The sequence below is a fragment of the Tachysurus vachellii genome, chromosome 6 (genome assembly GCF_030014155.1).
Source record: "Tachysurus vachellii isolate PV-2020 chromosome 6, HZAU_Pvac_v1, whole genome shotgun sequence".
Lineage (NCBI taxonomy): Eukaryota > Metazoa > Chordata > Actinopteri > Siluriformes > Bagridae > Tachysurus > Tachysurus vachellii.
The window spans coordinates 14,891,111-15,035,289 of record NC_083465.1 but is presented as its reverse complement, the minus strand read 5'-3'; the positions used below and the strand labels follow the sequence as shown (position 1 = coordinate 15,035,289).

General features: G+C 37.5%; 2 protein-coding genes across 2 annotated transcripts in view; both read right to left on the bottom strand.

Moving 5' to 3' along the window:
- Nucleotides 1-30,477: 30,477 nt before the first annotated feature.
- Nucleotides 30,478-100,217, bottom strand: zgc:171482 (zinc finger protein). The gene is made up of 7 exons (XM_060871381.1): nt 99,950-100,217; nt 86,366-86,470; nt 75,673-75,765; nt 59,004-59,163; nt 53,650-53,883; nt 46,967-47,063; nt 30,478-33,594 (listed from the first exon to the last, which is right to left on the bottom strand). The coding sequence occupies exons 2-7, from the start codon at nt 86,468-86,470 to the stop codon at nt 33,570-33,572; spliced, it is 714 nt and encodes a 237-aa protein (XP_060727364.1). The 5' UTR covers nt 99,950-100,217; the 3' UTR covers nt 30,478-33,569.
- A 43,743-nt stretch (nt 100,218-143,960) lies between these two features.
- Nucleotides 143,961-144,179, bottom strand: part of sfrp5 (secreted frizzled-related protein 5) — a 12,431-nt gene continuing 12,212 nt past the window's right edge. Inside the window, exon 3 of the mRNA XM_060872461.1 lies at nt 143,961-144,179. This exon is cut by the window's right edge and continues 903 nt beyond it. The gene's annotated coding sequence lies outside the window, so the exon portion shown is untranslated.

Below are 144,179 nucleotides of genomic sequence, written 5' to 3'. Positions count from 1 at the left end.
ACACAATTGTTGCTGAATCCTAAAAATTCAAGATGGAAAGAAGGAACTGGTGAAGCTAATGACAAAATTTGAATACAAAATGAGAAAAGAAATGTAATACGCATATAATGTCAACACACTGCACATCTGAAGCAATATATCTCTTAAGGGGTTTAGTACTTGCTGTAAACCGAGGCACAGTTTAGGGGCCACTTATCCCTGTAAGGATGATATATTGTTAAGGGAACCAAGTGTGGGTGTGGGGCAGAGAAGTAGGTGCACACTGACCGTCAAACAGCTTAACAAAAACAGAGCACTTTTGCCAAGAGCAAAACAGAACCTTTTGGTATGTTGTTCTGCAAGATTTACATATGAGCCATGTTACATATTGTAAAACCATGTAAGGGTGGTTGAGGATAGTGGTGCTTGTGTTATACAACAAACAGGGAAGCAGGAAATGACAACACTGTATAACTTTCTTCCTGGCCAAACTGAAAAACACTCAATGGTAGTAAAACAAATTGTTCTTAACTTTAAAGGTCTCTAAACTTGATCCAAAAAATCAAACCTTTTTATTCTGCCCTTTCATTTTTCATTAAGAATTTTCTTTATGTCCATTAACCTACTTTCTCTTTAATATGGAACTCATTTTCTTTACCATAATCTTTACCATTTTCTCCTTAATTATTAGCTTATTTTCTTTATTCAAAGCGGCATTCAAAGTAACATGAAGCTGCTCTATTACATAAAACAATACATTTCCAGACAGAGTGAGACGTTCAGAAGTCTTATAAAGAGGCAAGGCCAGGTGCAATGCGTTAAGCCTGATTACCTGCACAAGGGTGTCGCATAGCAACAAGCTCTAGGTTTGTGATAAAGACCCATGTGGATGGCTGTAAATTTGCCTGAGAGGGCACTCGTGGTGTTATAATACCTCTACATGAAACTGGCTTGTCAGACTCTAAGTATGCCCTAGGTACTTCTCGACCAAGCCAAACAACATTCTCATGTTCCAGTATGACAACTGCAGGGTGCATAAGGGCCAGGTTGTGACTTCTTTGTGACAAGCTTAATAAAATATTGGGACACTTTCTCCTTCAAAATCACCAAGGAGCAATTCCATAGAACACTTGTGGATTATTTAGAACCACATTATTATTAAATTATGTTGAAAGGATCAGTAAGGAAAGTTCCTTACATCATCATGTTGCCTCATATTGTTTTTTTTGCAATTGGAAGCAGTAATTTATAAGTTAACTCCTTGGGCATGATTAACCTTGTCAGAATAATCACTTAGTTAACCAATCAGTGGGAAACACAAACTCTACACAAGCTGCTCAGGCAAAGAGACATTTTTGAAGAGGCAAACTAATTCTGTCTCTAAGGGGGAAGTTCATCCAAACTAGTCCGAAAGAATTTTTCTAAACTAATTACCTTTTTATTACAATTTTTATTACCTATTAATCCACACAATAACCTATAAATACAAAGCAAAAATACATTTTTTTACATTTGAGTCAAGAACTGAAATTTCTTATGTTGATAAGACTTTCTATTTAGTACTTTGTTGCATCTATTAACATCTTACCTTCTTGGGTAGGTCTCGACAAGCAATACGGACCAGGATTTGACAATTTTTCTCATTTTACCTGGTAGAAGCACTCAGATTGGATGTGGAGAATCTGTAAACTACCATCTTGTTTGTCTAGGCATTGGTTGGAAGCCACTCATAGTCTTCTATGTAATCTTCTGTTGTGTGAGGTTGCATGTTTGCTAGAGCAGGTTTTCTATAAAGAATTCTCTGTATTTGGCTCCATTCATTCTTCCTTTAATTCTGACCAATTCCCCTGTTTCTGTTACTGAAGAGCAATGCCATAGCATTATGATATCAGAACCATGCTTCACTGGAGAGACAGTAATACCAGTTGATGAGCAGTACATATTTTGTCAAATGTACCAATTGGTGTTCAGTACAAAAGGTTTCTCATCACACCAGATCTTTTTACTCATACTCTCATTTTATCCAGAAGTGGAAAAAAGAAAAGCCACAGACATTTTCCTCTCCTGTCTTTCCTCAACTATGGACCATCTCTGTCCACGAAACCCAAGAAGACTTCTTGTACTGCTTCTTGGCTGTCAGATGTGTTGTGCAGCAATCAAAGAGAAGATCAGTAAAGAGAAAGTGGAAGAAAGATCTTGCCTCTTACCGACTTACTAACTTCAGACGTGACTTCTACCAAGATTTCCTTCTACAAGGAAAATCTTGAAGCTTCTACACAAGACCCTCGTAAGCTTCACAACACCTTGACTTCACAACCCCCAAGCTGAATGCTGAAGACTTTGCTTCTTTTCTGAATCTGCCAGATCTTCCTTCTGCCCAGACTGCACTTCCATTTCACAGCTGATATTCCTCTACTCTTTATTGTCACATTTCTCAACTTAAGCAGCAGAAGAGATTTTACAATTCATCCAGTCTTGCATCCTATCACCTGCCCACTGGACCCACTCCCTTCCACTGTGTTCCAGACAAGACCTTCTTGCCTTCATCACCATGATCATCAATGTCTCCCTAACATCTGGTCATGTACCAATTACCTTCAAAAGCAATGGTTATTCCTATCCTGAAGAAACCTGCTCTGGATCCATCAGACATTTATATTTACATTTACAGCATTTGGCAAACGCCTTTATCCAGAGTGACATACATTAGTGCTTAAATCTCTATCATTGGATGCATTAATGCTAGTTTCTCTTGGTTACATACTTAAGATACCATGAGTTTAATACATTGTACAAGTCACAATGAAAAGTTTCAAAGGTGTTTTATTTTTTTAAAATAGGGAACGAAGTGCTAGTTGAAGTGATTCCTGAATAAGTAGGTCTTTTGATTTATAGGCCAGCATCAGTGTTTTGAATCTGATGCGTGCAGCTACCGGAAGCCAATGGAGGGATCGCAGCAGCAGGTGGTATGTGAGAACTTAGGCAGGTTGAAAACAAGCCATGCAGCTGCATTTTGGATCATTTGCAGAGGACAAATTGCATTCATAGGTAGACCTGCCAGCAGTGCGTTGCAGTACTCCAGTCTTGAAATGACAAGAGATTGAACAAGTATCTGAGCAGCCTGTGTGGACAAAAATGGCCGAATACTTCTGTTGTAGAGAAGAAACCGACATGAGCGAGTCACATTAGCAACATGAGAGGAAAAGGACAGTTGATTGTCCATGGTTACCCCAAGGTTGTGAGCTGTGGCTGAAGGGGAGATCAGATCGTTGTGCAGGGATATCGCAAGGTCATGACCTGGGTTGAATCACCTGGGATGAACAGCACTTCAGTTTTGCTAGGATTGAGCTTTAACTGATAAGCAGTCATCCATGATGATATTTCTGCCAGACATGCTGAGATCCGATCAGAGGCTGTGGTATCTGAGGGTGGGAAAGAGAAGATAAGTTGTGTATCATCAGCATAGCAGTGGAGTCACTCCCCTCCATGTTACCTGATATGAGCGTCCTTTCAGGTAGGAAGCGAACCATTCCCAAGCTGATCTGCAAATCCTAAGACTCCTGAGGGTGGACAAGAAAGTCTTTGGTTGACCGTATCAAACGCTGCTGAAAGGTCAAGGAGGATAAGGACGGATGATAGTTTGGCTGATCTAGCAGCATGTAGTTTCTCAGAGACATCCAAAAGGGCTGTCTCTGTGGAATGAGCTACTTTAAAACCAGACTGGTTGGGATCTTGGAGGTTGTTCTGTGAGAGATAGACAGACAGTTGATTATAGACAATGTGTTCAAGAATTTTTGAAAGAAACGAGAGAAGTGATACCGGTCTGTAGTTACTGATGTCTGAAAGATCCAGAGCAGGTTTCTTTAGGATGGGAATAACCCTTGCTCTCTTGAAAGTAGTTGGTACCTGACCAGATGCTATGGATCTATTGATGATAGTGGTAATGAAGGGCAGGGTCTTGCAATATGGTCTGGAGCATAGTGGAAGGGAGCGGATCCAAAGGTGGTAGGATTGCAAGACTGGATGAGTTGTAAAATCTCTTCTGCTGCTACAGTTGAGAAATTTGACAACGAAGGAGTGGGGGAATCCATACTGTCAGATGTAAGTGCAGTCAGGGCAGAAGTGAAGGTCCTGCAGATTTACTGAATCTTCTCATGGTAGAAAGAAGCAAAGTCTTCTGCAGTCAGGGAAGATGAAGAAGGTGGAGCCGGGGGGGTTGAGTATAGAAGAGATGATGTTGTGGAGCTTCCGAGGGTCTTGTGATGAAGCTTCAAGCTTTTCCTTGTAGTAGGAAGTCTTGGCAGAAGTCACATCTGAGGAGAATTTTGCAAGGATTGTACGGTAAGAATCAAGATCTGCATCAAGTTGTGATTTCTTCCACTTTCTCTCTGATGAATTTAGCTTTGTTCGATTGTTGCGCAGCACATCTGAAAGCCAAGGAGCAGAACAAGAAGTTTTCTGTCGTTTAGTGGACAGAGAGCAGAGAAAGTCCATAGTTGAGGAAAGAGATGACAGGAAAGTATCTGTGGCTGAGTCCAGGAAGGGGAGACAGAGTGAAGGTTGTGGCAGGTAAGAGCGAGGGGGTGAGAGGTAGTTTTAGGTAGGATAGGGAGAGTGATGGTGAAGAATACCAGGTGATAATCGGAGACATGTAGTGGGGTAGCAGTCATGTCTGTAGCTGGAGAAGGACGGGTGAAAACCAGGTCCAGGACATTGCCTCCTTTGTGTGTGGGGATTTAGCTGTTGAGTGTCAGGGCAAATGAGTCAAGAAGAGTCAGGAGGGAAGAAGATTGAAGCTTGTCAGAGGGGAGGTTGAAATCTCCAAGCACTGTCAGAGGGGAGCTATCGGAAGGGAAAGCACTAAGCAGTGTGTCCATTTCTTCCAGGAAGTTTCCTAGGGGACCAGGAGGGCAGTAGACAACAATGATAACAAGGTTGATTTGGAGATGTGACTGAAATGGCATGGAATTTAAAAGATGAGATGGTTAAATGAGACAAGAGGAGAGGTGTAAAGCACCATCTCTTTGACAACAATAAACCTGTACCACCACCCCTGCCTGTTTCTCGTGGTGAGTGAGAGAAAGCATAGGCAGAGGATAAAGCAGCTAGTGTAGCAGTGTTCTGTGGGAATATCCAGGTTTCTGTTAGCACAAGAAAATCAAAGGAGTAATGGGAAGTTAAAGCAGAGATAGAATCAGCTTTCCACCACTGTTTAAGACTTACACAACAGAGGAGGGTAGATGAGGTTAATGGGATTGCGACCTCTGCTCTGTGGACGAGAGCGTCTGTGACAGTAGGAATTGAGTACAGAGGTGGGTTTGAGGCACATATCTGCAGTCAACCAAGAGTGAGATTTAAGGTATGGTAGAATATATCAAACAGTACTAGACACTTTACTAGAGTAAAAGTTCCTAAACTTTTGCATACGACTGTATATCTAGCTAGTCTACCCAAAAAACCTGACTGATGGAGATGGGTGTTCTCCTGGCAGGTTCTTCCTTTGTTGTAGATGATTTATGAAGCTCTAGTAGTGTGGTCATTGGCCTTCTAGGTCAGGTCACACTTATGTACCATCTAATTCACCTATTATTTTGCCATGATGCAAAAAAAACATGTTGCTGACAGCAAATTCTTGTAAAATCTTACAGTGTAGGTCTGGTATATTAACCTGACAAATTAATCTGACAAAATTCAGATAAGACTTATGCTATCCAGTGCATCAAATGTACATTTTAATATCTTTTATATCTTTATGTCATAGCAAGGATTTGTTTTCTGTTCTTGAAAAAGCTAAACATTTGATTTGTTTGGTGCCTCAAAGTTATTAGACAATAAGGCAAAGCTATAAGGGACTAACAAGTTATTAACATACTATAAACTATTCTTAGCACTTATTATTTTTAAGATAAACAAATAGTTTAATAGTTACTTTAGATGAAATAATGCACTTTGAACTAAACTGTTTCTACGAGTTTTGAATGTTAGAAAATATGACATAGAATTCAAAAGGTATGGCAGTTTTTGGTACTCTGTGCTTTCAGACTGCATGATTAAGGCTTGAAGAATCATCCAGCAAGCACGGTTAAGAAAATAAAGAAACTCAGAATCTGTGCTTCTGTAATTGGAAAAAAAATGAATGAAACCCCTGACTCTGGCCAGACAGAATTTAACAAAGCTCCTAATTATCAGAAGCAGATGACTTATTGATTCAAAGACTTGATTAATGCAGGGGAAGTGTTGTGTGCTGATGAGATTGTGGGTTGTTTCAGTAATCAGGGTTCTTTGGGGGGATGCTGTTACAGGGCTTGGGGGACTGATACCATACCAGTAAGTGTATGATGAAAGGTCAAGATTGAATTAAAGAGACATGAGTGTCATGAGTCAGGGTAGCTCAGTGAGCAAGGGGCAGGTGGAGAATAAGAGCAGAGGAGCTCTTTTCTGTGAGGTACATTTGGGGGCACCAAGCTGCCAGGCAGCATATGTTATTGGCAGATAAGAAGAAACTGCATTAAAAATTTAACTGCACTGAGACTTCAGTCAGATGTTTGAAGCCTCAGATGCATACAGACCACATGTAAAGAAACTGTGATTTCAATGTGACCATTTAATAATATCTTGAGGAGTGAATGATACTTTAAACCATAGAACAATCAGGCTGAAAGCTTGCAACAAATTAGGAGATATATTCAAGGCTTAATTTGAATCACACAACTTTTATAAATCCCAGAAGTTGAAGTCAGGGCTTTTCTAAGCATAAGAAACAGATGATCTCATGCTCCCTCCCGTCACAATTTACATGGATGTAAGAAAAATAGTATAATAAACAATAAAATAAAATATAGAAGGTAAGTGCAAATACAAGATCAGACCTCAAATTCTGCTCAGGTTACATTATCATTTTTATGATAACCTTACGTATTCAGCTAACACCAGTAACCTGGATTTTTTTCAACAGCAGAAGCAAAAAAACACAAATAAACTAAATTCAAATAATTAGCATCAATTTCCTACCATTGTTTTTGGGCCATTGTCCTCTTCTATTGTTTTCATTCATGATCTCTTCTAATATCACTCAAGTAACCTACCTATTGTTTGCACATTGAAAGGTTTTTCCCAATGACTGCATTTTACATAAACCTTGATATTAGTGTACTTAGTGTATACACTAATATGTGTACTAGTAATTTTGCAAATCTATGTTAAAATGTGCTTTTATACAGAAATGGTCTAGTTGATGTTGTTAGATGTATTAGATGTTTGTAGAACTGGGTCTCAGATGTTGAACTGACACTATGTTTGATTTACCAGGTTACAAGTGACACAAATCAGAGTTTTTGCTTTAAGGTAACACAAATCTGACCTGTGAATCGTGAAGCATGACATATCTTAAATGAGTAAAAATAGAACTGTGCAATTAAGCTTGTAATCTGTACATTGCCTCACTTGCTTGTGTAGAACAAGGTCTTCACAGCCTTGGCTCAGAGTCATAGCTCATTATAAACAACCTAAGCCATGTCTCTGAATCCCCAGACATAAATGTATATTTTTATGAGCTTGAATTATGTTATGTACCCCAAGATCAAGAACGAACTTGATCCAATTGATATAGCTAACTAATTGCTGTTTGGATGTATTGGCTTTGCGATGTATTTGCAAGAGTGAAAATCAATCTACCAACTTTGAGTTTATTGCATTCATAAATGATGCACTGTAGAGGTAGTTTACATATGAAAGGTAATACTGCACACATTTTATAGTACCATATGCACAAAGCAAAGCATTTTAGCTGTAGCAAAATTACAAGCTGTGCATGACTAAGGTCTCCATAAAGTCTGTATATGAATCCTGTTTGTCTTCTGTTTGCAGCAGTAAGCTATGACATGGCATTTATATTCATGTGTGTATGAGAAAGAGAGGCAGGGAGGGAGCGAAACTCTTCTTTGAGGCTGTTTTTTCCACTTATTTCCATTTTAGATTTGATGAGATGTAAGACAGACAAGTCAGAGTAGAGCTATTACTATGGAGTTGGATATAGATGACAAAATTGGCTATAAATATTTGCAATTTTGTTTCAGTTGTTTATTTTGCCCTGTGAACGGTGATTCAAAGTGATTTACTTCACTTTATAATTACAGCTGCTAGGCTTTCTCTATTTTCCTACTTATTTACACACACACACACACACACACACACACACACACACACACACACACACACACACACACACACACACACACACACACTTACTTTCTGTGTATGTTTGAAATGTGACTGTTCCAAAATCACCTTTCTGGCATAATGTGAAATGTGAAGCCTTTTTTCAGGATTCTTCTTTATATAATTTGCCTTAAGCTGATTAGCCCTATACTGAAACTTTCAGACTAACTCATATGAACTAATTCGCTATATATTTCCATTAGTTTGAAGCTGTGTATGAGTGTCTACAAGATACTTCATATCCACTTCCAGGCTTCTTCTGAAGAAACATCCCACCTTGAATGCTAGGTTACGCACTGCTTGCATCATATTCACTTGAGCAATCACGACAAATGTTTCACAGATTTGAGATATGAGTAATGTAGTAAGCTCTCTGATTACTGCTGAAGCATATTATATTCGAGTCTGCAAATTGTCTTTTATTGAAAACTGTTTACTACCTTCAAATATCTCGTCATGTTATATTTACTGCTTGATGTTATATTATGAAAAGAAATAAAATATCCATTGTTAGGTAGTATATATTTTCATTTCAAATTGAAAATAGAATAAAAATATTCTATTTTCAATTTTAAATAAAATATCCATTGTTAGGTAGTATATATTTTCAATTGAAATTGAAATTGAAAATAGAATAAAAATATTCCAGTGCAAGAATACACTGTATCCATGCACAACTGTCCTTTCTGAGTACTAAGCAATGCACCAAATGACTTGTATCCAAAAATAGCTTATTTCAATTATAGACCATTAAATCTCACCACACATCGACATCTCCCATTGTCATATTTGGAACCATCAAGTTGAAACCACATATGGATTATGAGACATGAAAGGTGGAAAGGTGGTTATGCTCTCCAATCACATTTGTTTATTCATAAGCAGTAAGCCTTTTCAGAGCTTTTTACCTGTTTGTATCAACATTTCAAATATATCTTTCAAACTTTCCAGATCCTTCAGGCATGACTCAGGCAGCTGTCAAAGTATTAAATGAAATTTGGCACAATAAACCTTAAATATCTCTTTTGGAGATAAAAATATACACAATGCATATCTAGGGCTATTTCTCACTCACCTTGAGGCAGGGCATCTGGACCTCTTTCCTTACTTAAAGCATTATGAAAATCCCAAAGCTGATCTATTAAAGACTAAAGGCATTTTTGAAGTATTTTAGGCAGCAGTCTCTGGGAACAGATAATCTTCCATTTAAACCTATCTTTCAGTTCACACCAGCTCACTTGCACATTTCTCTCTTTCAAGAATGGTTCTGCCTTACTTTACACTTCAAATCTCTACACCATTTCCACTAAAACTCCACTGATATCATTTAGATCACACCACTCCTGCTTTCCTTATAGATTCTGAAGTGTATTCTAAGGTGATATACAGTAAACTACAACAGTGTTATGGTTGTGCAGCATCCTCGAATAAACATGCTGTGTGTTCCTTGTTCCACAATCTCGACTCATGTGATATAATTATGGGTTATATAGTTTCCACTGACCTCACCTCCCAACATCAGTGTTGTTGTATATATGGCCAGTTTTATTTTTCTTGACTAAAAAATTGAAGCTTGTCATTGCTCTATGTTTCTATTTTTATAGAATTGATCTGTTTTAGAAGACGTGTGGATTGGATGCACATTTATACATAAGCGTTTATATGTTTATGTATTATTTAATTGATACTATTATTTATATTTTATTTTTCTACACTATTTTAATGGCTAGGTTTTCACCGATATAACTTCTCTTGCTTGTGCTGCTGTGTCAACTTGAATTACCTCTATGTGGGATTAATAAAGGTACATCTCAACTCATCTCATCTCATTATCTTAAATTAACCATTGAGTCATGCCCCCAAACCAGTAATGCGATGAGTTATTTTTGTATATTGTATTCACTGCATCAGAGATTGCTCTATAACGTTGTGCAAAGATTGTGGCATTAGAGTTGGCTCTGGCTATAAGACTCAGTTGGATGGAGAGGGCAAAGTGGGGCATTCAGCTGGTATTTCTGGCATAGAAGGAATCACAGGATTCTTCCAAGCTGTACTATAATTGAGTTGCTACCCTCATTTCCATCTGGCCCCTATGCCAATAAATAGTCATCAAGTTTTGTAAGATTCAGTGAGATGTAAAATGTTATTATGTGAGTCTGATGTGTTTGGTACAACACTAAGAAAAATTGGCATGGGGCATTTGTCCAAAACATTTTCAGGGTGTTCTCCTTGAGATCAAATTCGACATTTGACAACTTGACAGTTCTCTGATTCAAGGGAAAGAAGCTCCCTGCCAGCCAGTTTGCTGGCTGAGATCCCAGAGTCTGTAGCACAATTCAAACTGCAGTGAAAACATTAGCTGCAGATCAGATGCAACAATGACTTTCACACAAACAGAGGGTTTAACCTGTTTTTCATATAAAAGTTAGAAGTCAGACTACTAAACCAAACTAGTCCAAATTGTGGCATCCATATAAAATGACAGTTAGAGTGATTTCCCAACCAAAATACAGCCAATCCACACTTCATTGTTATTGACTAATTAAGAAATATACATGAACTGACAATAGGATATAAACTAAAGTAATAATTTTATTCATTGATTACTAAGAAGATCATTTAAAAATTAGAAAATAGATGGCAAGATCTCAGTTATGAAATAATGAACTACTGCATTAAGGAAATACACATCATAATATAGTACAAAATTAAAAGAAATACACATAAAAAGAGCAAAACACAGTGCAGACTGGCTAATGGTATGACAAGCAAAAGACAAAACATTACATACAGAAGAGATGGAACTGGACCTTGGGTCATGGATGGATGAGATACATAACACAAACCCAAAGCCATGAGGGAATGAAGCATATAGAAGCTCTAACTCTTGGCACTCCTCAGCATTTTCATAGCCTGGTGATGGCGAAAACTCCAAAGAAGGTTCTTTTTTGTTTTGTTTTATTTTGTTTTGAGTTGAAGATGTAGCTTGAAAGAGTTTTCTGATGTGCTTTAAACTTTAGAAATGTGACTACAGCCCTCCTCTGATGTATCAGAGAGAAATTGAATTTCAAAGGTTCAGCTTGGGCTAAGGATATATTTTCTGCTGAAAGAAAGCCTCTTTTCTTACACATCGAAGGATGTCCTGTTACACAGTGTACCACATATGAGCTATTTTACTCTATGCCTTTCTACACTGGTTTAAAAAGGGTATCGCAATGTACGCCCTTTTAAACCACTACAGGAAAAGAACATACCCAATAATCTCTCCCCCTCTCGAGCAATATGTTCTCATGCTGCCTTATCCTTAGACACTTCTACTGCTTTGGCTACTCTCTTTTTCTCTGTCTGCCTGAATTATCCTGATACTCTACTTCTGTGTGGGGTTCTGCAGATTTCTGTTGCGAATTGTCTCATACAGCCAAAAATGTCTACTTCCAAACCCAGTTCATGTTTAAAACTGACCTTTGCTTCAGGTAATAATTTAAGTGAATCAATGACATTTTCTTCCTAATGTCACCTCTGGCTTTCTTATTAGGGATCTGGATATGAATTGAAATTTCGGTAAAGCTGCTTTTTGTCAACGACTCTTGATAGAATTAATATGCAAATAAAATTGAATTAAATCGAATTGTCTGAAAAAATAGCTCACAAATAATAGTAATGCCTTACAGGAAGACATCACTATAAGCTGCTTAGACAATGACAGTAGAAGAGACATATTAATAACTATCATGGCATCTTTTCCTTTATGAGCTACATACTGTACAAGAAGTACTACAAACTTGGCTCCCGAAAATGGAAATAAACGCATTTGTGTATTTTGAGATTCATGAAAATCCAGTTAGTACAGAAAAGATTTTCATGTTGTGTAACCTCCTTAGCTTTTTCTTCAACTGCACGCAGATATTTAATGAGCGTTTTGTAAAACTAGGTGACATATGACTTCTATAAATGAAAGTAACTGAATTGAGACAAAAGTAACGGAATCCTATAAAAGGAGGTGTAGTTAGAGTTAGTGTGTGTCTGTGCTAGCTGACATGCTTTAGTAGCTAATCTGCATTACTGAAAGATTGAGTTCACACCATGTTTAGGATGTGTTTTTACCATTTATGTCATTTTTAGCTATGAGAGTTTTTGTTTTATAGAGATTTGTGGGCATTACTAAATGTAATTCAGCTGTGCTGTGAATGTGTTTTCAATTTGCAAAAAGGAATCATTTTAGTTTAATTTGGTCCACAAAAGCATTTCAACGGTACTAAAAGATTTATAAACAAGGCCTATAGTTAGTGAAAATAAGGAAATATTCAAACCTCTCTTTGAAGACTCACAGAAAAATACCCAGTGTTCCTCTCTGTTGCTTCTCACTTGCAGTTTTCCTTTGCCAACTGATTTAATAAACAGCCAAACCAAAGTAATTATTTACAACTGTTACTCAGTGCCATTGCAAAATAAACTTAGACAGATGTTGCATATTAGGAGTTATTTTTATGAAACATAATTCTTAGAAAGATTTTTGCACTGTTTTTAATAGGCACTAAGTCAAGTCTTAAGTGACCGATTTAAGTGTTATTTTCTATCACTGCAATTCATTTCTGATAATTAATAATGAGAACCATTTGGAATATGTGGGTATTCTGTTAGTAAAAGCACTGGGCTACAATGAGGGATAAAATATGCTAGTAAACAGAGTGACCACTTCTGAAAAAGAAATATGTACAATGTGTTATCTGTGAAGGCAGCCTGGGTAATCAAAACCTCCCTGAATACAGATGATTACTGACTCCAGAACCATGTACAAATTTCTTAAAGGGCAAAATATTCTTTCCAACACAAACAATGATCTGCCAAATACAGGAGGTTCTGTGGCTTCTTGATTGCATTGGATCTGGTTTTGTAGGGTTAAAGCCAGTGTTTGTGCAATTTCTTCCTGACAGAGAAACAAATTTGAAAAAGTAAAAGATAGAAGAAGAAAAAATTGCATTGTTGAATTTTAGTTTCTTTTTCTTACTCCCACATTCTTCTTCTTCTTCTTCTTCTTTCGGCTTTTCCCATTAAAGGTTGTAATTCAAATAAAATAATGAGTGACTAAACTAGCTAGTTTATAGCATAAAATGTTATGTTCATTAAATGTACAATGTATTTCTAGATAAAATCTTAGGGTTTCACTAATGATATGAGGTATTTAAGGAAAAAATCTTGCTCCTTATTTTTTTACTCCTATTTTTTACTCCTAGCTTTTTAAACTGCCAGATAAGGATTAGCCGGAAAACTCCTCTACATTTCTTAGCCATGCTATAAGCACACTAACAGTATAAAATAATACAATTAATGTGGGTGATATCCGGGTGAGGCACATATTAATCTGTGCTCTGCATCAGGTTCCCATCAAGCCTCTAACAAGGCTCAATTTGACCCACTGTCACTTAAAATAAAAAGAAGAATCGCACCAAGAGTCTGCTCTATCTATACAGATGCTGGAATGAACTTAGCCCAGCTGTCGGAACCACAGATTTAATGAAGACATACCTTTGCACCAAGAACTTGACTTATATAAACACTAATGTAAAAAAAAGGTCCCTGTAGAATATTGTAGAATTTTTAAACCTCGGCCCATTTCATCTGGCAGGAAGATATGATTTATACAGACATTTAAGGCACAAACGCTTTGAATGTAAAATGAAAATTGGAAAACTTAAGACACCAATGTCAATAAAGATAAGGATGGAGAACGAACTCTGTGGTGCACTGTCAGGTGCTAACATCTATGCATTATTACAATTATACTATTTATTTTGAGTTCATTCCCCAACTAAAAGCTGCTGCGTTTCACTCATGTTATAAGCATTAGTTTGCCAGTAGGAGTGACTTCTTTTTTAACTTTGGCACCTTTGACAAATGAAGTGAAAAAATAAAAACCTCTACATTTATCCTTGCCCTTTGTTAGCATCAAACTAGCCAGCTAATTATGATGAGTGGTGTATATGTTCCTCCTCCAAACAGTAAACTCTGTTAATTGTACTGTATAGATTTAACTAGTGTCTCTTAGTGGTTCATCTAAATACTTATTTAAAGTAAAAAGTACTACTTTGTCTACATTACAGTATGTACCATGTTGATTCGACATCACTCCATGAACTGGTGTGGAACTCATAGCTGAAAAGGCTACCCCGAGATGATAAGCTGTAGGATTTGGAGTTGAGGGAACGTTTTCCTTGGCTTTTTTCTGCAGAATTAATCTTCTTTTAACCCTCTGTTAATCCATATTGGAATTTCATATGTGAGCCCACATTGGCTGCTGCTTTGGTTTATGAGATTCATTTCTGAACCTTCTGCTTTATTCATACTCATTCATTTCGATGCATTACTTGTGCAAGCAGGGAAGAAGATTGCAGTCATTGTTATAGGCTACAAATGCTTTGTAAATGTCACACTTGAGTATTAATATATTCATAGTATCTGAAAAGGTCACTGCTAATGTGTTCATCAGTGTGTATATCACATTTAAACACCTTGAACGCTACCTGCTTGTAAATTTCTATTTCCAATCTAAATAATGAGTTCCTAGGTGTTCCTCATAAAACTGACCTGTTGCTTTCAGAAAATGTTACTCGGATGTGAGGAGAAAAGTTGCCACAGAATATGAGTATTAATTTACATATTTGGTGATAATGTCACATCAGTAATGGCACCTGTCAGCACTTTCCCATGATCCTCAAGCTATTCACACGCTATGTTGATTGACACTTGTCCCCATTCCACAGCTGGGCTTTTGATTAGACAGAAATGTTCACTATCACACAAGACTTTAAATAGCAATGGTTATTGAACATCCTTCTTTCAACATATAATTGTGAGGTCTCTGAATTCATTTATTTTGTTTTCTCTGTTATCTCATTTTATTAGACCATATTAAATCCAAGATGCTGTTTTACTGTTGGTAGGAGTGCTATGCCTAATATTATTACTGGCGCACATAATTGGACCACTCTGTATTGCCTGCCCCAATCATATTAAATTTGCCAGGATAGCACTGGTAGGACCTCTGAGATGGACTTATGGCCACTTTTCTGACCATCATGTAGATATTATTGATGGTGTATGACTGAGCGAGTCTGAAGAGAGTAAGCGTGGTTTCTGTTTTGCTTGTGAGATAACAAAAGATTATGCCTATGGAAACAGTGTATATTTCATTCCATTACTTGAATCCAAGTGATTTGGTACTTTTAAATGGTGCAGAATTGTGTTAATATGAGTAGCTGAGCAACTAAAAGGAGTAACTAAGTAACCTGGGCTGGTTTTGTAATTGAATGAAACTCCCATAAGACCAAGTACCAGACCTAGTCACATATCAGAACTACATCCACACATTTACAATATTTTTGTTTGTTTGCATGCAACTGTGCAAATGATGATATATAGAGTGTTGTGGTGTAAAAACATTTTGTACTGTAGACTTATCAGGCGAATTTCTGGTGACATCTGTTGCCTGAAATATCTCCAGCTTTTCACTGACGATAAATAACATGCAGTAACAAAGTCAGTATTTAATATCTGGCTTGATGAACTGAAATAGCAGCTCATTAAAATAATCTCTATCTAAGTATTATGCACTTTGTAATGGAAAACCATGTAAATTCAAATGCAAGAAAGCCAAAACAGTAACGACTTCTCTCTCTTCTCTGGTTTACTTGTTGTGACCGTTTGTAAATCGAGTCAGTTTTGAAGACAGAAATATAGTCCGTATGTGCAAAATAAGAATTAATTCAGCTCTTTTATTAGTTATTTATTTATTTTTTAATGGATATTGCTTGATATGGTTATTCATTTCTATTATTGTTCCCAAGCCAATATAATAGGTGTTGGAAACTGCCAGTGGTCTTGTCAATGGAGATATTGACCTTAAGTGTATTACTCACAATGTCTTCTACATAGTAATGAAGGCATGTACTCAAACCATAGAGTAACTGCTCATCTCACAAAGACATGGCCACATTGTTAATACCTATTTATTCCTGCTATATGACTCATTTGTCCCTTTGGAGACTTGGTTGTTTTCTTGCAACTTGACCTTCATACACACTTTGCCTTTAAACCTTTCCTCTCCTCATTATGATAGCACAAGCCAATAGAACAGAACACGACTACAAATGTCTATCGACTGTGCGTCTGTTTTTGTAAGAGCAGCCGTAAGGCCCTAAGGTCAATCTGGAATAAAATCAGCTTGTGTTTGGAGAAGAAGCTTTTGTCAGCATTTTAAAATTAAACGTGATCAAACAGCTTTATGATGTAGATTATAGCTGCGAAAAAAGGTAAGGAATGGAAAATGAAGTAGAAATGCTGATTTCTCTGGGGACACATAAATCTTACAAGGTTGTTTGTTGAAGGAAGGTCTTGGTGAAGAGAGAAAAGCTTACTGCAGCATTGCTTAGACTGTAGAAAAGGACAGAATTTTGCCCATTAATTTCTTAAACCTGTCTTTTTTTGTTTTGCACTCTGCTACTAAGTAGCTGTCGTCCCCCTTCAGTGTAGCTGTGCCAAAAATCTGCCAATTTTTCCCAAGTTTTAGTGCTTGTGGACCTGAAATAAAAGATATACAGGACTGTTTTTATAAAAATAAGACTGTATGGCACAGAGCCTGTATAATTAAACTGCATTCAAGCATGAATATGGCACACATCCGAGCAGAAATTTAACATTAAAAATATGCCATTTGTGTATAAATGTGTAATACTGTATAGTTCTTTTACAATTTTGTAACTTTACAATTACTAGTTTATATTTTAGAATTGGGGTTAGGTGGTGGGGTCGTGGGCAAAGGCACAATATTTAGTTAGGGTACTTATCAAATTGATGTTAGTTATATACAAATCTGACTAATACACATAGCCACTGATGTCTGGTACTGCTATTAGATGAGATAAATGTATTAAAAACTAGCTTCACATTGAGAAATGCAATGCATTATATCCTGAGGTCTCATCAAAGACAACGAAACAAACACACACACACACACACACACACACTTAAAGGCGGTTTCAATCAGGATTGAATTTAAAGCGTTTAAAGTCTGTAATGCTCTGTGTCTTGCATCCTCTGAATATCAAATATAGTAAACGGAAAACACTACTACATCTGTCCGTTTTGGTACAATTTTACTTTTAGATTTTCCTCAAAACACATTTTGGGAAAAAATGATAGAGTATATAATCCTGTGAATGTATTTTGCATGTGCCTTATCAGTCACTGCTGTCAACATGGTACTGATGTGTCAGTGTTATGTGCTAAAAAAAAATAGTTGTAATGAAGATCAAATCCTTGGTCTATCTGATTCGCTATAATCACCTGACAAGAGTGTTACTGACAGGCCGCATAAATCTGCCACAGCCTCACTTTTTCACACCAATCTGTATATTTTTTTCTCACAAGCTATTCCACAAGAGTGCAAAAATGTCTGTCATAACACATTTGTTAACAGCAAATAATCTCAGTTATATTGCTGTTTTTAACTCTCTGATGAATAAACAGGGCCCATTTTCCAGTGCCCAACCCCAACATATCGATCTATATATCACACACAAACACACACAAACATACACATGCATCAGACACAGGTGTAAGTCCTTGTTAGACAGCTGCAGTGACCTATTCAAATGCTGCTGTGTTGTGAGTCTGTATATAAAATGCAATGTGCAAATTTGCACAATGTGCAAGAGGGCTGGATGAAGTGGATTTTAAATTGGAGGGGGGGTTTGATTAATTAGGATCTTCTTAGCAAAGAAATGCAACGCTAAGCACAGTGGTGCCATATATTATTTTGCACAGCTGTGGGAAATCTATAGATCTGGTATGTTAAGCAGTTTGTATGTCTCTAATCTATTCTTCACATATATCAGATAAGGGTAAAGACAGTTCTTAATTACATGCTTCATTACATTATACTGGTCATTAAGCTCTATCATGAAGGAGGATGATTATAACTCTTATCACTCATATCCATTAACTAAAATATTAAGTCAGTGTAATTCTTGCAGCTAACTCTGATATACACACACTGATCAGCTATAACATTAAAACCACCTCCCGTATATTGTGTGGGTCTTCCTTGTGCTGCCAAAACAGTTCTTTTACACTGGGGCATCGACTCCACAAGACCTCTGAAGATGTGATATTTGCCACCAAAACTTGTGAATTGAGGCCTCCTTGGATCAGACTTTTTTGTCCAGCACATTCAACAGAAGCTTGATCAGATTGAGATCTGGGACATTTGGAGGTGCCAAACTCTGCCCTATTCCTCACACCATTCCTGAACAACATTTACAGTGTAGAAGGGCATATTATTTTGCTGAAAGAGGCCACTGACATTAGGGAAAACAGTAGTCATGAAGCGCTGCAATGTCTGAATCAAAGTTTAGGTAGGAGGTACGTATTAAGTAACATTCGCATGAATGTCAGGACCCAAGGTTTCCCAGCACTGACTGTTCACCTTAGCTTAATATACCCCACCTTTTAACAGCTGCCACTGTAATGAGATAATCAAAGTTATTCACTTTACCTGTCAGTGGTTTTAATATAATGGCTGATCAGTGTATATAAACAACCTTATTATTTTAATCAAACAATTCTGTGCTTGACTGATGCAGCTAGGAGGATTTGGGAAATTTTGTGTACTGGTTTGGGATTTCACTATATTATGAATCCATTACGTTCTTCCATTTCCTATTATATTAAATCTCTTCCTGTAAAGCACTACTATTATATTGTATATACTATTATATACTATTATTATGTTCAGTAAAATGTCATGTTATACATACAGGAGCTGGTTTACATATGAGCCATATTCCTCACTTTCCCTAACAGGGATTTGGTCTCTGGATTTAGTGTAATGAAACAACATGCCCCAGTTTTCCCTGTAGTCAGTGTTCCCCTGTCTCATGAGAGGGGTTGTTGGTGCCACAGCTAAAAGTAAGCCATGAAGCATGACAAAAAGTCTATCTGTGCTGTGGAGACAGTTAAGTATTTTCTGTGGGTAACAAAAAGAGGAAAAGTATGATTGTAGTCTTTGATTAGAAAAAGGATATAGCTAATACTTTTTATATAAAAATTGTATAACGCTTTATATAGGCTCTCAATATCAGTATTTCGCATTTGCTGATATCTGGAGCTAATAGTTGAACCTTCTAATAATCTGAAAAATAAATATGTGGTTGTATTTTTAGGATGCATTAAAGTACTTTCCCTCCCTTTTTATTAACATATCTAAGTATCTTATTCTAGTATGCTTAAAGTTTAGCATAGAAGCTTGTTTATCATAAATCTATAAATGTCAGTGTGAAAACAAGCAAACAAACAAATGTATAAATTTAAGCATTGTGTGGAACAAATTGGCCTTGATGCCCGATGACGCCTGAGATAGGCACAGGCTCCCCGTGACCCGAGGTAGTTCGGATAAGCGGTAGAAAATGAGTGAGAGAGAGAGAGAGTGGAACAAATTGCTCAGTGGACTGAAAGCTCAGTGTATCCTGAAAGTTCATTTTGAGAGCATGGCCCATAACCATCAACTGCTCACGTATAAAAATAGCTAAATACAACTTTAATGTCATTGCATAGTACAGGTACATAGCAATGAAATGCCGTTTAGCATCTACCAGATGTGCAAATAGTAGATAAAAGTGCAAAGGTACAATTGCAGATAAATATGTAAATGTATAAAGAACAAATAAACAAATAAATAAAATTATTTCATGTAGTATGTGCATATGAATATGTGAATATGTGCTAGTTGTATAGACAACATATCTAAAAAATATAATTATGTATATCTGTGTTCATTATGTACATTCTAAACAACGGTAACCAAGATAATATACAGTGTATGTACAGATATACAGAAATGGAGGTACTGTAAACTAGGGTAGCCAATGAATTTACAGTTCTATACATTTATGATGATTTATAAAATGAAAAATGATACGTCACACTGGATAATGATGTCTACCAAATACTTACGTGGTAATGTTTTTTCAAGTGTACACTTTTATGCACAATTTTGTATCAAAACGCATAAAAATATTCAAATATTTACATTTTACATTAGGTACAAATGTATCCTGATCAGACTCTATTTTAATACTCTGAATTCTAGCCTATTCCTGGAACACTCTGCTTGAGGTGGGACACATATTCAGTGCACACACATATACTTCACACAGACTGTATTCACATCCTATTCATAACCGGTTTAGAGTTGTCAGCCTTACCTGTAGTAGGTCAGAAGAAACAGGAAAACCTGGACAAAACCCATGGGGAGATCAGTATAGAGACCCTGGAGTGGTGAGATGACACCCATTGTGCCATGTAGATGTTTTTAAATACATTTCATACATTTTCATACACATCTCCTATGGAAATATTCTTCTAATTCAGTTGTGATGGTAAACACATTAAAATTTAACAAGTGATGTTAAAAATATCAGATGAGTCAGATCTCTCTCTCTCTCTCTCTCTCTCTCTCTCTCTCTCTCTCTCTCTCTCTCTCTCTCTCTCTCTCACTCTTTCTCGATCTCTCTCATAAAATTTCTGTACATTTAAATATACCAGGCTGCTACTGTGACTATTTTAAAGCTGCTTTTCTGGGAACCTCAAGTTAAAGTTTTTTACAGAATAAACATTTGTTAAATATTCCACTCACTTTTTTGACCCCTATTCCACCCACACATAGTCCAAAGCTGATTGATATCGCTGTTTTAGCATTTCCAGTCTTGTAGGGACTAACATTCGGTGACCCTATGTACAAACATAGGCCTAAGTACTTTCTTGTAATGTGCCAAGAAGACAAATGTATATAATTAATAATAAAATAGGTTTATAAAATGCATTTTTTGCATAATGACATTACCACAGTGGCACAGTGCAGTAGACATAAATATGCTTCACATTTATGAAATTGTGGGACATGTTTTTTCATGATCTAGCTAACTGTTTCCTACAGGAGAAGTAGTAAGGGGAAGTAAGGTGCTAGCATGCAGCTCATATATGAGAGTGAAAAGATTCTGGGACTTTCTTGCTTATCAGGGGAATCATTACTGGCCTAACACTGTTTCATATTGAGTGGCAAACTCCTTGGTGCAATTAAAAACATATTGATCAAATCCTTTAAGCATTCTTAGTAGGTCATTATATTAGTAATTAGGCCTTATATTATATTTAATGAGTATGAAGGAGAATATTTGTACTGGTATTGTCCAACTGTTTCAAATTGTGAGTGACTCAAATGAATTAAATCTTTAAATTATTCTTTTATAGGAATCTAAAAAAGATATGTAATTCCATCCTAATAACGTTTCTCAAACTCGGTATAGTTCACACATGATATATTACACATCTTTTTTTCTTTGAGCTTAGCTTATATTTTATTCAGTGCATATGTCATAATAGAGCCCTTCAGTTATTCATTTATGTTTGTATTTCCTACAATGACACAGGCAAATATGGTACTAATTATGGGACTGCTTAATTAAATGTAATCATCTCTCTTCATTAAACATAATAATTATGACTTGCAATAATTATTTAAAAGAAATCCATCCTAAAATATCTTATTATAAACATGCACTTGTCTGTAAATAAGAAACTTTTCATTATGCATTGTACAGGATTAATTATAAGAGGTAATGAGTTGGTATGAACCACTAGAGTAATTTATTAATGAACACAAGGTAAGGCAATAAATTATTACCATGTAGCCTGTTACAGAGGGATATAGAAGCACATAGAGTAGCTGTACTTCTTCTTCTTCTTCTTCTTCTTCTTCTTCTTCTTCTCCTTCTTCTTCTTTCGGCTTTTCCCTTCAGGGGTCGCCGTAATTGTTTGTAAATATGCTTGCATGACAAGACAGTATAGTTGGGTTTCATAAAGACACACACGTTGTTCTATCTATTCATTGTAAAACATGTACACAATATTTTTGTAATTGATAATGTTTAATAGATATACACACAATCAGATACAAATGTATACAATACAGATACAGTTACAATATATAGCCAAAAGCTTGTGGACATTGGTCCATAGCTCTCATACTATATGTGCTGTGATCATGGCTGTGGGAATATGCTCACTCATCCACAGGAGCATTAGTGAGGTCATGCACTGATATTGGGTGAAGAGGCCTGGCATGTAGTCATCCCGAAGGTGTTCAGTGGGTTTGAGGTCAAGGCTCATTTCTACCTTGTCTTCATGGAAAATCATGTCTTCATGGCAACGCAACAGAACAAGTACTAGAACAAGTTTAGGCCTTTTAGTTCCAGGTAAGTTAAGAGAAAATTGTAATGCTACTGCATACAACGTGACACTATACAAGTGTGCTTCCAACTTTGTGTCATCATGAGTGTAATAGTGAGGTGTCCACAAACATTTAAGCCATTCAACATTTCACATATTTATATAATTTAAAGAGAATATCATATTTTAAATGCCAGGACGGACCTGTGTACTTACACAAGTCACAAATTAAGTCGATAAACCATGTATTTACAGATGAGATACTGTCATGTGGTTTGCTAAGTTTGATAGGAAAGAATTAGATTGGGTTAAGCCTCAACCTTTTGTCCATTAAACTATTTTGGGATGAATAAGAACACTGACTGAATCCCAAGCCTTCCTACTTACATCACTTATCTTCTTGTGTCTGAATGAACACAAATCCCCGCAGTGATGCTACAAAATGTAGTAGAAAGCCTTCTCAGAAGCACAAAGTCTGTTATAACAACAAAGGAGGGACTAACTCTGTGTTAATGGCTATGATTTTGAAATGGATATATGCACTGGATGGTCAGGTATCCATATGCTTTCAGCCATATATTGTAACAAGATTCACATTTATTAATTAATAATAAACTTGCCAAGTTAAAGCCTGCTTGTTTGCTCCATTCATTCATTTTCTACCACTTATCCAAACTACCTCGGGTCACGGGGGTTATCTCAGGTGTCATTGGGCATCAAGGCAGGATACACCCTGGACGGAGTACCAACCCATCGCAGGGCACACACACACACTCTCATTCACTCACGCAATCAGACACTACGGACATTTTTTCCAGAGATGCTAATCAACCTACAATGCATGTCTTTGGACCGGGGGAGGAAACCGGAGGCACGGGAAGAACATGCAAACTCCACACACATAAGGCGGAGGTGGGAATCGAACCCCCAACCCTGGAGGTGGGAGGGCGAACATGCTAACCACTAAGCCACCGTGCCCCCCTTGTTTGCTCTATTTGCCTGCTATTTACTCTTACCAAACTTTGCATTCATTTCAAATATGAAAAAAAAACAAACAAAACTGAAATCCATAATCTGCAGATATCAAACAAATGTTGTGTCCTTTTTTATCCTTGTAAACATATCATAGAAAATTAACAAAAAACTTAAAGTAACTATTTAAAAAGAAAATGAGAATTCCAGTATGGAAATTCACAGTACCATGCTGTTTGACATCTTTCTGTGTTTTTGATGAACTACAGCAGTAATGGAGCAATAAGCTCTAAATAGAGAATCTCAGTGGTTGGTTTTTAATACTGAAACAATGTGTTCCATACCCTCCGTTCAGAACATCTATGGCCTAGATCTAGCTAAAGTTTAAATGAGGTTTTTGAAAGAAGAATGTCTTCTTTACCAATCTGTAAAGCAATGTGAACTTTTCAGAAACTTCTGCTGCAGCATGTATAAACACATACCGTTATTCACACATCCACAGCAAGCTGCATAAGCACCATCCATTATTTTTAGATGAAGCTATCAGTTTTATTTGTAAAGTGTTTATGATCATCCCGAATCCAATATTGGCTGCCTGTCTGTTTGAATTGGACAATCCAGCACTACATGTGAATGATTTCTGGAGACTATAAACTGACATTAAATTGCTTTTAAAGAAATCAGTGCTAGCTCTTCTGGGACTGAATTGCCATAATATTTGCATGCTCTGACAGCTGTAGATTAATCTGTCCCAGTTGGACAACAGCTCTTTGTAAACATTTGATGTAACTGAGTGCTGTACTACAGTTTGGTTTCAGTTTCAGCAAGTCTGAAGAAGCAAGTATTAACATGATATTAAAGGCCTTTCAGAGTGAAATGTAAGATAATGAGGAGCTCGAAACGTCTCTTTTTCTGCTTACTATCAGTACACTGGCTGTTTCCCAATAATTTTGTTATAATTTGACAGTATTACTGTATAGTCTTTCCTTACAGTGAGCATTTGTGTCCCACAATACCAATACCAGATCCTTTCATTCTCTTGTCATTTATTACTTCCTTTTATTAACCTTATTCTGTTTAAGTATAACTCATTGCTTTGTTGTTGGGGCTCTGCTTCTGAAGATTTAATTAACCTAATGCTCTTTATTCCTGTGTAAACTGTGATATTTAAAACTTTAAGTAGAAAAAATGTTGAAATGTGGAAAAAAGTTTTTAGAGTAATATATAAAATATGTGTGTAGACCTTTTTACAATACATTAGAAATGGACGTACAGTATGTGATAACAGTTTGAGGTTATATTACATCTAAAAAACGATTCACACCAAACATACATACAGTGTACAATGATTCCTTTATTTATGTTTATTTTGTGAGGGTCATTTAACTACATACAGTGAAATTGCAGTGAAATTAATCTTCTTTGCTATAAGTAGAAATGTTTTAATGTTCTACAGTTTTGGGCTGTGTCTTGAAGATGATTCAAAGGTAAATCTTCATAAAAAAATCATAGACATGGAATTCTGTGGTGTTGAGTACAGTTCAGCGCAAGTGATTCATATCGGTATATCACAGCAGTTAGCCTAAAGAAACCATACAGTGGGCAAAGAAATGTATTAAAATTCAAACGTTCTGCCACTAATTCTTTTCTCCCCAAAGGCATTTCAGTGTTTGTTTCAAAAAGACCTCTGACTTTGACCAAAATTATTGATTTGATTGGCAAGATTTGATTGGATTTTCTCAGACTTCAATTACTTTAGGTATGTGGAGTCTGCATTTCTAAAGAAAATGTACTGTTCCTAAAATCTTATATGAAGTTAACTGTGCTGAGATGTAGCCTATTTTGATTGAAGCCTCTGTGGAAAGAAGAACAAAAATAATTATCTTCAGATTTGACAGCCTCCAAAATCAATATGGCAACCTTCACCGTTTCCAATGGGAAAATGCATTCCTCAGCCTCAGCTTTGAGTACTTTTTATTGATTTTTTATTGATTTAGATTTTTTAAAAAGGAATAAAACTGTAGCCTTAGTGACATTATTACGGAATGAATTAGTTCTGATTAGAGTTTCTAAACTCATTGATTTTAATATACACTTTATAGGCAAAGGTTTGTGAAAATCTGATCTTAACACTCATATGCTGTTTGCAACTAAAATTACAGATTTAGTTGCCCTTTGCTTTAATAATAACCTCCACTCTACTAGGCGGGCTTAGCACCAAATATATTTTGTGTTGCCGTAGGGATTTGTGTCCATTCGGCTGCAAGAGCTTTAGTGAGGTCAGGCACTGATGTTGAACGAGGAGGTTTGGGGCACAGTCAGTGTACCAATTCATCCCAAGGGTGTTCAGTGAGGTTGAGATCAAGGGTCTGTTCTTATTACAACATGCTGGAAGAGATTTGGGCCTAAAAAATTGTGTGCTTCTACATTTGTGCAACATTTTCAGGAAGAACCATATATAGGTTTGTTGGTCAGGTGTCCACTTACTTTCGGTCATATAGTATACTTCTGAACATTACAATCACTGACATAGCATGAACAAGATTTTTAAGCAGGCATGAGAGAAGAAAAGTTTACATTAGATAAAACGTACAAAGCAGAGGTCTACAGCTTGGATTTGTTCTGTATTATACATGCAAGGCAATGAACTGTCTGAACTTCTGAACTGTGCGCCATAATAATAGCTAATGCTGATGGAGTAAAGAAAATGTGTGAATAACATCTAAAGCACCATTAGTGAAAGACTCTTTCATAATGAAATTTCAGACAACAGAGACTTCTAGGAAACATCAAAGTAAACAATGGCAACATGGAGCTGGATATGGAAAAGGAATTATTAGTTCAATTTTGATGCAGAGGCAGCTACAACAGCACAGGCTGATAAGGTCAAATTCAATCATACACAGTAAAACATGTAGTGAAATGCTTTGACAACTGTCCTAACAATAGCCAATATTAGTGAAAAGAACAAAATATATATATATCAAGCATATATCATGAAAGTATCAAAGTATATCAGAAAAATATGATAAATTATAATATAAAATATAATTTTAAAATAGCCCTGCGATGGGTTGGCACTCCCTCCAGTGTGTATCCTGCCTTGATGCCCGATGACGCCTGAGATAGGCACAGGCTCCCCGTGACCCGAGGTAGTTCGGATAAGCGGTAGAAGATGAATGAATGAATGAATTTTAAAATATCAAATATAATCAGCAAAAACAGTGTAATCAAACATGTAGAGGTCATCTGATATAATAATAATGTGCATGAGTATAAACATAAAGGAAACAGTATTCGGACATATATAAATATTAAAGTGCAGGATGTTCATGTAGTGCAAGTGTGCAATGTGCAAATGTTCGGCTATGGTTGTGGATTTTGTGAAGATTTTATCAGTCCAGAAAGGGGTCAAGGCTCTAGTCTCTAGGTGTTCACCATGTTGAGGGCCCGAATAGCCTGTGGGAAGAAGCTACTGCTCATTGTCTCGGTGTTCACCTTCAAGGTGCAGAAGTGCTTCCCTGAGCGCAACAGAGAAAAGAGTCCATTGTTTGGACATCTGAGGGCATTCACTATGTTCCTGGACTTGTTCCAGCACCAACTGCTTTTTATAGACTCCAGTTCAGGGAGCTTAGCTGATCGCACCAGCCTCTGGAGCGTTTGTCTGTCCTGTCTGGTGCTGTTTCCAAACCAGGCTGTGATGCTTAATGCCCGATGCTCTCAATAGAGCTAGTGTAGAAAGCACCTGAGAAGGCAGTTAAAATTCCCTTAAGCATCTGGGGTAGAGATGCTGCTGGGCCGTCTTCACCACAGTGTTGATTTGACAGGACCATTACAGGTCCTGCGTTATGTGAACACCTAGATACATAAAACTATCCACTCTTTCCATTGGGCTCCTATTGATTGTGAGTAATTGGTAGTTCCTCTCCTGCTTTGTGCTGAAGTCCACTATCAACTGCTTTGTCTTGAGAAGATTTGAGTGTTTAATCACCTCTAGGTAGATTAAACATCATTGTTGGAGATCAGACCCACCACAATTGTGTCATCAGAAAACTTGATGATGGTGGTGGAGTCAGAAGTGGCCATGCAATTGTATGTGTACAGTGAGTACAGCAGGGGGCTCAGAACACAACCCTGGGGGCACCAGTGCTGAGAGTGAGAGAGAATGAGACATGTTTGACCACCCGTACTGTTTGTGGTCTGTTAGTCAGGAAGTTGGAGATCCATCGCCATATGGTACGGTTAAGTTCCAGGACCTCCAACTTAGAGTATGGAGGGAATTATTGTGTTGAATGCTGAACTCTAGTCTACAAACAGCATTTTAACATAATTTCCCTTAATGATGTCCAAGTGACTAAGGGCTGTGTGATGGAGGTGTGAAATGGTGTCCTCAGTGGTGTGTCCAGGGAATTGGGTAGCGAAGAAGTGATAAAGTCTCTGACCAGTCTTTCGAAGCACTTCATCAATATGGAACTCAGGGCTACTGGGCAATACTCGTTGAGGCAGGCAGGCTGGGGTTTCTTCAGGACAGGAACTATGGTGGACTTTTTAAAGCACGTAGGAAGCCTTATCCGTGCCAATATGTTAAGTGTCTGTAATACTGCACTAATCAGAGGCATTATGCTGTGAAATTGACAGTTTAGATAATTCAATGCAAGCTGTTGATTTGTCTCAGTGAGTGGGCTGTTAAGTGTTCTTCCACTAAATGGTGAATTGTAGCCAATCAATAGTTATAGAATTAAGTAGAAGTCACACCGGATTTTCACATCTAATAAATTTCTTATTAGAAGGAAATCATTAAGGTAAATCATTAAATGCTTGTTAGCATCCTAGAACTAATTGCTAAATAATGTTGTAGCAATGCCTAATCCAGTCAGCTTTCTGTTTACTGCTGTTTTTCTAGTCCTGAAGGCTGCTGTTTCATAAAACAGGTTGCCATGATATAATAATAGACAGTTCCTCCATGTTGAGTCTTCCAAAAAGATGTGACCCTAAACTTGCACTCTTGTTTTCTATTCGCCCACACTTCCAAGATTGTCAGATTGGTGGGGTTAAATTTCTTGTAGGACGTGGAAGCAAAAATTAGTCAAAATTATTCCACTTATTTTCAAGTCAGCAGGTTAGGAGGATTTTACTCATGCCTGGTGTGATTACTGTTGTCAAGCATCCTGATTTTTAAATAATGCTTTGTCAAATCCCAAGTCTAATGAACATACAGACAGACTGTGGCTGCTGTGCATGAAAGTGGACATCAAACAATCTAAAGCAGTAAACAGAAACAGAGTGTAAGACATGGAAATAAAGACAGATACCAATAAAACTCTACTTGAGTTGTGCTGACAGGAGTTATTGCAAGAGTGTGGCTAAAATTCAAGGCAGGTGGAAATGGGTTAAATTATGACAGGTTTAAAACCCTGCTTCCACGGCATTGCTCCTGATGCAGCAGAAAATTCTCCCAACAGACACATGTCTACAAGGTGCTGCTTGTCTATTTAGATGCTGTTGTGTGATTATGATTAATAAAGTATAGAGCTTCTGCTTGTACCTTGTCCTCTTCTGTGATCCATATCCATCCTTGTTGGACATGCTTTCTTCTCCTGTGGACATTCATAGAGCTGATGGCACATGAGGGTATCTTACTTTCTATACGTGAGGGACGACTGGGTACAGAAATTGGTTTGATGGTTTCAGTATGCACAGATCACGAGAACTGAACATATTCTCCAACTTTCCTATTTAATGTTTGCCACCAATGCAATACAAGTGGAAGATGTAATAGAATGAGATTTATGTATATACCCTAGATTTCTATAACGTTTTACAAAACAGTTCAGTGCCAGTAAGTGAGGCCACATTATTATTAATATTAGAGGTTGTAATTAACCTTCAGTAAAAACTTCAGTAAAATCCTTCATATCCTTCATAAATACACTATGAAATACACTTCACTACATATTCAAACATGCTTGACATGCATGCTTTGCTCCATTCTGATCCTATGTGTCCATTAAAAGCAGACAAGTCTTTTACAGTCAACAATTTTAAAAAGAACTAATTTCCCAGTAGTCTCAACAACACTACTCATGCTTGTATTCTTTTATGGATGGAATATTAGTATTATAAACCAATATATTCAGTATTTTGTAATCACCAGTTTACTGTTAACCAAACCATAAGGCAGCACTACATATTCCTAATGGCCATAAAGGATCTCCATGCCATCTGTCACTCCTTGCTGTGTCTAAAATTGCATCAGAAAGCACCTTCATGACCTCAGTGCAAGGCAAAACACAATCACACACTAATTCATTTATTGCATCCCATGTCTGTGTTTATTCAAGAAAATTATTTTCTTTTTGCCAGACAAATTTTATCCAAGCTTGGTCTGGCCAACCTTGTCTTGTATAGTCCCAATGTAACAAGTAAAATCAGAAACAAAGATGACTCAAAGTGTAATTTAATTGTAACTTATTTGTATGTATTTGGGGGATTGGACCAACTGATTAAATGTTAAAATAGTGTAGGTGGATACAAACAGAAATATCTATTGGAGTGGGCAGGAAAAGTCACAGTATGTGCAAGTGTAGGTAGGAATGGTCAAGAGTGTTTGCAGGAGTAGGTGAATGTGGTCACAGTTTCTAAAGGAGCAGGTGGCATTCGAAATACCACAACAACAAAGATGTCATTTTTGTACATCACTTACACTTCCTCACCTTGATTCTATCTGGCACTTGGTCAACCTTTTATTCAGAAGATTGGTAAACTGAATACCACAAGGCAGTTGTTATCCACTGTGTAGGTTGGAGCATAAACAGAATATAATGGATTCCATACCAAGTTGTCAATCAACTGAGCCAAAAACTGTTGTCAAAAAACTGAACACTTTTCAATACTGAGGAACGCTTTGTTTATTGAGTGCCTGTTTCAAGTTCAAGCAGCATGGTGACATATCAAATAGCGTTTCTTAGGTCTGGGGTTCAATGCTGAACTCTTGTTGCTATCAGTGTAGTTTCATACATTGTGTTTGTGTCCACATATGTTTTAAACACTTGCTGGTAGGTGGACAGGCAACTCCAAATTCCAACAAATTGTGAAGAAGTGTGTTGATGCGATGCCCTGTGATAAACTAGCATTGTAGCAGGGTACATACTGTACTGATGCACTAGTAGATTATTCTAGAAATACCATGTTGCTATGGAGAGACTTGTGGCATAAGTGAGGAATAACGGTGATCATCCCTTCAAGATGCTGCACCATGTTATTCAAAATACTGCCAAGTCATTGCTTCTTGTTGTTTAGTGTAATGACAGTAATAACCATCATGTCACAGATTATGTTACTTTACAGATACAGTGCTGATGATGGTAGTTAATGACCTGAGACTCAGTGCTGATTAGGACAGTGTATCTGTACTTGTTCTGTTAGATCATTCTGCTGCCTGTGATGCTGTTGATCATTCAGTATTACTAGACATGAAAACTGTTAGGGAAAAGGTTTTATTCATACTTATCATAATAATGGTAATAATTGGATCCTATAATGCTTTTTACATGGACCCATTCTCACCCCTCTTCTGTTTTCTGTGTATATGCTGACAATGGGTCCAAACATGGGTCTTAAACCGTCTTACCGGTATTTTAGGATACAATTTAAATAGTGCTACAAAACTTTAAAGCACTTAATGGATTGGCACTTTGATACATTCTAGATTGTATAAACCCCCTTTCTATATCATTCACAAAGCTATAGCATTTCAGGCCCAATTGACACCAAATCAACAAAAATATGGTGAAGCAGCCTTCTAGTTTTATGCACCTGAAATGAAGCAGTTTCCCAAATAATATCAGACAATCTTTATGCTTTATGATTTATTTTCAAACTCACCTCCTTGTTTTTCTTGTATAAACTCTAGTTTATACGATTTCTCTTTCTGTTTATTTCTTTTCAAGTTTTTTTCATGTTTATATATATTTTTTATATATAACAATTTATATTTTACTTTTATTGTCACACATATGATCCCCCCCAACTGGATTCTTATTGTTATTTTATTTATTTCATTTTATTTCATTTTATTTTTTAATTGCCATGTTAAGCATACACTTGCAAATGATTTGTATGCATGAAAGGTGATATAAAAAAATCAAGCTGATTATTATTTCTTATTTTAAAATTAAAAACAGATTATGAGGTGTATTTCAAACAAGCCACAACATACAGTAGTTGCTCATATTTGCTACCTGAGCCCATTTTGTAGCATGTTCCGTTATGTATTTTTTCAAAAATGTACAGAATATTTTCTACAAACTATAAATACAGAATTTCGACCTGGGATGCCAAATACCATACTACTGGAGTGCAACACTAGATTTAACCTAGCTGTCCTGAAAAAAATCGGCCTTAACTCTGCAGTTAATGACTATTGTAAGTTTGTAAGTATGTTACAACAGGAAAATGACCAAAAAGTGCCGGACTCTGTCTCTTCAGGACATCACTATTGAGACCATCACCAAATACACATTTAGTTTCATGTTAATTTGGAATTTCATTACACAACATGAACATTACAACAATATGAATAGCATAAACACTGAGATAAGGTGGAACCAGTGTCATACTCTCTACTCCAGTATCATGCTTATGAAGAACTCTCTAGTAGTACAGTGTACGAATAAATCCCCTAAAAGGAACTTCTTTAGATCCCAAACCATGTTTTAGAGAAAAGTTGATTTTTCCATTAAACAGTAATGTCATTCAACACATCCACATAGTTGTAGTTAGAATTATCCAGATGTTTTGTAGTATAAATAAACATTCCTATTAAAATGAGGTTCCTGTCCATGATCTGATGGCACAACATCCCAAATGAATAAACTCGACCACAAATGATTTCGATTTGCAGTAGACAATTCATACAACACCTGAAAGATTACAGTCTTCCTATAATAACACTTAAGGGCTTTAAAACATGTTTTCCTGATACTATTTATTTACATTTTTTGCATAATTAATCCAATTTAAAACAAAAGCATTGTGGTGGTTAATAATTGGATTGCATAAACGATCCGCCTCCTGAATAAAGTCAGAAACTTTTCTGAAGAAGGAAACATCGCAAAAGACCATGATATCTTCTCTAAAAGCAGTCCTTTTGACATCATTAAAATACACACAGCTGGACGCCATCAATAACTTAGTATCTGACTACGTAAAGGTGAATGGTCTGTAATTAATTCAAAATACTGACATAGCATTATTCACTTATCAAGCGAAGGAAATAGAATTGCATTGCTAATGATGAAGCTATCCGTTCAGCATACCTGTATAAGGCAGAGCTTCATACACTTGGTAGCTCTAAATCCACTCTCGGCAGTACTACTTTGCAGAGACCTGTAGGAATGTTTTCTTCACATGAGATATGCTTTAAACGCAATAGCTTTGTTAAAGAGAAAATAATGTAATCTGTGTGAGAATCTCATCTAGGTCCACTTTTGTACTAAAATTTCCTTACAAGCAGTCAATAGGCTTTACCACTGACCATTACTAGCAACATTTAAACACAAAACAAGACAATTACCAAATAAAATGTAGTCAATAAATGACCAACCTCCTTTGTGCTTTTTTCCATTGTGAAATGCCTAAACAGTCCACCACAGCAGTGTTTGCAGGTATCAAGGAATAGACTGTAAATATAATAGATAATTACATACTTATTAATATACATTATTAATTATATAGACTTTGTGAATGTAAGAAAATACTCAGTGACCCTGTCTTTTCAGGCTAGTGCTTGTATACAATGAGTGCCTTCGTGATTATTAGAACCACTATAACACAGATTGACATCAGTTTGACATGAAGTTCATACTTTAGTCCTACAAGATAACAGTGTTTATTCCCAGTTCATGACAGTCGAATTTACTCTGACCTAAAATACAAACATAAAGCACAAAACAGTCGAGGAGCCTCCAAGGTATTAAGAAACTCAGTGAAAGATAGAGGTATTGTCCGAGGTGTCCCTTTAATCCCTGGGCATCTCCACAAATGTTTGTAAGTATATCCATTTCCTGTTTTCTTCAGCGCTTCCGTAGCAATGCCTCTGTTATGTCCAGCATTAATTTTCATTGCTGATGTTGTTGTTTCAGACTGAAAGGAAATCAGAAAATTTGGCATTTAGGACCAGAATTAAGTTAGAACACAGAGTATTATTTGAGTATCACAGAGTATTATTTGAGTATCGCAAAATTATTCCACAACATGAAAATCTGACAAACTCCTGTGTATATTGTATAGCTTTGCATTACTGCAAGTTTTTCATTTTCTTTGTCTATTACAAAGTTTCTCATCACTTAATTGCAATAGTCTTTGCTATATTTAAAAAGCCTTGTCTGAAAAGTAATAAACGCAAATCTATTTTACATTAAATGGACAGAAATGTCCATTACATAGGTTGCAATCTATTTACAGCTAGATGTAAATAATCTATCTGTAAGTAGATTGTAACCTATGGACTTACAGGCAATATTTTCTTCTTTGTTTGTCTATTCATTTTCATTTCTGTGCAGCATTAAGGAAAAATATGAGACAGAATACCTAGTTTCCTAGGCAGCAGTAAACATGGTGGTGTATGCTGGTGTGAGTGTCACATAGTGTGTAATGTTTTTTCAGTGTATTTTTCTTTCCAGCCATATGCAAGTTTGTAATATTCTAGTATCCAGTAGAATGTCAAAAAGGAGCAACAACAAAACTTAGGCTTATCTTTTATATATATGTAATATTACGTCTGCAGTGTGCTCACTTTTTTCACATTTTTAGGAAGCAGTCTGTATGGTGTACATTTGACATTGAGTGATTCATATTAGTACAAAGATTATACTAAGGTTGCAGTCGTATGCAAAAGTTTGGGTAACTTACATATTTTATTGACTTTTGAAAGTGAAAAGAAGTGAACTCAACCTCTGCAATAAACTACTTTTTTTTTTTTTTTTGGAAAATGCTAATGCAGAATGAAGTAAAAACAGGGGAAAAAATATGAATTTGCCTAAAACTGTATGCGTTTAACTTCACAAAATTACATTCATATTCATAATCCAAACTGATTATTAATAACATAGTGACAGGTGATCTGGTATAGCTGTAGCAGTAACATTATGTGGAATGAGCAGTGTCACAAAGGGGAATATGTCATGTATTTTAAGGCACTTGAAATGCAAATAATAGCTGACACAAAAAGACATCTTTCACCCAACTGAAGAATGTGATTTAGTAGGTTAGCTCTGATGCAGAGACTGATTTTTATCAAAGATGGGTATTTTTATCATCACACCTTTGCCATCAAACTCAGCTGGTCACTGTTATTATCATCAAGGTCCATCACAAACCTTGGGGTAATGATAGATGAGCATCTGTCTGGATTGCCATCAGTAACAGCAGGGAGATTGGACCAAACCTGTTGGAGTTAAGTTACACAACCTGTCTCACTCCAGTTGCTCTCTTTAGCTGTGAAACCAATTTGTCCTTGCTTGCATTTAAGTAGTTCACTTGGCATACGATAAATGTCATCATGGCCTATATTTATTCCCACTCCGTAAAGCATGCTATTGACACCTTAATTTTTTCGCTTGTGTTTTTGCAAAGCCAGAATTTGTTTTCCAGCATCTGATTCGGTTAGACACTGTATAGAAAAAGACTAAAGACTTAGATATATTATGGGAGAAATTAGAGACATTCTTCCTGAATGTGTGTATATATACAATCAGTCATTAAAGTCAGCTACGTACACAACATATTGGAGTCATATGACTTCAAAATGCGGGCTTTCAGTGTTAAGTTGGTTCCAAATCAGCTGACTGGTCTTTTTTAGGGACCAAAAGTAAGTGGAAAAATTAAACTAAATTTAATACTTGCTTGCAAATTCTTTGCCACTAATGACTTCCTAAAATCTGGAAGCCATCGACATCACCAGATGCTGGGTTTCTTCTCTTGTGTTGTTCTGCCAGGCCTTTACTGCAGCTTCACCCACTGTTCTAGTGAGTTTGTCTTCTTCAACCCATCCGTCTATTTATCATTTCATTGTTTATTATCAATGTTTATTACCTGTTGGCCATTTGTTGGCCTCTTTAATAAGATTCTTGGAATGTATTCATCTTTGTTTAAATCAGTTCATATCAAGGATTACATGAAAACAGTGGAAGGATTTGTTTGTATCTTGCAAAGAAATGTTTGCTCACAATAATCTGTGTCAGAGTGTTCAGTCTTCTGCAATAAAATAAAAAAAAATAACACATGCAATGCACTGCTGAGATTGTCTGTGCGAGACTTTAGGCGATTATGGAAAAAAGGGAGACAGAGATTAAAGAACCAGTGCTGAAGGACAGGGAGAGAAATCGTTTTTTACAGCCAGTGTCTTTATGCCCATTTTCCGGCAAGGACCTAATCTTCAGTGACTGTCAGGCAAGCACTCATCTCACCGCCAAAGCTACTTACATGAGTCGACACTCACTCAGCCTGCTCTGGGCTGCAAACCGGGGTAAAGTCGGGCTCAGTGGCCCACAGACTCTGAGGAGACTGTAGAGTATTATCTTTGAAGCTGTATCATCAGACTATGCCTGAATGCACTTTAGGCTGATTATTCCTAAAGAAGACAGAAATGTCTGACACGGTCTGATCATTTGCTTTAAGTACAATTTTGTATGACGTACATACACACAAAAATATGGAAAGGCATTTAAAGCCAATATTAAGATGTGTGTATATACAGTATCTATTATCTATTATATGAATTTATGCCATATTAAGATTCATGAATCACAGTGCAATGTACTGGCTCTTTAAAGGGCTCTCTTCTATGTGATCATCTGCTCATTTATTCCATCAAGTATAAACCATTTGTTATATACTTGGCATATATTACATATACTGTATATGACACAGTGGCACAATATTAACCTCCATTCACTCAACATGTTGTTGGACAATGCTGAAATAAGAAACTTTACCATTTAACATCACTGAGAGAAAGTTACTAGCTATTGTAGAATATAACTAGAGAGAAATAGTAGCACACAATATGATGCAGTCAGAGGGAGGTGAAAAACAAGAGCTTCATAATTGATTTATGAATTTATGAAGTATGAAGTCATATTTGTCAGTAACAGAGCTCGTTGTTACAAAGGAGGTAGTGGAGAACATTCCACTCTGAGACAAGAGACAAAAACTCACAGTGCTGCTAAAAATGCACAGCTGCACTGCCAGTATTCTGGGGTTTAAGAGTCACTCTTTGTGATGAGTTGCTAAGTCTGGATACAAATCACATGCTACTGCAGATCAGAAATGAGGCTCTAATACAGAACACCACTCGAACTCACCAAACTGCTGCTTTGTAGTTTATTTGTAAAAGATTACATCAGTGAAGAAGACATTTATGGAATAGTAAAAGTGATAAAACTGCACATAACATTTCTCCACATTGAGGAACTCACATTTTCTATATTGCAACCTGTGACAATGTCCTTGCTTTAAAACCAAGTGTTCTAAACTGATACTAAAATGAAAGCTGAAAGATAAAATGGATACATAGAATAACATGAAGGAAAAGTAGGTTTAAAGTGGGATTCATTTTAATAATACCATATCATATTTCATGTCTGGCTGGCATTTAGTTGATCATTAGACATTATAGCAAAAAAAAAAAAAGACATTGCCTGGGCTTATTTTAGTAAGGAACTGAAAATTTCTTTTGCCTTATAAAAGTTAGCTTGCTTGTGTCAATATTTCTGTGCATATTCGCTCTGTGCTCACTGCAGAAGCTGTGTTGCAGAGCCTTCTTTTTCCTTTGATAAAAACAGATCAGGTCTTTATTTGGCAGCAGGTACACCATCTTTCTACCTCCGCTGGCCTCCTCTCAGGGGCTTCCTCAGTGTAGTGGAAGTATGCAGCCCAGACAGAGTGATTACACAGGTAGAAAGAGTCCACTGAGCTCCATATCTTTTTGCAGACAGCCCAGGAAATGTGTGAAGCTGCGGATTGACTGGAAAGACTGGTCCTGAACAATCAGATCTCACTGTTCTCATTTATTTAATCAGCATGGCTCTTTAAACAGACCAATATATTCTCTGTATAAGTCACTTTCTTTTTTCTCAGTGTTACCCATTTCTCTTTCTCTCGTTTCCAATGTGACAAGTTCTCTGAAGATACTGTTCATCCATATAGCTCTAAGCAGCCTGAATCTGCTCTAAGCACAATCTGTGACACACTACATCTTCCCCATCCTGCCCTTGACAGACTGCTTTCCTTCTTCCTCACCATTTGCAATAAAATGCATCATTGTCAGTATTTCTGCTCTTGGCCACGATGCTTTCGAGTATATAACTACATTATCTATGTCTCAGCCTCTAGGATGGCAGTAAAAGCTCGTGGAAATTGCTGAACTGTGAACAGACCCTGAATAGAAGCACGCTTTCTTGGCCACAAAGTGACGTAGTAGGTCGTGAGCTGGCCGCTCGAAAGATAACATGCGTGTAATCACAGCAGACCAGACCTGTACGGCTCAGCTGCGAAGGAGATAAGAACCAAGCTCAGCAGGAAAGAAAAGTCTATGTCTCTGTGTGATATTGTGTGTGTGTGTGTGTGTACTTGTGTGTTTGGTGTGGGAAGATGTATATATCAGTGAAGGGCAAGTGCTTTCCGCACCTACATGGGTAGCTTTAATTCTTCTTTGCTTTCACCTGCAATACAAGAAATGTGCCTACAAGTAGTGCAGCAGCAAATGTCCTGATAATGGTTGTAAATACAGGAAGGAACCGAGCCACTGTTTTTATGTCAATACTGCTGTTTAGTCTGCAGTGATAAATGTTGGATGGATATTTTCAAAGCTAAATCTGCCTCTTCTGTAAGGACAGACAGGAGCTTAACTGGCTCCTTAATATGCTCTTTTATACCAGCTCTTTTATCTATACAGTACCAGACCACTTTACAATTGACACTAGGGTTATGATGATGCCATGGTTTCACTGTGTATGATCTCACAGTTACTTCATCGGTGACTAATTACTGATTTAAATCCAATTTCATCTATTAACACCTAAATTTTATTTTTTAATCCGTATGTGTCTGTCTGCAACTACTAAAAATGTTCTACTTAACAGCCTCCCTCTGGTCTCACACTCACAGTCAATCTGCCACTGTAAAAGCTGGAATGTGTATATCTGTATTTATATTGTAAGCACTGGGTGCTTGAGGAAAAAAGCTTCTGACTGCACTCACTGCTGTATAATCCAAACCTGCTATAAATAAACTTTATCTTACACAATGGCTATTAAATGCATAGAACATGTTATTTCTCACATCCTGCTTTTGGCTATGCAGCGTTACACACTGCTCCATTAATTGGACTTTACTACAGGAGTGCACACCTTTCCTCACACCTGTTTAGTCTTTTAGTGTAAAATGACAGGTTTTGCGTGTTTTCATCGATCAGTAAGCACATATAGGTGGGCTGATCAGCTGTCCTTACATTCGGGTATAAAGTGTCCAAGACTTTTAAACAAAATTTTACTTTGATCGTAACCAGAAGCTTGTGTTACAGAGGGTGTGTGACTGAGCTGTTCCAGCATTGGGTGCTCCGTGGCATTAGCATGGTGACTGAGCATTCTCTCTCTCTCTCTCTCTCTCTCTCACTCACTCATTTTCTACCGCTTATCCGAACTACCTCGGGTCACGGGGAGCCTGTGCCTATCTCAGGCGTCATCGGGCATCAAGGCAGGACACACCCTGGACGGAGTGCCAACCCATCACAGGGCACACACACACTCTCATTCACTCACGCAATCACACACTACGGACAATTTTCCAGAGATGTCAATCAACCTACCATGCATGTCTTTGGACCAGGGGAGGAAACCGGAGTACCCGGAGGAAACCCCCGAGGCACGGGGAGAACATGCAAACTCCACACACACAAGGTGGAGGTGGGAATCGAACCCCCAACATGGAGGTATGAGGACTGACGTTTATGCAAATAATGGCCATGTCCTGGTCATATTGTCTTGAGGAGGCTTAACAGAAGTCGGTTTAAGACAAAGTGCCACTTTTTTTTTGCAGTATTACCCTGTGAGCATCCTGGTGGAGGACAGTACTAGCCACTGGCATATAAGCACGACTAAGTAAATCTGGCAGTGCAGACAAGCATGACCCTGTTAGCCTGTTTCCTTTATTCCATATTGAGGGAGCAGAGCCCAGCATGGCTGTACTAAGGTCAGTGAGCATGATTAGCTGAGAGGCAGAATAGAGAAGAACTTGGTGGTTATAAATAAAATGGCTTTTTTTTTTCTCTGCAGGTTGCCTGATGTTTATGACTGGAGATAACAACCTGGCCAGCTGACTACAGGGCACAGGGGGTGACACCAAGGGGGTCTCGGAGTGACACACCCCTCTGCCAGAGCACCAGCAGACTGGACCAGGTGGAGCTGATTAGTGCTTATTAGCACTGACTGACCAATACACTGTCCCTGTGGTCTAAGCTACATATCCAATTTGTGTGTATGTCAGTTTCTGTTAGTCACAGAACAGTGTGTTAAATCCACAGCAGCCCTGATTGATCTTGGTTTAACTGATCAGTGGTTTTGTTATATCTTCACAAGTAGTCCAGTATTATGTAGTCTCAATATTTCCCTCTGTCTCTGCTGATTAATAGTATTAACTAAACTGTGATTTCCTAATAAACAGCAGAAGTTCACAAGGATTTTAAAGTATAATACAAGACGATAGAAGTACAAGTTAATATAAAACAAGTACTTTGAAAGTTTCCTTTAATAATTTCAAATTTATCTTTTTGGATTATGTTCGACATCATTTCATAACATTGAAATATTTGCTGACAATTTTTTTTCACAAGGAAAAACGTATTTAAATTCTGACAATGCGTTTCACAGAAAAAATAGAACACATTGTACATTTACAAAAAAAAAGGTTTAATGTTGCAGAGCGTCTGCAAAACAATTTAGTCACTCTTATTATTTATAACAGCTAGCATTTCTTTTTTTTCCAAATTCCATAAGACCAAAAATCCCCACAGTTTATCATGTTATGAAAAAAACAAAAAAACAAAACATCTGCCCTGAAGACTTTCTTATCTCAGGAACAGTTACAGTGGTGTTGAGGTCAGGGTTTTGTACAGGCCACTTGAGATGTTTTAAACCAAAATTCTTCTTTATGGACTTTGGATAAGGTTTGAGTTGGCCGCCTTATTTCTAGTGAAGGTAATGCTACACTGTACAAATACATTTTAGACAATTATGTGCCACCAACTGCATGGTAAAAAGCTTGGGGATATGTCAGATATGGGGGCTACGATCAGGTGTCCACACAACTTAGGTCTCTGTGTTCAATGTTACTACAGACATGAGAACTGATTAAAGCTACTTGCAAATTAGTCATCTTTAGATTCGAATAATTTGGAATAAGAACAGTATGTGGACTGACGCCTCAGATTTGACTACAAACAACATGGGAATGGTAATTTTAGTAACTAGTGAGATATGACTGCATCCACATTCATAAGCTCAAACATCTTGACAGAAGATGACAGGAAATGAACAAGGAACAGATACAATACAATGCTCCTACAGTCTATTTATAAAGTGCTATGCTAAATTAGATTGTCTGTATATGTCTTTGGCATTTTTCTGTATATATGATGGTCAAGCACACATATACATGAAACTAGTTATTACAATCTCTGTAGCATCAAATAGTTTGGTTGTTATTCAAAATAGCACGATGTTCATGAATGTGTGTGTCTGAGTTGTATTAACGCACTTCACATGAATGCACTTAAGTCTACAAAAGATTACCATAATCTCATATTTCACTCAGGCCACAAAGAGACATGGTATTAGAATGGTCTGTGCGTGATGTGTATCTGCATGAGAGTACTCCACCTCAAACAGATCAATTTCCCGAGCTGAGAGAAATAACACTGCTGCTATAAAACTGCACTGGATGTTGCTGAAACAGAAACACACATCCTGCCTGGACATGATCACCCAGACAATGCCCTCTTTAGTGAGACTTGTGATGTATTTACATCTGAACATTTCAACTCCGTCAACATACACTTCATTTTCCACTTTATTTTGTCAACAGCAACAAAGCACCTCAGGATTGGTGTTATTGACGGCTAGTAATTTAGCGCAGATGTGACACAGCATGTATGTGACAGCTTTCTGTCAACTCGGAGGAAATATTTATTGCATTTTTTTAACCCATTTTGCAGTGGGATAATAATAGCTGACGCACACTGTCAATGTTACTCCTCATGGAATAGCTGGTTGGGCAAAATGAGAAATAAATATGATGTGCTAGGGGAAACTGGCAAAAGATCATTATATGCATCAACAAAGTGCGATATCGCAAAAATAGGGACATCCTGTATTTTTTCACCTGTTTAAAACAAATTATAAAATAGTATAAAATAGTATCCACCTTGAAAAAATGTGCATTATTACACATAACACAAAACAATTCAGTTTGAGGACAAGTTCATGGTACAAATTAATGTATTAATGACTTTTTCTGTAGAGTAAAAAAAAAAAACGTTTGGAAGCTTCCCCTATAGCAATGTCACAGTTTGATAAGAAGATATGATTAATTTATTACTTGTTTTAGACTGCTACACTTCTTGGCTTCAGAAATCAATTTCTTCCACATTAGTACCAGTTCCTTCCCACTGAATATACCCCGGTTTGTTTACCAGTAGTACTAAAAAAAAAATAAAAAACAAAACTTTTACAACTCACGTTACATTAAGGACAAATGTACTGGGATGACAATCCTCTTCTTCATTACTTTTATAACAGAAGTTTATCTTCCATGAAGCTCAATAGGTCTATCCCAAATGGCATACCTATGCACTATTCTATGCTATTTTGTAGTATAAATAGTGAGATTAATGTGTTCACATTCAAAATAACAAGTGCACTTGTATCGATGCTACGGGATAATGCAGTTATTCGACCCAAAAATAAAGTTCGGAATGTTGGATGCTTCATGCACTCAACACTCGCAGCAATGCTTCCACGATGGAAGAAGTGCAAGGCTACCAGGCACTGAGGCTGGATAAGTATTTTCAAGATGGTTGATGACACACTGTTGGACAAGACATCTTACTAATCTTATATGTCCACGTTCTGTGATTTATTTTCCAGCATTTTAAAAATTTGCCGTGTTTTCCACTTTTGGCGTCAACTGGGAAATGGCTTGTACTTCCGATCAGTAAAAAAAAATCTGTAATGTTCCATTTGAGATGACACTACACTTCTAAAATTTATACACTAGATGGTGCATAGTGTATAGTACGTCATTTGGTTATATATCTTTGTACTGAATCTACTTCAGCTTGATGATTACATAACATATTGATGTCAGGGGTCTTGATTTGATAAGTTTCTTCTCAACGGTTTTTAGAAAATCAAAGGACAGACGATAGGTGAAATAAATTAATATAAACATTATTTTTCAAACCAACTGGTACTATTGCACTTCAAAACAATTACTGTAGGGAAAGCTGGCAACAGTCAGGAAGCATAAACTGTAGAGTACACATATGGTGTAATTTTACTGCCAGTAGTCAAGAGCACAGTCATTTCATGTAAGAGCGTCATTCCTTTACACTCACTCAAATATGAGTGGTTTTAAATTTGGACTGATTTTCCCACTCTTTTTTTGAGAGCGATCACATCCTCTCACACGTGTCTTGCAAACTGCATACCTTTTCTGTGGTGATTTTTTTTTTTAGAATTTCTCTTTCTTTTAAACAAATCAGTGATGATCTTTAGTCTGTTCATCTCTGCCATTAAACCCCAGGCAATGGGTGATCAATGCTCTAAATTGGTGTGTAAGAAATGGCAGAAAATATAAGGAAATTGGCATTTATCACATGTGCACATACACAGCTGTACGCAGTGGCTGTTTATCATGCCGACGACAAATTTGGCGTCTGAACGCACCTCCGACTACAAAAATGGCTACCACAGAATCCATCTCTCAGGCCACATCAGGGTTTCCCGCAGCACTTTGCAGTTCGGGTGGCCCACCTAAGCTGGGAAACCCTACCGCCTTAACTAGGTCGTCCAAAAAAAAAATTCCGCTGCACAAAAGGCCGTCAAGTGCATCTCGGAGAATAGCGCGGATGCACTTCACACCGCGAGCGGGCACGCGTGCTACACGGCCGAAATGAGAGAAAGACGTGGTCAGTCACTGTCTGGAGGATAACTAGCCAGTTGATAAAACGTGTGTCCTTGAGAACTGTAAGTGGACTTATGTTTTGGGTTTATTTAAGTCTGTTATTGTATTAGTCTATAGTTCTTGCAAATTTAAAGTAAGTTAGCTGGTGATTTTGTTGTTTGAGTTCTTCACCTGATAGCTAAGTTGCACGTGCCTGTTTTTAATAATTGTTAAATGTAGTACAGAGTCTGTGGTCTATCTCACAAAGAAGCCCCGCCCCCCCTCGGCCCCGCCCACCCCGCCCAACCCTACCGCCTTAACTAACAAATTTTCTGCACGAAACCCTGTACATGCTCTAGTTCACCTGATAACTGATTGTACAATCCTCAACACAATCATCACCATACCACATGAGCATGTTGAAAACAACTCAGACTCTTTGCCAAGTATTTGTTCAGCTCTTTTTATCATCTGATGTACAAAGTCTACATGTACAAAGATACATTTTCGCAATTTCCGATCAAAGTTGATTTCATGATTATCGTTTCATCCTCTGAACGCCTGTTTGTACATCACCTGACCTTCCACTTGACATTGGATTTTATGATTAATATTGTGTTTTGAATTTTTCACTCATTATTTTAAATAAAATCACTGTCTCTTTCTCTGTCGTCTGACAAGGGTGATAAATAATACATATTCATATTCTAACCTACTCTGCATTTATAATCACACTCGTGTGAATAATGAAACACCCGAAATCACCAAAATAATACAAATAAACAAATTCCCTTTAAAAATATATATAAAGGTCTAAGAAGATGAACTGTTATTTTAAAGTAGAGCACAACAAACATGGCTTATTAGGCACTTTTACACATAGTTTGTCTAAGAAATAAATTGCGATTTTTATTTTTTTTTTGGCTACATAATGCATTTAGAAAAACTGCAACTGTGTGAAAATCCCACATTATCCTTTCTGCTGCCATATTGGGAGATGTTCCAGCATGAGGCATATGAATGAATATAATGTCGTTATTTGGCCCTCAGATGCGTTGAAAATGCCAGAACTGACTCTAATTTTTCTTTGAAATGCCTAAACAACTGTAGAACAGTGATTAACTAAATCAGCACTGGGCAAATGAACTGGAATGATGAGCCACTCATCAGCTCTCATAGGGTTTCCATCACTCTTTAAAGAAAAAGTTCAAGCAAGTGTCTTCAAGCAATCATCCCAATCAATCTTTAGATGTGCCTTTTATAACATTTTACTTTACATTTCATCTGTGATGCCTGCCTGCACCATGTGAGCACTGAAATTGGTAATTACTCTGTCAATTATGCTGATATGATTGACAACGAGTAGGAGGAGAGCTCCTTATAATCAGTTTACTCGTGATTACAATTTTCTCCCACTAGGGGTTTGCTGCTTTCGCATGGTCAGGGGTGTGCATAAATCTGCACACATCCTTATGAACCAGTAGAACTTATAATAAATAAGATTCTAGGTGCAGAAATGTGTAGGCATATATATATATATATATATATATATATATATATATATATATATATATATATATATATATATATATGTGTGTGTGTGTGTGTGTGTGTGTGTGTGCGTGTGTGTGTGTGTATTTATGTTTGCTAAACCAGACCCAGGGTGTTTATGTAGTGTATTTTGTTTTGAACATGCTTCTGAGTAAATTTGCTATTACAGTAAGACCTTTGAGTTGTGTATTATGTCAATTGCTGTTAAGATGCCTAAGAAATGTAACACCCTTGTGTTGGATATTTCAAGATGTTAAACAAAAAGATCTTCACAATCTTCACTCAACTTCAGTGATTATAAATGAGAAGTAAAAATCTGACAATTTACGGCATACGATTGGGTTCCTAATTTTGCCTGATTTCTTTTTTTTTTTCAAATGATCTTAATTAAATAGACTCCATCTTATAAATACTTGTATCTGGTGCAAAGATCTGAGGTCTGTTTATTCTACTCAGCACCATCATGCTTCACTGAGTCACTGAGGAGGTGTTAAAAAAAAAAAAGAGTCCTCTGTGGAAAACAAGTCTCTTTTGTATATTAATGCATAAACATACACATAGACTTACATTGTATTTAGTTGACAGGATTGCTACTGAACCTGTTAGAATGAATTTACCTTACTGTTTCGTGAATATACTTCTGTCTTTAATGATTTCTCCTTAGGGAGGGTGTACAGTAGCTGGATTTGCAGTGAATGAGTGGAAGGTGTTAGAAGGCAGTGGTGATTTGGCTTTCAGGGTATGTCCTCCTCTGCCTCTACCGCACTGCTGGCATGTTAAATGCAGTGCTGGAGGTGTGTGTATGTGTGTGTGTGTTTGTGAGTGTTTAATACGGGGAGTTCTGTGTGGGAACCAAATGTCCCCTCATGGATAGACATATTTGACAGTTTTGACCTTTGGTGTATCACCACAGTACTGCTTCTGAGATAAATGTCAGGGTTAGACTTAGTTACATTCATAGCATTACTTAGCTGCAATAAGAATTGTCAGTGAAAGGTACCCAAAAGGATAGTAAGACAATTGTGTGTGTGTGTGTGTACAGTACATCTGTGTGCTTAAGCAGAGTCTAGTCTAGAGTGTAGCCTACATACACAGTACTTCAAAATAGGCCAGAAATAGTGTTTGTCTGACCTATTAAAGACAAAGTGTCACGGATTTGCGCAGCAGGGTTTCTCCTACTCTCATTGTCTCTCTCTTTTTATACCTCACATATTTGCGCTCGCTCTCATGCCATCTTTCAGTCACATCCCCTCAGATTTCTTTCTGAATGATGGTGGCGAAATCACTAGTCGATTTAAAACATACAGTAATAGAAAACAAAATGGTATGCTTTTGTGCCCAGAATGAAAGAGGAAGCCAATCAGTAGCAGTAGTTCTGATCAGTGGCAGTTCTCCAATTTGTACTGACTCAAAAGAGTTGTTTACTCTAGTCTTGTTTGCCTGAGTAAAGAAAAGATGTTTGATCTGGCTTTCATTTAACATGGTGGAGGTGTAAATTCTGGTAGGCCAACATCACCCACTCAGCTTCATCTAGTCGACTGAAGAACCAATATTACCCTGGTCAGTTTTAAAAAGAAGGATAATCAAAGTTCACTTCAAATTTAAAGAAACTTTAAAAAGAACGACTACATAAGGCATGTTGTGGAGGCAGAGGAGTTCACTTGTATTGAAAAAAAAAAAATCATAAAAATGATAAACAGGGTTCAGTCACAACAGCACAGTTAGATTTGTGAATTTCACTTACTTGTTTTGGTGTTTTGATCCCTGGAGGTGTGCATAGTACTGCTCAATGGAGTTCAAAACCACATTACATATGCTGCATGAGTAGCTGCTACGCAGGCCTATAATACACATGAACAAAAAGAAACGAAACATTACCTTTATTGTTAAAGACCCTGTGGTGAATCCTTCTGCATCAACATAAATCTGTTTGTTTTTGTTCTAGTTTGGATGACTGCTACAATTTGTGATGAAACATCCATCCATCCATCTGTCCATCCGTCTGTCCATCCACCCACCATTCTAGCTGTCCATCCATCCACCTACCCATCCATCCATCCATCCATCCATCCACACCACTTATCCTAGTGGGAAGGAGACCCGGGTCACAAACACATGGAACACCCTAGACAGGATGCCAGTGTATCTCAGTCCACATTCAAACACACACTTACACAATCATTCGCACACTACAGACAATTTAGCCCATGTGCGGGAGGTGAAAAATACAGTGATTAAGTGGAAACCCATGAGGAACAAGAATAACATAACATGCATGAAACATCTGCATTACTTAATAATACAGATGTATAAAATAATAATAATAATGATAATAATAATAATAATAATAATAATAATAATAATAAAAGTTTGTGCAGTGTATTGTATCAATTGACCAGATCAGTGTCATTTAGAATGTGATAATTATGACAGAAGATATCACTAATCAATTCCTATTAAATTCATTCTTTTTGACCCCATTAGCATTTGAAAATTCCTTTTGTTCCACTCAACTTTTGATTCGAGAGGAAAATTGATTGGCTGGTTTAGCAGAACAAAGAGAAAGCATGTGTGCAGCCATGCAATGAAGGCAAAACAGATGCGTGCTAATTAAGGGGTTTGCAGGTGGTAAAGAACAGCAGTGGCCTAAAAAATAGATGGATGGATGAAAAGAATAAAGGAGCACATGAGATGGAAAGAGCGAGAGCTGAGAAGATGAGCAGAATGAGTGCAGCAACACTCATTCGTCACATATGGGCAAACCACGTGGCTACATGTAGTGGCTTCATTTCTGTAAGACATCTGCTGAGTTATTTCAGATAACTAAGACATTTATTGCTATTGAACATTCTTCAGCACCCGTATCCCAAAAAAGCTGCTGATATATTCTCCTAAATTACTTGGTGATTACACTGCTTAAGTACTTTGGATCACTAATGGCTTTTGAAGCAAATGTTTTTGTATGTGTAGTGGAAATGAATGGCACTATAGATGTTTTACAGCCTATACCAGCCAGGATTATGTCTATATTTAGTGTAATCATTTAAAATACATTAAAAACCCAATACAATATGGTATCTACAGTATACACTATATGAGTACATGGCAGTTTCTACACTATGTGACCAAAATTTTGTTGACATCTGATTGTTACACCCATATTCATTTCCTGGAAGGTCCTTGTTTGCTGAGGAATTACAACTTCTCTGGGGCCCAAACATACTGTAATATGACAGTGTCCCATGCTCAGAGCGTCCATGGAGACATAGTTTGCCAAAGTTGAAGTGGAAGAATTTAGGTGGCCTGCACAGAGTCCTGCCTGCAACCCCAATGTACACCATTAGGATGAATTGGAATTGGATTCGTCTCTTCTTACAGACTTACTTCGTCAATCGTGACGTTCTACCCCTGGTTGGTGTCTCGTCGCCTGGTGTTCACCCTGCCGGGGATTGATCTGCATGGTCAGCCAGTGACTCATGGGATTGTTGTGGATGAGGCCACCTGGAGACATTTTAATGCCTTCTTTGAACCAATGTTGCATCAGTCAGCTTTATGGTCTGGTCTTCATCAGCAATCATTTGAAGACTTTGGCAGGAAGGAATTAGTGTTGGATCCACGGTGAACTCAGAATTTGCGCTGACCCATTAGTACCCAGTGTCACCCAAATGAGAATGGGTTCCCTTCTGAGCCTGTTTGCACTCAACTTTTCTTCATGTCATCTCAGGTAGTTTTTCCTCGCCACCATTGCTCATTAGGGATAGATGTTAGAGATATATTGTAGCCTAATTGTAAACTAAAAATGTATTTATTAATTTTTATTCTTATTTTTAATTACTTATTACTGTTTCTGTAAAGCTGCTTTGAAACAATGTGAATTGTTAACAGCGCTAAATTGTCTAAACATCAGTGTCTGACCTCACTAATGCGCATGTGGGGGGAACACAAGTAAATCCCCATAGAAACACTTCGATATCTAGTGGAAAGCCTTCCCATAAGAGGAGGGAGAACTAAGATGTGTCCACAAACATTTGGTCATATAGTGTATATATAACAGTTGTGATATTATTATTTTCTAGAGCAGTTAAGATATATTTACAGTGAAGTTTTATCTTTGAACAGAGGTTATTGTATCACTGAAATGGGAAATAATGTTCATTTAATAGTTTTTATCCAGAGAACCTCCAGTGAGCACATAATGCACAATGCCTTTGGTTTTATCCTCATAATTGTGATGAGGGCCTATAAATTATGGTTTATCTATATTAATATAATTATCTACATATTATATTGAAATAATTGTAGATATTGAATCCGAAATGGATTAAATACTCAGCCCAAAGAATATCAGAATTAGCTTCTCTAACTTATATGATTGAAGCAACATTTCATTAATAGCGGGATTAATTATTTATTGCTCTTAATAATCACTCTTTAATGAATGTTTCCTGCATGGTGGGCAGCTAATGACCTCACAGTATGATGCTAATAAACCAGACTAGCAAGACACTGTGGCAATTTCGGATTGCTGGTAGTTAAACTGCCCCACATGACTGAAAGAACCATGCTGAGAATAAGAAGGAGGGAGAGAACCCAGGGTGATGAATGTTCACAGGATGTAGATGGAAAATTTGCTGATGAGTGTTGGCTGGTGGCAAAAAAACTCTTATTTTCAGGCAAGTGGGTCATCAATCTAAAACCTTTACATTGGTAATTTGCTAGAAAGCCTAAAAAACAAACAAACAAAAAAAAACAAAAAAACAACTACAAAAAAAAAAAAAAAAAAAAAAACATCTGAAGAATTCCACTGCATTTCTGACTTCTCTTGGGTAAACTGACAAGGAAAGAGAGGTGATAGCTCCATCTTGGCACTTTATTTGTTTTGGATGCATTCATTTAAGACTCATTTGCTTCAGAGCTGCATATTCATATTCAATCTCCTTCTCATCTAATTCTCCCTTTTTCAGGACTGGCACAATAAAGTAAAAAACAAAACAAAATCAAAGTGCATTTAGTCACATTAGTGTATAGAGTAAAACTAAGTAAACCTTGATTGAGGACGTTGCAAATCTGTTTCAGATATTTGCATATGCGTTTATATGCAGATTTAAACCTAAAATGGATATGAGATGTAAGAAGGACAGTTTTTTCCTCATTGCTCTCGCAGTTTTGTGTCTGCAAAATATTCTATTAAAATGTCTTGTATCTATTTCCAAAATCATAAGCTATAACCTAATTGAAACCACCACTGGTCTTAACCCAGAGGCCTTGTGAACATTTCTAAGAAATTTTTTTTTATTAAAAAAAAAAGTATTTTTGCTTTTTATTCATATCTGTATTTGCAATACATTATCTGTTCATTTTTGAGCAATCAATTCATATTCATAGTTGACATCTCATACCTTGATAAAGGAAATCGTCCCAATTTCTTGACCAGAATGCCGGCAAAGAATTATGCTGAAAGATACACTATATCTGTTCGTGTTTTATCTATGTAGTATATACATAAAGAGTGAGGGCTGACTTTTGACATGTGCTCTTGTTCATAGAACCAAGATGACTCTCATTTGTAATGCAGCACATTAATGTGACGCTGTATCCCATGGAGTGGAGAGACTCGCTCATTCTGTTTCCTCTCCATCACAGTAATAAGTCAACCAGGCCTTTTAAGAGGCAGGTGAGAGGTTCACTTCATCAGTGAATCTGAAGAGAGCGAGCTACTGTAGCTTCTGTAGGACAAGGCAGATGGGGCAGTTCATTACACAGACCATGTTTAAACTGTAACTTAGTTAACAACTATAAGCGGGGGTCTGGTCTGTTACAGCATAGCCATACTATACTGTATTTACAAAGAGTTTATACGAATAGCAATGTCAAACATGATGTTTGATGATCAGGCAGGTTGCAATAAAAACCAGATACACATTGATTGTATTTATTGGTATCCGGTTGCTTGTAGTTGTTCAACAATAGCCATATCTCCAGCTAACCAGGGTGTTCGTACTGTAATCTGAGAGCACAGTGAACCACACAAGCACTCAAATAACAGTATGAGCCATCTGGAGACAAACAGAGATTAAAAGAGCAGTCTTCAATTTATTTTTGTTTTTCCTTGAGCAATTTGCTTCAAAGCTACGAATTCCACTGCATTTCAGACCTGTCTTCGGTGAACTGAAAACTCTGTCTTGGCATCAGTTTCTCGTCTGTTTTGGATGCATTCAGTTAAGAATACCTTTCTGTTTTAAGATGCTGCTTTAAGATGCTAAGTCATTGCCATAGATATAAAACATCACTATAGCATCACTTCTTTTTTCTCATACCGTGTACATTTAAAACAAAAAATAGCACAATATAATTTTTTCATGAGAGGGACAATGATCTTTTTTTTTTTTCTTACATTTTTATTTTTTTTTAAAGAAACACTTCTTTTAGAATTTTAAATTTGGTAAATATCTGTAAGTCTAAATCATATGTGTGGTGTTTCCCATAAGGATGTCGAACTCTCCTTTATACTTAGGGGAAATTAATACCTTCTTCACACCAGCAAGTTCCCCATGATCTCAACATCAAAATAAAGCCTCAGTAAGAAGGCTATTACGCTGAAATGGCTTTCACATAAACAGACCAGGCTGTAATCTCCCAGCAGTCACTTCACTGATGGCTTGAACAAGTGGGAGGTCTTCTAAATGAGCCACTGGCTCTCAAACAAACCACACTCATGGAAAGATAAAAGCGATGTAGTGCTTCATACTTGTGTCTGTGTTTTTGTGTGCATTCAGCTCACACACACTACACCTTCATGTTGTGGGCTTCTAATGAGGATGATGAATGAGATGTGGCATGCTTGCTGAGCTCTGACAGTACCCTAAGGAGCAGCCAAACTCAAGGTGACAAGGTTTTAGGAGAGCCATGCTCAGGTTTAGCAGCACAAAGAGAAGATGAATCTTAGCAGATCTCCCTCACTTTGATGAGACAGAGAGGATGAGCTCTGTTGTTTCTCAGCCTAAATTCAGCTGTTCAAACAACACCAGTTTAGAGGCGTTAGACTTGTGCCTTCTCCCGTTGCAGGGTGTTGTAATCAACAGCAAATATTTCTGGTGAGATTTAAATAGAAGGTGACATTCACAGTGGAATGCTATAAACAAGGACATCAGTCTATTTGGTCGCTGCCTACGGCATGATTCTAGAGTTCGAGATTTTTTACGATGCTTGTTTATACGATATGTAAGAAGAATTTTTATCGTTGCTGTGTTGAACTATTTCAGAAGCATCTTTGACAACCAGAATGCACACCACGGTTGCTGTATGTTCTCTTCAAATAAAATGTCCTGTTGGTGCAGATACAAATAATGTATTCCCTGACAACATTGAAATATCTTAGAATATCCATACCAGACTTGGTTACAGATCAGCTGTGAAAATGAACTATGACTTCTTGGCTCACACCTTTTATATATCCAGCTTGTGGTGTTTCTGTCTTTAGAAACGATCACCATATCTCTGTTGATCCTCTGTAAGCTGTCTTTGGACGATGTCTTGCTGGATCTTTGACAATCATTCCAGTATGCTGATGCTAGATGAACACTGAGCTTTGATTACGGAGGTGTATTTTAACAAACACAAAACAAAACATTTTTTCCTAAAGCATAATAGAAAATAATCTCATTGACCAGTGATAACTGAGATAAGAACCTGTCTATCTTTGGAAGTTAATAAAATGAATGACGAATGCCAATTGGTTGGTCAAAATGTGTTTTAGTTACACTTGATGCCACCTGTTACCCCAGCAGGGAAGACAGTGACACTGATACCCTACAGCAGCAGTCTATTTTCCCAGTCTAGAACTTCTAGACGGTGGCCGTCAGATGGATCACATTTTTATTCTATCCTTTTTTTAACACTCATTGCTGGCAACGAAATACAGGGATAGTATAATTATAAATATTAAGTACAATGTTGACTGTCTTGGTTACCTAAAGGCTACACTATATTAAAACATGGGTGTAGAGCATTAAAATAAAGTTGGTCTTTCCCACTGAAAGAAAATTTCGCCTTTATTTGTCACGTATACATTACAGTACAGTGAAATTCTTTCTATCTTCACATATTCCAGATTGTTAGGAAGTGGGATCAGGGCACAGGGACATATGATAGGGTGTCTGTGGAGCAGATAGAGTTGGGAGCCTTGTTCAAGGGTCCAACAGTGACAGCCTGGACCCCTGAGCAGCTGTCTATTTTCCCAGTCTAGGACTTCAAGCCGGTGACCCTAGTAACTCAGAGCCCTGCCGTTTAGCTCATCTAAATATAAACATTTTTCTACTAAATATAAACATTTTTCATTCCTTGTCTGCTCTGCATTCCCAATTATTCTCCTTTCTCCCCTTTTCCTTCCACCTTGGCAAGCTGCCTCAGCCCTCAAACCCAACTCACCTCTGCTCTCGGCAGCATCCAGACTGCCTGCAAGCTGCTCCAGGAGTCGTGCTCTTGCTGCATTTCTTTTGTGTTTCTTGCCTTCGTAATGTTGCTGTGCCATCAGTGGATTGTTGAACCAAGCACCACACAGACAGCAGTACTTGCCTGCTTCTCCATTGTTGCCCATGGAGGGCCATGAGGGTGAAGGTGGTGGTGCTGGGTCTGTAGCCTGAGGGGTGCTTGCAGTTGAATCTGTAGAGGGAAGGTTACGACACCTCAGTTTCTCAATCTTTATGCTTACGATGCATTGCTTAAGTCATATACACATACTCACTGGAGCATTGTTAAAGCAGTAACACTGAAATGAGATGGAGGTTAGCAGAACACCTGCACCTCTCCAGAGACATGTTTCTGTGCATGTTTGGGAATTTCCAAACATTTTTTTTGAAGCGGAGCACAGAAGTCTTGCAGGTGACCCACTCTCTATGTTACTACAGACTTGTTACCATGGTTACGAGTCCCAAAAGAGCCCACAGGCCTTGACACCATTGCAGGTTCATCTGTCTTTCAAGGCAGGACAGAACCTGCATCTGCTGGAGCATAAAATTAAAGACTAATTTCTAATTTACACAAGACACTAGTGAAGCAGGTAAAGGACAAAAACAAAGTGCCAAAAAAATCAAGAAGGCACTGCAAATGCAGCCTAGTGTAGGTTGCCAGGCACGCAGCAGTGGTTGCTAGGATATCAATGTGGACTGAAAGAAATCTTCAGCATTTACAGTATAACGTCTCAAATATAGCACTGTGTGTACACTCCATTTAAAGCGCATCTGTGGCACCTCTACTGAGACGTACAGTACATTACACCAGTGCTACTGTACAATGACCTGTCGGGATCATGTTTAAAAAAAGATGTTCGCGCAGATCAAAACAACATTAGCTAGCGTAAATAAGCTGGTTCTCTGCATGAAAATATGTGTATATATGCTAATATTTTCATAATGGTCAGAAGGCTGGCCAAAAAGAGACTAACCACAGACTTTAAATAATCCTTGAACCAATGATAACAGAGCATGGCATAAATGTATGCTTCGTAATGAGGGATACGCTGTTTAATGTTTGAGACTGGATGTCACATGTTTTGGTTGTCAAGGTTGTGCTTTGTGCATTTACTTCATTAGTTAGTCATGCTGAACCAACACAAAGCCAAGAACACATAGTTACAGCTAGTATGCTTCTCTCTCCTCCTCTCACCACCCACAATGCTGTTATAAGTGAGATGATTCAAACCAATGTGAATAGATCAAATGGAGTTTTCAGCAAGCTTTCTTTTGCAGTAAGAGATTTCATTATTCCTGCATGGTGTTAGGAAGATTAAAATGTTATTAAAAATAAACCAAGAATAAAACTGAAATTTTATCCAATTGAGGGAAGGATAAAAGAGAAATGAGAGAGAAAGGTTTACTCCTTCACTGTGACCTTTCAGGTCAGCTTGAAAGAGAAGAGAGGAAAATTGCTCTCTCTCTCTCACTCTCTGTCCCTCTCTCTCTGTCCCTCTTTCTTAATCTCTCTCTTTCTGTCCCTCTCTCTTCCTCTCTCTCTCTACACAATGCACGAGGCAGAGCTTTTTGCTGAGAAAGCCTGGTGATGCATGGTGGTATACTGTATGTGAGAGGATGAGTTTATAGTGCAGATGGATGGCAAAGAGATGATAATAGAGTGGCCACTTAACTCATTCTCGATGAAATCTTTATTACAAAGCTTCAACTGTCACCACCAATGCTCACCTGTGTTGAGCGCTGAGAGTTTATTTTCATAAATGTACTCTTGAATTTAATCTCTCCTAAATTTGCTTGCCCTCTACTTTGTTTTACTGTTTCAATGATGCCTTTTAGCACCAACAACATTATCACTCTGTTCTAAAACTCTGATTATAAACTGGGGTCACGGTGGCTTAGTGGTTAGCACGTTCGCCTCACACCTCCAGGGTTGGGGGTTCGATTCCCGCCTCCACCTCGTGTGTGTGGAGTTTGCATGTTCTCCCCGTGTCTCGGGGGTTTCCTCTGGGTATTCCGGTTTCCTCCCTGGGCCAAAGACATGCATGGTAGGTTGATTGGCATCTCTGGAAAATTGTCCGTAGTGTGTGATTGCGTGAGTGAATGAGAGTGTGTGTGTGTGCCCTGTGATGGGATGGCACTCCGTCCAGGGTGTATCCTGCCTTGATGCCAGATGACACCTGAGATAGTTCGGATAAGCGGTAGAAAATGAATGAATGAATGAATGAATGAATGAATGATTATAAACTCATATCAATTTATATACTGAGTCTGCATTACACTTAAAACATAATTTCTCCCCCTAATTCAACTCTGCCTAAAAAAAAAAAAAAGTATAGCATATAAAAGTATCAAAAGAGTTTAAAGTAAAACTCGATGTAACGGATGTACATGTTGATGAAGAATGTTCTGCTTGTCTAGCCTTGATGTCTTGCTTGCAAAAAATTGCAGCCTGATGAATGAAAATTGAGCTTAATATCATTGACAGGCTGAATATATTCCATCTCCCCTATAAGTGTTAGGCATCTTTGTACTGTCTTTGAAATAGAGCATAATCAAATATGGCCACTGAGTGAACTACATGAAAACAAATGTGCCACTTTGTGATTAAATGGAAACAAACCTACCCACAGTGCTGCCAAGTTTTAGCACAACAACTCTAACAGCTTTCGCCAGCACTGGATCATTTCCAGTCATAAAGTCTGAGGTGATTGAAGCTTGCTTCGGAAATTAATTCCGTCTGACTATCGAGGATTCAGGGTTTTTTATATATGTGTATATATAAATAACCACAGTAATGCCAACATTAAGTGACGGTTCAAGATTTGGTTTTGAAACACACAGCAAACAAATTCTTGCTAAAGTGCAGACAACATTCACACTGAGTGAATAAACCCATCTGTACCACAATGACACCAGGCACTTAGTTACTAATGTATGGCTTAATTGCTATATCTATAACATACCAGTCCATGAAAGAGGCCCATTAAACATAATTATAGTTGAACTATCCTGTGATTGAGACGTTGACGTGGCTTTTTATACTAATCATCAATCACTGCTTGTGGACGTGTGGTACATTTACCTATCAATCAGAATAACTTAAACAGCATTCTCTCCTCTTCTCTGTTCCATATTGTACAACACATACATCTTTTTCAAGCTGACCCTTCATTAGTATGACCCTAAACTTCGCAAAACACACTGTCACTTCTAATATTTACAGCACATTTATTGTGCAAATGTCACATTCATCTCCTCCATCTCCTCATCTCCAGATCCACAATCCACAATGGCATCAACTCCAGTCCACATATTACATCATTACATCATTCCCACAAAGCTTTCTACTGATTGCACTTGTCTTTCTTTTCCATTCATTCTCTATATGAATACACTCCATGGTTATATGTGTCCTTTGATGTGAAAATGGTATTAAAGCGATTACACTGTTTGGGAAACTGAGCTGTTTAATGCCTGTGAATATGTTAAGCAGGCTGGTGTTTGTTTATTTGGTATTTAATGCATTACTGCAAAAAGTACATGTATGTGATCAATATTAGTCAAATAATTCTAGTTTAAAATGATTTATATTTCAACAGTTACATGTGAAACATGGATACACATTTCCGTACAGTACTAAAAATGTTAAGAGGATGTTCATTGTGGCCACTTTGACACAAACGCACCAGCATGAATGCTTTAGAAACAGATAAAGATGCAATAAAATCATTCAGTAATTTCTTTGTAATTGAAAAAAATACTACAGTCTATTGATTGATTGAAAAAAAAAAACTTACAAAACGGAGTTGACAATAATTAAATCAGAATGAGGATTACGCTGTTTAGTTGTCAAATGCTCCCTCAGGTCACAGAGGAGGCATTTAAACATTCCATTGTAAACGCATGACATCAAGTCATAATACACATCCACATCTTTTCTCAGCATTGCCTCTCAGTATTGTTTCAAGCTTCCATTTATTGTTAATCACTTTGTCTCGACAGCTTTTTAATACGGCACACCGGGAAATGTTTTAGGTAACTTTATTGTTTTCCATAATAGCCAACGGAAATAATAAACGGGAAATCGTTTCACATTATAGTGAATGTTCCTGGAGTTAAATCTTGATATACCTAGTTAAACACTGTGTGAGATTCAGTTAATGCACAGGAGCTAGAGTAATATTCTTCTGATATAATTCAGCTCAATCTTTCCTATAGCCTTAAACTGTACATAAATGAAATGGTTGGATAAAGTAGAAGCAACACTCCTTGGGAAGGTGCACTTTGGCAGAATATGGATGTTAAATACAAGGTGTTGTACCATTGTGAGAGGAAAAAAAAAGTGATAATTTGTGAAATAACGGTTCAGGTTTCACTTAAATGATTGCAATATATGATAATATCTATTGGCAAACCCTAAAAGCATTAGTCTATTATTTGCTGCTGGGCGCACACTGGAATTGAAAGCTGAATGGATTTGGATATTGCCACTGGCATAAAGATTAATGGTGCTGTCAGAAAGCGACAGCCCTGTGCATACTCACACTCACACCGAATGTGACCTGAGATGCCGCGTCACGCACCGGCCTCGTGAGAATTCAACCTCTCCTGTAGCGGGTGCAAAAAGCACAATATACTGTACGCTGATCCTGATATATAGATGACTTACAGTGCAAAGTGTCACTGTAATTATAAATGAACCTGCAGATTTAGTCACGTGTCTGAGGAGTGAAATTAAATTAGTGTGTTAGTAGAAGTTAGTAGTCTTGATGAGCTCACGTCCCAGTGGAACCCATCAGTATCCATTATCTCCATGCAGTCTGGAGCCTGAATTCAGTTCAGTCTGCGTTAAGCATCAGGCCAGGGGGTATTAAATAAAGGCTGCTTGTCTCAGCATGCCTCCAGCCTGAGCTTCATGCCACACATGATTTACCTTTACACTACACCAGTCCCCTGCTCCAGTATTTACAGGCCAGTTCTGATTCATGGCTTGGTGAAAGTGCACACCATTGGGCACCTAATTCCTGTCTGCTGACTATTTTACAGTGCATCATCACCTCTGCATGCTATCTGTGCAGCTCCAGAGCTCTGCTGACCACAACTAATGTAGCCTCTACTGACCAGCTTTCCACGGCTTGATACAAGAATAAATCTTAATAGGTAAGAAAATAATTGAAATATCCCAGTGCATTACGTACAGTAGCATAACCCCTGGCTAACACAGACATTACAGTAATCAAAGCCACAGCGAGAAGAACACAGCATATTCAGATGTTAATTACGATGAATAAACATTGCTCGTATTAATCTGACCTGTGGGGGTAGGTAAGCTGGGCTGCTCTCCCAGAACAAGTCGTACTCTCTTAGCATGTGTTTTACCCTGGTAGTGCGACTGAGCTACGATGGCAGATGTGAAGAACATATTGCAGAGCGTGCAGCATTTGTTCCTGTCCACCTCATTCTCGGCGCTGTCCTGTAGGAGGAGAGACAAGAGCAGGTTCAGGAATCATGAGAAAAAAGATCGCTTAGAAAAGTGTTGTGAGTTAACATCAAGGAGAATGAGCTTTCTTTGAAAAGACACAAACTGGTCTTATTAAGATGTGTGTGTGTGTGTGTGTGTGTGTGTGTTGGCCTGGCAAAACAAATTGCTGAAATGTGGCCAATTTTTGTTTTCTCGTCAAACTCAAGACTCCAAATTCACCAAATGTATTAAAACACTGTTAAAAACCTTGCTATCTGTGTGTGATCTGACACAGTGAATGTCAGGAGAGAAGTCAACATAATTTAACTGAACAAATTTCACAGAATGCCACACAATTATGTACAAAGAGTATGTACAATACACAATACAGGGAGAATAAACAAGTAAATAAATATAAATAAATACTTACATATATATATATATATATATATATATATATATATATATATATATATATATATATATATATATATATATATAATTAATGATTCATAAGAAATTAAATCTATCATTTAAAAATAAAAGCATTTTAAGTATATTCTTAGCCAAAACTGACAACATGCAAATGCATTCGTGCTTTATAAGCAGCAATTAAATATGACTAAATTTGCATATTTTTAATTAAAAAAACTAGTATTTGGGGATATTAAAATAAAAACATTTATTTCACTGTGAAGACACTCTCAAGAAAGACTCTTAAGCCACGTTCACACTGCAGGTAAAAGTGGCCCAAATTTTTTTGGGGTCAAGTGACCAGGTCAGACTTCTTCAGGAGTAGTGTGAACACTCAAATCTTCCATATGTGGTCCTGAATCAGACCCAAATCTGATTTTTTCCAATGTGGCCGCAGTGTGAACAGCCAAGGCGGATTTGATGCGACTTCATCAATCTACATCGACATTCGTCACAATTATGCAAATTTTTTTTTGCGCCGGCGAAACCTTTTTTTTTTTTTTTTTCCGCCTCGGCGAAAACTCGACACAAACGTGATTGGTAACGTGTGTGTTAAGAGTGTTATATAAAGTGGTTACGTGAACCAGCTCATAATGCTTGCATTGAATACATCACATTATAGCATTACATGATACAGTTGAGGCCAAAATTATTAGCCCCCTTATGAAATTAGACAAAACTCTTGATTTCTCCATGGAAATGACCATTAACAACAAGTGTTTTATAGTGTGTTTGTTTCCAAAATAACAAAGACAAAATCTCCACTAAGTTTGATTAGGATATTTAATTGAAATAGTGAGTTGAAACAAGAAAGGGCAAAAATGAAACGTCCAAAATTATTAGCCCCCGGTCATTAATAGTCAATAGTGAACCCTTTCTGAGCCACAACTGACAACAACCTCTTAGAGTAGTTCTTTACTAGGTTGGCACAGGTTTCCTGAGGGATTTTAGCCCATTCTTCCATTGCAAATTGCTCCAGCTGGTCCAAATTACGTGGTTTCCGAGCATGGACATTCACTTTGAGCACTCGCCACAGATTCTCAATAGGATTGAGGTCTGGGCTCTGTGCGGGCCACTCCAGGACCTTTGTTTTGGTATCCTTCAGGAACTGTTGGACCAATTTCGATGTATGCTTTGGGTCATTGTCTTGTTGGAAGACCCAGCGACGACCTAAGGCTAGACTACGAGCAGATTTCTGCATATTATCCCTCAAAATGTCAACATAATTTTCTTTTTTCATGATGCCATGCACCCGAACAAGGCTCCCTGTGCCTGAAGCTGCAAAACAGCCCCACAGCATGATGCTCCCACCACCATGTTTAACTGTGGGAACTGTGTTCTTAGGGTTGAAGGCCTCACCCTTTCTTCACCAAACATAAGCAACATCCATGTGCCCAAACAGTTCCAGTTTAGTCTCATCAGACCAAAGCACAGACTCCCAAAACTCATCTTTACCTTTCAAATGTTCACGGGCAAACCTCAGTCTAGCTGTGATGTGCCGCTGTTTGAGTAAAGGGGTTCTTCTGGGACGATGGCCCTGAAGCCCACCACGATGAAGAGCCCTCACAACTGTGTTCCTTGAAACATCAACTCCAGAAGAGGCCAGGTCAGCAACAATCATCTTGGCAGATGTCTGGGGCATCTTGCTGATATCTCTGACTATTTTCCTCTCCAGGGTTCTTGAAATCTTGCGCTTACGACCACGCCCAGGTTTGTTTCTTACAGAATTTGTCTCCTTGTACTTGGCAATGATGCAACGTACGGCGGTTCTAGACACTGTGAAAAGCTTGGAAATGGCAGTATAGCCTTCCCCCTTATCATGAGCCTCCACTATCTTCTTTCTGAGCTCAAGACTGATTTCCTTTGTCTTTGGCATGGTGAGTAAAAGTAGTCTCTCCCAATAATGTGTTCAAGTGCCCTGTTCCTTGGAGTCCTTTAATGCTGATTGAATGCCCAGGTGTTGTTAGGAAGCCAATTGACTGCACAGGTGTGGTTTGAAAGCTGATTGATTAATTAGGTGTGTTTTGAAAGCTGATTGATTAATTGGGTGTGTTTTGAAAGCAAATATTCACAAGGGGCTAATATTTTTGACCACCCCATTTTCACTATATTTGATTATAAAGCAAGCCTAAAAATGTATTTTATATTCCAAAATGTACCAAAAGCTACTAAATAGCACTGGCGAATGTTTGATTATATCAAGTTTTATCAATGCTGCAAACATTGGAAAGATCTTTAGGAAAATGTTCCAAAATTCCTGGGGGGCTAATAATTTTGGCCTCAACTGTATGTTTGCTTGCACCAGATGATACAATACTTCCTCCATAATCTCGCCAACTTTAGCGCAACGGCGTGCTGCGTGTGACGTCATTGTTTTTGTTCGTTTGCACATGCGGGTCAGTTCGAAACAGCAAACAGTTCACACTGGTATCTGATATAGGCCACATTTTAAAAGGTAATGTGAACAGCCAAACAAAAAAATCAGATCTGAGCAAAATATCCGAATTGAGCATTAAGACTTGCAGTGTGAACGCGGCCTTACAGAACAGTTTGTTTGAATACCATTTTTCTCTTACCAGTTAAGTGAGAAAGAAACCTCCATGGTTCTAAAAAAGTTAGGTTATCTTTATGCTATGAAATGTATCATCTATCAAACATGTGATTGATTGTGTGGTATAAAGTGTGGTTAAAATAACGTCATATCTTCCTCAGATTAATTGTTTTCTCGGGTTGTTTTTCTTTTTATCCTTTAAAAATCTCATTATCATCGAAAATGTAACTGATACCAATGATTTATGAATGCACAACAAAACAGTAGCTCCTTATATTATAAGAAAGCCATGAGATGAAAAAGATGAAATATTCCTGGTGTTTTGCGTGCAGTGTTTGCCAGCACTAAACTCATAAATCTTTTATAAACCAAAGTTAACACACATCTTCAGATCACTGTCCCAATAGACAATAGTTTATAAATCAAACACACTTAGATTGTGTGCATGTTGGACCACAATTATAAGTATAAGAGCAGAAGAATAGAAGAAAACCCAACTGATTTATGCACTGGTTTCCAGTTCATTATTCATATCTATTTTATATGTATACATAAGGCCTAAATTTGACCACATCGACTCATTTTAATTAAACAAAGTCAAAAATTAATTGTTTTAATTAAACAAACATCTCCTTTCAATCAGATGCAGGAGGCAGGTAATTGCACCCTAGGACATAAGAGCAAGGCCCTTAACCCTCAGGGGTAAAAAAGGGGCATCTCCCAAATGCTGTAAATGAAAATTTGCTTAATTCAAATATGTACATCTGCTCCACAAGGATGAATTTTGTTGCATTAACATTATTTGTTTTAAAATAGGCAACATGATTTTTCAAAGCTCTGGAATAAAACTGAAGGCTCGCCCAAGGTCATGACCATGATGCTGTAAAGCAGCGGCATTTCCCACTGCACTATTACACCATATAAAAACTAATAAAGTTCAATTAATAGTATAGTCATGTCTTTCTGTCAGTGCCAACATCCTCATGGGATTTTTATAAAGTAACTGCATCACGTCAATACTACACAACCATTGCACAACCGCTACACACAATTTACAGCAGATTCTTGTGTAAATAAAATTTAGTAGAAGCAATAAAATCAGCTTTTGTGAGAAACTATTCCTAATATTTACTTTTTAAATCTTACTAAACATATACTCCGTATTTTCAGTGTATAAGACATGATCCATTACGAATTATGAACCATGAAGTTGAACAAGATGTCGCGGATGTGGTAGATGTTGGACTATTGATCAGTTTGATTGTAGGTTCAAATCCTAGTTCCACCAAACTGCCACTGGGCCATTGAGCAAGGCCCTTAACTCTCAATTGCTCAGTTGTGTAAAATAAGAAAAAAATGTAAGTCACTCTGGATAAGCTAATAATAATAATTAAGAATCTCTGACAAATGCCATAAAATGTAAATAAGTGCTCTAGTCTGATACAAGAATCTAAATCCAGGTCCTTAATTAAACCATTACTAGACAAACCTCATGCTTTTCATTATTTTTTAAGGTCAAAACTCTACAAAATAAATACAACCTGGATGTCCTGTTGGCTTTGCATAGTTTTTGCTCTGACCTCACTGTCTCTGGAGAAAGGACATTTCTGGGCTATTATCAGACCTAAAACAGCCCCGAGTCTGGCATGCGTCCAGGTTTCTGCTCTGCTCAGATCTGTGTTGCCTCATTTAAAACCTTACAAAACTAAGGAGGCCAGTCTTAAATAAACCTGATGCAACTTCGTGCCCTGATCATGGAGAGCTTTATACAGTATATTACACATAACTAGAAAACAGAGGACATCAAGAGGAAGCGTCTTCACACATTATTCTTTATCATGGATAACCATTAAACACATGGGGTTTTCATTCAAAAGGATGCAAACAAATATTTTCAATAGTTCTCTCAAGACCTTTGGACCTCACCGATGCCATGTAGCTAATAGAGAACATATCTCCACACCGGAGGGGAATTAAAACGTCATTATATTTAACTGACCCCAGCAAAAGAATAAAACATGCGTTTTATTACAGTATGTTGTTTTTTTGTTTCTTTGCCACACAGATGCACTACAAATTACTGAGCATGGTTCATAATTACTTGTGTGCAAATATTTTGCCAGACATTAGACTATATCAAACACATGCAGAGTGACATATTCCAAGATGCTGTTCACAACTAACTACATTATTAGCTTGTCAATCACTCATCTAACAGAAATAAACTGGCAATCATGGCATGTACTGTTAAGACTGAGGAATAGTAGTGATTTGGAAGATTAACTGGAAAAAAACAAACAAAAATCTTTTACGTTTACTCTGATTGTGAAAGAACTGCAAAGACATCTTTTGTTATTGCTTAGAGCAACAGTCAACCTCTTAAGTGTGACCGAGTTTGAATAGACTGGGAGGATGATTAAGCTCAAATTAAAGGCACGTTATTATATATTTGTCAAGATTGTGTAGAGGAAGGAGATGCCAGTGCAGATTTACAGTAGTTGAAACACTGTAACACAACCATAACCATAAAACTAGAACCATAAACACACACTAGGCATGACAAACACAGGAAGACTAGGATCGAGGCTGTGTACACACACACACACACACACAAACACATACATGGAACAATGTCAAACGCTTAACAATGAATTAACGTGTGATGTGCTGGGGCTGATGGGTAAAATAGATCCTTATCGATTGGGGCATAACAAGAAGAAAAAGATATGTGAAATGCACAGTATAGAAAAAGGTGTGTCTAGTGCAATAAAGCCCTAGTTTTTTGTCGAATAAAAACTTCATGTATAGAGATTTGCTCAAAGTCAATATCATTTGTAACAGTTGTTGTGTTGTTTCTTTTTTACTCTAAAATAACTCTGTTTTATAATCCTGTTTTGTTTAAGATGCTAGAACATCCACAACCACCTCTCCTTTGCTCAGTTTCTACACTTTTACACTGTTCCCTAAAATGGAGGTGTCAAAAAAGCATAAAACTCAAAGCTGAAATGTGTCAGCTGAAAAGTCACACTATTAAAGCTGTTACTTCCAGGGTGTTAGAGGGCTTTAAGACAGCTTCTTTTCTTACACAAGTCTTCCTGTACACAGCTGAGGTTGTCCTGTTCGCAGCTGACTGATCATCTTCTGGTGTCCGTGATGAAATATTTATTGGTTTGGCCATTTTGTTTTCACCACAGCTGTTCAATTGCCTTGTGGGTTACATCTAAATTAATATTCCCTTTTACCTAAAAGGGGGAGAAAGTAAAAAGCCGGGCTTGGTGAATGTTTTCATTCATATTTCAAAAATGTTGCAAGTAAAGTGGGCATAGAAATGATAGAAATCACCAGGAACAGAAAACATGATGATATAGTCACATAGTAACTAATTCATAAATTACTAATATTTACTAAAAATCTTTGTAAATGAAATCAAATTGGATTTAAATAAAAAAATAAAAACAACAACTTTGTTCACAGATTATTTCTAGTATTTCTTTGTGTGTGTGTGTGTGTGTGTGTGTGTGTGTGTGTGTGTGTGTGTGTGTGTGAGTGAGTGTGAGTGTGTAGATCAAGCTATCCTGAATACAGCACTCTGGCTCTAATTTTTGATCACACGCTTGAAAACGATATGATGAAATACTGTATTATACCTGAGAAACGTTTCACAATACCGAACATGTATTGCAATGTTTTTCTGACAACTGTCAACTGAATAAAATGTCAATATTACGTCTTTAATATTTTCCACTAAACGAAATACTGTGCATCGGAGATAAAACTGCATTTTAACGTGAGATGCTTGTTACTCAGAGTAACAGTAAAGTCAGTAAGTAGTGAAGACTAAACTTAAGTCTGAACTACCGAATTATTCCAAAAGCACATGTTATTTACGTATATATCGATATCTCATCATTACAGTCCAATTTACTTGCTAGAAGAAAAATACTCTTAAACGATGCCGCTGTAAAACGAGTGTCTTTTTAGTATGTTAAGTATACAGTACATATAAATAGAAAGACATTTGTACCATACTTGATTTATTTTCAGCTGAAAAAAAAAAACCACTTCATATGGTCAATTTAAGCACAAGCCTCATCGTCATCATCTCTTTACTCATCAGTCTCACAGAGAATATAACAGTGTTCTGTTCTGTCGGTGCGTTTCTTTTCATCTGTGTCTTTTTATTCGGTCGTTTAAACATTTTAAATCTGTCTGCTGTCATCGGTACTGAGTGTATAAATGCTCTTCTCTGTTGTGCCAACGTGATGGTATGAGAGTCTGTATCTCCTTTCACACACTCATTATTCATTAGGCATATTATGTCACATTAGAAATGACACTGAAATGATAAATAGCTTGGCCAGCACCATGCCACATCTACTCTCTGTCTATAAATGGCCTTTTTCTTGTTAGTTTTTTTTTTTTTTTTTACTGAGCACATGACCTGATTCTGGTGAGCTGGATACTGGGGTGGTGTCCTGTTTGCTGGTTATAGAGGAGCTGTGCAGACAGGAGAGGAGCTACTCAAAAAGCCTTTAACGCCTACCATCTCCCTAAAGACACAGCAAGTGTCTGCCTTGCTTGGATTCAGTGCTCAGCTCAAAAATAACGGCCGTCTGTGCTCCCTCTGTTACAACTCGTGCCGTTGTTGGTACTGCAATTTGTGTGTATATGTGTGTAAGGAGGAGGTGGGGGGTGGGGGGTTGTGGTGGTGAGATGGACAGAATGGTGTTTGTATCATACATGTGATGATTTGGTTCAATTTGTGTGTTTTTGTGTGTGTGTGTGTGTTTGTGTGTGTGTGTCCACCTAACTGCAAGAGTAGAAAGAACATTTGAATTAAACAAAAACCTCCTCTTATACGCCCATGTTTCAAGCAGAGTTTATTACGTTGGCTTTGTAGAAGCCAACATTCTGTTTTCCTATTTCAGCTTAGACAAAAATTGATAAAATTTAATGCGGCCTAGGGCTTTTGAGCCACATGCACCAAATTCGGATATGTTGTAGACTCTGGTCTGAAATTTGTTGCTTACTTTTCTAAGTGATCCGAGTACCGGTTCTTCTGGTACCGGGTCTCAAAATGGCCTTTTTTCCCATAGACTCCCATTATAAACTTTGGAGGTTTAGAACTCGGCAAGCTTTCGAACTATCTACACCAAACTCGGCCAGCTCCTTTAGGGTGATACTCTGAACACAGTTTTAAATTGCTGTACCGACTGGCCTTTCGGTTGTCCCGCAGCCCCGCCTCAAATTATGCAAAATCAAAAAAAGTTTTACAACATGGACAAGTGACATATCAAAACACTCAGAACTTCCTCATGTGTATTCTGATGACGTCACGTGACGTCACGTGAAAATAAAAAAAGTTGCACAACATGGGCATGTGATATATCAAAACACTCAGCACAATGAGAAGAACTTCCTCAGGAGTATTCGGATGACATCACATGCTCATCTCCACTTGCCTCCAAATGTTTTGGCACCCTATCTTTCTGTCCACTTGCCTCCAAAAGTAACACTGACCCTTATGTCCACTCGCCTCCAAAAAGCACCGGCCTTTGCGAATACTTGCCTCGTCAAATCCAACATCAAAGTTTGTCGCGACGAACTTTACAAATCTAGTTATTATTTGTAGTTTATGTGAATAGACTTTGATTTTTTGATTCTGGTAATTTGGCGATTGGACTCTTTTATTCAGCCCGCAGGTCCGTGGTGCAGGTCAATGGCTTAATCACTGTAATCAGAAAAACATTCTTCAACTATAATTTGGAGTCAAACACTACGACTCTGGACAGCTCTGGGAAATTAGATTAATATTGAGTCATTCCTATAATGTATAAATAAAGCTGATTGTAAGATCCCTCCTTTTTTGTCTGATAAAGGGTAAATAAAGTGGGCATGAAGGGGTACTTGGTGCTTGTCAGACTAAAGTCTTTGTGGAGAGATCGGGATTTTAATATTATATTTAAGGTTCGTTTTTACCTTTGATTCTCAACTCAGATAAAACCTTATGATCACGGTCATGAGTTTTTTTGTCTACACAATTGACAGCAACTTGTGCTCTATAAAATTGATGACTCTCCCTGATGTTGCTCTGCATGCTCAGGTCAGGCATCCTCTAGCATCCTATTAAAGATACTCTTTGAAGACCATGAAAAAAAAAATACACAGAGATGTTTTTGCATAAAGATAAATTCTTGCTTGGATGAAAGCGAAATATTTTCACAAGTTTGAAACATCTGAATAAGTGACAATTCGCTATTGATGACGCTTGTTGAGAGTAGGAGGCTTTTGACAGTGTTTTCATTTGGTCTCACACTGTGCATTCGTTCTTCATCTACAAATGTTTCTCTCTCTTTCTCTCACTCACCCCCATTGCATACACATCTGGCTGTTCTCATTTACATGTGACCTATTTTGTGAACACACAAAAAAAAAAAAGGTTTGAAGGCTGTGACAGTGTCTGGCCATGCCCTGCTTTTAACAAAGAGCTTTTAATTAAGTGTCTGTTTATCACTCTCTCCTATTTCCTACATTCTGCTCTTCCAGTGTTTGGAGGGGTGTGAAAACATGGCTAAAAATAAATGCTGCAAAAAAAGCTGCAGACTATGGTGCAAACTAATTCTCTCTAGGATGTGCACAAAATACAGATGGGGGAAAAAAAAATCAACAGAATAGGGAAAAACTCCTCCTATTCCCTCCTCCTAGCTTGCTCATATAAGCAATAAGACAGAGATCAATCCAACATGTTAAAACAACAAGAAAAGCTGCACAGGCTTACACAAAATTCCAAAGAAAGATATCCCTTCTTTACGTTCTTCTTTCTTTGGGTTTGTTCCTGAGTCTGAGCACCTGTGTGACATGTATGAGGACATTCTCCAGTGCTCACTGCTGCTTAAACTTAGTAGTTCTTAGCTGCAGGCACAGAGTCACTAAACAACTTTATGGAATCAAGCAGATACAAACCAGTCCATAACATGGATATTCATAATGCATTGCTAACTTCAACTGGTCATGGTGGCATGGGTTCCATAAAACTGAGGCTGTCTCCATAAAAAAAAAAAAAAAAATACAGAGAAGATGCAAGTCAGTGCTGAGATCACACAGTATCTAGCAGCCTTGTCATAACACATTTAGGAATCGATTGAGTGGGCGAATGGACGGACGGACGGAGCAGGAATACTGACATATAGGGCATACCACAAGATTTTCAATGGATGGATGGATGGACGGACGGACGGATGGAGCAGGAATACTGACATATAGGGCATACATCAAGATTTTGGACGGACGGACGGACGGACGGACAGACAGACAGATATATAGATATATAGATAGACAGAGCAGGAATACTGACACATAGGGCATACCACAAGATTTAAGATGGATGGATGGATGGATGGATGGATGGACAGATTGATGGACAGATTGATGGATAGAGCAGGAATACTGACACATAGGGCATACCATAAGATTTAAGATGATCAAATGTTTATGAGATTTTGGAATTAAGATTAAACATTATCAAAGTAATAGGAAGGCAGACTATAGTTTCTCTTTCTGTCGCTCCAGAGTACAATGCCAGATATAGTCTCTTGTACTTCTGGCTTTGCAAGTCTGCAACACCTTAAACATGTGATTTCACAATGATAAAAAGGAACCTCACACAGTGCCACCCAGCACACGAGGTTGATATTTAAAGGTGCTCCGCATGCATCATGTTACTGGCAGTTGGTTTAAGTGCTGACGTCTGTTCTTGCTGCTGTTTGATTAGTTAGAGCAGTGGTGATGCTCTCTATGGCTCCTCCAGGATAGAAAGTATAGCAAAAGGAAATCAGGCAGGCCTGACTGAGTACCTCATGGTCCCCAGCAGAATTATTCATAACAAGTGTTCTAATGAGCTCTTTATAAGCACACAGTCTCATGCTCAAACTGACTGCACCTAAGGACATTCCTCCACAGACTACCTATCAGCTGAATTTTTCATAAGCCAGTAAATGAACCCTTTCAACATCAGCCTTGAGGACATTAATTAGACCCAGGAACTTCCTGTTCAGTCAGACAGTATAGACACTCACACAGTGGTTTAGTGTTGCTTTATCTCTGCATTCCAGGACATTTGATTTGTTAGAAATAAAACACAATAGGTCATGATGTGGAAATAATTAATGACAGTAATAAATGATGTGTCCTGATGCAAAAAGCATTTTTAACTGATTGTAGTACTACAACCGAATATTTAATAATATGTAATTGATATTATTATTGGTCATAACATTGTTTTTATTACTACTTTTTCATCCAAAAACAGCTATTCATGCGCTAGACTTAGACTCTCTTTCTTTTCTCTCTCTTGAAACTAATTTCCAGAAAAATAAAACAACAACAAAATTGCAACCAAAAAATATACAGCTTATCTTGTTACTGTCATAGGACAGAGGACACAAAAAGTCCTCTGTCTTGAAGACTTTCCTCATGGTGAAAGATTTACATTTACATTTATGGCATTTGACAGACACCGTTATCCAGAGTGACTTACATTTATCTCATTTATACAGCTGAGCAATTAAGGGTTAAGGGCCTTGCTAAGGGGCCCAAGAGTGGAAGCTTGGTGGACCTGGGATTCAAATTCATGCCATTCTGATCAGTAGTCCAACACCTTAACCACTAAGCTAAAGCGTCCCCCAAATTTATTGACAAGCACTGATATCTGAAATGCCATAATGTGAAATAAATGTCTCCTTAAACCAGCTTCACCATATCAACCACCATATTTTTCCATACACAAAGTTTCAATATATTAATAATTAAAAATGGGTTAAAGTTAATCATTAACCTATTAAAATGATATTTTATTATCAAATTGATATTAGTTATATAAATGTAACTGTGAGCAGGCACTACGATCGAAACTCAACACGTTCAGGCCAATCAGATTCAAGAGTGATAAAATCACATGAATAATAACTATAAAACAAAAAAGAATCTTTTCTTGCAAAAATGGGATGATGTGCATTGTGGGAATATATGATTATAAGCCTTTTATTAATTATGCATTTAATGCCTTTTAAAACCAGATGTTCCAATCTGTGAAACCCATAGAGATAAAAATATTCAAATATTTAAAAAGCACACTGGTCACATGATCCCATTCTTTCGTGGAGAGCCGGTGCCATTACCGCGAATCATCTGCACTTGTGAAGTGGATGACAACCCGATAGCTCCTGATCACAGTGACAGAAACATTATAGGTTATATGGTTACACAACCATGTCATGATCGTTAAAAAAAGCTCTTCGGTAGCTTTCAAACTTCACCAGACCCAAAGCTCTGCAAGCCACAGTGTCGGCGGTAATGAAAGACGGGCGATTTAACTGACTTTGGAGATCTGGTTAAAATATTATTATTATTATTATTATTAATAAATTTGTATTAATATTAACAAATTATTTAACATAGACTAATTCAATCATTCTATTAAGTTTTGGGAATGTATTTACTTACTTTAAATTTTTTGTAAGATATGGTAAACCTACAGTGCATTTTGTTTACACATTCTGATAATTGAATAGTGAAGCCGGTATCACGGATTAAATCGATTAGATGACCAGAGTGTTTCATTACATCCCTAATGTCTTTTTGTATTTGGTGAGCCATATAGGAGTTTAACACAAATTTCATTTTTATATTACTTTATATTTAGTCCCGTGTTCCAGGAGACCTTCAGTAAGGAGTTATTATGAGAACACATTACTTTACCATAGGTGCAATTACTTACGGCCTGTATTGTGAGAGGTACAGTGACCACTGTGTTTTTGCACATACATTAGCGTTAGGGATGTTGTAGCTCAGTGTTTAAGGTGTTCGACTACTGATCGGAAGGTCATTGGTTCGAATCCCAGGTCCACCAAGTTGCCACTGCAAGGCCCCTAAACAAGGCCCCTAACCCTCAATTGCTAAGGTGTATAAAAATGTAAGTCACTCTGGATAAGCATGTCTGCTAAATGCTGTAAATGTAATGTAAATGTTTTCATAATTAAAAAAAAGAAATAAAATCCAGTGTACAATAATTCTCAGGATCTTGCTGTAGCCTACTGGCAAGAGAAGGAAGCTTGGGACGTTCAGGTAAAATGACTTTTCCTAGACAGACACGCTAGTTTCTTGTTCAAGTGCTTTTAGCTTTTCTAATTTATTTCCCCACATTTGAAACAGCAGGTATTAATCTCCATTTAATTCAGAGAACGCTTTGATCCTTGCAGCCAGACGACTGCTGCACTGGCCGTCTCTCTCTCCTCCTGAAAGCAGCTGAGGAAAATATTAGCATTTGGTTTAAGAAGCGAAAATAAGGCACAAATTATCTTGACTTTAGAATATGTCACCTTTACTGTCCTATTTATTTCAGTCTTACAGCAATAGCAGCCTATTGCCAAAACAAAACTCCCTGTTTGTTGTGACAGCTTCTGGCAGGTATGATTTAGAAAACAGCTATCTACAGGTTTTCCCTGCAATTTACCTGCAGGTTGACATGCAATCTACTGTTGAGAGCAGCAGCTTGACTGTACACACAAGCTGTCTGTTAAAAAAAGTGTCACTGAATGCTCATCAAGCAAACACACAGGTGTAGCATTGTTAGCATATTTCTATGGTATACATTATTACAGGTTGGGTTCATTTCCTGTTTTCACTAAGGGCCTTTTTACACCTGGTCACTTCATGTGTTTTCTCTGATCCGATAGCTATCTGATTCCTTAAAACTGTTCCATTTTGTAATGAGTCTGTCTGTGTTTTGCCCTCGGTGGCTTATGCCCCTTTTCCACCAAAAAGAACCGGGTGCTGGTTCAGAGCTAGCACTGGTGCTGGTTCAAAGTTGGTTCCACTGGCGAACCTTCTAAGAACCGGTTTGTCTTTCCACCGGCTAAAGAGCCGTCACAGAGCCGAGTCTGACGTCACTGTATACGTGTCACGTGTCCCAGCAACTTTAGCGCAGCAGCGGCAAACACAAACACATCAACAATGGCGGATGTTGCTTTACTGTTAATGCTCATGGCTTTGTGAACCTACATTAACACCCAAACGGAGCGAATCCAACGTGTACGTGCAGCTCCATGTAATCTGTAAAAACGGAGGTTGTAACCGAGAAAGTACATAACGTTATTTTTCATTAACACAGAAAAAAGTTAGCCTTAGCATGTAGCTACTTACTATCATGTGTGCTTAAAGTAAAAAAGTATTAAACATTAGTATACTTAAGGTACATTATCAAATGCGCTAACAGTAGCCCCGCCCACAGCCCCTGACACAAGCGGTTCTTAAGACTAGACCAGCAACGTTTTGGTGCTACTTAAGAACCACTTTTTCCTGGTTCAGAGCTGGTGCTTTGGCTGTCAAAACAGAAAGAACTGGTTCTGAATTAGGCTCTGGCTATGAACCAGCACTCGAACTGCCTCAGTGGGAAAGGGGCATTAGTGATTAGCACGTTCGCCTCACACCTCCAGTGTTGGGATTCGATTCCCGCCTCCGCCTTGTGTGTGTGGAGTTTGCATGTTCTCCCCGTGCCTCGGGGGTTTCCTCCGGGTACTCCTTTTTCCTCCCCCGGTCCAAAGACATGCATGGTAGGTTGATTGGCATCTCTGGAAAATTGTCCATAGTGTGTGATTGCGTGAGTGAATGAGTGTGTGTGTGTGTGCGCCCTGCGATGGGTTGGCACTCCGTCCAGGGTGTGTCCTGCCTTGATGCCCGATGACGCCTGAGATAGGCACAGGCTCCCCGTGACCCGAGGTAGTTCGGATAAGCGGTAGAAAATGAGTGAGTGAGAGTGAGTGTTTTGCCCTGTTTCTGTCTGCTGGTTTGCCTTGCTGTTAATTGTTTGCCCCACCCACTTGTTTGTTGCCATGGACACTAATTTAACTCAATCTTTCCCTCAGGTGTGTTGTCTTAGTCGCTGATTGTCTCTGCTTGGTGATTGGTTCCTGTTTGTTATATCTACTCTGTTTGTTCACTTCCCTGGTGCTAGTCCTTGTTGAATGTTTATGTCTATGTTCCTGTTTCCTGTTTGCTCAGGGTTCTGCCCTGTTTTGCCTGCCTGTCTGTTTGCCTGTTTCGTGGTTTGTATTAATAAAAGTTTGAACTGCATTTGGATCATCACTCGCCTTTGCCTCACCGTGACACATTTACATTAGGCCACATAAATGCGTCTTGGCGAATTGGATATCAATCCGATCTTTCTACTCCCGCCCAAAATGCAAATCTATTTTACCTCATTTCCGGGGTAATGGGGTTTCTGGTGCGATGCATGACTCGTGAGTCACCTGCGAATGACGTACTTAAGTTTGGGAGGAGTATAGCGCTGACGTATGTGGCTTAAACAACCACATTCATTTACGCCTATCCAGTTTCATCTGAAATGCGTCCCAGACCACCGCCTGAAGAGGTGTGAACGATCGGATTTATATCTGTCTCAAAAATGTTTCGGAGGGCATTTAGACCAGGTCTTTTTACGATCGGATAGCTATCGGATCACAGAAAACGCATGAAGTGACCAGGTGTAAAAAGCCCCAAAGTAAAGCTCAGAAGATGGAGCAGCAATTTTTAATGCTTAATAAAAAAACTAATTCAATGATATCAACCATCAGGCATAATTGTGCTGAAACACAAGAAAGCCAGAGCTAATATTAATATTAATAACAAAGGAAATGTAGAAGTAGTAGAGATGTTGGACTCAAACTTGCAGTATGCAGACTTGGCTCAGCGAGTTAGCGAATTACAAGATGACAAGTGCGATGGTGTTGATGTTGCTAGTAGAGTAAAAGTGCAACCATTGGAACCTGATCTGTTTGAGCAGGGTGTACAGAAGATGAGGTGAGAGAGTTAAAGCATTAAAACTCTGCTGCACCTGTCACAAGGGGACAATTCCCAGAGTCCCAGTGGCGCCATCAGCAAGCAGCCAAATGGCATTTTTGGTAATTAAGGAAACCGTTAGCTGACAATAAAACAGACCAACATGTTAATGAATTAAATAAAGAAATAAATGAATAAACAAACAAATAAATAAATAAACATTGATATAGTGATTATTTTTATACTATTTAGCAGCTTTAGATTCAAACTTGCACATGCACAGTACAGGTTTGAATACTGGGCTCAAAGAAAATCATTGGGAAATAAATCATTGGGAAATGATGTACAGCTTCTCTCAATTGGCTTCAACCGTTCCTGTGCATTCCTCTCCAACCGTTACTATGGACTGAGATTCTGATAATGTACAGTACTTGTGTATTAACTATAAAACACACTACCGCACAAAGAACACTGACAATACTTGACATTCTAAGATAACTTATAGAGAGCAGTTTCAGCAAGGAACTGCATTATCAGCTCCAGGTCAATAAAGTCATCCAATAGCTCCTGTGATTCTGCACAGAAAAGGTTAATGAACATTCACTGCTGCAGGGTGTTGGTGTAAGAGTAGAGCACAATCTAGTTCTCTCACATCAACATACCGGGTTGTCTGGTCTCAGTCTTTTAGAAGGAGGACCACCATCTTCTGGGTGGAGCATGTAGAACAGACGCACTTTGTTGGCATGTTTCTTGCTCTGTTATAAAAAAAAAAAACGAAAAGCACAATATGAAAATCAGACTTATTAGAAATTGGGAAATGATGGGTAAAAAAACGAAGCTTTCATTCATTCTGTGGACACAAGAGATAATACAACAAATACATTCCAAGACTTCTAATAACCTGTGGAATGTGATCACAGATTATCATGTCCATGTGATAGCTTAGTGACCTCAGATTCATTCACAAATACAGCAACTCGCAGCTTCTATATGACCAGAGACTGGTAATTTTCAGAGAGCTGAAGATTTCCAGCCTCATGAGAAAAAACAACCATTGGTGACTTGATGTGTACAAGACAAATTACGCAAAGTTTAACTTTATGCAAATCTGAAGAGATTAGGCACAGAGACTACCAATGGGAGTGAAGACAGCAGAGCAGACATTTCTCCTTCATCTTGTATAATACGATGCAGATATGCACTGATGCATTTTATATCCAAACTCCAAATCACCCTCCAAAATGTTTCAATTTAGATGATCCGCACACTGATAAACATTATTACTATGGCAACCAATATCAGGAATGCCTCCTGGCTACTTCGTAGTACTGCGACTGGAGACTTGCAGATAAAATCACTGTTTGTTTAATCACTGTACAGTTTAATGATTTTAAACTAAATCATTCTTCCATTTAGGTTCTTAATTTTGCTGCCATAGCAACAGCAAGTAAAATTATAAGTCTCTGGTCAGAGAGAATGATAGGACCTTGACTGATGATTTGCAAGCGGTCCGAAAAACGATCAGTCACTATTCGTTATATATCTCCAGTGTAGAGCTGCAATGTGGAGAGATCCAACAAATGCTTTCTGCATTGACATATGAGAAGTAATGGCTGATAATAACTGATGATGCAGGTTCTGTATCTTGAGTCCTTGTGTAAATAATCAACTTTCACATCTTGATCATTCACATCAGAACTTTTACTTCATATCAAATGGAAGCTGCTAAAAAAAAAAAAAAAAGAATTAAAAAGAAGCCTTTTGGAATAATAAAACGAATATGAGCATCACTACAATGTGATAAATGTGAGTTTGTTAAAAACAAATAGATTGCTCTGATTTACAAATTTTGTTTACTAAAACTGTGAATGTCGCGATTTGTCAGATCTCCCACAGAACACTTAATAGGATTACGCAAGCTGCTCGCAGCACATTTGTGATTTATTAAAATGCATCTTTAAAATAACCATCTTTAGTCATCAATACTGCAGATTAATCAACAAACAGTTAGATTATTTAGATATTAAAATTACTACATAAAAATCTTCAGGCCTCTGCTTGACCTCAATTTTATGTCATTCACTTTGATTTCGTCCTTCTGACTGACTTCAGTGTGACTAACTGGGTCAAATTCAACATGAGTAAAAAAATAAATAAATAAAAAAGCATGGAAGGAAGAACAATCCATTTTTCCCCACAAAAAAATATCTAAAAGTTTGATGATTACAGGAAGTAGTTCACACTGACAAAACTAGGACTTGCTTCTTAGCCCAATATCTCTGCTTTCACAGGGAACAAATGGCATTTCTCACACTCGCAGAGCCGAGAAGCGGTAACGCTCTAAAGACAATGAGGATTTTGTCCTGCCGGCCAGATGGCTAGTCTGAGGGCGTTAACACTTGCACTAAGGTTACTCTCTGCCACCCAAACACTTTTATTATTTCATAGGGAACCGAACATCCCAGCATGCCAAAAGAGTTGGCTTGTACCTGTAGTTTGAAATATGCATGTACATCCTTCACTTTTAGAATAATTAGAAGCTTCTCAAGTTTCAGATTGTTAGGCTGGACCAAAGAAGATATAACACTCACATCAAAACTACTTACTGAAATAAGTGACTCAGGGGAATGATCCTGATTATGAAGTCTTCAGCTGCACTATTCTGTATTTTTATTGTATTTATATAGACTATCTTTGTATGTAGTATATACTGTATTCTATTACTGTACTTAGAAGCATTCCTTTAGGCTAATAGTTTTAATGAAAAAGAATGACACATTAACACATTAACTGTGTGTGTGTGTGTGTGTGTGTGTAAAAGAGTGAAGGGTATTAAAACATATCAAAGTGCTGTGTATGACAGAGTCATTAATTCATATCTATGTAAATTTTAATTTAAGAGTCTGAGATGTAGTATGCTTCTGTCCACAAGATGGGCTGTATTTTTTATGTCTGTCTCTCGCAGCCTTTTCTGCAGAGCTGCAATTTCCAGAGTTCATTGTGTGCAGATGCATTTTCTAACCGCCGCTAATATAATCGAAAAATTCGGCTATCAATGAATCCCCATATCACGCACACAGCTGAAATCTGGCCCTTTGAAGATCATAATATTGAGTTTTGAAAATTTGAAGCCCTACAGCCAACATAAACGAAGGAAGTAAAGGGAAAAGGATTTTCCGAGGATGTCAGCACCAATGACAGCTATTCGGGTCTGTTTTTTAAGCTGATATATTGCTGGAGATTTATATGATATCATTTAGAAATAATCGTTATGCTTGCTGTTTAAAAGTTGATACGTGTGTCGATTTGCTTGTAAGAGAATAAGAGGTATTACCAACGCCTGCCTCAGAGCATCAACAGAGAACAGACTGCTACTATATTTTGAAATGTGTGTGTGGGAAAAATGCTGCTATGGTGTTTAAGAAGACAAAAAACCTCCTTGCTGACTTTTTGAGTAGGATACAGAAAGATATAGAGGAAGTTACTCAACATACAGGAAAAATTCTCTACATCAATACACGATGAAATCATTCCTACATGTTAATTCCATTATGTCCGTGCCTGTATTTTTCTTTCATTTTTGGGCTATGACAAAATAAATAGATCATTATTTCACAATGCTTGCAAGTTGTGTTACTGTTGTTTTATACTGTATGTGTGTGCGATCAACTGGCCGTAACTCAAAAACAAAACAAAATACTTTTAAACCAGACACTGGGGTCACATACACAGGTCATGAAGGGTTCATTACTGTCTTCTCTCACACTTCTTGTGTAAATATAACACATTTCATTTGCTATATTATTGCAAACATGCATCAGCATTACATCACTAAAAAGTCTTTCATCCTACAAGATATTGACTCCGATATTCTGTAGTAGCTAAAACTTTCACAAAGTTTATATTTTAACCCACGCCAGAGTGTACTCTACTGTAACGGCGCTGAGGGCTGAAATATATCCCATGTACTGTTTAGTTTATGAGCCTAGTCTGGAGAATATAACATGAATATTGCATTTTGTAGTGTTTCTAGCTAGAAATGATGCCTGTGCCCTGCAGACTGTGGCACATGGTAAGAGAAATTCACGAGAATACTACACTTGTGTTTCCTTTTACCACACAGAGCTCAGCACAATCCAGGTGTTAGAGGCTGCCTTAATATACAGTAAGAGCTTATTGGTTATAGTGCTGATGCTGTGTAAAATGGGCTCCATTCATTAATTAATCATTGAAATAGCAATGAATCTTCATTATCTGCTTTGTTCTGGTCAGGGTCAATGCAGTTTAACTCTTTTTACCAGAGTCCAAAAACTATAATTTGCACCTGTTTTGGTGTGCATGTTCAGCATTAAATGTTTTTGTCATGTTGTACAACATAGTGGTGGTTAATGGCTCACGTTCAAATGTCTGTGACATTCAGGGCTTTAAGAATTTGTTGTTTTATAAGCATTTCTGTTTTTACCTAAACTTCTAGGGGCAATCATTTGCAGAGATATTTTTTTCCACACAAAAGTAAATTGTGATATCAAACCCATTCCTGTGCTCTGAGATGCCCCAAGTGCTTTTTCATAATCATTTAAAATTTGCAGGCATTATCTTCAAACCAATTCAACACCACTCAAGGTGTGCAAGGTTATCCAAACAGGGGAACATCTCATTCTGAAAGGCAAAAGTGTCCTAATTTTATATCAGATTTGCGGCGATAAAATAATTTGTTTGTTTGTACTGATAGGGGGCACGGTGGCTTAGTGGTTAGCACGTTCGCCTCACACCTCCAGGGTCGGGGTTCGATTCCCGCCTCCGCCTTGTGTGTGTGGAGTTTGCATGTTCTCCCCGTGCCTTGGGGGTTTCCTCCGGGTACTCCGGTTTCCTCCCCCGGTCCAAAGACATGCATGGTAGGTTGATTGGCATCTCTGGAAAATTGTCCCTAGTGTGTGATTGCGTGAGTGAATGAGTGTGTGTGTGCCCTGCGATGGGTTGGCACTCCGTCCAGGGTGTATCCTGCCTTGATGCCCGATGACGCCTGAGATAGGCACAGGCTCCCCGTGACCCGAGGTAGTTCGGATAAGCGGTAGAAAATGAATGAATGAATGAATGAATGTTTGTACTGATTGAAAAATGTGTTCTACCTGCATAATGGACCGCCAATGTACTGGTAAAATAGCCAAGTTCAAGAATATATAATCAGGATCGATCGATCAGGCTAACTTTGAGAGCGAATGGAAGTGGATATCTAAAAACAGCCTCCAAAAAACATGTAGATGTTGACTCAGGTCTGGTGTTAATGATGTAGCTGCCACATTAAATTGTTATAAATAAAGCAAACCATCATATTTTCTGCTCAAGTAATTTATGAACATTGCAAAGTTGCTTGAGGCTGTTTTACCTTATATTTTATCAAATGTCCTCTGAATATCCTTAGGCCCTTTAATTACTGCTCGAATACACCTTTTTATGCTCACTTTCCAGCCTGAAGTTAACCAGGTTAAATCAGCAAGAGAAACGAGCAGTAAGCTCTGCAGGTCACAGCAGCTCAGAAGGAAGGTTGAGAAACCCTGCTCACACACTCAAAAAAAAACTTGGTATTGTATAAGATTTGTCAAAAGTTCGAGCAACTTCAGCCCGTTGCATCAGTCAGGAATAGTCTTATGTCTCGGTGTATTGTGAGTTGAATTGAGAAAAACAGCCAAAAATGGGTGTGTTAAAAATGCATGTGTTATCAAGCACTGGCGTGCTGTTCTGTGTACTGCTCTGGATTTCTCATTTAAGGTAAAGCAATGCTAGCTGTGAATCTTCTAGCTGTGAATGTTTCATTCATAGATCTACTGTTTGGAAAAAGTAGTGATTATTTGGCCGTGTGACTGAATTCTGTTTTTAAAGTTCAGTCTTGTGGGTGTTGGAAAAAAAGGCAAAAATATACAGCTATATTTGTTTGTGTATGTGCGTGCGCGCGAGTGTGTGTGTGTATTTATGTATTTCAAGCACAATGCTCCAGGATTGTATAACCCAATAATAAGCATGTGTGTGGGTACAAGGTTGCTAACAGATATACTGAATGAGGTAAAGTGCAAAGTTTTTCTTAGTAAACCATAAGACAGATGAAGGATGTAGGTCAGAGCCATAAGACCTATAGCGCGAGAACTTGTAAACGAGTATGGATGTGTGTTGATGTATACCGTCTGCTTGGATTTAGCTCACCCTGGGCAGCGAGCATGCAGAGCCATTGATAGCCGAGTATGGGAGGAGGCTGGGGGCAGGATGGCTTGGAAACGTACAGGGAGGGAGGGAGAGAGAGAGAGAGAGAGAGAGAGAGAGAGAGAGAGAGAGAGAGAGAGAGAGAGAGAGAGAGAGAGAGAGAGAGAGAGAGAGAGCATATCCTGGCTGAATTACACTGACCCAGTATGAGCGGATGAAAGAGGACACTGATGCCAACAATGTGTGCCACGAGAGAATTTATATATTTTACTATTCCCTACTTCTTCATGAATCTTTGTTTTACTGATCCTGGACCTCTTGGATACAATCGGATTTATTCATAAAATGTTTCGTACGAGAATATACACAAGAAAATCATGAAAATTCCGTAATTTCCGTAATAAAAGTATTAATGTTTGATATCTAATAAACCTTACCTTCATCAACATAAAATCATATAATTTATACAAGATACAGTACTTTTAATTAAGCATTATACTCTAACATTTTAATATCTTATTTTGACATACAGTTTACAGTTTTGATTACAATCAAAAGTGGATTATAGAAGTGCTTTGCAGTCTTAATCAAAAGCATTTCCTAACCCTAGTTCACCAGGTCAGGGACTATAGAATACTATTACTACAAGAATACCATTGAGAACATTTCATGTTATTTGATTGGCATTAATTAAAGAACATAAAAGATGAAGAAAGCATGCCAAGACCAATGCATAAATTGAGATAAATAAATGATAACAAAAGAAATGATGCTATGTAAATGGAGGGTCAAGCCCTCGAGGTCTGCCTTCTCATATCCCTGAGCCACAAACAAATGCCTCGGATGACAGAAGATGTAGCACTGCATTACATGCTTATGAGAAAAAGGATGGTTCAAGACTGATATGATTTGTTCCCAAAATGAAAGTGAAATTTGTTCACAAAATGTCTTATAAATTGCTTCTGCTTACCATGCCATCCTTTAGGATACAGCTATCTGTCTGTCTGTCTGTCTGTCTGTCTGTCTGTCTGTCTGTCTGTCTGTCTGAGCTGCTTCTGTTTACCACACCATCCTTTAGGATACGTCTGTCCCTCTCTGTCTGTCTGTCTGTCTGTCTGTCTGTCTGAGCTGCTTCTGTTTACCACACCATCCTTTAGGATACGTCTGTCCCTCCCTCTCTGTCTGTCTGTCTGTCTGTCTGTCTGTCTGTCTGAGCTGCTTCTGTTTACCACACCATCCTTTAGGATACGTCTGTCCCTCTCTCTCTGTCTGTCTGTCTGTCTGAGCTGCTTCTGTTTGCCACACCATCCTTTAGGATACGTCTGTCCCTCCCTCTCTGTCTGTCTGTCTGTCTGTCTGAGCTGCTTCTGTTTACCACACCATCCTTTAGGATACGTCTGTCCCTTTCTCTATGTCCCTGTCTCCCTATCTGTCTGTCTGTCTGTCTGAGCTGCTTCTGTTTACCACACCATCCTTTAGGATACGTCTGTCCCTCTCTCTCTGTTTCTCTCCCTCTCCCTCAACCTGTCTCTCTAGTACTTTTGGTGAACTTCTGTTGTCTAGAATTAAAAATGTCACTGCTGATCCATTAACAGATCTGCATAAATTCAACATTCAAAGCAGAACCTAACAACTGGAAAGACATTGAAGGATTGTCCTTTCTGTTTATATCTATGAAAGCCATTACTTCCATCTGTCTCTCTTTTCATTCTTGAATTCTATTATGCCTCATTCACCTTAGATTCCTTCCATTTCTTTGCTCAGATTTCAGGTTTGGATGCTCAGTCAGAACGAGTCAAACTCAAAGCTTAAGCTGCAGTTGCAGGGATAGATTTTGGCCTACATTACTTAAAGATCACAGACTCTCAGTGGACAGAGAGATTAAGAAAGGAACAATTTGTGTACACCACATTCACTACTCTGGAATGAGTTTTTCAGTGAAGTCACTAGTTGGTTTTAATAGTCAGTGAATATAAAGCCGGTCTCGATGCAGCCTGCAATAAATTCAACCATACTCATGTGAACAATGTGCAATCTGAGAATGGATAGGCTAGAAGAGAGATGACAGGCCAATGAAATAAGAGCCAGATACTGCATCACTAAATATAGTGCTTTGGATACTGGAGCTGCTATGTAAATAAATCTCGCTGAGCTAAACTGCCACTCAGAGACGCTCCGTCTGCTACACGGATTCTTACACTTCGGGTTTGTTCTCATTAGCTAAACCTGTTAATCTACGATTGCATACTTTGTAGTCCAGAAAAGCACTAAGTGCAGACTGTAAATAATGCAGGGGAATGATTCTTTAATGATCAGTCCTTAAATTACTTTCTCTGAGGCGTAGAGTCTTGAGAGAGGTGGACTACATTACTGCTTTAAAAGCAGCCTGTGAAAAATGCACAAGCTTAGCGCTTAGCTATTCTTTACCAGACTACCAGAGGTTAATATTATTTGACTGCTGATTATCAAATTTAGTATTACATTTCGAATAGCCAGCACAATGGCTATTAAAGAAAACACAAGAACTTTGTTTCAGCCTGAGACATGAGGGGACAACTGCTACCTTAATAACGTATTAATGTAAATAAGTTAAAAATTCCACATTGTCCAGGTAAACCGTCATGGGAAAAAGAAGAGTACACGTCCAAATGTGGGAAGACTGGCAACTGTCTTAAACAAGCCTCCTAACTGTAGACGTTTTAGAGATGGCCTATAACCCTTTACAGATTGATGAGGAGCAGCATTTGCTTCTCTGAGGTCATGTATGATGTTCTTTCTTGGCATGATGTAGGTATAAGGACATGAGACTGCCAAAAGTTCTAATTGTGGAAGTAAAAATGGTGTGCTGATGTTTTTTCCCTTTATTTTCAGGGGGATGGATGACTACATCCTGAAATCTGTTGTTTTCCTTCTAATCTGTGTGCATTTCTTTACTGAAGTTGCTGAGAACCGGTAAAATAATCAAAAGGAAAGTGTACTTTGTTTTTCCCATGACTCTATATTAACGTGCCAGTTCTAATATTAGTTATTTGTCATTAATTATTCTTTAATAACGACTACCTTACAGGGACTTACCCAGGGAAAGGCATTTAATGTTGCCTAATAATACAAGTGTCATTGCTTCTTAGGAGTCAGATGTAATGCTGACTAAAAGTTTTCTGAAAGGTGGCTGTCGGCGAGGTGGCGACTGTTTCTATCAAGTCAAGTCAAGAAGCTTTTACTGTCATTTCAACCGTATATAGCAGTACATAGAGAAATAAGTAAGTGTTTCTCCAGAACCAAGGTGCTACATAGAACAAAGACAGAGCTAAGGACTTAAGTTAATCCTTAGCTCTGTCTTTGTTCTATGTAGAAGTAATAATGCAAGAGGACCAGTAAGGATACTGGAATTAGGAGTGCTGATGGCGCTACGGCACCCCAGTCATTCGGGATTCATTTAATTACAAATGCAGCTACAAAACATTAAACATTTTTGTCACAAAATGTTCCACAACATGAAATGTTCCTAGAAACAAACAAACAAAAAAATGCTAACAATTACAAATTTGTGTAATTGTTAGCGAGTTGTCGGCTTTTTATCAGCGATGGTGTGATGCTATGTGTCAGGGCCGTATCACATCGCATGGATGCTGATTACTTTGCTTTAACTAAATACTTGTGGTGATTCATTTCTTCTTTCTATGATTATGTCAGCTAGATGAGATCTGTCTAGTGACTCTCCCTGTAACCTAGGTAAGCATGAAAGTGTAAAACATATGTCTAGAGTGAACACACAATGGAAATAGTCTGATTTAACAAAAAAAGCTGACTCTGTTTTTGATTTACTGCTATTTATTGGCCAATTTGTTGACCAATATCAATCTGATAAACGACACCGTCCACTTTATTAGAAACTGTCCTGTACTGTCAATCTAATCAGCCGACCATACGTCAGCAGAGGAATGCGTGAAATCATGAGCTTCACGTCAAACATCTAAATGAAGAAAAAGGGTCTCTGTGACTCTGATCGTGACCTGTTTGCTGGTACTAAAGGGCTGATAGGAGTATTTCAGAAACCGTTGGTGTGGAATTCACAGGAAATGATTCACGATCTTCTGCAATATGTTTATTACAATATTTTTTTTTTATCTACAGTGTTTTAAAATTAGTGATTTTTACTTTCAATCACAATAAGCAATGTTACATTATGGTACATTGTTTTGTTACATAATAATATATTGTTATTACATTATTGTGATATGTTACCTTATGATAAATCACATAGACGTCACATATACATTACAGGAGAGTGAAATTCTCTCTTTACATATATCAATGTTGGAGGTTGGGGTCAGAGCGCAGGGTCAGCAATGAAAGCACCCATGGAGCAGAAAGAGTTAAGGGCCATGCTCAAGCTTGGCAGTGCTGGAGCTTGAACCCCAATCCTCTGATCAACAACCCAGAGCCTTAACCACCACTGCCCTTTTTTTTTAATTTGATTAGATTTTTTTTTTTCATTTTTAGAATAAAAGCTATGTTCCGTTACACTGCATACTGTTGCACTATACGCATTATGTGCTACTTCAAGTTAGAATATCACAGAACTGGTTGACATTTATTGTTTTATTTTTTTATCTAATATCCCATACAGTCTATAACAGTCTATATTTCTATATTTACATAGTCTATCTGCTGCATAGTTTTTTTTGTTTTTTTTTTTATGTGTGTGTTTAGTGTGTGTTTGATTCATTTTTACTTAATTTTACTTTTTTACATTTTTATTATTATTATTTTTTGTACTTGTCAAGCTTTCACTGTTGACAGCAAAGAAAGAATTTCATTGTACTGGGAATTTTGTATCCTGCTCTGCATACTGGACTATTTCCCTCCATGCAGCAGGTTGATGGTGCTATGGTATAAGGGTTATCAGGACTGTTTTTGGGAAAGCAAAAATATGCCATGATTTAAGCATGTGTTAATTAGCATCTTTTTAATTACTATTCAATTAATCTTAGAGGAACCTGAGAGTGTAATGACAGGTGTGTGTGTGTATTTTGTGTGTGTGTGTATTTTGTGTGCGTGTGAGAGAGCGAGAGAGCATGTTAAAGTGTGAGAGCAAAGTGTGAAAAACATCACTGAGTGTGTGTGGTGTGTGTATGTGTATGTTATACGAAGTCTCACCTCATAGTGCGCAACACGCTGTGACTCAGAGATGAGCTGAGCATTGCAGATGTTACAGTAGCTCTCTGTGAAGAGTCCTCCATCGCCAACTCCTGCAGATTTCATCTGAGAACACACCGCGGCACATGGTTAGGACTTATAGAGGACACCGCACTGTATCCTGTCAAGTTCAGACAATTCTTTTTATCAACAACTTTATCTAAATGGGATAATCACTACACAGGTGTTTGCTAAGCCTGGGCTAATACTAGCCTTTGCATAATAATTTGACAACGCTTAACTACGGAACGTGTCATCTGATATACCAGGACAAAGGAAAATATAGCTAGAGCAGTTCTCAAGGGCAACATTTTTCAGTGTGTCAGAGATAACTAAGTTTTGGTGATGCGTTTTCACAGCTACAGTATTTCACTACTGTTTCCTTATCATAATTAAAGGCATTACATTTCACATTTTTAGTTTAGCAATATGTTGCGAGTTTGGGATGTCATGGAACTTTTCAGAGTTTAAAATTCGAAGGTAATGGACCACATGTGCCACATGGAGTGACAACAAATGGGTTTTGCCTAAGGGTAAAGAAATCATACTTTGGTTCAGTGTCTCGAATGTTTTCCAAATTAAATTGTTTCAAACACAATCAAGACTTTTTTTTTTACTCTTTGCAAGTCTGTTCAATGCACATGTGCAACCTCAATAATTAACGAACCATAATAAATATATGTGTGGCGGCGTAATCTGCTACTACAAGCCGTCTACTGTAACAAGTGGCAAAAACCGTTAGATGAAACTAACCAGACGAGCCCGGCTGATGCAGAGCTGCAAGTGACACGGTTTCAGTTTGAGTCCCATTTTACACTCCAAGTGTACAATTAGCCCTCTGTTACTGAATGTCCTCAACATGACAGATGAGAACATGCAGGACCTACTAATTAGCTCAACAGCAGGCTACAGGATGGGACAGTGATAGCATTGCCATCTAATTGATCTCGTGTGAAACTATTAGAGAACAGCACTGTCAGCCTACTCTGGTACACCATTAATGTACTTCCCCCTCCTTGGTATCTTACCATATCAGAATGATCATTAGTGCACTCTGTTGCACTTATGTTACATTCATATTAATTAGAATCCTATGTTATACCAAAATATCCTTTTAGTTACCATCCTTGTGTCATCTCGACTGACAAGAAGACCGAATTATACGTTTTATCATTTTGTAGTAATCAGAATGTTGTATCTCTTTATGCGATGTGATTATTATGCTTTACACAGAGAAACTAAAATGTATACACCACACATATATCATATATATATCAGTATTGACTTGTCCCTAAAGCTCTAAAAGGAGTATTTTACACAGTAGATATACTATAGTCTGAAACCTCAAAAGCAACAGAAATGCTGTTCAAATAAATATGAACATTTAATTTGATGACCATCAATGATGACAACATGATTAACAGTTTTGTTTTGTTGTTGCATTCATTTAAAGGTGGGGTGCATGATGTTTGAAAGCCAATGTTGACGTATGAAATCACCAAAACAAACACGCCCCTAATCCAAATGGGTGTCACCCCTGTTTTGATAGCTCCGCTGTATTATGGAGGAACCTGCTGGGGCAGCTGGTCGAGGGATATTTTTATCAATAAATTAACTCAATGAGTAATACTATGGTAATGGGTCAAATGAGTTTTTGTAGTACTGTGTGTTGTACTGTGAAAGTTTTAGCTCCGTTCACGCGGAAGACGACGTTCAACACCTAGAACCCGAGGCAGAGGTAAAAGCAGTCAGACATGCGCACTCAACACTCTCTCTGCTGCATACTGACAAGACACTCCCCTTTCTGTTCATTGACTACACGTTTGTTTTGTTAGTCGGCCCGACTCAGTTTTCTGAAGCATTTTTCAAACATGGTGCACCCCACCTTTAAAGGTCCGTCAGTAGTCATACTTCCAGCGTGATTATCACAGATGCTTTGAAAAACTTCATTAAATCTGGTATGTTCAATTTAGAGCTTCTGAATAATTACAAAAAAGTCAATTTAAAGTCTCATAAAACCTTGGACTGGAAAATATGTTCAAGACGGCATCGAATGCAAACCAATGGAATATTGTAGAAAAAAGGTTCTTGGTTCAACTAAATATTAATAACTGTATTGAAATATGTTGTTTAAAATGATAACTTTAAACAACCCTTTTCCATGCTCGAGACTTGTGCATAGTTTCTGAACAAATATAATCAAACCCCATCTATACTTGAGCACTTTATAGGAAAATGTACAAATAATTAAGTCAGTTTGGAGAAAAAAATAATCATTTAAATCCTTGTGAATCTACTGTAAGAAAACATAAAGCTTTCAGACTTGAAGCATAATGATTCCCGAGTATGTTGAACTTCTACGCATCAGACAGTGTGTTTACAGTTGTTTATACATTAAGTTTTAGTAACATTTACATCTCATTCATACAGCTGAGCAATTGAGGGCTAAGAGCCTTGCTAGTTAGAACATTATATAATAGCACTGTTCAGTAAATTCATGCTTTAACTCTACATCTATGTTTCTGTATACAAGGAATTACAGTATACCGTAAACAGGTCACTTATTGAGGTCATTGTAACACTGTCACTCCTTTACATCTGTATTGAGGTCAGCTGTAAAGGAGTAAAAAATTGGACTGCTTATTGCTACCAAATAGACCTAACAATGGTGAGATCTCAGTGTTCTTACTAGGTTGGGTTAGTGGTGTGCATGAAGAGTAATGTCTGAGCGGTTAGTAGAATAACAATGGAACATATTAGCAAGGCCTCTCCCCGCTCTCTCTTTCTCCCTGTCTCTCTCTCTCCCTCTCTTTCCCTCTCTCTCTCTCCCTCTCTCTCTCTCTCCCTCTCTCTCAGCAGTTCAAGGTTGGGGGAAGGTGCTCTATCACTGCTGAATGATAAGATAGACCTCAAGGTCACCCTCGGAAATGTAATAATTTCTTCTTTATGGAGGCTTCAGCAATGCTATAGACCACTAATCTCTCAGCAGCTAGCAACATTCTTTCTGTGTCATGTCAATCAAAATATAATATTTATATAATATTATATATATATATATATATTATATAAATAATAATATATATTATTAATATATAATAATATTAAATAATATTATATAAATATGATATTATATATATTCAATAAATATATATATATATATATATATATATATATATATATATATATATATATATAATATTATTTATATATATATATATATATATATATATATATATATATATATATATATATATATATATATACATATACATATATAAATATAATTATCATGTAATAATACTATATATTTACATAAAATTATTCTCTATCTATCTATCTATCTATCTATCTATCTATCTATCTATCTATCTATCGACAGACAGACAGACAGACAGACAGACACTGGAATCCCCAGGACCCAATAAATGTGAAATGAGAAATTTCCCCATTGTGGGACGAATAAAGGAATATCTTATATCTTATAAAAGGACAAAAAGAGTATATTTTCAATAACATTTATATGCACCGAGTGCACATACACCAAATGACATCATACACCAAATTTAGACATGAAAATCTGAATACACTGCAGGAGTGACTAGCAGGAGCCAACAGGTGAAAGAGAACGTGAGTGAGGAGGTCAACAAAGAAAAAGGTCATCGGTGAGTGAGAGTCAAATAAATTGAGAAGAATTAGCTTTTTAATGCCGAACATCTAAAGTAATTATTTGTTCTCTAGCTGGGTGGAATTTAAGTTTGTTAAGGTATTGGTATCATATAAAGGATTCCTGATAGCCGGATAGTGACTAATGGGGTGAGCTTGTGTGGTTCTTTGTATTTTTCTATTTTAAACATTATTTCATTGGGCAAATCTCCTGGGTGTCTGATCACCTCGCTGTGCATATGCATTGCCCTCTGGTTTTGGCAGCATTTCATTTATGGCATTTAGGAGACACCCTTAGCCAGAGCACCTTACATTTATCTCATTTATGCTGCTGAGCAGTTTCTCAGGACCTTAAAGGCTCAAGGCATGCTCAGGAGCCCTAGAGTGGTGGTCCAGGGATTTGAACTCACAACGTTGAGAGTTGTGTTCAGTTGTTTGTTGGACAACTAATGAATAGCCCAACACCTTATCCACTGAGATACCACTTCCCTGTCGGCACACGAACATTCTCTGACATGTTTATAATGAAGTCTGACAAACAAAACACACAGATTATACGTGCAGTCATATACCAGAGACTGCAGCATATTCGGCAAGGATCCAGGTGTGAACTGTTCAGTATACTCCAAAAGGATTTAAGGAGCAGGAGAAACTAGTAAGAAGTTTTGAGGGACTGAGATGGATGGAAAAAAAAAAAAAAGAACAAAAGTCACACACATCTAATTTGGACAGTATTTGTAGCTGTGTAAGACACTACACCTGAGCCAGCCACAGGAGTACATGATCATTTTGTAGAATTGTAATCAGAGCACAGGTTACGTATTTGGCAGTCTCTTATCTTCATCTGTGAAGTGACATCATTCCTCCTTCTGCCATCTGTCTCTATCAGCTCCTGTCTGCTGGGTGTGACTGTAGAGACCTTGTCTACGCCAGCTCACTGTTATGTTATTCTTACTGACGCACAAATCCAGTCAGACTGTTTTCATGTGCAGTGAACAGCAACACCAACAACATATTCTTCCACTCCTGTCTCCTAGGTCTCCATGCTGCCTTTTCTGTCTGATTTTGGAGTGCCCTTTCGCTCCGTCAGACTGGAGAATAAAGAATTGCTTTGTCATAAGAAGATATATCGTACACGATCACAGCTCTGTGATGGCTACTCACGCTGTGATGGTAGTGAGAGAGAAAAACTAGGAGAGTCAGAGTGACACTGTCTGACGATGATGTCTGACCTAAAAAAAAAACAAAACAAAAGAAAAAAAAAAGAAAAAAAAGACAGAAGCACTTACTGAGGCTTAATCACAGAAAGATTTTTCAGAAAGAATTCTTTTCAAAGTAGTAGGATTCACTAGTAGAAGTGGAGCTGCAAATAAAATGACTGTTGTTCAGATTATGGTTCATTACACCCTTCTATACCCTACAATACAATGCCTGAAGGTTTATAAAGTCAACGCTCAGCAGCAGTCCAGCTGTACAGAAGATTGAGCTTCGTTTTATCTGTTTGACCTCCACAGTAACTGATCTGGTCAAATCTGGGAAGCACCCGCCGCCATAAAACTTTCACTGGACCTTCGATCGATGACCGTAATCTGTTAAGATTGCGTCGGTGTAAATCTGGCTGGACAGAATCGGAATCTAAATATAACGCGCTGTTCCGATATGCAAAGAGATATTATTGTGCGGTATAATGCGGTACATGAAATGTGAGCTGCAGCTCAGGCTATTAAAGCGCTTGCTAAAGAGTACTATAGACAGCCGTTACGATATGCCTTTCATGATAGCAGTATTGTGTAATCTAATAATCAGCAATTAAATGCTCTGGTGCTCTGAACACCGATAGCATGATCATGGCGGATTATTTTTGAAAGCTAAACATCTCTTAATGTGCTCAGGGAGTCTGCCTGGACACATGTAGGGAAGCCATGTATGCAAACGGAATTCGTTTTGGCAAGACAGAGAGTCAGATGCTGCTTGGCACCAGCTTCGAGCATCGTGCTTCTTCAATGCGCCATGGCCCGAAAAAGTTGATGAGTGCTGTTTTTGGCTGGGCTGCTTGTGTGAAGGGGCATTAAAAATACATCTGCAAGAAAGTGAACTGAGCATCCATGCTGCCTTCATCCCTTCTTTTTCTCTTTGTGGAAAAGAGCAGCTTTGGAAATCTCTTCTCTCCTAACACCACATTTGCAATTCTGTGATGCAAGTGCTTTGAGTTTGTGTCCTAAAGTGCACTGTGCGTCTCGTCTGTAACTCATGCTGTTCGAGGGGAGTTTTCTGAAGATGACTTCAGGTCAAATATTTTATAAATGATGAATGGGGCAAGCCACTATATACACAGATGCATTGATGTCAACCTGAGGCATATGATATCGATTTCTCAGCTAAAACATGGCATTTTATCACATCTGTTCTGTTACCACTGAATATGTTTTCTGGTAGTACTGATGCAGTTAAGGATGTTACGGACTTTGGGTGTTTGGAGACCCGTCGCGATGGCTAAAGGGATTAGTAATTACATTTTCTTGTACTCATTAATAATAAGGCAAATAAACCGTGAAAACTATAAAAACAAAAAAAAACCTCATTTGAAATTGAAAGCACAGGCAGTAAAATTTGCTGACTGTTTTGGTCAATGGTAAAGACGTTGAGGTCAACTCAGAAAACACTGAGCTAGTCATTGTTCTCCTCTTCTATCTGGCAGAACGGATTAAACTTCTGCATCCTGTTTTATTAGTAAAAACCCAAAAACTGGAAAATACACAGATATATTTGATTTATTTACTGTATTAAAAGTATTTACACCTCTGTCTGCAGTTTGAGGACTTACATTTCCTGCCATAATGCAAAGTACTGATTTTTGTCTTGATGTTTGTCTGTGAAATGTCACTGGGCTCTGATTAATATTTGTATTGAATCTCTTAGATGAATCACTTTATTACTTATAAACGACAAAATGTCACACACCCATGGTGTCATGAACAAAGAAATATGTCACATACCAAGTGTAAGATTCATTTCAAGATGTTGCATCTGACGGATGCAGAAAGCACATTTTCGAAAGCATAACACTTCAGAATAAATCAAAGCGGGGTGAAATATTGAACGTCATCTCACAAACACAACTTTCAAAGAAAACTCTATCTCCAATTGGTGGCTCCAATTATAGTGCGTGACATTTTCTCTGGAATCCTACAAACACTACAGACTGCGGTCTATTTGTCTACAGTGGTATTTCATGTCTAAAGTACTCATGAAACCCATCAGTACTCTAACGCATTTCTAATTAATCTAACATGACTTTTATAAGCGCCTCTGTAATGAGATGTGCAAGAGAGGTGGCCATCATATCAGAGGCTAATGGGCCTTAAGTTAAGAGCCTCTGAGAATCTTCGTTCTATTTGGAATAAATCTGAAATAAACCGGCCATTTCGTATCAGGAAAAAAAAAAAAGATAAAAAAGGTTTCAATTGACCAAATGTCTTGATCGCTCTAGAATACAAATAAGAGCTTTACTAATAAACTTTGTTAACCTTTTAAAGAGCTGATCGTTTTTAAGTCTGCGTTATTATTTTGCACCAGATAAAACATATTTGAAGCCATTTACTGCTAATCGAAATCCTAGCGGATTGTTCGGCTTTTACAATGCCGTTTGTGTCCTTAGCGTTTACAAGCTCTGCTTTGTCCTTGCACTTTTTGAATTCATCATGTGCTCCCAGCATGCCTTGCAAAGTCCTCGGTGAGTCTGGCATTCGCTTTGAGTAAAAGAACTATGATGATGACAAGGTACCAAAGGGCCAGCAACATGTCAACACGATTGCAATCAGGCCATGAAAACCGCTCAGGCTGCAGACAAAGTGACCCAATAGGAGGATGAAGATACCACTGCATATCTCACAACTCAGTCACCTTACTGATGAATATTCACAGCTTACTGATCAACTATGCTATGAGAACACATTTCCTAGACTGCAGTTATTAGATTTGGTCGTCCTGCTTTTACCGAAGCTATAGCGGATAATATGGTTATGTAAAAATTCAGCTATGTAAAAAGAAATCTAGCAACTGTTTTTGCAAATAAACGAAAAAAAAAAGCAAATAATCGTAAATGTGAGATAGATTTTACCCTCTCAAATCCATCTTTAAACTAAAAAGAATCTTAACATTCTTGTTTTAGGTTTTTATTTCCAGAACCGCACACAAACACACACAGACACAAAATGAACTGTAAGAACTGCACTGAAATGCAATAAACCAAAAACACACTCAAACTCTCCTTCAACATACAGTACATCCATGTCTACAGCACCACATCACCCATATTAAAGTGTTTACATGGTAGTTTTTTGCACATGGTGTCTTGCACATTCACTCAATCGCTGTTTTGCACACCACATTTCAATCCCTCATTCAACTGCAGCTATCAGGTAACTGTATATATGTTTACTAGAACCCTGTTTGTTCAGATTCCTATATTTTTGCACGTGTTCATTATACTGTATAATATACAGAATGCACACTGCACTGTGCTATTTTGTGTATTTGTCCTGTGCTCAGTGTAGCCTCCAAGCCCTGTCCCGCACTGTTTGCACTAGATTGCGCACGATGCACTTTAAGTCCTTAGCTCTGTGTTGTTTTATGTGGCTCTTTGTTGTTCTGTGTAGCACCACGGTCCTAAAGAAATGGTTGAAATGACAATAAAAGCTTCTTTAAATGACTTGACTTCTTCCTCTATAGACTACTACAATTCCCTTCATTTTGGGATCAGACAGAAAACCTAGTCATGTCTGCAACTGGTCCAGAGTGCAGCTGCAAGAGTTCTCCAGGTACTGAAAAAGAAAATGCATCTTTCCTCCCTAACTGGCAACCAGTTAAATCCAGTTTGAAAACATATTTATCCTCCGATGCATTTGAGTCTATTTGAAGTTCTCCATCATCCCGATGTCTGTTTCGGCTTTGTTACCGGCGCTCTTTGTTGTTGCTCTCTCCTTTTAAGCTTATTTACACTGTTTGGTTTCTTAATTGTATTAATAATCTTTGACATTACTGTGCATTAAGCTTTTTCTGCCCTTTTAAACATGCTGTAAAAAAAGAAATATGCATTGACTTGCCTCTTACTAGAGGATCGCAGAATAAAAATATTGAAATGAAATTCAAATTAAAATGAATAAAGAAAAATGTCCATTAAAACAGCAAATGCTGTGTCGGTGATGTGGAACTTTTTCTCTAATTGCTTATTGGATTTGGTTCTATACTATGGTTTCTGAAGAACCCAAACACATTAAATAAACATGTGCATGTATATGTATAGGGAGTCACGCTGGTGCTGCATGTGTCTAGGGAATGAATAAATGAACAATAATGAATTCAGCTCTTGTGTTAACTACAGTGAATTTACTGAAATGAGTTGCATAGCTGGGATTGGAGATCTGTCTCATCATTTACTACTTGAAATTTGAGCGATTATACTTATATAAGTTTGGGCAGTCATTTCCTGTATGGTCACGATGAAATGCATTATAAGGAGCAATCTGGGGTTTTTTTTGTTTTTTTTTCCCCCAATGAGTTAGAAGAGATGCAATGTTAAAACAACTTCTTCGTCACCCGAGCGCTGGGTGATACGGTCACGTGTTCCGCTTCATGCTATAACTAAAGCCTACATTTTTTCTCACTAGCTCTTCGAGTAGCCGAACGTATGCTCGAGAATTGATTCTGTCCCAAAGTGGTACTGATCATTGACATTCTGCAATGATTTTGAAACACAAGCTATCACATACAAGATGATTAAATCACAGCTGCTGATTTCATTCAAAGCTCAGGTTACTGTCTGTATGGAGTTTTCCGTGTTCTTCCCTAGTCCGTCTGGTCCGATTTCCTCCCACCTCCCAAAAACAAGCTGATGGTGAAATGCTTACTCTAAACTCTAGGACCCATGCATGGTTTATTCTCACCCTGTTATCTTGGAATAGACTCCATTAAATATGCGTATGTATATATATGTTTGTGTGAATCCCAGGAGATCAGTAGTTTACGAAATACTCAAACCAGCCTATCTGGCACCGACAGCCATGCCACGATCAATGTCACGAATATCCCACATCCTTATTCTGATGATTGATGTGAACATTTACTGAACCTCTTGATCCGTATGTCTGTATGCATTCTGCTGCTGCTTCATGATTGATTAATTGAATAACTGCTAAATGATCCTAATAAAGTGGACAGTGAGGGGATATGCCTGTAATAGATTCTTCCATATTTTTAGCCTTGCTGAATAAATAACAATAATAAATCTCAGAATGAGATGCGGTTATGCATTTCAGTTGCCAATTCGTTTTCTGCTGTGTGTGGAGCTACCTGGTAATGACCTTGTTTTGCACAGACTGTCAATCATGTTTTATTCCTTTATGTCTCAAACGCAGGACTTCAGATAGCTTATGTTTCTGAAAAGACTGAAAGAATAATTGGAAAAGAAAAAGCAAGCAGACAAAGTACTCCGCTCTCACAACACATTCTATCCAGTTGTGGTGGTGCACATGAAAGGTTAGAGACTTCACAGATACAGTAGTTCAGTCCCAGCTCCTTGGGGGACATGGAAATGGCAGTAGAAATCACACATGACACATCTGACAGACACATCACACCATGAAAAATGCAAACTATTGCAAAAAAATGAAATCTTGTGACATCTCTGCGCTTTCTCACAACATGTGCTGGTATTCCTGGTTCTGTGAAGTTCAAAGTATCTAACGGTCTTCAGTATCTTAGATACTTTCAGTAAACACTATAATCTGTTATTCATGATACAAACCATTCAAATATGTGTGAGGCTTTCTCCTGTATATACTTCAGCTTTTTTTTGTTGTTGTTGTTTCTTGGAGACCTGAAATGAAAGCATTATACAAGTCTGACAAAGAACGAGAAGTCTGCTATGCAGGAAATATCTCATCTGCAGCAATAAAAACGCCTGATATTTCCTTAAATGCTTAAATCCAGAATGAGGAAATGATAACATGGCATCCTTCTGACAGGATGGACCAAAGAAAAGCGAATTAAAGACAAAATCCTGCTTTGTTATTGAACATTTGCACATTACACATTGTATTTGAATTTTTAACCTGAACAATCACACACACACACACACCCCACACAAACCCCCAACCCACACACCCCATACCCCAAACCCCACACACCCACACACACCTCCACACCACACACACGACAAACAATATCTAATGTGTCTCTCCTTGTCTTAATAGACTTAAAGCTCTGCTAAATCTGATGTGTTGCTAAACAAACAGAGCATGCTATTTCTCAACAGAAGATAAAATAAATGAAATCGGTGAATCCTGAAATCATACCTTGCTTATTAATGAACATATGCAGTGTATGCACTCATCGGTAACACTATGATAACTCAAATAGCCACTTTTTGCAACCACATGCAGAAAAGCATCTCAGGATGCACAACATGCCAAATCTGGAGGAGGATGGGCTACCATCGGCTACAGCAGGAGACTGCATGGTGTTCCATTCCTTTTAGCCAAGAACAGACAGGGCTTGGAGGCTACACTGAGCACAGACTGACCAAAACTACAAACTGACCAATATTCCACAAACACAAATTATATGTGTGTTTGTGTGCATAACGAATAATAAATAAGTAATAAATGTCTTTTCAGAAAATGGCAATAGTTTTAAACCTACAAGTAAACACACTATTAAACTAAAATGATTTGAATATTTTATATGAATGCATTCAAATGTGATCAAAAGTAGACCACACACTCAACATATATACTGATTAATAATCCTTAGTCAAATATGTCATTATTTGGGATTCTAACTACATATATGACCTTGTAAATGATCTTACCAAGCATAGAAAAGGAGCTTGAGCTCCACAGAAGAGGATACAGTTTGCTATTTATGACAGAGGGTTCAGTTGGGTTATGCTGCCTGTTGCCATGGAATCTTATAAGAGTGATGAAGTTACACTGTGGTCATAGAAGGCAGGCTCAATTATGAATGAACCTCAATTATCCTCCATTATAATTCTTCAAAAAAAGGAAGCAATTACGTTAATTAGTAAATAACAGAGGTTTTCAAACAGCCCTCACTGGTCTGGCAGAGGAAAAGCCAAGGTATCTGTTTATCCTCTCTGGCAAACTGGCCAACAAAAGTGTGTTATCTGTTGCCATGTGTTTGTGTGCAGGTGTGGTGGCAGCCGTCATAGCAGAACAAATCATCAGAAACTATAGACTTAAAAAAAAGTCCTGCCAAGTCCATCAATCAAAGCTGAAGGATGGAAGGAGCTACAAATTGATCTCTGCTCGATAGAGAATAATCTGTTATCTACTGTCCGAGCCCTGTAATCATGTCACGTGTACACTGTGCAGCCCTATTCATAGAACACGCAGCACATATGACACACATGACACGAAACACGATATATGAGAGGGACTGTCATCACTGTAACATCAAGGAAAATATTCTGCCTCACACAGGCATATCGCAGTAACTGATTTCAATATCTGTAGTCTTTTTTTTATGAATTAAAGGCAACCTCAGTCCTACAATTTAACCACAACTGCAGCAAATTATTTTGGCATCTGTTTGTTTGGAAATCGTTTTTTTTTTTGTTTTTTTTTTTGATATGTTAAGCAGTTATATCTTCTATTATAGTAGAGCAGTATTGCTGTATTTATTTTACCTACTTTAAAATAGCACTATTACAGCATTATTACATGGAAGACTGTAACTGTAACAAACTCGGAAATAGTTATACCTTTCATATTACATCTAACTTAACCTTCTTGCTAATAAAACTCAACAATACAACCTCAGAGATAAATTATAAGATCTCTGGGTCTGGCAACCCGAATCACTCCAATTCAGTCTAAATGAAAGCTTGATGAATGCAAACTCAACATGACTCTAATCAACAACAGCAAAGCATCACGATGGACATTCTCACACACAACCTTCAAATTTCCACCTGTTTAATGACATGGACTATCACTTTAATGACCTTGAAACTGGGTGTATATTAAAACCATCAAAACGCTTACTGCAGAAGAAGCTTCACTAGTGTTTCATACAAATTCATGCATTTTCACACGTACAGTACAGGGTGAAACTTTTTCTAGAAATAAAGCACTTAAAAAACTACACTGTCAGAAAATTAATGATGATGAAAAAAAATGATATCTCTGATGAAAACAACTAAACTTTACCTTTACCTTGTCCCTGAAGTGAAATATACATAATGTGGTTTAATACATATTTTACCTAGAACCTTTAAAACTGTCCCCTAAATCTAATTATGTGCCATAAATCTTTAGGTACATTATATCCACATTTTCAAACGAAAATATACAGCAAAGGTACAAAAGACTGAATCACCTCAGGGACAAAGAAATGTACACTTTAATATCCTTTTTTTTTTCCTGAGTGCACTCAAAATAGCCCATTAGTGTAAACCTGACGGTCAGGTTTTGCTTCTGAAATAAAGCTCAAGCAGATAAAAGCCAGAATGAAATATTCAGCCTGAAAGTGAATTAAACAGTAAAGGATGTTGCTGGGTTTTTTGGGGGGGAAACTGTTGTTTTTGTTTTCCTCGTGCTCTATAACTGGTTTTCTGGGATCAATAGCTAGTGAGTGCAACAGAACTGTACAGTGTTAAAGGCACAGTGTTGAATGTTTACAGCAACGTTGTATTTGTATATTAGCAGAATTACAGCATGCATATCGTACCGAAAGGTTTATTCAAGACTAGGTGATGTGCCTGGAATGTAATTATGTATGCAATCTTTTTTTTTTTTTTTTTTTTTAGTTGTGAGAAAGAAGTCAATGTGGAGAGAAACAGGTGCGCGAGACTTCACTCACCTTCCTCTACGCTGTTGTTTCCTGTATAAAGCGCCTCAGATTCGCAGCTGTACTCATCCGCCTGATTGCGCGGCAAACTTTGAGTTCGTTCATGCAGCTCTACGGCATGGTCTCGGTCTCGCTCGCGCTTGTGCTCACGCCGTCGAGCTGCCACGAGTCGAAGGTGTCGCGCGCGTAAACGGTAAACGAGCAGACAGACCGTGCCTCACCTTCATCAGATCCTCCTCTAGGTCCACTACGCGCGAGCAACAGCCTTCAGTGACGCGCAGCCGATGTCATCGACCGAGTGCGAGCGAGCGAGCGGCCACGTTCAATATCGAGCGCTGTGCGCGTGCGTAAAGGGAGACACCGCGCGCGCGTCGGTTATCATTGGCTATTTAAACACCTACTAAACTCTCTCAGAAAATAAACGTTTTAAAACTGTACTTCTGCCTTATCCTTAGGGAGTGGTACGATCAAGGGTACATGTTTTGTACTTTTACTATATATTTCAAGTCAAAAGTTTACTCTGAATTGAAGATATATAAATGAACCCTAACCACCACTGATGTACCTTTAATAGCTAATTAACAGTTCAGCGCATGCGCCTTTAATACCTTTAATAGCTAATTAACAGTTCAGCGCATGCGCCTTCGCAGGTTAAAGACAACATAAATACAGTTATCGCCTATTGAAGCTCTTTGCTTGAACAGCTGATGAAGAACATGAGTCTGAAAGGTTCTTATGTCTTATGTGCACTATTCAGTTTGATTCAGAAAAATTCTATTTGTATAGTGTTTTTAACAAAAGACATTCAAACCAGAAATATTACAGACATATTTCATTTAAAATGTATCCCTATTGAGCAAACCAGATGCAACAGTGAAATGCAATGAACAGCAATGAAAAAACACTTGAGATGAGATGACATGATGAAGAAACCTTGAAAGGAACCAGACTGAAAAAAAACCCAACATGCTCGTGTGTGTGTGTGTGACACCAGATAGAGTGATTGTAAATAATTTCCATCTATAACCGTACACTGTATAATCAAAAATGCAGTTGTGTAAGCAGTAACTTGAACTTATGAGCAACTTTTATGAGTCTATTTTGTTGACGTTATCAACAGTTTACTGTTGGAGACCTGACTGCAAAAGGTTTCTTAGTAATTGATGTCCTAAGGCTATCCAAGGAAGGTGCATTTCAATATAACTTTACTAACTTCAGTGTAATTGGAATTGTATAAATATGTACAGGGTTAATAGAACAATAGTGTGCAAATATATTTTGAGGAACATGATCAAAATGACTAGGAATAGATGCGGTAATCAGTTTAAGTCCAGTTTGGTACCTTTATTTCTGAAAGTATATTTCAAGTAATGCAACAGGAGCATTTAGCAGTACAACAGCATGGTTCAACAGCATCCTCTGACTAATGCCCTTAGTCACTCTCCAAAGAAAAGATTAAATCTTGTACTCTAAATGAACAAAGGGTTACAACAAAGGGCTTCTCTTTCAGAAAAGTCTGCATAAACAAGCTTGAACAATTAACCATCTAAAAGACCAATTTTACAAGAGTGATTGTTAAATGTTTAGAAGAGGATTTGTTGTACTGAAAAGGTTATTTTGAATACTAAATCATGGTCCTTATCTATGCTCACTTAATGCAAACATACACACTCGTACTTGCTGCCATCCAAGTTAAACTCTGTTAAATCTGTACATGTAGGAGTAAATTTCATTGTGTGGGTGATCATTTAACCATGGTGACTTCACCATGCTCTTACAGACCTCTTATTATTTATTCCATCCACTAACAAGATATAGTACAAACAACAAACAAAAAAAAAACAGTTACAACAAATTATTAAAATAATTTAGCAAGCAAATTCTACACATTTTCAAAAAGTGCTTTTAGAATCTGAATTCTTTCCACTGCTCCATCATGGAAGAAATGAATTAGACATGAAACAATAAGAATAAGAATACAATAGCATTGTTCATTTACCCCTATCACATTCTTGAATTGAATTGAATAACAATAATAACAGCTTGTGAAATTCTTTCAGCAGATATGGCAGCTGCTTTTGTAGAGGATCCAGCTTCTTCAAGCTCAACACAATAAGAATGCAAAGAGGACAGCACAAGCCAGTTCACCAGAATGCTAATTTAACGGGTGGATGCCAAATTCATTCGACACTGTGCTCATGTGTAACATGCTTCTTGGCAGAGGCATTTGCTCTGCAGCTGTGCAATATACCAAACAGAGTAGTACACACTTATGTTTAAACATGAACCAAGGGGATGTGTTGGCCTAGTGGTTAAGGTGTTGGACTATCAAGTAGAAGGTTCTGAGTTTGAATCCCTTGTCTACCAAGCTGCCACTGCTGGCCCCAGTATAAAAAGTGAGATTTAAAAAAGTAAGATGTTCTGAAAAAGCACATCTGCCAAATGCCATAAATAGCAAAGCTGTCATGCCAGTGCATAGGAATACATTCTGCACACCAAAGGCTGTGGGTGCCATAATTTTCCTTCACTGTAAGGGTTACTGATTATTTCCATGTGTTTCTAATTGCTTAGTTCTCCATATAAACAAAAATTGAGCAGCTATTTCTTTTTTTTTCTTCTGTGAGTCTTGATAATGTCCTTTACCTGCCAGTTTGAGTGTGCATTTGTTTCACAACCCTCGTTTGATTAAGCCTGTACCTTATAAATCTTTTAGATCTTATCTTGAATACTACCATTGGAATTGTGTTTTGGACTTTGTTTACTGAATATCTGCTTTAGAATACACACAGGCCTGCTGAGTCTGTCTTGTTACAAAAGGCATACAGAGTGTAATAAGCTCTGGATGTGTCACCATGATGCTAAAATGGGAAAATGTGTCCATCCCTGCTGTGTGGAGTTATGCGAAATCTGAAGTGTAAATGAATCCACACAATAATCTATCTACGCAGGTAGCACAATGAGACAGAACACATGCAAAGGCTTGCAAACAATAAGCTGTGCATTAGCCATGAAACTTACTTCTGTTAGAATTCCTCAGAGAGGAAGTGGATGTGTTTGATTAGAGAGCGAAGTGTTAAGGAGCCAAGTTTTAGAAGAAGCATTAGCAGCAGAGAGTAGTGTAAACGCTTGGGAAAGACTGCTGAAATCTGCATTATACATGCTAAAATGAGGAGATTATGCTAATTAGAGTAAAATAAGAACTGTGGTAACTTAATAAAACGAAAATTTGGGTGTAAGGGACAAAAAGCACAATACCTGCAAAAACACAATACCTACATTATATATAAGTGCACAATTATATAAGTAGACTATATTTATATAAGCAGATAGATTTTACATCATGTTGTGCCCTTCATATATTTAGCCTGCCAGGGTGTGTTGGGGTCAGAAACATAGCTCTGAGGCCGTGGGTTGCACCCATCACCGTGCCATAGGAGAGCACTGGAGGTGGAGGGCACTCCGTCTGGGCAGTTGCTGAAATTTGATGCCAGCCACGGTGAGCAGTTGCTGCCAAACGCTGACCCGCTGTGCTGAGGTCAAACAGGACTTCATTGTGAGCTGCCTGCATCTCACCACCTGCTGACCTAAAAGCTAAACACACCAGGTGAAGGCCTAGATTACTGAGAGAGAGAGAGAGAGAGAGAGAGAGAGAGAGAGAGAATTGTCATCCCCTCCAATTTGCCCTCTAAAAGAGCAAGGCAAGGTAGTGTTTGAGCTTAATGGAGCTCCAGAGCTGAGCCACAGAGCCACAGCGCTCCCTGTCAAGTGTGTTCCCAACTGATTTTAAGTTCCTGTATATTGTTCCAGTTTTTTCTTTCCTCCTTAATTAACAGACATGTAAGCTTTTTTAAAAAGCATGTTAACTGCTATAGCTCTGAGATGGTTAGTTTTTTTTATTAATCATTTCACCCGTTCCTCTCCTTTCTTGTGCTTATATTGCTGTCATTCCATCTCCCTTTTCAAAGTTCTTAATTGTGGCCTGTCACAGGCTCAGGTAAATCTCAGTGAGCAGTAGAGGCTGCTTACTACTCCTGGCTTTATTAACACACAGTATTTTTTATCTCACTAGTTCTACATGTATTTTTCATGTTGACAACCATGTACTGAAAATAAGGTGGATGTATATATGGTATGATATGGTCTATAATATCTCTCTGCAGATCAATGTACTATCCAGATGAAGAAAGGTTTTGATATCAGAAAGAAAGGAATCCAAAAAGCAGAAAGTTTTGACTTTAAGTTGTTCTTACAATCAAGTTTGACAACTTTATCACAAGTTATAAAAAAGATACTGTATTATGGTTAGCTAAATTAATGTAATTATTAATTACTGCAAATAATCAAGCTCTAAAATTTAATAATAATTTCAGCAAGCACTGTCTTCAGTAATAAAAAAGAAACAAAATGAGATAAGATTTTATATAATTTGAGCAGCAATAATACATAATTAAGAAACAGCATGAGAATAAAAGTACATAAAAACAATCAATAATCAATAATGTAGAATTATTCAAAATTTGTTTAAACAAAAAACAAGAATGTATTAATTTAGAAAAACAATATAGACATACAGTCTAATTTGAAATGGAAACAATGACAACAAAAGATATCATAAAAATGACAATACATAAAATATGTCTCAAGCTGCTTTTTAAAAAGATGTTTTGTGGTTTCTTGACTGATCTTGATTGGTAAATCAAGATGCTTTGCCACATCTGGTTGATTTTGGGTACACTGAGCCTGCAGGACTAGATCTTTATGGATGGTTTGAAACATATGGAGACAGACAATGTATAATGTATGATGGTTCTAATGCATCAGTGCTTAAACAGCTAGTAGCAGCACGTTACAAACTATCCTAAAACACTAAGAGTCTGTGTAACATCCTTTTGGGTTAATAGCAATACACTATATGGTCAAAATGTATTATTACACTCATGTGTGGGCCTTCTTTAAACTGTTGTCAAAAAGTTGGAGACGCACAGTAGTCTTTATGAGGTGAAGAATTACAATTTTGCATCACTCGAACATGTTTTAGCATGACAGTGCATGAAGCAAGCTCCATGAAGACATGTCAGTCAAGGTTGTATAGAAGAGCTCAGGTCGCTCTGACCTCTAAACATTGGGATGCACTGGAACAACCAGTGGAACCCAAGCCTTCAATGGTAAGTAACTTTGGCTACATTATGTACAGTATATTCTCACTTCTGTTTACTTGTTATAACTTGGTCTGTGTTGTTTTAAACAAATTGCATCATGCTGATTAGCTTTATTTGATAGATTATAACAATAATTAAAGCTTCATCAGGAAAGATTCATCTAAAACATATCAGTAGCATGCAAACATTTTCAGTTACAACATTACTTACATACACTACTGTGTTTCTTTTTCTAGGCCTTGTACTGTATATTGACTTTTCCATCCTTTTTTTTTTCGTTTTCCTGAGTGAAACCTATCATTCAAGTCAGCTGGCTTCTAGCAGTGGGATACTAAACATTTAGGAAAAACAACAGAAACTCTTACTGAAATTACATGTTGCTGTAATGTTTTAGATACATCTTCACAGTGTGCACAATTTGATCTCTAGGCTCATTCACAGCATGACGCTGTAGCAGCTGTTGGAGTTTATAGCTCTCGGTAACATTCTGCAAAACAGCCATTGATAATGTAATGAAGGCTGGTGGAAGCTATGAAGCTTGAAGTGCTGCTGTGTGGAACTGTTTGCAAGCCAGGCTCAGCATTGCTTCAGGGGTACTTGAATAACTTTACGGCCATGCCCTGCATTTTTATCATGTTATTTTGAAGCTGGTGACGTGTTGGTGTCATTTTTTCAGTGACTGTTGTGGGGTCTATAATCACCAAAATGTAAACGATTAGTCTTCAACGATTTAGTGATATGACCCTGTCAACTATTTTATAAATGCAGACAACCAATACAAAGGACACTATCGAGGAACAAGGAGTTCCTTGGAGTATGTGTTACCTTGATTGAGTAGGATGTAAGCCCAGAGTCAACATTATTGTAGCTTATATTGATTGCTAGGTTCCTTAGTGATTTGATGAAACCAAGCAGCTGCCAAGAAACCAAGCAACTTTAGAAAAGAATTAGTGCAGCCATTGCAATAAGCCTTGATCTTAAAGTTTGTATCTGTGCTAAACTAAATCAGTACTGAACTACTTTTTTCTTTTTCTTACTATTTCCTTTACTCCTCAATGTATTTAGGTGGAGGGGCTGCAGGGCTTGGAACTAGAGTTAGGAAACTTGATTTTGGTAGATGGTAGCAACAACTGCTTTCATTACATACATTTGTATATGCTGTATAGAGGACAGAGTGCTGGACTCAGGGATTTATTTAGTATTCAAACGAGTGGCTTATTATACCTTTAAACACTATGGAATATCTAAGCAGGAGCTTCTTGCTTTAATGTCTCACCAGTATTCACCTGTCTATCCATCTGTCCATCCATTCATTCTACATTCATTCAGATAATAATAATAATAATAATAACAATAATAATAATAATAATAATAATAATAATAATAATAATAATTATGATTATTATTATTATTATTATTATTATTATTGGAGTATTGTATAATGTGAACTGTGTATATATGTCCAGCTTGCTAATATGGAATGATTAACTACACATAACAGAGATTTTATTAATATTATACACACTGTTCTTAAGTGAATTAAGGTAAATGTATTGAAAACTTAAAAAGTGTAAATCTTTTTTTAAAAAATTGTGTTTCCTGCCATCTAGTGGACTTTTTGTGTGTCAGTAGATTTAGTTCTAAACTGAAGTATATCTGAATAATTTACTACAAATTAGTTCAAGCATTTACTCTGGGTGCATGAAATGTATACATCCTGTTGTATAATGCTGGAAGATTTATAAGGGGACCTACACCAAAACTGAGAGTGTGCAATTGGGTTAAAACTGATTGTATAGTGCCATATTTACTTGAATAGTGGAGTTTAAGGAGTATTGTTAAATGAGCAAATCATAACATTTTTTTCACATTCATCTTTGTGGCCAGTAGTTTCCATATTTGTGGTGATGTCCAGGTGGTGCTATGGTGCAGCATATACAGTAGCATTGCTAGCTCACAGCTCCAGGGTCTTGTGTTCCTGAGCTCTGGTTGTCTGTGTCAAGTTGTCTGTGATGTTTTCTTTGTGTTTGTGTGGTTTTTGATTGGATTCTCTGGTTCCCCCACTGCCCCAAAACATTCATGTATAGGGATTTTCTTAGATAAATTGCCCCTCGGTGTGAGTGTATGTGTGTACTCTCACAGGTGTGTGTCTATGTGTGTGAAGGTCCTATGCTATGGACAGGCATCCCATTCACTGTGTATTTCTGCCTCACACCCAATGACCTCAGGATAAACTCTTGATCCACTGCAGCCCAAACCAGTATACATCAGTTACAAAAACTGAGAGGTTGTAAATGTTGATGTCCTGTAGATGGAACCAGAGTGCTTTCTATAATCTTGAAAACTCTTAAAAATATATATTTACAATTTAGGATTGTAGAACCAAGGCAGAGATTTGTCCAACACCTATATATCTGGTCTTTTGGTGGTCTCTTTACACTCATTGGCTGGGCTGAGTTGCCTGATAAATTGTGCGTAGCAACAGATTGGCTACGGACAATCATTTAAAAATAATGTATAGTATGTATGTACAATTAAACATTGCAAGATTATGAATCAATCTTCCAGGGATACAGGCCATGCTGGAAAAGTCCCTTGTCAGCTTTTCAAAGTGTAGAAGATATATTTAAAAATATGAAATTGGATATTATTATTATTAACTCCATGGGATTCTAAAATTCCAACAGACTAGATTTATCTTTAACTTTATATTTATCATTATGATTTCTGCCTTAACTGCTTCTATAGCAACAACTAATAATTATAAACCAGGTTCCTATAATGCTTTGTTGATGTTGTGTCTCACCAGTGATAAGTGTCTCACCAGTGGAAATGTTAAATGCTACATTGCAACTTCTCTTGGGTTTCCTGACATTTAGTACAATATAATACAATAAGCAAGCCTGGAGATGTTGAGTGATTTCAGTGGAGTTTCCATTCATTTCCATGTGCCAGATCTCCTGGCCGTCACTCCTGACCTCTCTATAATTTATTACATAATTAATTACTACAGCGACTCCATCGTTTCATCTTTCAAATTAGATTTATTGTTGTTTTCTGATGAACCGTTTAAATAACTGCAAATGGCTCACAGTGGGCTAGTAAAGAACGCAATGAAGCACTATTATGAAAGTGAAGCTGAAACACAGCATAATATATTTGCTCCTGCAGATTATATGCTTATTATTAAACAGCTGCTATGGCTCAGCGAGTTTGACCCCCTAAAGCAATAGATGGAGGTGCAAAGCAGTGTTGCTTACCTCAGTGCAGCAAAAGCTCATCACTGGATTCAGCAAGACTGTGCTCTGTTTAATATTTCAGTCAGAGCTGTCTTCAGGGTGACATAAGTGAAGAGCAGATAGATATAGCACCCTCATATATAGAGTAATAGAAACTGCAGAACGGACTGGCAAGGCTGGAAAAGGTGGAGTGTAATGCTGACTGTTCACTCTTTTTTTATGGCCCACTTAATCCTTTTGTTTCAGTGCCATTTTGTTCTTTTCAAAATTTCTAGAACTGCCAAATTCAACTTGTAATACAAACCTTTTGGCGTATTCTATTTTGTGCAATATGTTAGATATGTTCCTAATGATCCCAGAGCAGAAACCAGACTATAAAACAACAAACCATGGAAATAAAATGAATATAAAAAAATGTATGCAATTCATTATCTCAGATCTAAGTGGGTAAAGTTGTCATCTTTATAAATCATAAAACTATGATTGTACAATTGGAACAAAGCAGAAACATTTGCGAGAACACTTTAAAGACTACATCTCCAATTGCATGCAGCTTTCACATCAATATGTGGTGATTTCCCCACTCACCACTCATATCCTGGTTCCCGTAGTCACTCGGTGTAAACTGTGTAAAGTGGTTCTTTGAAAGGTTATGAGTTCTGAACTTACTAAAATGGGTTCAAAATAAAGCTCTTTGCCATGAGGAAATATTATGTTATACCCATCATGTTATACACAGAAACCTCAGGACAATAACTGTTATTATCTAAGTGTAACCACTTTATCCTCTGTTTCTGTTTTCATGTATTCAACGGATTCATGTATTTCCTGAGGCCACTGCTGTAAAAATTTCTATGGAGTAATAATTATCATCAACATCATTTTTTTATTTTTAATTTACTGACTTTACACATTATTGCAGCTGCAGGAATACATGAGCACCCCACAGTTTGTGTAACATTTGATGCTGGCACTAAAACACAACCTTTATGGTGTGACACCTTCAGGCTTTGACTTTGGCTCTAAATCAGCTTGTAAGTACACAAAAGCATTTTACACTTTCTTACGTAACACACTGCCAACTTTATTACTGTGAAAGTACTGCTAAGCCTCAAACTCTCCAAATTGCTCATTGCCTTACTGTCACAACTCAACAAATCAAAAAAATAGCTCAATATGATACACTAAGTAATCCACAGCAGCTTTTTAAAAACCATTCTCCCATTCCTCTATTTGGTGAGGGACTCCGTCAGAGTGTAATTCCACATCTTGCTAGAGATGAATGACTAGCAACACCACTGTAAAGGTTTGTTAATGTTTTAATCAAGTCAAGAAGTCAAGTCAAGAAGCTTTTATTGTCATTTCAACCATGGTGCTACATAAAACAAAGACAGAGCTAAGGACTACGTAAGTAGTCCTAGTCACATAAAGTGCATCTTTTGCAAAAGACAAACAAGACAGTTCAAGACAAAAAACAGTGAAAACAAAAAATACAAGACATTACACAAAAAACAATACACAAAAGAAAATAAACAGAAACAGAACCGACCAGTGTAAATACTTATTGTTCAAACAATATTGCGTGTGCAGAAATACTGGAATGAACACAGTATTATAGCAACAGTTACCTGAGATATTGTAAAGGATTGTGAAAAATAGCAAACGACTGAAATGTGGGACAGAATGTGCAAGGAGCAAAAACAGTGTGCAAAACAGCATGTAAACAGTTTGCTGGCTATATATTGGAAGTGTGTGTATTTGGTGTAGGTCTGTGCAGTCCATACAGTTGAGCGTGTGTGTGTTGTGCTCAGTAAAGTTCAGTTCAGTTATTAAGGAGTTCAGTTACTAAGGATCAAAGTTACTACCATAATTTGTTCAGAGCATCATGGGGTGTTGAGGATACCCAGTTAGTTTTGAAAAGATTTTTTGGAAACAGTTATGAATAAATTAATAAATGAATGAATGAATGAAATTGGGACATAGAAGCCTTTATTATCACCACATACATTACATATACATTAAGAATACTTTTCTTCACATATCCCAACTGAGGAGGCTGGGGTCGGAGCGTAGGGGCAGCTATGATACAGCGCCCCTGGAGCAGGGATGGCTAACGGCCTTGCTCAACTGCCCAACAGTGGCAGGTTGGCAGTACAGGGGCTTAAACCCAGACCTTTTGATCAACAACCCAGGCCCTAAACCACTTGTTCCACCACTACAACTTAAAGGTTTATGATATTCTGTGTTTGCTTTCCAAAGTGGGATTAATAAATGTACTTGCCGCTATGACCAGCAGAATTGTTTTATGTCACAGAATTTTGTTTGTCACCTGACAAGTGCTTGTGCTTGAATAGTGTTTCTGGTCAAGCCTGCTGAAGATTGCACTGTGTTCACAAACTTCAAGATCTTCAGTACAATACCTTCATATATTCCTCAGACCAGAAGTGGCTTAAATGAAACATTTTTGCTTTATTACATAGTGTCAGGTCTCACAGCAGGACTTGCAGGTCAAATTTGCAGATGATGTTTTAATAATCATAATCTGGATTAATATATCAATTGTCCATCAGCTGTTATAAGCTATTAAGTAAGGAAAAGTGTTTAAGAGTAGTCTTCCACTAGTGACGAAACTGTACCTGCAAAAAAATTCACAATAGCAGAACAGAAATCTAATGGATAGACCAATGAGTGTGTGTGAAGGGGCTCAATGTCTTTTGTGGCAGTTGATGAGTATCATAGATACTCCATTTGTGACCATTTACAATGAAATGCGTATTTCAACAAGAGACAATATACTCATGATCACCGTTTTTCCTGAAATCCAGCTAAGCATGACTGTCTAAGTCGAGTACTATGAACATCAACTAAAGTAACAGACGCTGTTTTAATCATCATGTCATCATTTTCTTTGCTATGATAGAGGGAAGCCAGTACAATTTTAACATATTTGCTTTGAGTTAAATTGCGCAACAATGATCTAAATGACAGATCTCATACTTTCCACATAACCACATGCATATGTACAAGTTTACCCATATCGTCTGCAACATTTTCACTCAAACCGAAAGGAGTTTAAGCAAAGTGGCACAAATGTCACATTGCACCATTCATAAAATGGCATAACCATACATTTACATAACAAAAAAAAAAAAAAAACATTGATTGTTCCATATGGTATGACTTAGAGAGTAACTTGGAAAAATATTATGTCATTTTAAATAAATCACTGGATGTCTATTATGCACATGCAGTGAAATGCATGCAGAACATTCTGACATTTAATGCTGGAATGATGCAAGTGTTACGTTTGTTCTGTAGGTCTCACCCATGCCTTCTCACAATCTTTCTCACAAACTACCTGAACAAATGTCAGTTTTTTAACAAGTTATTTCACTTTCACAAAGATCCTTTACACAAATATCTCCTCTCCAGCAGACTGGACAAACCCTACATTTATTTGGATTTTGCTTTTGTTTACTTGAACTTTTATTTCTTTGGCTATTTTGGAATTTTGTATTGTTTCTTGGCATTGGTATTTGTGCTGTTTATTAATAAACCTGAACCATGACTCTATTAATCATTTTGGCTTGTTACTGAAACAACAGCCTGCATGTTAGCATGAACATTTTGACTCAGCCCCAACACCTTCTTCCTTTGGCTCAAAGTATAATTACATTAGTGGGTTGGGAGAGGTTGAGTGTCTGGTGGAATGTCCAGGAATTGCCGTCTGGATTTCCAGCTCTGAGGAAAAAAGTCCCTGAATACTTCAGCAGGGATGCTGTACAGTTTGCTTGGTAAAGCCATCAGATTTGCTTAGTTGTCACTGATAATACTCTTCATCTGACAGCCATATCTATAGAGAATGATGAATTATGACATAGCAGTCATTTGTTTATTGAGTATACAAGGATGATTGACATCTTAGCAATGTTCTGTCACTTCTCTCTGTCGGTTCCTTATATAGAAAGCACTGTTTGTCCCAGCTGAGCAGACTATTGTCTTGCTATTAAACAGCAAATGTAGCAGTAGGGGCCATTTTTGTCCTGCTCTATAATTACTAAATGAGCCTCAGGCCCTTATAGCACAACTTGTGCTTCCATTTCTGATGCAAATAGACTCAAATAGTCCTAGAATAAGGGGGGGGGGGGTGGCTTAGTGGTTAGCACATTTGCTTTACACCTCCAGGGTTGGGGTTCGATTCCCGCCTCCGCCTTGTGTGTGTGGAGTTTGCAGGTTTCCTCCCCCGGTCCAAAGACATGCATGGTAGGTTGATTGGAAAATTGTCCTTAGTGTGTGAGTGCGTGAGTGAATGAGAGTGTGTGTGTGTGTGTGCCCTTCGATGGGTTGGCACTCTGTCCAGGGTGTATCCTGCCTTGATGCCCAATGACGCCTGAGATAGACACAGGCTCCCCGTGACCCGAGAATAGTTTGGATAAGCGGTAGAAAATGAATGAATAGTCCTAGAATAGTGTGTAAAGCCTGCTGTCTTTCTGCAAGTCAAAGGGGTGTGCCTCCAATCTGCATCACTACTTTGTGGCTGAAGATACCCATATTCTCTTTGTTGAGTCTTTAACACAGCAGGTTTGTGGTATGTAAAAAAGGAAAGTGTCAGGGAGTGTAGCAGTAGATGCAAGTGCAGATTTTTATTTTTTTTATAAGATGCAAAGTTAAACCGTGAGAATAAATCAAAACAGTAAACATACCATTAGCAAGGCTATGGAAAATGCAAAAAAACAAAAACAAAACTGTATACAGAAACTTAAACATGGGCGCTGATTAAGGGAAATGCAGAACAGGTATGAGTGACGTGAGGGGTCATGTGACATGCAGGGGCTGTTGGGTACTGTAGTCAAGTGCTGATTATGTAAGTAACCTTGACAGAAATGACGATAAATCATATCAGATCTTTTACCATCTTTAATTTGATACAGCAACCAATTATAATTAAGTGTAAAAACAAACTGGAAGATTTAGTTAACAATTAATACTAATAACGATAATAAAAATGAGCATTAAAACAAATTAACATACTAAGAGATTTTGGAATCAGTCTGGAAGGTTTTTCTTGAGAAAACGACTACACTGCTAACTGCACTACAACATATTTCTAAGTAGACTCCTATAATATACTGGATATGTCTGCAAGCATATTTGCAAAGGTCAGACTTTCAATGTTTCACTGCCATATTCACAAGAATTGATGTTAGTTGGTGGGAAAACAGTGAAACGCTAGTTTTCATGATTCATTCATTCCTATTCATTTATTCATTATCCATTCACAACCACTTTATCCTGGTCATACTTCAAATATGCACAGCATGTAGGGGTTAATAAAACAAATACTTATTCAAGATGTCAATCTATACCTTTGATCTTGCTGAGCAGATATATTGAACATTCCCGGAATATTAATAATAAAATAACCGAAATAAAGATGTGAACATAGCAGCAAGTGAATAGAGCAGGAGTTTTACTGTTACTAACAAGCCCCTTTTCAATTAGAAAGCTTAACCACTATTGTTAACAGTCTCCAGTAGCCTGGTTTCCCATTTTGGAAGCACTGGCTCTGTTGAGGTGACAGAATGTTGCGCCTGTACTTGAAGAGGAGAAATCTATTTATGAATATCGACATTGTAAGGCTTCCACTTTATTAGCTTAACACAGCTGTTGTTTATCAAAAAAAAAAAAAAAAAAAAAAATATATATATATATATATATATATATATATATATATATATATATATATATATATATATATATATATATATGCTCTAGTCTCTGATAGAAATTAGAGCTGAAGCCACTCATTTTTCATATTTTATGCCAATATGAAAAATGTAGCCTTGTAAACATCCCTCTTGTGTCTTACAGTTCTGATGCATTAAGGGATGAATGGAGAGATTTCCTGGTTTATATACTAGTAAAACTTTCTCCAAATTGCATATCCTGAAAGTAAATACAATATAATTTGACTTTAGTGGTTATAAGTGGATATTATGGTGGGATGTGGAATGGGTGGTACTAATGTTATGTTCAGGAAGCCAGATACTGAAGCTAGCTTGCTACTTTGAGTAAAGAGACAATGAACAATGATTCACCAATTGAGGGTTGATTTTTTTAGCTAGTGTTGCGCAGTGACATTTAACATATTCAGAATATAAAGAAAACAAACTGCACCAGCATGAAGAGCAAAATGAGGCAACCAGAGATCCATTGTAGGTCTTTCCAAATTGTACAGAGCCAAATAACTAAAGTTAGGAACAACACAGTAATGTTAGCTAGCAATGTTACATGATGATGATAGTAGTTACTAGCAGTTAGTGAAGACAAGTATTTGCAAGTGTACATTACCTAATCGCCAGGCATGACTGGGCATGTCCTCTCCTCTGGTTCTGGTACTAAATATAGATGGAATTGTTGTTTTCTTTGCATCGCCTTTGGTAGAAGACTCAGTAACTCTGCTTTCAAATCTCTTACATACTGTAGTTCTCCAGTTTGATGTGCTTCCTGCACACAAAATGTTCTCTAATTTTTCTGTGGTGTATAGATCCCTTTAGTGTTTATAAATAAAAAGAGATGCATGCACAGACTGGTTACAAAAACTGTTGTTAAAGATTAACTCTTAAAAACTGGGAATGCTAATCAACTCAACAAGCAGTGTTACTCAAAATAATGTACGAAGGTTAATGATGCTAAGCAGGCTAGCTTGTAATGGTGGTACATATATATACTGTACTGTACATATATCTTATAGATATGCTGAAAGTTTATGCTAAAATTGTATGTTGGCATAAAATGGTCTACAGATGCTTAAATCTGTGTTATATGTAGGGGAGGTTTATGACAACGTTTATGATTACAACATCAAGGACATTACTGCACTGAAAGCTGATGACAAACAAAGTTAGTTATCTAAATGTTTTCATTATACGCAACTGCTGGTAAAAATAGTAAGAACATGAGACAGCATGTTTCTTGATATAGATTTTAGGTTAGGTAGCCTCGGCAGTATAAATATGATATGTGAGCTAAGTAGAAGGTATGCATGTTAAACCCTTTTAGTGTGCCAACTTCAGTGAATTGATAGTTAACTGATATAAAATAAGTGCTGTAAAGAACCATTTTCTGCATGTTGGCTTGGACATGTGACATGTCTCACGCAGAGGTCCAGATGAGAACAGAGATTTCCAATGGATGGAATTTCTTATTTGCGTATTTCATGCTGGGTAGTAAAATTTTGCTGCAATGATGGGTGAAAACAGGAAAAAGACACAAAATTATGAATTTTGTTAAAACTCTGACACAGTGATAAAGCAATATTCAACAGAATACAACAAACCATGAAAATATTATAAATTCTACTTTTATGTCCTTTAAGAATCAGCATGCTTGCTGACTTGCCTTTTGTACCTGGTTTATCTGGTTTAAGGTGACCATGCCAAAGACATTTGAGATATTAAAATGTGTCTTAAAATCAGCCATGCAATAAATATATAAGAGAAATTATCTAGAGTTCTAACCAGTGTAGGCAAAGTAATACTATACAGCTGAAGTCATACTGTATGCTCTGAGTGTTCCCTGTTTGGAGAAAGTCTTAGAATAAAGTCAGGGGGCTAATTAAAACAGTTCACCCAGTGCTGAATCTGAAAGCTAATAAATGTACTGTCTATCTTTTTTCTCTTGATCTGGTGAGCTGCTCCTTTGGTGATCATTTTTCAGCATATTTCAGATATTTTTCCTTTCGCTCCTTTTTTTTTTTGTTTAATAGTTCTGCAGTAAATTTTGTCTGATTTCCAGTTTAACGTGAGTCTGTGGAACCATATGTAACTCTGTGATTAATGGCACTCAGCAAAGTTAGCAAAAGGAACAATGTCTGCATTTCAAACTTCTCCTTTTTTTGTGAATATACTTTTACAAATACAATAAAGAAAATCTACTTTTACATTTTTCAGTTGTCACTGATTGTTGAAGTGAAATGAAACAAAGTAAATACTACAAAAATGAACCATATAATAGATGCAAGGCTTAGTTACTGTACTTTTTTTCAAAAGCTGAAGCTTTATTCAACAACAACAAAAACTTTACATTTGAATTTGACGTTTTGTTTGCGGTTTATCAATAGATTATTCTAGAAACAATGGACTCATGATGGGAATACATTCCGGATACTACACTAGTCCAGTGTAAGGCATCACACTCGCTTTTGCATGCTCATTCTGATTGAATTCAACATAGAATTAAATATGATATTCCTCTTCTACTTATCATTCTTCATTCTACACATTCATTCATATTCTACCACTTATCCGAACTACCTCGGGTCACGGGGAGCCTGTGACTATCTCAGGCGTCATCGGGCATCAAGGCAGGATACACCCTGGATGGAGTGCCAACCCATCGAAGGGCACACACACTCTCATTTACTCACGCACTACGGACAATTTTCCAGAGATGCCAATCAACCTACCATGCATGTCTTTGGACCGGGGGAGGAAACCGGAGTACCCGGAGGAAACCCCCGAGGCACGGGGAGAACATTCAAACTCCAACACACAAGGCGGAGGCGGGAATCGAACCCCCAACCCTGGAGGTGTGAGGCGAACGTGCTAACCACTAAGCCACCGTGCCCCTTCATTTTACACATAGAAAATGTAATTAGCAAACACAATGTTGGCTTTTGAATGCCACAATGAATTAGCTGGCAGCATTTAAAAGAATGAACGAATGAATGTTTCCTCCTAAGCTGATGATACACAATCATACTATACTGTTCTGTCAGGTTCAAAAGCTAAATACAGAAAATTCATGAATGTCAGAAAGTCTCACAACTAGTCATTTTGAATTTATATTGGAATTGACTGGAAAGTATGGCTTGTTTTGTCTCTAGCATGTCTTGCTGTTCTAAGGTGATATTGCCATCACCAGCTAGCAGAAGATTTAAGCAGTGTGTTAAAGTGAAATAGGTTACTGGTATGCTATATGATCTAGAATATGTTCTCCATACTATACTTACTCATGTGCTTTGTAGTCATTGTGTTAATTGTGTTAGTGGGCACTTAGTATAAGAATAAATAAAAAAAGGTCAAAAGATTAAAAAAAAAATAATAATTAATTAATGCTAATTCAAGCACTTGGTGAAGAGTCTTCCTTTGTAGACAAAAAGTGATTCAGTTGTTTAGATGGACAGTGGAACACTGTATGCTGTACTCTGAATTTTCCTTTTACCTTGAGGGTTGGTGTGTGCCACGCTAGAGGCTTGATGGCAATGTGGTGCAGAGTGAAGTGCGAAGTGTCTTGAGGTACAGTAGGTGGGGATTGGACTGTTTTGGGCTATGGAGACAAACATCAGTGTATGAAATGTAATGCATGCAGCTACAGCAAGCCTACTGTATATAGAGAATGAAGCAATGGGGTGATTTTGGGGAAGACTAAAATCAGGTCTTGCAGATACATTATGGATCATATACAAAAGTTGGATTGTACAATGACTGATCTGCCAGGAATGAGCTACGTCCAGTTTTGTGACGACAAAGGTATGAACATACATTCATTAGTCTCTGTGAATATAAAAGGGCCCATTCCTCCTGATGTTGTAAAGAAGTCAGGATAGCAAAATGAGGTGACAAGTATAGTGCTTGTTCAGAACTTTTACCTGAGAGTTGTTAAGGGAGATCACAAGAACTTTCCATCTCCAGGGATATACAGCAGTTCACTATTGGGGCAGTTAGATATGCTGAGTTTCATGCGGTATCTCAGGGAGGAAAGGAATGAGTTGAGAGTCATCAGCAATGCATTGGTATTAAAATAAATGTGAAGGTGTAAGCTCACTGAAGAAGTGAGTATAGATGGAGAATACAAGAGGATCCAGCATACTGCCTTGTGGTTACATCAATGAAGAATATGAGCATGGCGTATATGGGGATCCATGCTATGTCACCTGACTTTCCCTCAAACAAACCACTCTTATGCTGTGCCACTAAGCCTATACTAACAAACATTTCAAGATGGTAAAACTTAGGTATGACAGGTCACCTGCAACCTTAAAAATGTAACATAAAAAAATTTCATTGTGAACCTTTGTCTCATCTCACAAGTAGTCAAAACAATGGATTACTTTAACTATTCATTTTTGAAAACTTATAAATTTTAATTAAATATCCAAAAAACTTTGGAAAGCTGAAGTTAAAGAGAAGAGATACATTTAAATAATTTATTGAGGTTGTCATGTTTTACACTGTAAGATTTAAGAGGATGGATGACTCAATTGCTGAGAGGTCAAGAATGTAGTTAAGAGTTTGATTGACCTAGCAGCATGAAGCTTCCTCATAACAGCCAAATATGTAGTTTCTATGGAGTGTACCTCTTTGAAGCCAGACAAATTAGTATCTTGAATATTCTTGGTAATAGCTCTTGGTATGTGACCAGATGATTTGGAGTTATTTAAAGTAGAAGGAGCTATCATAAGATGGTCTGGAGTATTGTCAAAGGGATGGAATTAAAGATTACTGGGCAAAAGAGTCTCCCTGATTTCTTCTGTAGAACAAGTAGAGTTAAGAAGGAAAAAGGGAAAGAAGAATGGGGTAGAGTAGGAATAGAGCTAGGAGAAAAATATTGGCAGATTTTGTTCATTTTCTCATCAAAAAGAGGTGCCAAAGTCATCAGAGTTTATTTAAGAGGGTGAAGGTGTTTTTTTTTAAATTCCAGATCAGTCAAATCCAGATAGTCAAAATGTATATATGTAGCCTATACTTATTAATTATATTTTGCCTGATTTACAGTATAGTAATTTGAGTGTTTTGTAATAAAAAATCGCCTGACAGGAAAGTAACAAGATCCTTGGAAGATAGAAATGGTGCTGGTGTGCAGTTATCTATGAAAACAATAGAGATTAATTAGGCACATGTAAGTATAAAGACCTTTTAAATAGGATTGGGTGAAGGTGGGGGAAAAAAAATAAAGAATAAAGAATGAATTGAGATGTCTTCTGTATAAATTTCAATTTGTCTTAAAAAAACAGAATATGCCTTTTCTTCACATGCTATGCACTGGGTTGCAGTGTGGGCATGAACCTGAACCATGCAACATGACATGTTCATCCTACCTGGATTTTGGGCCTCCAGCAAGCAGCCTGAATGACGTAGTGTATACTGGGCCACAGCAGCAGTGACAACTGGATCTGACTCAGTCCTACTGCCATTATACTTAAAGTTTTGTCTCATGGAATGAAAGAAAAATGTTTAATGTGTTTAGACTGTGTGATGTGATTTTCCTTTTTCCGAACTACAATACTATAATTCATTACATTAAGTGTACATTTAAATTTAAGCAGATTTAAGTATCATATGTGCTGTATATGTCAAAAATAGGCTTTTTGTGGCCCAGTTTTTATTGGGGCATAGGATCATTGTTGATGATTGCTTACTATATATTCAGTGGGACAATAGTATTGTTTTATCCAGATTATAAATAAAGTTTCTGGGCATTTGTGTGCCAGTTATATGGTGTGTGTGTGTGTGTGTGTGTTGCTCAGTGGGGTATGCAAGAATGGCCCGGGCTGGGAAGAGTGATGACAGACTGGCTCATGAATTTCATGTCCAACTGAGAATCTCATCCAGCTGAACCTTCAATCTAGCCAAGATACCAGGCCAAAGCAAACAGTGAAAAAAGCTTTCACACTTAAGACACACACATGCACACATTTCTGCTATTGCCTTTTTATTCTCTTTTAACAAGTTGTCTTAAGTGTTAAAAAAGAACATCTTTGGAACTAGTTTCAAATCTCATATTCTTATGCTGGGAGCTTTAGTTTATTTCTATATAAAGCAACGATTCAAGGAACAAACAACTTAGCTCACCCTTAACAGAACACATTGCTTGTTATTAGCTCATCATGTTTTCTGCTCTCCATGTTCAGCTAGGGTCTGAATGCTGTGCTCTTGATCATCTAGATTTCATCACAGTTTCAATCTAAAATAAATGGATTCATGGATCCATACCAAAAATACTCCAGTGAGTGTGTGTGTTAATAAATGGTTTGACTAAGTGATGTGTTCAATTCCAGGAATTACCCACTTCATTCAGCAAAGGAGAGTATTGTGAAAAACATGGAACTTTTTATATTCACATTTGTGCCAACATGATCTCTAGACTGCAGATTAGGTAAGCATAATTAGGGATATTATTACATTTATACATAACTAGCCTTATAACACTTTTTTTTTTAAACAAATGCATAAGTAAACCTAGTGCCAAATCGTTATTTTATATACATAAGGATTTTACATAATTTGCAAGATGTAACGTTTGTAAGTCAGAGACTGAATTGATCTTTTGTGCCACTCCATAGTCAGAATGAAGTGATGTCTTTTACCTGGGCGAGAAAATTTGGCATTACTCATGACACCTGCATTCCACTGCTGTGTTTTTGGATAAGACACTCGTTTACTTGGCTGGTGAAATGGCTCTGACAGGTTATACCCAGTTTCTTTCCATTTATAGACCACTCTATGAGCTCTTCATACCCTGTTCAGTGTCATGCCGGTCTTGTTCAACATTATTCATATCTACTGAAGGTGAAATATCCATACAGAGAGATTGTATAGAAATCAGATAATGGCTTTCCCAGTCTCCCTAGGTAGACATGAGCATGATCCCTCAGCTCTACTGTTCAGAGAGTTATCGCCCCTGTTGTTGACCAAAGTGAGACCTGTTGCCATGACAGCGGACACTGAGATATGACTACTCTGCAACTCAGTTGGGGAGGCAATTAGTGCAAAGAAAAGCTCTGGATCATGCAGTGGATGTTTTGGACTTCCTTATAGTTATTTTGGGCAGTGTCCAAGGTGATCAGAAACCTTTACAGCACTCAGTACAGTATGCAAAAGCTCATGCTGAAATCCCAACTGTAGAATTATTCTTAACTAAACTCAAATGATATTGCTTTGAAACTCCTGAAAATGCCCAATACTCTTGTGTTGCTTTCACACACTACAATTCTCTGCTGTTTCAGAGGGTTCAGACATAAACTTGTGCAAATTTTATGTACATGTGCTGTTTATGCCACATTTAGTTCTTATGTGACCTGTGTTTTAGACAGCCTTGTGATGATTTACAATATGTTCAATAGAGAATGATTAACTTTGTGTATGTGCACTTGTGTGCTAGTTAGAATGTGTGTATGCATGTGTGTGGTTCAGTCGGGTGTGTAAGAATGAACTGGGCTGGGAGAGTGATGACAGACTGCTTCATGTATTTCATTAATTAAACTGTTGCTGTGAAAGTCCAGTCCAAACAATTGGCAATCCTAAAAGTCACAGTGTTTCGTAAGAATAATTCAGTGTTTTTCTCATTTGATGATTTTTTTTTCCAGTTGGGAATGTTTTTCTAATAATCTACTCCTTTGTGAGCAGCTAATGGTAATTTGATCAATGGCAGAAACAGCTTCACATTCAGTATCATGCTAGATTGCAGCTCTGTTTTATTTATTCAGGTTGTATTGCAATTAAAGGGATTTTTCTTTGATTGCTAGGAAGTATCCAATGATGAGAATACATCTTGTATATCTTTCTTTAAAAAGTATTTCTTTTCTATAAAAATGTAGTCTGTAATTGCTGGATATTGAGTGACACAGACCTTTGTTGATGATGAGTTCATGTTTCTATATGTCCATGTCAGTTTTCCATTTCCCTCCTGCTTCCCAACACATGGCTGTAGGTGGATTGGCTATATTAATGCTGCATTTGTGGTGCCTTATAAGTGGTAATTTGCCATCTAGGGACGTTTCATGTGTGAAGTGAGGGAGAAAACATGAAAGCCTGTCTTTGTTTGCTCATTTAGAGCATGTAAAGCTAATAAAAAACCTACTTTAAGTGCGTCTTTACAGTTACAGGTTTGTGCAGTTAGTTTTTCTGTTTTTTTTTTAACTGTATAGTGAACTTCATACAACAATCATACAACATTATGGATTGAAATTGCAGCACAACAATAACCCTAGCTATCTAACCCAAGCTTAACATTAGTGATTAGTAACTCTATTATTATTCAAGAGCTTCAACCATTAATATTAATATGATCTTATAGTACTGTACCTCTATGCTAACAAATCTAAAGTAAAAACTGCTATAAACTAATTAGAACTAAGCTGATGAGGTGAAATTGTTAGTTGAGTGGGGTTTGGTGGTTTTTACGAATGCAGCATGAATTACTTTAGGTTTAAGTGTGTGTGTGTGTGTGTGTGTGTGTGTGTGTGTGTTTTGCTCTGCAGTGAACTGACTTCCCATCCAAGGTGTATTCCCACCTCAATTACTGGAATAGGCTGTGGTTAATTTGAACAGGAAAAACCATTACTGAAGATAAACAAATGAAAAATATGGATGATTCACATGTTCATGTTCACATGGCCATAATTTTAAAACATATAAAAAAAAATGTAGACACAATTTATTTATAAGAAAGTTTCCACTCTGACATTTCAAGGTTGGCAAGTAGGCAGACCCTTAAAAGATGTTCCTCTCTCTCTCTCTCTCTCTCTCTCTCTCTCTCTCTCTCTCTCTCTCTCTCTCTCTCTCTCTCTCTCTCTCACACACACACACACACACACACAAACACTTTTGCAATATGAATACAAGTGCTCTCATCACTTGTCAATGCAGTGACATTTGGATAAGTGAGCTACTGATATGTCAAAGTTAGTTTCTATCTGAGCTTTGATGGAGCCGTCTTGGTGGTTATAGCCTCACAGAAAGCAGTTAAAAAGTACAACAGAATTGATTTCTTTCAAGGAATTTTTGTGCCATCAACATTTCTCCATCATGTTTTCATTCTCTTTTGAAGTATTCCATCTGTAACTAGTTCTCTATATTTATGGCCTTTTGATGTGTTCTTCAATTTTCTGTCATGGAGTCTCTGTATAATTCATGCTTCTTCTTAAGGGCAGGCAGAATTATGAACAATGAGACTCTGGTGTTTCTCATTGTTTAAAAATGAACAGATAAGGTGTCAGGTGCGAGGATCAGGATCAGTCTCTGCAGGATCAGAATCTAGGCCCAAATATAGGAATAAAACTGGGTTTTTAAAAAAATAACAAAAACATGCATGGGAGAATACCAGAATAAAAAACTACACAACAAAAACAGAAGTAGAAAACAGAAACCAAAAGCATAAAATGCAGAACCAAACCAGGAAACAAAAGATATGGACTCAGCAGAAAACACACACAAGGTATAAATAGGGGAGGTAATTACTGAAACATAAGGAACAGATGTGCAGAGACATGAATGGGATAAGGATTTGCAAGGACAAATACCTGTAAGAACACAAAACAAACAAAATCACATGCCACAAGACATAAACAAACTGTCAGTATTGTCCAGGCCATCCATGACAGAGAGAGAGAGAGTGAGAGAGAGAGAGAGAGAGAGAGAGAGAGAGAGAGAGAGAGTCTTAATTGAATTCATTTCACGTTCAACACAGCAGATCATTATCATATTATATTCTTATATTTTCTCTATATTATTATATTCTTTCTTTCAAATAGTTCAAGTCTCACTGGACTAAAATAGATCAGTTAAAGTCGATCTCATCGCGATAAATTATGAATTCATTAGCATGAAACATGAGTTTAATTAAAGTTTTGTATTATACCTTTCAAAATATAGTTTTGCTAAATTATTGCACAAAGATGGAAAGATGTGTGACAATAATAATAATAATAATAATAATAATAATAAGAAGAAGAAGAAGAACAACAACAAGAAGAAGAACAAGAAGAAGAATTTGATGTGACCTATTATTTACAATTTTTATTAGACGAATTATGAAACTAGATTTCTATAAAACTCACCATAATCTTCTTCTATAGTACATAATCTCCATTATATCAAATACACTGTAAATGCAGACTGTGAGTGTATGATTGTATGAGTGCATAACCATTTCAAGGTTATGTCTCGGGAAACTCCAATCTGTGAATATGCGGCCAACATCCCGCTCCTTCAGTTCTCTTCAGCGCTGGAAAGCTGATCCTATATTAACACGGTCCTACTTCTTGCCTTATCGTAAGCCTGTCTTCGCTTTTTCTTTGTTTTTATCATCCATGTCAATGTTAAAACCGCTTTCTGCTAATGTCACACATGCGCACTGAACACTCTCTCCGACCATATCGACAAGACACTTTTTTTGGTGGCCCAATGCAGTTTTCTGAAGCATTTCCCAAATATGGGAGACCTTTAAATGGGATTCGAAAATTGGCTGCTACTCAGGACATAATGCCTGATATTGATGCACTTGTGCAGGCTAAAAGATGCCAAGTTTCAGGGGCAAATTGATCAAATAAATTTGTTTACTTTAAAAAACATACATACTTACATACAAACATACATAAATTAACAATTTTTACAAAAATTTTCTTTTTAAAACAGCTGCCACTTAAGATTTTAAGTGTGTGGAGTCAATTCATGTATTCAGAATTGCTTCCCGGAATTGGAAATTGGATTTTAAACAGTTTCTATATTTTTAATGTTTTGCGCCATTGACAATAACTGTGTTCAGTTTTTATGCATAATGCACTTAAATAAATGTTAAACTGAGTAAAAGTGTTGTTGAAATTGCACATACTATTTAGGTTGTTTATAATATATTTTTGTAAAAGGACAATTCATTTAATATAAAGATTTTTATAATTTACTTCTTATTTGCACTAATACAAAGAAAAAAGTGGACTTACTGTTAGTTCTACAGTGTATGTAATTTTGCTATGAGTTTACTGGTCCCCCTTGAGATCAGATCAGATTAAGCTGTATGCGGCCCCCAGACCAAAATGAGTTTGACACCCCTGGGCTATGTTGTTATTCATGTCGTCCAAAATCTATGGTTATTTGCCACTGCGCAAGTTCTTACAACTTAAACATTTATATTAATCTTCTTCATATATACTTGGAAATTAGAAGAAAGCTCCTGTATCTCATTCATTCATTCATTCATTCATTCATTCATTCATTCATTCATTCCTTCGTTTGTTCATTTATTGAATAAACATTTTAACTTGTTATTGTCTTTTGTTGAACATCTCTATTACAACACTCTAGTTGGGTTTTCTTTTGAATCCTTATTTATAATCACAATTATATCTCTTTTATTTTTTATAGCCACATCATTTAAAGCACCAGTGTTACATTGCCTGTGACCATCTCCACAGTGGTACAAACAAGGGCTACTTGAGTTTTAACAGCTCTCCAAAGTGAGTGAGTTTCAAAGCCATGAGCTATGCTTTGAAATGAAAAAAGCTTACTCAAAGCCAAAAAGAACAAAAAGAGTATTAAAATTCTTGTTTCTCTAGCTCTATGCAATATAATATAACATTACAGTTAGACAAGCGAGATGTCCTGTGTGGCATAATGGAGAGAAATGCTCTAATGTACAGCGTATTAAAATTCTTGCTCCATATTCTAGGCTAGAATTTGGTATGTGAAAAATGCTTCTTCAGTAGCATGTAGAAATTACCAAGACATAAGAAAGTCAACATTCTGCTACACAGTAAAAATATAGACCACAGTGAACAGATTTGGTATTAAAAGCTATTGTTATAGCACCTAGAAAAAGATGCTAAATGGTTTACATAGAAACTACCCAGGTTGTATTATTATTGGCTTGTGGTTATCATGTCAAGGTAAGAAATGTGTTCCTATGGCTCAAAAATGTACATAAGCTGATCAATACATGAGATTCATTAACTTGGGTACAGTAAAGTTGTAGAACCCTTGACTTGTAAATGTCAACGAGGCACAAAACTGCTTTGACATGACTACACATTGTAAACACATGCAGCAATGTAAAGTCTGTGCTTATCTCCTGCTTGCTTCAGGGAGATATAAATTCCACTCAAAGGCTGTGGTCTTGACAAGAAACCAATAAAGCCAGCTTTCTGGTGAATAAGTCGATTATTACTGCTTGCCTCTCTCCTTGGAGCCTCTTAACTGAGTTGACAGACTTTAGCTCTTCAGAGGTGGGTTGGTTTGTGGGAATCTGTCTTCTCCTCTCAGTGGTCCTCTTCCTGAGTCAACAAACAGCACCTCTGAACCCAGAGCCCTGTCCAAGCAACAGAAACACAGAAACACAGTGGATAAGAGGCATTAAAATTTTGTATGTATGCTTTCTTCTGTCTGTATATCTAAGTCTGTTTTTACAGCCTCTATTTCAGTGTTTTTCTCCCTGCCTGCAAAACGCTTGCCAAAACCTAGTGTCTAATAAACTTCTAGTCTATTCGTTCATGCTCGTGCATAGACATAAGAGTGTTTTATAACAGTAGCCTCAGGAATCTTTTTAGACTGCAAAGGTAGCTTGGAAAAACGACTTGGCTCGGAAATGATTTCTACATATTATCTCTATTAGTCAGTATTTCATAGTGTGTTCTCTATGAAATGGCCTTAAATCATTCAGCTGAAACAGTTGATAAATGTAATTTTATATTTACCCCAAAGATACCTATACAGTGCTTGCTTTAAAAAGCACATTCTGATTCAATTGATTAGTATTTCTGGCATGACATGTGTCTTTTATGGATTACGTATACATTAAGTAAGTTACATGCTATATTATAGGAACTGCATAGAGCTCCTAAATCCTGTATTATTCGAGTGGTATTTAGTGGTGATGGACAGCTGTGTGTGAACAGAATAGAGGCCAAGAGTATTAAACTAGCCTGCCAATTCTGAACCAACCAGCTAGAGGACATAACTTACACAGTGTGAATTGATAAAAGCGCACTCAAAACTGAGCCCAGAACATTTTTCGGAAAAATTCTTTTCCACTTTTCCCATGTGTGAAAACTAGATCCAGAAACATGCTGAGATAGAGAGCAACTTGATCAACTATGACAGCATTATAAAATGTGTTAGTTTATAGACAAAAATAAGCTATTAATTTATTTGGGGGTTTGTTATAAGACTTTTTTCCCAGTTTGGCTCAAGCAGATTATCTCTGCAATTCAAACTTAAGAAAAGTCTGCAATGTTTCTGTGTGTGCTAACTAAAACTTGCCCAAAGGCCACACACACATTTTACATTTTTTTTTTACCAAAAGTATAATTATTTCACTCCTGTACAACACTATTCTCGTTCTGACCATGCTAAAGAATCATGAGCCAGAAGCTACCCATGCTGTCTCTCAGAGTTCTTGTTTTTGTGTTTATGTTTTTAAGTTTGCTTTGGCTGAAGCAACATTTTTAAATTCTGAGGAAAAGTAGACACACCAAATCGAATCTTGGTGCAACTGTTCCATGTTTGTGTGCATGAAAGCCTGGAAGATGAATGCATAAGTGAACACACACATTCTGTGAGGTGTAGTCAGTTTTCACAGGAAGCAGTAGATTTGTTTACACATCATTCTGCATAAACACGTCTGTTAGCGATCCCTGTGAAAAGATGAACTCGGCTGCGCTTTTAAATCTTTTCAATGTTCTGCACATCCATCCCATCCAGGAGCCAGCAGACACAAGCAGGCTATACACTCCAAACATTGCTTAGACGCTTCAGCCCACACACACACACACACACACACACATATATATATACACACACACACACACACACACGAAGTATTATCTGTTATTATTTATAATTACTAATGTGTTAATAGCAAACAGCAGTTTAAAAGAGGTTCATATAATAAATGCAATTTTTATTATAAGTAACAAAATAGTTCTGACTTTTGTAGATACAATGGGCAAAAATTAGATAATTATTTTAGGTCCAGTAATAAATTTACACTTACTGACCATAACTATGGATTTCTAAAAGACATTGAACTGCCAGAGAATGAGAAAATTAGAAAAAATGGGAGACTTGACTAGACAAGGCTGAGTTTGGACTAACTTGCATAATTAAACGAGCTAACAAAGGCTTTTTGCTGGTAGTCATGCTGTCATATACTGTATGTTGTTTTATGTTTATGGTGTTCTGTGTATGGTGTTCGTTGTGAGTTTCAGTACATATTGTACAGCTTAATACATAAGGAAGAGAAGTTGACTCCTCTAGTCCTCCCAGGGCATCACAGCATTACTGTCGTATCTGTGTTTTCAAGGGCCTTTTCACTTTCTGTCCATTTGATTAATCACCTTTCCTGTACTGTTTCAATAACTTATATTTTTAATAATTAATCACTGATACATTTACTTAACATAGTTCAGGCTTTCTCAAGCCATCTGAGTCCAAATTGTTTTACCAAGAGCTGGCCAGGGAGAATCCATTGAGCGGCACAAAACCAAATCAAATGGCTCCGTTCAATTTCGAAGCAGGACTAATCTAAGACTCTCCTGGATTGTCAAAAAGCCCAGTCATCATGTTGAGCAAACTAATTTCCAGCACCTGTTCTTGAGGCCTTATTTTCTCAGTCATTATCCACAGTATGTGACCACAGCTGAAGAATAGGGAAACAGAATTTCCAGAGCTTGTTTAATAACTGAGCTCTTGCTTCATCACCAGAGGATCCCAAAAAAACATATACATCTCCACCAGGGGCAAAGATTTTTGCTTAGCTATGGGAATCATTTTACACTTTTCCTTGAGAGAACCATGGACAAGACACACCTTTGACGATGTCTCAGAAACATAATCGACTTTCAACATGAAACAGGGGAACTCTCACTGCACAGAGAAGCTGGATTACATGAGGTAGCATCCAAATGTTGAGGCACAGAATAACTGGATTTCCTCAAGTCAACAAAATATATACTTCTAGAATCTGGGGAAACTAGGATAGGGAACTATTGGAGAGACTCTTTTTTCCAAAATGGGTGTATGATGGGTGTAATTCTTACATTTTTTTCTTTGTTTTATCTTTGTTTTAGTTTTCTTAAATCTGGACCATAATCTCAGTTTCCCCTTCAAAGGCACTGCCCTAAGATCTCCATTCAAACTTCCATGAAGACATGTTAAGGACGCAACCCAGTGACTTCAACATCTCCTGTCAAATCTCATCCACCCCTTGTCTCTTTAAATGTTTCTAACTGCCATAGTACCTTCAGTCACAATGATGGACTCCAAAACACCAGAGATTTCTGGCACAGCCTTCTGAAGGGAAGGCATGTCCACTGGGTTATGGAGTTTCTCAAAGTGCTCCTTTGATCATTCAACAGTATCCCCAGTAGAGGTCAACACTCACCTGTACTTGCTTGTGCTTGTCTATCCATCATGAGGCTCCAAATAGTTTGCCAGACCATCTTTGGGGCCACCCAAAAGTATTCCATGACCGTTTTTCCAAACTTCTTTAATGTCTAAGCTTTTGGTTTTGGAACAGCTTTTGTCACAGTCCATCTTTCTCCTGTATCACTCAATTGAATCAGCAGACCCATCTATTAGCATTATCAGTATCGAGACATACCTTTGTATAGCTTGATAACCTTTCTCGCCACTGGTGTACTAAGATGCATGGATGTCAGTATCTGCTAATTTGGAAGATTGTCAGCACAGTACAGTTCTTAATGACAATGCATGTTCTGAATATTATGCTTTTATAGCTTTAGACAAGTTAAAATATCTTGTAACACCTCATTTGACATTGAGCAAAGACCATTTAACAGTCAAGTACTGAATAGATCTTTTGTAATGCAATACTGGAGAATTTATGTTAAAACTTTTAAGTTGACATTAAACATTTTTTCTGACTGTGATTTATGTAAAAGAGTAGAGAGAAACCCTGAATATTCCACTATAAACAGAGTAAGAAAGTAATTTATTTTTAGCATTATCTTGGAGTTTGTTGAGGTACACAGAGTGTTAAATAAAAGTGTAATAAATGCAAATTTAATTGTGGGCATTAACTTTGGCTGCAAAATTAGTTTGGCTCACATACAGGCTTTGTAAATTAAGTTGAGTTTACTTATCAAGGTGCTTTATAATAGTTCTGGATGGAGATAGACCATAAATTACAGTAAAAATACCTTCTAAAAGCTAACTTTGCAAGTGGATACTTTATAAAAGATAAAGAAAAGTGTGCTCTTAGTAAAGATAAAAACAAATAAATCCAAGACGGGTTAAAAATAAGATAAAAATTAAGTTCAAATAAACTTTAAGTCTCAAATAATTGAGTCATAATGGTGAATTGTTATTACCTTGTACAAGTTACTAATTTCTATTAGTATTCTGCTCACTTTTATTTTTTTTTTAAATAATCATCAGTTATAATTTTAATGAAAAAAACCATTAAAACCAAATGTTTACTATTTTGTGGCTAAGTGGACATAGCCAAGAAGTAGCTTTATTTCTTTCTTTATTGCAGTAAATAACAAATGTGCTTGCAGGCATTTATTAGAAAAAGCTGAATTTGTCTACAAAATCTAGTAAAACTGGCACAGTGGTACAGAGGGTAGTGCTGCTGCCTCACAGCTCCAGGGTCCCTGGTTTCATTCTGAGCACAGGTTACTGTCTGTGTTGAGTTTCACAGTGTCCCATTCTGTGGGTTTTGTCTGAGTTCTCTGGTTACCTCTCAAAAACATATAAGAAGGTGGACTGTCTACTATAAATCGCCTCTAGGTATGAATGAGTGTATGAATGTATATGCACACTGTCCTGTAATGGGCTGCCTTCTCTTTTACCTTGCCCAAACACTGTAAATTATGTGGAATCCACAACATTTTGAATTACTCTTTATAGAAACTTTGTAGAACTTACAGACAGAGCATGAACAGTTACACAGAAAGTTCTTCCTCCTTTGTTTCTCCTATGGCAGCTACTGTACATATAGTAGATTCTCAAATGCTTAGTGAATGGTTACTGGTTTCTCTTCTTTTGCACACATCTGCATGCAATGTCTTTGTCTTTGTGGATGTTGTCAATTTAGCAGTTAAGAAGAGTGTGCACAAGGTGATAGAGACGCAGGCCATAAGATTTATGGCAGAAGCAGCTTACCATGTTAAACAGAGGGGAACATTTTTCAGGCACTGTGATGCGATGGAATCAGATCAGATCAGACATTTGATTTATGGTGACTGAAGGGCCAGAGGCCACAGCAGCCCTCTGAGGTCTTGAAATAATTACAGGAGGTGTTTTAGGCAGCACAGAGTCTAGTCATGCTAAGGAATTCCCATAATGTGGGAAGTACTATAATGGTATTAAAGGATATTAAATAAAACAGAAACATTCAATGTATTTTAATATAAACAGACCATATTTTCATTTATGATGTCATTCATAGCACAGGGTGACCAAGGAATTTGGTCTTTAAAAGAAAACAATCATTAATGTTATGATGGGGTTGTGGCAGCTTTTACTGCTGATAACAGCACATTTTGTCGTCTCAGCAGCACCAAAGTCTATTTACAAATCACATTACTTAAATAGTATTTATTTATTTACACAATTTATATAAGAATGGTCTGCTACTCCCTTTCTCTTGCATGACTGCAGTCTCTTTACATCCCTTGAGGTGAACACATTCCTGAGCATTCCAGGACGGAGGCTCATTCTTTATCCCAGATAACACTGTGGTGTGGAGTTGCGGACTCGGCTGCCTCGCCCTGTCGGGACACACTGTCTCCAGATACAGAGGAGCAGGGGCACTCACCTTTGAGCTCATGGTGCATGTGGCTGCAGTGCTCCCAGGACGTGGAAATTTGGTCATCATGCTGGAATTCATTCCAGCCATTTCCTACTGCAAGATTCCAGGAAATTACAACATGGCTCCAACTCAGCAGGTGTATGCCAGGTTGTGGTCAACTTGCAATGCAAAAGAACAAGTTCAATGTTCATCCATTCATGATCAGATGATGACTGTAGGATACTGTTTTCATTCCATAATAATATATTGCAACCATAATTAACAGAAAATCACATGCATGAATTTCAATTTTGTGTTTGATGTCTATCCATAGTGGCTGATCCTCTCCACATACAGTAGGTGTTCAAAGGAGCTTTAATCCTAGCTTTAACTGACTTTGCCCTTATGTAATCTAAGTGCTGACAGCATAACTTTGAGAAGATAAAGAGGCCATCAGCGCCATGGCGTCTGACTGCTACCAGAACACTGTTCCTCTGCTTTATGTGAAGGTGTTGAGTGCTTGAGACAAAGTGCACAGGTAGTGCACTATCTCTGTACCAAGGCTGTGGCGTTATATTAAGTGTTCATTAAAATAGATTTCTTTTTATCCATGCAGGGCTGTCAGAGCACACAGTCTTGTTCATGCCCTTGTGTCCTGTCAGGTCTGGTGCATAATGCCTACTTTGGCTTTAGGCACAGATTAGACACCAGTGATCCTTCCATAACAAATAAAGTGTAAATCTACTGGAGCAACAATACCTATTATTATGGAGGATTTTTCAATACAAACTTTTCTTTTTCCTGAATAGAATGATTAACAGTAGAGCATCACTGTGTGAGGCATAACGAAAGATTTATTGTACTGTATTACACAGGAGGAATGCTGTCCAGGGTACATAACATTTGTTTTCTCTTACTGTAAATGTTTGTAGAATGACATTGCGCAAATGTGTTTTTCAGTGCTGTTCTGCAGGGCTCACTGTCCATTTCTCTAGCTGAAAGAGACTGTATTTAAATATTGAAATGCGTACACAGAGGGAAAAGAACAAAAATTCCTTTGGTACATGTATATATTTAAATACTGGTAGCAGTTTGCATAATTATTGGTTTGTTTAGAATTAAAATGAGACTATGCAGACAAAGAGTTTGCCTCTGAGCAATGGAAAAAAAAACTATTATGTGATGATATGTCATTTTTCAACCTTTAACCTACATCTGGTCATGTTTATATTCAGAGAAAGCCAAAGGATGCCATCAACCCACAAAGTCTGTTGCTAGCTGTTAGATTTGTTGGTGGTTCTGTAATGGTATAGGCAGCAGTCTTGTGTAAATCATTAAATCCTATGATTGCACAACATGGCTGTGTAAAGGGCAAGAAATATGAGCACCAGGTGCTGCTTCTGTAGTGCACATACCGTATCCTAAGGATGCCACATTCTGAAATTATAATACTACTATTTAAAACATACAAGTGCATGATTTGGTATTAATAATAACTTTTTTTTACAAATTGATTATAGTAAACTCCCATGGCCAGTCACTGGGTCTTACTCCTGTAGCTACATAAAATTTCATAGTATTCAGTAAATAATTAAGAATTTCCAAATAATGTGTTTTTGTATCTGGTAATCACCCTGGAAAACAAGGGATAAAAAACAAATAACCTGAAATGCAAACACTTAATATTGGCATCTTTATAAATGCAGACAGTGCGTACAAATTCAACTCTGTTATATTTTAGCGATTACTACAATATGTCAGTTGTCTTAATGTAATGAATTGATACATGAATTTTCATGAATGCACATTGTGAACAGAGAAAAAACAGTTCTTTGTCTGTACTGGAAAGTTGAGTAGTGCAGCACACCCACGATTTGTAATGAAGGCGTTCAGTATGGTAATTAGTGCACATGTGCCCTTTACTCTCAGAGACTTCCATGTGGCCGTGAGCCTTCCTCCCTGTGGCCCGAGCTCACTCGGCCTGTCTAAACAAATACCTCATCCACAGGACCAGCACAGAACTGCACAATAACAGGTCTGAAATCAGGTCTGCTCCTCATGACATGCACATCCTCCATCCACCTACTGCTGCTGCTGCTTAGGACCTCTGGATAATCAAATCACATCTGGCCAAAGTGTCTTCTTTTATCTGATTTATTAGAAGAAAGAAAACTACTGAGCAGCAACAATGAACTATATTTCACTATCCAAGTTGGCAGTTAAGGGTTATATAGAGTCTATACAATATATAAAGTTTATGTCTACAATTAATCTAGAAATAGGTCTAATGCCTAACTTTTATTATAAAACCTTACATATAAAGACACCTACTAAAGTCAGTGTGAAGGTATACAATATAAGGTATTACAATATATGCAGGGCTTCAAATTTTGAATAAATTAACCTATTGACTAAATACTTTGATATCACATCATTTTCTCAAAAAAAGAGATTAGTAGTTTTTTCCTCTTAAACCCCAATCAAAAATCAAATCCTGTTAAAACTGAAATTCATTAGCATGCACTTGATGAGTTGTCAGTTTTTCCCAGCTCTGTAAGACAGCAGAGGAGTTGGCTGAAAGATTTTATACTGTATCTCCCAGACTTGACCCTGGACAACAGTTAATGTCTGTTATTTAGTGATGCTGACCAGGTGCTAAATCCAATCTGACTTACAATGAGATACAGTGATATACAGCAGCAATACTTCTACTTATTATAGATTATTGTTGATAAGGTTTTGGATAATAGCCATTGTTTTTGATATTATATTGAGGTACATCAAGACAGCTGAGTAAATTGTTGTAAAGAATATTAGATGTAGTCTAAAAGAACCTTTAAGTGAAATTCCATCTATTTTGTTTCTTGTGAACGCTTTATTCTGTCCACACACACTCTGAATAGTCTTTGCTGTCATTGCACAGTTTTGATGATGGTTTGACTCAGCATGGGGCTTAGGGGTGGTTGAGTGGGGCATTAATTTAGCTGTGGCTGCCACCACTGATCTCGACAATTCCCATGGCACTTAAGCTGTGTTACATGATTTATAGCATACAGTATAAACAGTGAGGCATGCTGGCTTAGGAATTTGAGATAAGGGCTTAAACCCTATTGACCACTTTAAAGTAAATGGTCACTTGGCTTTGAGAGAGATCGCGGCTTACCAAAATAGAGACTTTAAAATTTCCCCTTGTATGAACAAATACAGAATGAAACAAAGAGTGTGAGGAAAATTCAAGGATAGAGTTTCCAGTCCCCACTAAGCTGAGGAGGGAAAAAGAGCAGTGCAACTTATCATAAATCATTTCAATCTGTGTTTGAAGCAGACTCCTATTTGCACTGTTCAATGTTATATATAAAACAGAGAAAGAGAGAGAGAAATAGAGAGAGAAATAGAGAGAGAGAGAGAGAGAGAGAGAGAGAGAGAGAGAGAGAGCATATTATAAATGTGTCTATACAGTATTAATGAATCCAAACCCATACACAGCTTGGTTGCATAAGACAGGCAGAGACCATAGATAGATTCCTGTACTTCAAAGACATCCAGATCCCTACGACACACAGTCTTTATATTTCTCCCTGTTTCTGTCCAGAAAAGCTGTGGCAGGGAGTGTGGCTTGAGAGTTATCCTACCACAACCACATTCTTCTCCTTCAGCTCACCAGGCTATGACTGAGGAGTGTTTGCTTTGTCCACTACACCGTAAGGGTTTCTGTGGGAGCACACTAATCATTCCTGACTATGACTTGGCAGGTGATAACCTTCAAGTGACACTTTTGAATGGATGGATGTGTTTGGGTGGGGATATGATATATATTAAAAAGAGAGAGGGAGATATTATGGCAGTGATGGAGCGTTTAATGAAAAGCTATGAATCATGAATTCTGTACCTCCCATGGCACCGACTTGCTTGGCAGCTGGAACATGGAATGAGTCAGTGTTTCCTACAGGTGGAGCCCCAGGTCCAACTCCAAACACCCCTGACATATCAGACACCTTCACATTGTAATCACTTTATCCTTTCATTCATAAAATCATTTGTGGTAACCCTAAGCCTATATGCCTGAACAAACCTACACTTATCATCTACTTTAGGAACATCTCTACTATCCAGTTTTTTTGAGCCTGTCCCTGTTGTAGCCTCATTTATGTGTCTGTGTTGTAACTTCATTCTGAGCTGCTGTTTTCCTCACCATCATATCTGTGTTACTGTAACCTTCCTCTCAGCTCTAACCAGTCTGGACATACATTGCCGTCTCTCATCAAGAATGTATTTCTACATGCAGAATTGTTATGGAGAAGCTTGAAGCAGTTAACGAGGTATATGGACGATACCATGGCAAGGCACATTCAACTCAGTTCTGCTCAGTGTCCAGAATATTGGCATATAGGAAAACAAATTACATGCTGTTTTAAAGAACCAACACCTTACTCTGACATAAATAAAATAAAGTAGTGATTTAAATAACTGTAGTCAAAGACATTACATCCTGTTTCCTTGACCTTTACTGAGTAATGTCTCGACCCTACTGAGTCAGCACTCAACACCTTAGAATAAATATAGTATGCGGGATTTATCACTTATTCAGCTTCTGTACATGCTTTAACCTGCTCAGGGTCACAGTAGATCCAGAAGGCAGGAATTTACCTCATTAGGGACAAATGGGTGTATAACAAAATAACAACAGATGCATTGCAGCAGATGTTCACAAATATCCCAATCAACAAGGGTTTTGCTGAATAAATTAGTCTCTGTTACGTATTTCTTTATCCTGGTGACCATTGTTCCTACAATCCTGACCAGGATAAAGCAGTCACAAAAGATATGAAATTGCTGAATGAACATAAAATTTCACGATAAGCAAGAGGAAGTTCTCATATCTTACCAAATCAATCATCCGTGGCATGTTTTGAAATTTTTTACATAGAAGTTTTCAGTTTTTGCTCATTGAGACTTTTGGAGAGATGCCTCTATGATAACAGTTGTGTGCAGTGTTTTGCATAGGAATGTCTTCCGTTACTGACCACTGTGCATTTTTCCAGCTTTATTGAGCAAGGTAACAGGATATGGATTACTTACTCATGTTGTCTAAGTAGTTGAAATCCTGCAATTTATCAGACAATACTGAATGTCTCTTTTTTTGGAGCAAAGACATAAATGTGAACATAAGGGTCACCATCTCCGGCATTCACAGACAAACACAAAATATGGCACATGGAAGATTCTGTTCTCTGAATAGTGACACAGAGACGTGAAACACTCTTGGTGAATTCAGATGTTTATCTGAGTATTATGTGTCAAAACTACAGATATAATTATTTTAGGAAGTTGCTCCTCTTACTGATTTTGTTTGTGGGTCTGTCTGTATGGAAATTAGAGATGTTAGCCAGTAACAGGATAGCTTTTGTCTTAATGCAGCAGTACTATATGAGTATCATCTTACAAGTAAGATGCAAATAATGTAATGGAAGATCAGCGGATTAGACCGCAAAGCTCTCTTACTTAGCAGTTATAATTTAAGTGAAGGAGAGTAATATACCAGGTTTAGTCTCACAAGCTTAGTTTTACATATACAGTAATTCGGTGCTTGAACCACATGTTTTCTGTGTTTGTTGAGTAGGTGGAAGTGTTTTAAACTGAGACAGAACATAAATGCATATTAATACTGTTTGCAGATCCAGTGGTCATTTTGTAAAACTGATTTAATTAGAGGAAAACAAATAAAAACATTAAGTATCAAGAAATACATAAGTATTTTTTATATTATGAAATTACTCAGAAATACTTCTATCATGCATAAAATCCAGTAGAGCAAAGTTGTCAGTGATATTAGAGTATCAATTCTAATGTTAACTAGTCATATTGAAAGCCTTCATATTTTTCCACTTTCTATTGTGATTTGTGTTTCCAAAGTCAGTCAGCTTCTCTGAGTCTTTTTTCCTAAAGATATGTCACACTGTTGTGGCTGTGTGTGGTAGCCTGGATAATCATATGGCAAGCCTAATGTCTCTCTGTCCTCTAACCCTTGGTTGCTGGAGGTCTGTGATTTCCTCGGACATTGTATTCAGTCCTAACACAGTGGGCACAGATTGTTATGCCCCTCAAATGAGAAATGATGTTAAAGTCCATCATACCTGTTTGTTTGTCAGGACAGGCTGACACATTGATTGGCAGGCCATCAGTCCTGCTTTTTTTTTCACAGGAAACAAATTCATATAAATGAAAAAGAGTTGGTTGGGGGAGACAGTGTGTGTGGCTGGGGCAGTGAGGGAGGTAAGGGTTAGCTGGGGGGTGGCACAACCCTAATGACCCCAATTCATTCTTTCTTATAGAAAGCTGTATTTCTCCCCTAAAGAGGCATTGTGCTCACCCCTTTCCCACATGGGAACTCTGTTTGAGTGAGGAGGAGGGCTGTAAGAGCTAGGTTGCAAGAGAAGCTATGGCAGACTGCCATTCCTAATGAACAATGCCATAGAATAGCTTTATTTGTCAAGACCTCCTCGGGCTGTACATAGAGAAGCTTTGGGTATGTTGAATGGGCTAACTAAGGCTGTTGCTCCACTCAAACTGCCCCTATCCTCACTCCCACCCCCCAGTTTTTCCACTTGCAGACCCCATTGATTAACCTGGTTCTGAGTCTGAAAGGACGTTAACAAGATGCAGTTTAAAGTTTATGTCAATTAGTAGTCATAGTGTGATGGGACAGCTGCAGAGTTTGTGTGTTAACTCCTGACTGTCCGGTCCCAGGCCCAGACTCATGGCCCACAGGTCAAAGTTTGCAATCCTGAGGTGAAACCACATAATCTTAATCGGCAGTGTCACTCCTCTAAACCCTTCTTACAACCTTGACCCTAGGGGCCAGATGTTGAAAAGACTCACAAATATTTACCAGAGAACAACTATCATTAAGTTGCTTTTCATTTTTTTATTCATGTTATTTATGATAACAGTTATTTATTCATGTATTTCTGGAATACTGTGATGTTTTAACAGACACAAAGTTTAATTTCATTTGACTTACTTTCACCTACAATGAAGTCCAACAAATATTCTGACATTGTCTTCCAAGCTATCTAAACTATTCTGTACCATAGCTCATAGTGCACTGTTTACTGACGATCTCACTGTTTCCTGATAAATCTCTCTTTCTCTCTCATATTTACTTACTGTTATCTACATTTTAACTGAAGGCCTGAGCCTAATTGTTCACATTTTCCTTATAATCTGCTACATATTTACTTATTTATTTACTTATTTTTTATTTATTTATTTATTTGATTTGCATACCAACCTCACATGGTCATAATTTTAGCATACATGGTGCTTAGTTTATGTTCAGCCTAGACAAGCTATGTTAAACAACATACCAGTGCAGCCCACAGCCTGAGATCAGCCTCAGGATCACTGTATATAATGAAATTGCTTCAGTGCTGTCAGTGTTGGGAGATGAGGAACATTCTCATACAAACACATAACATAATTAATTCTTCTTTATATGTTACAAGAGCTGGGCAGCAGTATCACAAGAGCTTTTTTCAAACTATACACAGCTGCTAGAGAGAACTTTCCATTTATCTTATAGTACAGAATAATATACACTATTATACACAATATACACTATGGACTAGGCCATATGACTGTGCTGGCTTTAGTGAAAGACTCATGTGAGTATGTGTTCTAAACAGTCAAAGCCTGTGTGCTTTTTAGACCCCAGCATCCACCACCACTCTTTAGCCACTAATGAGCCTTAACATAATTTTGTTTATGAGCTGCTAAATACAGCAGGCAACATTTGATGTGGTTTGCCATTGGACCTATAAAATGTTATGTTAAACTAAACTAACCACATGTGAATCTGAGCAGGAAATGAATACTGGAAAACATAATCTGTAAAGATCCAAAATCAGATGAGAAATTGGACCACCTTGAGCCACAAAAACTTTACAGTCTCTGGAACTGTACTGGAAGGATGAATACTATGCTTTGAAAATGTATTCCCTCAACTGGTGTTTTGCTGACTGTGGTGTAGAGCTGTGTCCTACATGCTAGCCCAAACTTCTCCACAGTTGCTTTGAGGTATGGTGGCATCAGTTTCATAGTCATAAAGACTTTCAGTAAGCCCTGTGTATGGATGCATTTTTGTTCTGAAAGAGACCTCTCCCATCAGGTTAGAAATTTTTTCAACATATGATACAGGTGATCAGTCTAAATATCATTGTAATTAATTGCAGTGTTACTTTACTCCAACAAGTAGAACCTTCCATGAAAAGAAAATGGCCCGTAGCATAAGAGAGCTACTGTGTTTTTTACCCTGTCTATCTTATCTTTGACAGTGACATGTCTAAGACGCTTAAACGTCTGATCTCAGGAAAGTAGTTTTTTGGAGTACTGTCTCCTTGTATCAGTTGACCATTTTGTCAGGTGCACCTACCATATGTTAATACTTTTTAAGTACACAATTAGTATACTAGTTAGCTCATAGTATAGTAGTATACTATTTGCTCATTGATTGCTGTGCTCAAGTTACTAGCTGTTGTATAGAATTGGGAAGTGTCCTCAATTGGGAGTTAGTTAGTGTCCTCAGTTAAAAGTTTAACTCAGTTAGTTAAACTGCTGAGATTATTTGGACTCAGATTACTGCAAAAACAACGGCATAGTAATATAATTTAACAGTGACGTGAAATACGGCTAATTATGGTGACCCATACTCAGAATTTGTTCTCTGCGTTTAAACCATCCAAAGTGTAAACACACAGCAGTGAACACACACCGGGCAGCCATTTATGCTGCGGTGCCCAGGGAGCAGTTGGGGGGGTTCGGTGCCTTGCTCAAAGGCACCTCAGTTGTGGCCAGCCTGAGACTCAAACCCACAACCTTAGGGTTAGGAGTCAGACTCTCTAACCATTAGGCCATGACTGAGGTGCCCTTGAGCAAGCCACAACTTCCCCCACTTAATATGGCTTTAAGAGACAGTGGCTTAAACACATAATCTAACTTTGACACACCAATCTTATTAATGCACATCCTGAGTGTACAGATCATATCTTATCTTTTTTCCATGCATATATTGTGTTCTGTCTTCTAGCTCTTAATTTTGTTAGTGGTCATTATTCGAGCACTTGACTACTGGTAGCTGGATATTTGTGGTTAACTGACAGATTTTCAACATAGTGGGGATGTTTTAAAGTCTCAGAAACGCTGTTGTACTTGATACACTCAAATCAATAACACACACATTAGCATGCCACTGCCATGTCAGTTTCACTGCTTTGCTGACAATGGTGGTGAGCCCTATAATATCTTTTTGGTGTTGAATGAGTTTTCTTGAGAAAGGGAAAATCGATCAAACACACTATACTTACATTACCAGCTGACATGTTATAGTCCTTTATAGTTATTTAACCACCAAACTCAGATTAAAACTGAGATTAATCACAATGTTTTTGTTTGTGCTGAGTGTGTGAGCACATTATCCCTAGGAATTTTCCAGATAAGTGCTGAGTGCATAGTACCTCAACATGACCCATCTGTACACTCTATAATATACACTAAGGGATAAACCTCACTTAATCCTCACCCGTATGAACAAAGAGCACAAGTGACCTAGACATGTTATTAATTATAATTGAATTGTACTCTCTTATCCTATGTTCCCGTCCTGTAATGCCCATTTGAGCTGTTTACTTAATTGCTTTTGTGGTATCAGCACCATGTGTCTCAGTTGACCCAGAGAGCCACCTTGACATCTGGAAACGCTCTTAAAGTGTAGAAAGGAGCTTCCAGAGGAACTACTGGAAAATGCAGCACAAAATCTATCATCAGCAAGTCAGAAATGAACCAGAATGAGTGATTTTTGGTCACTGTAACATATCTCATGGAGGATCTTACACCCACTGGGTAGGCAAACTTTTGAAAGTTGGTGCTCTATTGTTTGTATTTTTAGGAATATGGAATGAGATGAACAATTTGTGTCTGGGAGACTTGCAATAGACTGCAACCCTCTTAATGTATATGACTGTCAATTAAGTAATCTGTGAAAAGGTGACTGCTATCACTGCACAAGCAATAGAAGTAGACAAAGAGTCCATTCTTTATCCCAGGCAGTAGACCAAAGCGATTATTGGAAAGAGAAAGAGAGAGAGAAAGAGAGAAGGATTGAAAGGCAAAGAGAGCTCTTGGCGGCACACTGCATTCCCAGTTATATTAACCTTCCAGAGAAATCAGTCTGACACAGAAGCTGACGGAGGATCTAAATTACCTTTTGATTGCTGGTGTGGCAGCCTGTTTATATTATCGGTCATCTGGCACAATGCATCCCCCTGTTCGGCCCCTCTGCAGTCGTCAGGCCCTTATTAATTATAGTAAGTGACCTTTGAGCGGGTGATGAGAGAGATGAGGCTTGGGGGGCCAGTCCCATAGACACACTGCCTGTTTGATGAGCTCCTATGACTAGGCTCTTTTTTTTTTGTAGAGAATCCTGCTTTTTTTTGGTACTGCTGATATCTCTTGCTCACGATCAATCCCCTTCTTTCTCCACCCCACATCTACCACCCCCACCCCTATCACAACCTCCCTCTGCCTTTGAGTTTTTTTCAACACTGTAATCTAACAACAGATTCTTCTCTATTATTTTCTATATGTGTGTGGCAGCATCACTGCTGGCATTTTAATACAAGCCTCATTGTCATCCTTCACTCACCAGATCACTGTCCATTCTTACATTGGTAGGGAAACAATTATAATTTAGGCAATTCTAGTACAGTGAATAACATTGCTTGTTACCTTCTGTACCTTTTAAGCTCTTAAGTTTTGTCTTCTGTCATTTGTATTGTGGAGTTTGTAAGCACATACCTTTGTTTTAATAATAAAATGCCAGAGCAGGTGTACCACATCGGATCCTAAACAGAATTGATGAGGTTTATGTTCATATCACTGTGGTGTGTATCCAACAAGTATCCAAATTAGTTTTAGGTTTAAAACATATTTAGGCAGAATGTTATTTACCAAGACATTTATTAAACTGCCTGTTTCCATATTTAGGCAGACAGTTATTACAAGGGAAGGTCTCTCTAATCTCAATTTTGTTTCCCTAAAATATATTTATATAAACCCAAATTAGAGGGGATCATTTTGTTCAAAATCCAATTTTACATCATTGTTGGCTGTTTTCCATAATTTACACAGCACAACAGCATCCAGTCGGTTTTCCCAGACCACCAGATATATGATGTGCATGATAATTGTAGTTTCTTTCTTGCTTTAAAGATTTATATGAGTGACTTTAGTTCTCATGAATCTGATGAATTTACAGTGTTTCATGCCATAACCAAATGACTCCACTAGGTTAATCATTACTTACAAAGTACAATTCCCATGCCCAATTTCAGCTGTCAGCATCAATATATTTCAACCATCAGTTAAATATGAGCATGGGACTGTATGTATGCAGGCTAATGAGACGCCAGGATCCTGGTGTGCGCTGGATAGATCTGCAGCCAGTGTTGATGAAGAATATCCAGCACAATGCCAGCTGTGCTGATACTGAAGACTTAATCTGATATTTCAGCTTTCACAACATAGACCTGAGAGCAAAAAATTGACTGACAGATATCTTCTCATTTAAATCTCATTTAAATGTATTTACTCGTTACACTAAAGTACAATATATGGCCAAATCTTTATGTACTGTATACCAGACCATGTGTGACACTTATACAGTATGTGCTTTTTGAATAAGGCTTTCTACTAAATTTTGTGTGGCTCTGGGGATTTGCCCATTAAGTTCAAGAACATTAGTGAGATTGGGTACTGGTGCCAGGGTGAGGAAGCTTGGGGTGCAGTTGGGGCTTCAGTTCATCCTAAATGTTTTCAGTTTGGGTAAAATATGCATAGGGGTGACATGGTCAGGTCTCCACAAATCTTTGACCATATAGTGTACTCTATGTTGTAACTATTTTTTTTAGTATTGTAGTTTATATATTTTATTTTGTTTCAAACTTTGGTTTAGATGATTTCAGGATGGTTAAAACAAGGCCAGTCCAGCAAATCTGCTTTAAAATTTAACCCATTAATGTCATTAATAACAGTTCTAGCATAAAGATTTAAATCATTTATTTTAACAACAGTAAATTGTATGTAAATGATATGCCTGCCAGATGTTTCTTTTCTTTTTTAATTCCTTAGAAGTGTGAGTCGTAATAATTTCAGTACAAAATGTATATTTTAAAGAACAAAGTATAAAAAGGCATCAGAGATCTCACCAACCAAACTGCGAGTTTCAGTCCAGAGTCTGCCATTCAACTGGCTGGTATGAGA

Bases quoted from the DNA above. Each gene is read 5' to 3' on its own strand.
- zgc:171482 (XM_060871381.1), bottom strand. From the start codon at position 86,470: ATGAAATCTGCAGGAGTTGGCGATGGAGGACTCTTCACAGAGAGCTAC. The intron at 59,164-75,672 runs GTATGTTGATGT...CTCCTCCTACAG, and splicing joins GACTGAGACCAGACAACCCG to GACAGCGCCGAGAATGAGGT. The intron at 33,595-46,966 runs GTAAGTGAAATT...ATTTCCTTTCAG, and splicing joins GGATCAAAACACCAAAACAA to TCTGAAACAACAACATCAGC.